Consider the following 136,837-nt stretch of genomic DNA (forward strand, 5'->3'; position numbering starts at 1 on the left):
ATGAACATTTAGCCGATGTAAAACAGAAATATTTGAAGAATTGAGAAATTGCAGGCTTATTCTGGAAACACGTACGAAAAGATTTGCTATTTTGATTTCCAGACACTCCTTTTTTTTCGCACCTAATGCCATTCAAAACCATTTTGTTATATCTCATTTTTAAGACTTTCAGACAACATGCTAATTATATGACATATCCTTTATTATTCCACAAAATCATGTTTTTAAATCCATTTGAAAGCATTGCCAAATGACACACACACACACACACACATTCACTTTTTATTTTATCACGGTAACATATCGTTACAACAGACATGTAATAATATAAACAGGCAATTGGGTAAACAACATGACGGAAAATAACAATTGAGGCAATTTTACCACCGGATACAGTGACAAATCGCTAACAGGCATGATTAAGAAAATCAATGTAATACAAAGTTGTACAGCTTAAAATTTGGCATGTATACTAACAGATCTGTTGTAAAAACAAGTCCCTTAAACTCGGGATATTTTATGAATGGAAATTCGCCTCGTTTCGTTGGCTAACGGTACAAAAAGCACGTGCAGAAAATTATGAATGGTGTAAGTGGTCTTGGACTACAAATTTAATATGAGATTATTTAGATTTAACTAGTTATGAATAATGGACTTAGTAGAGATAATGATCGCTGCGTGATTAGGAATATAAGCCTGGAGGTAAGAAGAAGTAGAGTAATCAATAATTGTTAAAATTTCACGTGATTCATCAGATATCTGGCGAACTTTGACAGATTAACGAGAGTTTTTTTATTACTTGTACTTAGGAGCTCGCTATATTTTATCATATTTGGATGCTGCCAATAATATCGTGAAATGAAGCTTTTTCTTTGATCCTGGAAAATTGTGCACGTTAATATGTAATGATAGCTGTCGCCAATGTCTGACTGACAGAGCGGACACTGCCTGTGCGCGTATTCTATTCCTTGCCATGCTAAAGTTTCAACTGGAAATTTAAAATTACATGATCTAAGTTTGTATAAATTTAAAGCATGATTTAGTGGAATGATAGTTAAATACTTCTCTTGTGTAATCGTTTGCTTAAAGCTATTATAAAATATTTCTTTATTGGACGATCTCATTTTTTCGTGCCAAAATTGTAAGTACTGGTCTTTTAATATTTTCGTTATACTATAACTTGTGAGCTTAACATTTACATTTATTTGATTTTCGAACAAATTTGAATTACCAGTGGAGTCAAAAATAAACTTTATATAATTAAGCCATTTAAAATTTAGGTTACTTTGTCGCATCGAGCGGTAAACAATTGATGCATATAAGTCCTCAAATAGTACTAGTTTGCTCCAATAAGCAATCATTCTATTTTGAATTGTAATTTTAAGAGGTTCTCTGCCAAGCTCGCCATATAACATATATGCAGGTGTACTTTTCCTTGAATTTGTTATTTTCCTTAAAAAATCTAGATGAATTTTTTCATAAATTTCGGTATTCTCAAATCCTAGGATTTCACAAGAGTAAGTTAATATAGGAACAATAGTATGATCAAATAGTTTAAGTTGAAGATCAATTGGTAATCAAGTTTATTAATTCTTCTGTATAGGAAATGAAGAGCCTTTTTCTTTGACAAAACATATGTATTATACAGGTGACAAATGACAAAACATATGTATTATACTGGATAATACATGGCAATTATTCCTTCCACTGGGACAATTATCAACCAAAAGCCATGGTCAACCATGTGTTATTCTATTCATAATTTATAACCCGATCAATAAAAATAACAACCGAAACAAAAACAAAAAACAAATAAATATTATTAATACTACTGGTACCAAGTCAACGTTTTCTACCTATATAACAGCAGCAATAACAACAACAACAACAACAACAACAACAGCAACAACAACAACTACAACAAAAACAACAACTATATTAATAATAATAATAATGATTATAATAATAATAACAACAACAAAGACAACAGCAGTATATTTATGTTGAGCATCGACCATGTAGCAAATAAGAGATGCTTTCCTTGAAAAACACACATTACATCGACGAATGAGTTTAGATTAAGATTATTTTCGTGATATTTGGAACAATGTCTTATATGACAGCAACCAATTATTTTAAGTAAAGCCGCCGTCGATTCCCTCCGATCATTAATTTTATACAGTCGCTAAACATCGGAGGCAAACTTACTAAATAAATCACAAGTAATGACACACTGTAAAGTTTCAGTTATGACTGTACCAGTTATCTTTCCGTAAAGAAAATATGCTAGATGGAGACAAATTGGTGACACAATATTGATGAAGTATAGAAGTTGTTTCATGAACAGCAAAAACTGCCGATTCTTTCGACAATTACTGTATCTCCTTTGGCCATATTTTCTTCATCGATAAAGTATTGTCTTATATCTTCAAAGAAGAAGTATTAAGATTGTGTATCAAATTCAAGGATTCATTAACGAAGAATAAAACATGTCATGGTTCCAAACTAAGCAAAGGTTAATGTTTTTATAAAGATATTATTAAAAGCGAAAAAAGTGAAAAGTGAAAATAAAATTCATATTTGTTTTTATGAGCTCAAATTACTTAATAGTAATGGATACTAGCTTCATACTGCTAAATTCAGCTAAAATTTAAAAGGTAAATTCAATGTGTTATAACGGGTGTGATGAATTTATTAAGATTAGCGCAAAACAAAAGATAGATCTGATCAAATAAAGGCAACGCTGGTGTGCGCCATCACACTATCAGGTCCATCCCTGCCTTATGGTTTAAAAGACAAATCAATCAGCTACATATCATGCCCCCCGCCCTCAAATCGTCCAAGTCTACTTTTTTAATTCAATACAAGAGAAAAAGTATTCAAATACGCCTAAAATGCACCATTTCGGACCAGATATTGATAAAAAATATCATGTGAGTACAATGCAAACACTTTAAACCAAATATATTTCGATTATGAGGGAGGGGCGCAAGTCAAAATGTTACGCCCCTAAGTTACGCCCCATCAAACGTCAAATCCTTGAACAGCCCCTACATATTAAAGTAGCATTGAATGGACACAATTAAGCCTGTTTTACCAATCTCAACAGGTTTAAATCTTGTGGAGCTGATCTAATGCAGGTAAAACTGGCACAACGATAAAATCTCTAGCAATACAGTTATTCAATTCAATAGACACTTTCCATCTCTATAATTAAAAGGTCCACTTTTGCTACTCAGTGTTTGGTAAAGTTATAATCATATATCACCAAACTAATAAATCCGGACAAAATCCGGTTACTAATATTATACTTCAAGAAAGAAGCGTCATTACAGACATATCTAAATCAACGTCAAAGCCAACTTTGATCTTAGTTATCTTTAACCCACCAAAGAAATCTTGAAAAAAATGTGCATTTTAATAAGCACAAACCATAACCTTTACAATCATATACAACATTGACACTTCTTTGGCAAAACAAAAAAAAACACAATCAAGCAAAAAGTTCATCCATTCAATTGGATTTTTAAAGGTAAGAAAATAAATATAATTCTAAATTCTACGATTCTGTCCCTGTCCCTGTCAAAACATACACAAACATCATTTTGCAAATGAATCGTACTTGCCAATAATAATTATTCGAGCGATTTCAGTAACTAAAAGCTACTCTCAGCTAAACGGAAAATACTTTGTGTAACGCGATTTAAACGAAGAATAGAATATCTGAAAAACATTGTATATATGCATATACAAAGGATGTTTCACATTTTGATAATCATTCTCTATAAGCCGGTCAAAACAGGCAACAGACAAAAGCAAATTTGTTTAAAGGGTCATAGCTTGTTGAAAGTGCGATACTACTGGTTACTAAACATGTGTATACTAGTATGCCAACACTAAGTTATATCTACCTTTGCTAAAGGTAAATTTTTCACATAGTAGAAGGCCCTTATTTATGGGATTGGAAAGGTTGCTAGTTATGTCTTCGAGATATTGAGGTACAGATTTGAAATGAACTCCTTATATTAGAAAGCAGTGGAAAGGAAATGAACTCCTTATATTAGAAAGCAGTGGAAATTAGTTTGATAAAAAAATGGCAATTGCAAGATAACAATCAGTGACTGTAGCAATCAAAATCGTGTTGGTCATATATCATAGACCTGAAAGATATAATGTCCGTTAACATTACTAACCTTCTGCGCATCCGATGTGTCCCTTATCGGTAGCAACTGTGTGTTTTCGAGTAAAGGTCAACCTTTGTTCAAAAAACAATAACAAATTTTTCATCTTGACCATTGTGCATACCAAGTTTGAAGATCTTCAACCACGATTTCTCGAAAACGAAAGTATGACGATGCGGCACCGTCGTTCAATTCCTCTATGTTTGCCAAGCTTCGCAAGAAACACAATGGCCTATGTTTGGTTAACTATATGTTTGTCTGCAAAATGATAACAATGTCGCGCCCACAAATATCATAATCATTGAACAGATCCTGAGAAACATTATTCTTTAACATTAAATGTAACTGATTGAAAGTTGTTGGCTGTGCATGACGGTGATGTCGAACACGCCAAAACAAATCTTAAAATACATTATCAGTGTGTGATATTTGACCTATAAACTTTGATTTTGTATGTGACACGCACTCATTGAATGGAGAACATTTATGCCAAGTTGTTTTTAAATCCCCCCAATGCATTGGACATTTACAGATTTGACAAGCTAAATATCAGGGCGTACGATCAGTGAAGTTTGCGCGAAACTTTGACCTCTGACCTGGGTCTTAAATGTGACAAGCCGTCTTCTAATGTTATACACGTGTACAATTTTAATTCAAAATGTCCAAATGAATAGTCAGGTTACAGCACAAGCCATAACAGGGCGCCGATACACCGAACCGCCATTTTGGCGAGTATGTCGAGCTCACCACAATCGGAATCGGCAAAAATATACAACAAAAATATCCAAGCAGTAAACAAAATAACTGCTGTGTAACAATAATATGATTATTGTAAAATACCACGAACAAATAATATTAACAATAAGATATCAATTAATGCACATATCATATCACAAACAACAAAGCAATGCACACACATGCACACACATACAGTAAACTAAAAGGATACATTTAACATTACAACTGAGGTTGCAAAACACACATTTTACGTCTTCGCATAAGTCTAAGTTTATATCATGTAAGTGTTCATATAGTTTTATAGTTTAAAGTCATGTACGATAGCACTTCAGAAGCACGTGTAGCTATGCGAACACGAATAAATACACGGTCTGTTTTGTAAACTCTCATTTGAAATTGAGTGATGGAGCAGAAAAAAAACAACATAAACAAGAGATGTTTGTCAAACATTATGCCCCCCTCCCTGAGCGCCATGTTGTCAGGATTATATTGACAATTGAATGAAATATACATGGACCCAAATGACAGCTGATTTGTCACTAACATTGGATGTCGTTGAGGCAGTTTTAAGATTATGATCATTCAAAGTGTGAGTGTGTTATGATCATGACTTTTGACCTCAAAATCCATATGAGTCATCAAAAACCTAAATGTCAAGTTTGAGGGCCATGGGTGCAGGCATTGACAAGTTATCACACAGACAAACTCTTTTCGGTCAAGGCCACTGTGACCTTGACCTGATGGCCCTTAAAATCGTAAGTGGTCATCTTCAGGTCAGACGCAACTCCAAGTCAAGTTTGAAGGCCTCGGGTGCAGGCATTGTCGAGTTATCACTCGAAACATTTTCGCATTCAAGGTCACTTTGAACTTGACCTTTGACCCGATGACTCCTAAAATCAAAAAGGGTCATCTACTGGTCAGGCCCAACTTCCATGTCAAGTTTGATGATCATAGGTTCAGGCATTGTTGGGATATCACTGGGGGAAGATTTGTTAACTTTTTTGCGTTAAAAGTTACTGTGACCTTGACCTTGGCCCGATGACCCCCAAAGTCAAGAGGGATCATCTACTGGTCAGGCCCAACCTTCCAGTCAAATCTGATGACCATAATATGACCACTTGGGGGCATAATAAATGAAGCCAATATTACTCGGTTATACCTAAGAGTTATACATAATTATTATGATGTATAATGTGTTATGTATGGTCTCCTTACAGTGAATTCAGACAAATGGACGTGCACAACATTTCAACATAACAGCATGTAGTAAAGCGGCTACTACAGCCATATATAATTTCAGAATTATTGGTTTGTTATACTAAATGAAAGAAAAAAATTATTATAAAGATACAGCAATGTTTAGCTCGTCCGTTTATCGAGTAAAATTATTATTACCATAGTCTTGGTTTCGTTGATGTCATTCTGCTAAACACTTTAACTGGAAAACCGTTTAAGATATTCAAAACAAACTTGGTACACAATGACAAAACACACATTTTTAGCCTTATATGGAATAAAAGGCAAGTTTGTTTAGCTCATTATTGATGATGTTGTAGACAAAAACAATGAATACGTGCCGAATATACCGATTCAGTATTAGGATAATAAAGCATGCCAAGCACAGCTTGATTATTGAGGTCATAGAGTTCAAAATGTTGCAACTGTCGCTAACATAGCAAAATCAGTTAACGTATTTTCTTGGAATATGACATTAAATGGACTCAGGAGGAAGTAACTATAGAACTATGAGAGGTGTCAAAGGATATGTTGAAGCCCTAATATAAAATGAAACTGACAAATCCCCATCAGTGGAGATAATGTACATACGATGAATAATGTGGCTAAAACTCATGAAAAAGGCATTCAAAGCAATTGCACAGACATGTAAAATGATATTATAAGTTACGGGGTCAGTAGGTACCCCGATATTCGCTCGAATCCGAATATGGTTTCCTGCTCCCCGTATATCCCATATCGAGTCACCTACTAACCCAGTAATGTTTATGTCACGTCGACAACCTGTTTACATGTTTAAATATTTCATTCATTCATCGGAATATACATCGGAATCGGAAAAATAGACGCCATTTAGGAACGATATAAATTTGGTGACTCAATAATATTCAAAAGTATCACGATGCTTGATTGGTCGATGGGTGGCGCGACTGTGAACTTGATTAGCGTTGAAGCGGGGCTAATATGACAGCGGCTTTTTATCAATACTCCGGATTATCACTACGAAAAGGGATAGGGCGGCATGTCTATCATGTGGTTGAAAGGGCATTCAGATAAAAAGGACACTACTGGGATCAAAGGCGGTATGGCGCGTTTAATAAGGGCACGGACGCTGCTCCATTGAAAAATACGGGCTAGCTTGAGCACTGGTCAATATGGGAAAATATGAGGTCATCGTGTGACCAGTCCTTTATGGTTTTCTTTGCCCCGTATATCCCATATCGGGTAACCTACTAACCCAGTAACTTATAATTTTGATATTAATTGTGATAGCATTTAATAAAGGGTTTTTCATCACACGTCATAAATCTACAGTATGTTTATCACTCACTACTACTATTACCACTGACTGTCCATTCTTTGAACAATGACAGTCCATTATTAAAATAGTGGACATTACATTTTGCAAATATTACACAGTAGAAACAAATTTTTGAATGCAGTACAATTAGCTGTATAGAGATAAAAAGAACAACGGATGACGTAACAAACATGTTTTAACAGTGACTTGATGATAATGATATTGATTAAAGACTTTAAATTTAAAGGTGTTTAAAGGTGTTCGTTTTTGTTCGTGAGTACACGTGGACTTTACTATAAATAATCAAAAACAAAAACGAAAAATATTAGCACTCCAGCAAAAACAGCAATGCGATTTCAAACAATGACGACTAGTTAAAAATCATCATCAACACAACAACTCCCGACATTTCTAAAGACAGTTTAATGATTTTACCTGCTTTTATATGTTTTAAAAAAATATATATATTATTGTGAAAGTTGGCATGTCGTATCATATCAAAGCTTGATGACTTATCGCACATATATGAAAACTACATAAACCCATTCAGAATGAAATTAAATGTCAATTCATAAGTAAGATGATGATTTTCTTGGGTCTGAATTTATTAGTGTCAAATAATCTGCATGTGTGTTGACTTGAATTGATCTAGTAGTTGTTGTTTTTTTAAAAATATGAGTTTAAAAATAATTCAGGTTGTAAAATTCAAGATTTTGGTTGATAATTGCCCCAGTGATAATTATTGCCCTCGGGCTAAAGCCCTTGGTCAATTATTTCTTCCACTCGGGCAATTATCAACCAAAAGCCATGGTCAACCATGTATTATTCTATAAGAAATACCCACGTAATATGTACAGCACTGTTATAAAAGTATGACGCTAACGTCAACAATTATTAAACTAACTATGTAGATTATCGCCCTTGGTTAATGGCGGGCACGTGCTTTTTGCTCTAAGCAATTTTTAATTACTTAGTGTACAACAGGATTATTCTAGTTTTTTTTGTGTGTGGATTTATAACACAATGGCCAGCACTTCTAACAGGTAGATGGAGACAGAATGCTGTACCACATGTCAATAGAAAGTGTACGTTTTGTAATCTAAACGATATCGGTGACGAACTGCACTATTTACTTACATGTCCTTTTTTTAATCCTACCAGAAAACAATACATAAGTAGTCGTTTTTACTCAAGACCTAGTGTCTTACACTTTAGTGAAGTTTTAAATTGTATGAACCCGGATACCTTAAGGAAAACAGCAATTTTTGTTAAAATCTTAGTTAATCACTTTAAACGAATCTGATCATGTACTTTATAGTTTTTCATTTGATATCTCATAACTATATCGATTATATTGTATCCTAATTCAAATAAATGAATTTGTTTTGTTATAAAAAAATAAATAATAATAATATTTAAACTAACCACATTCCCCTTACTTACTAATTATATTTGTTTTGTATAATGATAAACTCTAAACCTGTTGTGTAGCCGCCATTAACCCACATATTTATACCTGTTAACATATATATATTGCGTTTTCACATGCTTTTACTTAAATGTAAACTGTGATATAATAAAAGAATATTGAGTTGAGTTGAGTTGAGTTCAACTGTAATGTGAATGACCAATATATTTGGTTTGGCGATTCAACTACGAAAAACGCTGATCGCTATGCAATTAAGATTCGAATATTGAGTAAAATACTAAAATTCCATTGGTGCAAAAATCATTTCATTTACTATAACTTGTAATCCTTAGCAAATTTTAATTAGATTGTTAAGTGTATTACAAATAACATTTCTTATGTAAAGTACAAACATTTTCTAAATTAATGAGAAATGTGTGTATATTGAAAAGCGTTTTGGTATTTGAAAGAAATATATTTCATATATTATTTCTATGCTGTTCATGTAATTGATGAATTATCAAGTATACTTAATGGTAGTATTTGGTCTTAATAAATACTCTGTTAAGCATATTGTTTTCGTTTTTTTTCTGAGAGTACAATCCATTGAAATGTGTAAATAATTAGTATCAACATATCAAAGGATGAAAAATATAATTAAAAGAAGATATAGTTCACAATATGTTTTTATGCTATTCATGTAACAGATGTATTCATTAGTAGGTCATTGAAAGTATTTGGCCCTTACATTTTTAAGTATAGTTTATGTTTAGAAGGCAATCCATTGAAATGTTTATGTCATTAGGTGAAAAGTATTAAAAAAGCTGGCTGCAAAACAATACTATACAAAGTCCGTTGAGGGTCCACATAAAGAAACCAATATATCTCAATTGGTACATGGAGTAATTCGTTACGTTTCAGTTATTAAGCACATTCAATGTTCCTCATATAATTGCAAATAGTCTTTAATAAAATATATAAAGACACCCATCAAAATTGGATGATGTCAGCCATGTGGGTGTGTTTACATTTAATTTGAATAGAGATGTCACAATACAATTTAATGAGTGTAGCGTGAATAAGCGAAACAAATAGATCCTTTAGAAAGCCCTACTATATATAAAGAGAGAGAGAGAGAGAGAGAGAGAGAGAGAGAGAGAGAGAGTACAAATGCTCTGCACGTGTGTTGACTTGAAATATAGATAAATAAATAAATATATATATTTATATTTCAAGTATATTATACACGCTTTTACAAGGTATCATAAGTATATATATGGTCCTTCTTCATATTCATATAATACTATTCTATACTTGTATCGATATTCTACAAGTTTGTTCAGATAAAAAAGCGAAGAACAACATCATGTACTTTGCAAATGAACAACAAAAACATTTGACTGATCATGTGCGAATACAATTCAAAATGAAGTCATATTTCGTGAATGAATTATATTTTAATATCGCTAGTATTTGTATTCAGCCGCTCGATAGGGACAATTTGCGAAGTTCTATTACTGTCACATGTGTTTTACGATACATTGTTCTCCAAAGAAAGCTTTACGCCACCATTATTTTCTAACCAATGTGTCTAAACATATGTAAGGCCTCTCTATGTATTTTGTTGTAATGGAGTGGAATGCGTCATTCTCTTACTATCAGCATGATGCGTGCCAACGATTACCTATATGTAATGCATCGCATCTATAAGACGAAAATATTCTTTAAAGCATATAAAACTATCAAGTATGCCAAATAAGTCGCCTTTGATTTCTGTAGTTTAACTGAACATCTTGAAATAGCGTGTTAACTGCCCATATGATCAGTTCATTTTGGATGGAAACCGGAACATTCCGCACTCATACGATGTTAACTTACCGTTCCTATATTTATTTTCTTTCTAAACATAACCATAAACTCCAAACGTACACATGTTATTGAAATGCGTTGCCTTATACACTATATGAGATACACCCATAGCAACGTGTGGTCCTTGAATAATTTTGATGAGTATATTTATAAGCGAATAACTTCATCGAATTCCTTCATGGAGGCGTGGCAAATCATGACAGACATTCAGCTTGTCAATAATTTGACTGATTTCATTGGAGCTATTAAATTTGAGTATAAAAATCTGTATATATATATCAATCTGTTTTGTACATTTGGCTACTAGTATTTATTTGTACGCGTCCTTTGCTTATGAACATTACTTGATTTCTTTAAACGTGTGCCTTGAACATGTTAGGATTGTATTATATTTTATTAGAAGGGGAAGGGTAAGATGAAGATTTATAATTAATATTAAAGTGTTCTATTGACAATGACAGAGGGTAGTGGAATGGATGAGGTGGTAATCAGTGGCATTTCCTGCCGTCTGCCTGGTTGTGACAATATCTTAGAATTTAAGGAAAAGCTCTTCGCAGGGGTCGATCTCGTAGCCACTGAAAACCAGCGTTTTGATACAGGTACTGTAGATAATATTAAACAGATTTCATCTTTTTTATAAAATATTCGATTCGTCGTTTAATAGTTTAGTTATAAAAGTTAATATTTAAGTATTATAGTTCAGTAATGAAAACTGCGTTTTGAATTTTGAATTTTGGTGGTTAACTGTGATTATCAAAAAGATAATTCCTATTTAAAGTATAAAAGAGTAAATATTGCACAAATTATTGAAAAAAAAACAAAAATAAAGTTCTTAGCTTAATCCTGTTATAAGGGACTTAAGAAGTTTCGAGAAATTGGGGCCTGTTTCGTTGGCCGTTGAAAGGCGGTAGTTTGATGCGTTTGAAATATGACACATTTTGCCGAGTATATATCTGAAGCGAGTCGCTATATTTATTGCATATTAATGACCATTGGTTTTCATAATTGAACCATTTGTATCCATAAATTTGCGAAAAAACATTTTCTAAGGAGTTAAATAACAACACATATTTTTAGTTGATGTTTGCCAACTGACAATACCTTAATCCTGTCAAAATATTCATTCATGTCTGTTAAAGAACTCTACGGAATACCTCGCTTCGGCCAACTCAATGACGTTTCAAGGTTTGACGCATCGTTTTTCGACATCCGTCCCTCACAAGCGGACAAAATGGACCCTGCCTTGCGGATGCTATTGGAAGTAACCTACGAAGCAGTCATCGACTCAGGTACGTACACGAATTAAATCAAATGTACATTTTGTACAGGCCCCAATTTCTCGAAACTTCTTAAGCTTAACAGGCTGAAGTAGCTTATTTTAATTAACCAAAAAACATACTTAAATTGAATTTTGATAAATAAAAAATGGTTTAATGTAATTAACATATGGATAATTCCTATCAATAGTATAAAAACTCTTAAAGAAGTAAATATTATGCAAATTATTGAAAAACAAAAATAGTGAGTTTAGCTTATTCTTGGTATAAGGGACTTAAGAAGTTTCGAGAAATTGGGGCAAGGAACGAGACTTTAAAAAAAAACCACACACACTTAAGTTTAACGAATGATGAAGTCACCGTGTGCGCTTAAATCATATCTTAATGGTTATGCAAGCGGCACAAACCACACTACCAACCATTTGTTTCTTGCAACAGACGTGTTGCCACCGCGGGAAAAATTGCGTCATCGCGGAAAATCGTAAATGTGATACAAATACTTTTTTGTATTGAACCGTTCTCACAGAACTGATTTCACTCGTCTGCGAGGGTAACAACCTCATCCCCCAAACTTGATAATTAAGTCGCTTATAAGATAAGATAAGATAAGATAAGAAAATTGTTTATTATAGTGACATGTGTAATGGACAATATACTTAATATCATGCAATATAGACAAAATATTTTACACCCGGCCCAGTGGACCTATAAGTCACCTTACAACATAATGGTAATAATTATAGCAAGGTCAATTAATATACATTATTACAAAACAGTAATGGCAGATAATACAAATTAAATAAACATGGCAATACATATTGTTAGCGAGAAATATGAAAATATGTTGGTTTTAAGAATACAACAAACTTCTTCTTAATAAATACGCCTTAGTTACAAATTTGGCAATCTTTCTGGGATGTGAATGCATAAGTGAACATAATTTATCAGATAATGGTAGGCTAACGTCGTTTAAAACATCAGTGGTATTAAGTAAACTATTTCTTATGTTTGTATATGTATCACATTGTAAAAGGAAATGAATTTCACTTTCAACTTGGTTACTGTTGCAAAGTCCACATAGTCTATTTTCGGGGGGTTCACCAACAAAGCGTCCAGTTTCGATTCGTATTGGTAAAATTCCGAAACGGAATTGGCACAACAGAAAGCGTTCATATTTTGGTACATTCAGTAATAAATAGTCTGCCTTTTTAAACGTGGATTTAAACTGTCTGTAAGTGCGAAGTTTTCTCACATTTTGCACGTCATTTGTCCACTGTTCACTGTATAAGTCTCTAATAAGATCATTTACATTTGAGAGCTCAACACAAGATCTTACATAAAAATGTTGCTCAAGATTTAGACTGATTAATATAGATTTAACATCACTAGACCAGTTATTATTACATCTATTATAATCGTACATAAACACTTTCTTTGTTAGCCTTTCATTGTCCATTAGTAATAGTCTGTTCCAAAAACGTAATATTGACAGTTTACGTTTAAACACACTGGGAACCCAGCCAGAGTCTCCGTATAAAGCTAACAGTGGCGCAAATCGATGTACTCTGAAAAAGTATCTTAGAGCACGATGACAGACATTGTCAATACTTTGGAAAGACTTGTATCCCCAGGTTGCAGCACCATATTCAAGAATAGGAGATACACAACAATTAAAAAGTTTCTCATACGTATTAAAACCAATATCTTTGAGGTTATGGATTTTGTTAATTAAACCACCTAGTGCACGTCCAGCCCCTTTCGATAAAGCATCGCAGTTCAACACAAAATTGCATTTCTCGTCAAAAATTACCCCCAGGTATTTGTAATGGTCCACGGTTTCTATAACATTATCGCCTACTTTGAACACGTGTTCACTGCGTTTCGATCGCCCTTGACGAAAATGTACACACTTCGATTTGTTAGTGTTGGTGAGTACTCGCCATTTCTTGCACCATGTGTGAATGACGTTCAGCATAACCTGTAAATTGTCCTCAGTGTCTGACATTAAGACGATGTCGTCCGCATACAGAAGTATCGAGCTGTTGTCTATACCGATGCTCACACCAAGGCCTAAATCTTTTATCTCCTGTACAAGATCATTTGCGAATATTGCCCAGAGGGTTGGCGACAAAGTGCAGCCCTGTTTTAAACCGGAAGTACACTCAAACCAATCTGTAGTGCCGTTGTTTGCGAGCCCACTGTTGTTAATACGCACACACGCAGATGAGCTTGCATAAATGTTCTTTATGGACTGGTATACTTTCCCATCAATATTGTGGAGCAACAATTTATATAGGAGCAACTTCCGGTCCACATAATCGAAACACTTCTTAGGGTCAATGAAAGCAGTGTATACGTTCTTGCTGTTGCGAATAATACTGTTAAGTGTAAATATGTGGTCCTCGCACAATCTACCCTTCCGAAATCCGTTTTGTTCATCAGCCAAAAGGTCATTAGATTCTAAAAATGAAAACACTCTCTTATTTAAGAATGATGTGTACAGTTTGTTTATGCATGATAACAGGCTAATTCCTCTAATGAAGTGGTACTCTTTTGTCGGTGCTTGGGTCTTTCAGTATGGGGCAAATAACAGCTTTGCGCCAAATCGATGGTATAATACTACAATCGAATATTAGCTGAAACTATTTCTGTATAACGGCAATAACAACTGGGAATTTATATACTGATTGTTTGTTAAAGTAATTTCAGTAAGTAATTTGACTAAATAATGTATTTATTTACAATCAAATAAGTTTATCGGGGGCATTCGGAATTTAGATGTTTTGGAACTATGTGACGATAGCGTCTGAATAGTTTTAAAGTTGCAAAGCATAAATTTTAGGTAGCAATCTGAGTTTTGAGTACGAACCAAGATTTGTAGATTACGGGTCGAGTTTTTATGAGTTTAATAAAACTGCCTAGAATTATATTTATAGGACGGAACCATAGAAAAAGACATTAGAAAATTGACAGCTACCTTAACAAGAGTTAATTAACACTTCGCAACGCCACATATCGCGGTGACTCGACGCGGTGGAACGCGGGGGAAAATATAGATACTAACGCGCTTGACATTACGCTGCGTATAGAGAAAATTAGATTAAAAAAAATTAATGTCCGAGGTAAGGACAAATCGCGGCAATGTACTAATTATGCAAAAAACAACAACGAGTGGTTGGTAGTGTACTCTGAATTCCACTGGTAAGCCCTTGTCTAGCGCTCGGCTTGATAAGGTAGTTTATACTCCGTGCTGAAGTTTCTTTCACTCGACCGATATCTAGATTGGACTGGAAAATCTGGTTACTTTGTTTCATTTATAGCCTTAAAATACGTTTTTAGTTATGAAACACGACTTGGTCAAACAAGGCGCAGACAGTGCTTTATGAACTCAGAAACAAACGGCTGGCTAACTACTAATGAATTTATAAACAAATTATAATGCACTTATGAACTTGCACTGATCCACTAATGCTCTAGTATTAAAACACAATTAAGCTTTACCGGAGCACTTATTGACTAGTACTGATGTTCTAATGGCATGTACTGATGCTCGTATGTACTAGAATTGATATCCGTATGTACTAGTACTGATGTCAGTATCTAAAACTGATGCTCGTAAATACCAGAACTGATGTTCGTATGTACTAGTACTGATGTCCGTATGTGGTGGAAGTGATGTCCGTATGTACTAAAACTGATGCCCGTATGTACTTGTACTGATGTCCGTATGTACTTGTTCTAACGTCAGTATGTACTAGAACTGATGCCCGTATGTACAATCACTAATGCCAGTATGTACAAGTTCTGATGCCTGTATGTACAAGAACTAATATCCGTATGTACTTGTACTGGCCTAGTACTGATGTCCGTATATTTTAGTACTGATGCCCATATGTACCAGTACTGATGCAAGTATGTATCAGTACTGATGCACGTATGTACTAATACTAATGTCCGTATGTTCTTGTACTGATATAGTACTGATGCCCGTATTTAAAAGTTATTGTGTCCGTATGTACAAGTAATGATGAGTGTATGTACTAGAATTGATGTCCATATATACCAGTACTGATGCCGGTATGTACCAGTTCTGATGCCCTTATGTACCAGTACTGACGTCCGTATGTACCAGAACTGATGTCCGTATGTACCAGATCTGATGTCCGTATGTACTAGAACTGATGTCCGTATGTACCAGATCTGATGACCGTATGTACCAGAACTGATGTCCGTATGTACCAGATCTGATGTCCGTATGTACTAGAACTGATGTCCGTATGTAGCAGATCTGATGACCGTATGTACCAGAACTGATGTCCGTATGTACCAGTACTGATGTCCGTATGTACCAGTACTTATGTCCGTATGTACCAGAACTGATGTCCGTATGTACTAGAACTGATGTCCGTATGTAGCAGATCTGATGACCGTATGTACCAGAACTGATGTCCGTATGTACCAGAACCGATGTCCGTATGTACTAGAACTGATGTCCGTATGTAGCAGATCTGATGACCGTATGTACCAGAACTGATGTCCGTATGTACTAGAACTGATGTCCGTATGTACCAGAACTGATGTCCGTATGTACCAGTACTGATGTCCGTATGTACTAGTACTGATGACCGTATGTACCAGTACTTATGCCCGTATGTACTAGAACTGACGTCCGTATGTACCAGTACTGATGCCCGTATGTACCAGTACTGATGTCCGTATGTACCAGTACTGATGTCCGTATGTACTAGATCTGATGTCCGTATGTACCAGAACTGATGTCCGTATGTACCAGTACTGATGTCCGTATGTACCAGTACTGATGTCCGTATGTACCAGTACTTATGCCCGTATGTACTAGAACTGACGTCCGTATGTACCAGTACTGATGTCCGTATGAACTAGTACTGACGCCTGTATGTATCAATACTGACGCCTGTATGTATCAATACTGATGCCCGTATGTACTTGTTTTGATGTTGGTATGCACCAGAACTGATGGCTGTATGTACCAGTACTGACGTCCGTATGTACCAATACTGATGCCCGTATGTAACAATACTGATGGCCGTAACTATGTACCAATACTGATGGCCGTATGTACCAATACTGATGCCCGTATGTACCAGTAATGATGTCCGTATGTACCAGTACTGATATCCGTATGTACTAGAACTGATGCCAGTATGTACTAGTACTGATGCCCGTATGTAACAGTACTGATGCCCGTATGTACCAGTACTGATGTCCGTATGTACCAATACGGATGTCCGTATGTATCAGTACTGATGGCTGTATGTTCCAGTACGGATGCCCGTATGCACTAGTACTGATGCCCGTAAACACCAGTACGGATGCCCGTATGCACTAGTACTAATGCCCGTATGCACCAGTAAGGATGCCCGTATGCACTAGAACTGATGCCCGTATGTACCAGTAAGGATGCCCGTATGCACTAGAACTGATGCCCGTATGTACCAGTAAGGATGCCCGTATGTACCAGTAAGGATGCCCGTATGCACTAGAACTCAAACTCAAACTCATTTTATTCGTGATAAAAGGCAACCGGCCAAAACACAGTGTACATAAAGCCCATGAACAAGTATTTGAACGTAATTCCGACAAAATACACACATACATGTACAAAAGATAATAGAATGCACTGTTATCTATAAAAAGGATGAACAAAGTATAATATAATGCGATGTTATCCATAGAAAGGAAAACAAATGTTAATGTTAATTTTGAACTTATGATAAAGATTAAATATATTTATTTATCAACACATGTGACTTGAACACAGGTGATATAGCGTCAAGTTGTCTATGAAACAATTTATTGAGTTTCAATGTGTGTTGATTGTAAATATATTTTACGTTTAAGACAGTTTTAGGGAGATTTAAAAGTGTTCTGTCAGAGAGCAGTTTCAAAGCTATATAAAGTCGTATATATCTAATAAGCAGTATTGAAAAGTTCAGTACAATTTTTGCTAGACAATTTAGCATAAAATATGTCTATATTAAAATAACTAGAGTTCAGGTTTCTCAGGTACATATTCCTAGCCTCTTCAAACTTTTTACATTCAAAAAACGCACGTAACTCGTCCTCAACAATGACTATATAATTATTAAAACAATAAGTACATACTCTTTTATCAGTGAGTTTATATAAACTGGTCAATATCCCCAATTTTCTGTGAAATCCATACAAAATGAAAACCATATTGAAAACGTTTCTCTACCTTCTGACGCCCATGTACGCCTTCCAGAGCTGTCTATGTTTTTAGCATAATGTAACATGCTTTAGGATACCGCTGCCTTGGCAAATGTAATAGTTTGCACCAATATTTAATATAACGAGTAATACTATCTACAAAGTGGAAGTCGTCCAAACTCACCTAAGACCATTTCAGTTGTTGTTATTATTAGTTGTTTTATTTACACCGAGATAATGTTTGCAATACCATATCTCTGCTCCATATAACAATAAAGGTTTATCCATCGAGTCAAATATCTTGAAACTCTCTATGTAATTAAGATAGCCATTTTATTCTGGTAGCCACGTCTGCAGTTTATTGACTTCATAGAATGCATAGTTTATTTTGCGATCGAGGCCAGGATAGTTTAGGTGTAAATAGTAGCCCCATATATTTATAAAAAGATGCTACACTTAAAGGGGTTTCGCCAAACGTCCATTGTTCCGTATTTTTGAGTGGGCCAACCCTATGAAATACCATAACCTCTGTTTTACCAACATTAACCTTGATGCCTGTATTTTCACAAAATGTGTATTTAGCATTAATCTGGCGTTGTAATTGAAGTATAGTTTTAACCGGGTTGTCCTCTGCAAATATGAGAGCAACAATATCAGGTATATCTATAGTTACAAAGTTACCGTTTTCACTGTAGTTTCTAAGGTATGCACAGATATCATTTATAAATAATACAAACAATAGGAGGCTACTTATATCCCCCTGTCTGGTCCCCTTCAAACATGGGAAAATATCAGTAAGGCCGTTATTGGTTTTCACTTTCCACGCTAGCATTGATATTTGAATACATAGCTTTCAAAGCATTTAAAAACTTGCCACCTACTCCCTTATTCAACAGGCTTACAAACAGTTTATGGTGTATAAGATTATTAAATGCTTTAGCAAAATCTACATATAAAACATGCAGTCTTCCACGGCTTTTTGTTAATTACTTCTGTGTTAAAGCGCTTAAGGTAAAAACATTATCAGTTGTCGAGTACCCGACCCGGAAGCCAGCTTGTGCTTCGTCTATTTTACTGTACATTTCAGCCCAATTATATAAACGATATATTAGAACTGAACAATATACTTTCAATATAAATCAAAGTACTGTAACATGTTTTGTAGTAGTTATGAATTCTACAAGGATCATATCTGGATCAGGAGCTTTGCCTGATTTTAACTTAACTTTTATCGCAAACAACACTTCGTCGTCAGTAATGACGTAATGAGTTTAACTGCTCGTCAACTGGCGTATCATTATCATATATATATTCCGTTCATCGTCTACATATTCTATATTAAAATGATCATCTACACGGAACAAGTTTGCGAAGTAGTATACCGAGCATCGCAAGATATATCATTATTATTTACGGCAGCCCTTTTCCCCGAGCTACGCAAAACGTTCCAATTTTCTTAAGGATTGCTCCGGGTTTCTATTAGCTCATTTCTTTTTGTCGATTGGTATCGCAGTTTTCTACTTAACACATATGCCTTAAACTCTCGTTTTGCGCGTTGATACAACTGTAAGTAAACTAAACTGTTTGAAACACGAAACTTCCTAAGAGATCTCCATTTTGCCATATTTTTTTTCTCGTCGCACATATCTCCCAACCATGGTGATTTGACTGTATTTAACTAATCTGTTGTCTTTTTAAGAGGCCGCATTGCTTTAAACATTTCAACTAAATGCAGGCACACTGCATTATCAATATCATTGCGTATCGCCGCTATGATGTCATCATAAGCAAGGTTAAATTTAAGTGTAAATGAGCTGATGTCTCATTGTCAGTCACGGTACTATATTGATTATTTGCATATTAACGTTTGAACTTGCAACTAATCGAGAAAGTAAATTTACAGTTTACCGGAAAGTGGTGCGATTCATCCCTGTCCAAGACTTTAAAATGTGAAACATATTTAAACTATTCGGATGAAGAAATGTTATAATCGACGATCGAAACCCCGTTCCCAGATGTACACGTAATATTACCCTCTAAATAGTCAAATAATGTTCCATTTAGAATATGTACTCCGGATATACAACACAGTTCCATTAAATCAATGCCATAATTATTATGCTTAACATTTCTATTATTCCAAGGTATTTCAAAATCATCCTCAATGTAATTTACATTACCAAAATATAATTTAAATTGTCATCAGGAATACAGTCTAGATAATCTTTGGTTCTGGCATTAAAATCACCAGCTATATACAGTAAACATTTCGGATATTCTACCATTAAATTGTTTTAAAAGCTCAATTCCTTAAGGTCATTATTTTCATAGAATCCTCAGGTGATATATAAACAAACATCTTTAAAATGTCCTTCACATTGACAAAATACGAACTTTCAACTTTAAATTTTATACAGTTTGCAACTTCAGTTTGCTTTAAATTCTAATGAATACTTTATCTATAATCAGAGTATGCTTAATAAACACACATTAACCTCCATCATTTCGATACGAGCCTTTCTTTTTGCTAACATTGTCAAAACAACAAAAGTCAATAAGAAACGAAACAAATTTGCCTCTAAAGTTGCTCCATGTTTCACATAAGTTGATGATATCAGAATTCCAGAAGTGTTCTTTTATATCACAGTTGTCATAATATTTCTTTATACCTGAAAGATTCCAGCTAAGGATGTTGATGTTTGTAATATCGGATTTCTCATATACATTCGTGTTAACAGTGTTCTTAAAAATGGAACTGTGACAGTTAGCTGAGCCTCGGCCACTATCTTATGCACTAATTTCTCGCTCCTCGCTTGGCTGGCCCTGACCATTTACTTTGCTGTGATTGGATGATGGGTCGTCATTCGATTGGGCTGTGATTGTCAACAATGCTTGTTCACGTGGTCCGCGGCAGTTTTTCGAACACACTTAATGTCCATTTTTTATCGTGTCGATAAATCTTATCGTCGATAATCAATTTATCGAATCGGACGATAGCAATTTTGATCCCTGATTCTAGCCTCGACCATGCGTTTACCAAGTGGTTTCGAACACGTGATGTAAAGTCTTCTGTCAATGTATATCCCTAGTCATGTGTTAACGTTGACCTTGCACTGTGAAGAGTGGTTTGCTTATCCAAAATACTGGCAAATCTGACAATAATAGTGGGTGCACCTGCAGACCCACCTCTGGGCAGTCGCTGAGCACTCTCTATGCAAGTGTCATCGACGTTGGGCATTAAAAGAGTGTCACTCCGAAAATGCTTGACTTTATTTTCAGCCACACCTGGCGACTCGTATTTCTCGCCCTGACATCCATCAATCAATAAATTGTTTCTGCGTGACTAACCATCCATTCTGTCAACAATTAATTCAAGTCTCTCTAGTTTAGTTTGCAGCTGAATACTATTATCCTTCAACAGACCATTTTCTGCCTTTTTAGATCTTTGCAAACTGAAGATACTTAATCTAAATGATTTTTTTAGTTCACTGAATCGAGAGAAGTGTTTATATAGCTCATACCTTTGTTGAGGTCAGATTTCAGTGACATCACTAACCTAAAAATATCCTTATCGCCTCCATTGAAAGCATGGCCACTGGTCGATACACCGATAACACCACTTGTAACCGAGCATGTCGGCTGTTTCTCGTTGAGCTACAGGAGCCCCTCCCTTGGGACGATGACGAGCCGCTAGGAGAGCCTCTACGCCCATAAATTGTTTCTATAGTCCCACACGTGACCATCAGCATGGACAAAACAATTGAGAGCCTCAAAAACAAAGACACACAACGTTTCTGCACTATAAATCCATGCATACACAACTTTGTATGAAATGGCATCCTTAAAGCCCCAATACGCATCATATACACGGATAAATCCAATCCCATTTTGAAAAAAACAAACAAGTGAAATTGTCAGAGCAAATAAACATGTGTCGCCATTAATCAAGGGACATCATTGATGACTTTATATACTAGTACTGATGTCCATATGTACCAGTACTGATGACTGAATGTACTAGAATCGATGCCAGTATGTACAAGTACTGATGCCCGTTTGTACATTTTATACATTGTGTATGTACAGTTAGTTCCAATTACTTGTACAGGTCGTGTTTTCAACAAACTCTGATTAACTTTGATTACTTTTTGTTTGAAAGCCTTATGTATTACCCCGCTGGGGCCAGCTTAATAATTGTTCATATTTTATCTAATTCGCATAGGTTGCTCTATGGAAAGTCTTAAAGGATCACCGACTGGGGTATTTGTTGGTTCGCGCCCTTCAGACGCCCATACTGCGTGGACAAAACAAGCAGATAAAATATCTGGGTTTGAGATGACTGGTTGTCATTCTACCATGTTGTCCAATGAAATTTCGCACACGTTTGGGTTCCAAGGCAAGTATTTTTACAGTCTCATTCGGGATCGGAAGTTTAACAAACGCATACCACGTGATACGGTAAAGCAATGAGTATTGTTTACAATATCATTAGAAGGATTACACAAGTATCTGTCTTTGACGTTTACCCTGTGCCATCAAACGGGCTTCATGTTTAAGCTTTCGGCTACTGAGCTTGTTTCTGTAGTTTTTGAACTTAACCAAATAAATAGTGAAAAAGTTTAGATTTCAAATGTGTATTAACATTTTGCCCACTTTTCCAGGACCAAGTATGACCTTAAGCACAGCATGTTCCTCAAGTCTTGTTGCCATTGACAGCGCTGTAAGAAGTATTCGCAGTAATCAATGTGACAGCGCCATTGTTGCTGCTGCGAAAATCATTCTGAACCCGCTAGAATCTTTACAGTATCTTAAGTTAGGAATGCTATCACCAAACTGGCGTTGTTCATCGTTTGATAAAGAAGGTAATGCGCCAATGAGAGGATGAATTTGTGAAACGAATTAATTTTCAAGGAGGCAGTTGTTATATCAAATAATTAAAGATTAAATTACTTTTATCATTTTGATGTTTGAATTTTAATATAGAATTGTTTTAAACTTCGTTTTCATGTTTTCATTCAGCTGATGGTTACTGTATAAGCGAAGGAGTCGTGGCCATATTACTCCAGAGGAGAGCGCATGCAAAAAGAAATTATGCCACAGTTCTTGGGACAAAAGTTATGAACAACGGACAGCCAGATAAAGGTTACTAAAATAATGTCAGATAATTCGCTCTAGCTTTAATGCGTTTGTCCTCAACCCAGAAATAACTGTTCTTAATTTGCATCTTCATTATTTTTCAACAGATGGTAGTACTATAGTTTATAAGGCCTTTAACGTCTATTAGATTCGCCATACACACCATCTGATACATATACGCAGCTGAACGAAGTAATGAAGTAATTTATTTCTGTCAAGCCGTAACTGCCAAAAGCATTTTTGAGTACATGTTGGTATGTGCATTGTACATTGTTCATTATCAAGCTGCAAGTATACGTACAGTATTGTTTTAATGCTTTTTATCATAGTTAAAAGTGTGGTGAAATATTACACTATGGGTTATTAATTAGCCGGTTTATTCTGATTATTCCTTTGAATATATATTTCAGCTATTTTTTCTCCTTCAAAAGAATGCCTAGTACACCTTATACGAGCGGTTTACAAAGAGGTGAATGTGAATGTTTCTGAGGTAGCCTATGTAGAGGCTCATGGTACAGGGACTCAGGCTGGTGACAAGGCGGAGATCGATGCAATTTGTGATGTGTTATGTGAAGGGAGATCTGGTCAACTGATGGTTGGATCTGTTAAATCAAATATTGGACACACAGAAGAAGTTTCTGGTATGTATTTCTGAATTGAACATGTATTGATTCGTCTGCTTTAATTAACAAAAGGATCACAACAGATCGATGCCCGATTGTTAATTAAAATTTCGTACGTCTAGTCTCACACTAAGGAAACATAATTCTGAGTATGTTTTTGGTAATTAATCTTAGAAATACATCCGAATGATAACCGTAAAAATGTATTTGTCTGCAGGTTTGGTAGGTATCCTAAAAGTCGTGTTGGCAATGGACGAAAACGTTTTACCAGGTAACATACACTTCGCGAATCTAAATAAAAAGATTGAAGGTCTAGTGAACGGCAGAGTTCAAGTCGTTAAAGAAAATACGCCATGGAAAGGTGGTTTGGTTGGAATCAATTCCTTTGGATTCGGAGGAACAAATGCTCATGTTATTTTGCACAAGGAGAGAAGCGTTTCCAAAAAAGTGACTGGAGTATCGTCGAATATGCTGCATAGAAAACTCCTGTTGGTCACAAATGGCAGAACAGAGAACGGTGTCAGAGAATCACTTGCTCTTTTGAACAATTTCAATTATGAACAGTTCTGCTCAGCTACCCTTTTTGGAAGGAAATCAAATTACAGGGGAATGGCAATTGGACCGAATGTGGACAGCATAGAAGTGGTATGTCTGGATAAACTCAAATTTCAGCGCGGATTGTCTTTGCACTGTATCCTTTCTCAAAAGTATATAATTGGTATATCTTAGATTTAAGTTCCAACTCAAGCTTCAAGTGTATCTATGAATTGTCTTTTACGAATCATTTTAAATAACTTCAATTCATATATTTCAGAATCCAGTGAACTCAAAGAAGAAGGATGTTTGGCTGATATTCACAGGCATGGGATGTCAATGGAGTGGTATGGGCAAACAACTGGTGGGCATCGATGTGGTGTTCGAATCCTTGAAAACATCTGATGAAATTCTCAAGAAAGAGGGATTTAGTCTTATCGAAACTCTTACCGACGAAAACACAGCTATTGATACACCAACCAAGAGTTTCGTGTGCATTCTTGCAATACAGGTAAGCCAGTGCTTAGTAATTATGTAAGTTAACGTCGGTAAACGTCATAAGGAAACTGATTTCGTTGCATACTTTCGATATGATTATGGTAAAAACAACTATAGACACCCACTATAATTTTCGTGTTCATTCTATTCAGGTAATGTATTGGTTATTGATTATTGGTTTAATGTAACGTAATGATAACCAATTTAATTGCGTCCGTGATATAATTACGGTTTATACAACACGCTTACATTATTATCTAGATTGCGTTGTACTCCTTGATACGTTATTTGGGGATTGAGGTATCAGGATACATAGGGCATTCCGTTGGTGAGCTGGCTTGTGCTTATGCTGATGGATGTCTGACGCATGAGCAAGCCCTTCTAACAGCTTTCTTCAGAGGACAGTGCATAGAAAACACGTGCATGCCGAAAGGGGCTATGGCAGCAATAGGTTGGTATTGGAAAAAAAACAAATATAGATTGACGCTGCCATGTCATATTAATTAATTCGTTAACAAACAAGAGCTTCCGCAGGATAGCGTGCTTGACTTAACACTGTTAGGTCTAAGAAATGAATAAAATACTGCTGTTATAAGTCAGAACCGATAAATAGTCAGTTTAAACAGTTTAAAAGGAAACCAGAAATGCCGCAATGCGACGAAACCAGGTGTTGAGTGATTGTCAAAAGCACTTCAGCCTTCGTTGTGAGATTTAGTCGCAACTGTTTTATCTATTTTTGGTAACAGTGACCTTGACAATACACTAATGACCTGAAATATAATCCCGTGGAAGTCATACATAAACTCTTCCTACATACCAAGTTTGGTTACAATACGTCATTTCAAACTAAGGTAATTCAGTACGAAACGGTTATCTATTTTAATACCAGTCACCTTGACACTGACCCTATGGGCCCCAAACGCAATCCGATGAAAGGTCTCCATAAACTAAATCTATATACCAAGTTTGGTCACTATATATATATATATATATATATATATATATATATATATATATATATATATATATATATATATATATATATATATATATATATATATATACCAAACCTTACTCAGATTGTTCGATACAATAGGTGAGTATTACGCCGCCCGCCAGCACAACAACGAAAGTCATTATTATAACCAGGTTTCACTTTGTGAAAACACCTGTTTAAAAATAAAGGCAATAATTAATAGTTATGGTTAATATTGAATTGTGTAACCTAGTCGTGTGCGATGGCAACTTAGTAAATTATGACGGCCATATGAATGAACAGTTTTTTAGATCTGAGTTCAAAACCAAAGTATCCTAAAACGTTAAACAAACTTTATGAAGTCAGTCATGGACCATAATTTGTATTTAGGATACTATTGAGTTATGTAACCAAATTGTGTGATGGTCGTCAACAACTGTGTTAAGTATTTTGTCGATTGAATGAAGGGTATAGCAGAAGTTAGTGAAACCTAACTTGCCCTAAAACTTTAACCGGACACAATGTGCCCTTAAACTTTAACTTAAGTTACTATGTCAATCAGGGGGCAAAATGTGTTTATAGAATGAAATTATTGTAAGATGGCCGTTAAAGATTGTGTGATGTATTAAGTCAATCTAATAAACGGTATAGAAGTTATAAATATAAATCCCAACTTCCCGTTAACTTTAACCTGACACAATGTGTCATTAAACTGTTATACATAAGTTTGTAAGTCAATCAGAGGCAATCATTTCCATAAAGGATGATATGAAGATATGTAACCACTTTGCGTGATGGTCCTAAACAACTGCGTGAATTATTAAATGAAATGAAGGGAATTGAAATAATAGGTGAAAATGCCAATTAACCGGACATTGCCGCTGACACAGTCGCTGACACAGACACAGACACAGACGCAGACGCCGTGGCGAGTAGTATACCCTTCTTATTCTGAGAAAATTCTAGCTAAAATAATATAGTTAGGATAAATCTACAGCTAAGGTAATAAAGTTTCGCTGTTAGACCAATCCAATGTCGACACATATCGTTCTAGTTTATGAGATGTTTAATTTGAAAATGAGATATTGTTGCTATTCATTTGCAGGGCTATCAGTCGAGGAAGCACTATCGATTTGCCCAGATGGAGTAACTGTTGCGTGTCACAATGCCTCAGATTCTGTAACGGTGGCGGGAAAAGAAAGTATAATACAAACGTTTGTTTGTGACATGAAAAGCAAAAACATCTTTGCGAAAGAGGTAGATTGCAGCGGCATAGCTTTTCACTCTAATTTGATCTCCGGAGTAAAACATGCGTTTATGGAAATGCTGAAGAAGGTAAGTATTGTTTTTACCAGTGTGTTCGAACGTTAAGAAATGGTTCGCTTTTAAATATTTATGCAAAAAGCTACAGAAACAAGCCTAGTAGCAATAAGTTTAAACATAAACCTGGTTTAATGGCACTGGGTTAACGCCAAAAGACATATAACATAAAATCACAAACAAAAAACATGGAAGAACAGCACAAAACCCCAATAGCAGCACAGTGCATACATATAAAATTGAAATTGATTTTAAAATTTGTCTGTATTTTGATTTTTCATAGGATCTTTCTTCTATTATTATAGAACAGTACCATATCTTTGCAGTGCAAACGGTTCACTGCTTTAACCTTTTATACCTATATAACGGTTTTTGTATCCACATTGTTTTTTAGATTATACCTGAGCCAAAACATGTATCAGGTAAATGGATTACGACATCTGTTCCATGCAACGAACGACCTGAACTTCTACCCTGTTCACCGATGTTTCTGGTCAACAATCTTCTGAACCCGGTTCTGTTCCATGAAGCAGTAACAACGATTCCTGATGACGCTCTTGTTGTGGAAGTGGCACCGCATGCCCTTCTCCAAACATTGTTGAAAAGATCACTAAAAGACAAGAACCATGTCTTTGGATTTATGAAGAAAAACTGTCTACGAAATGATGAAAACATTCTCAAAACAATTGGAAGGTATAGTTTCAATTTTGTACGCCCTGATATATATATGATACACAGTCTCTTAATACAGCGTATATGTTTTGTGTTGTATTTATTTGTCATCATAGTTCAATAATCAAAAAGTATAGACGGTTAATTTCAATTGAAGTGGAATAAATTGTTTATTTGTATTATCTAGTTTGTGGATAAACGGAGTTGATTTCAAAACAAACACACAAGTAGCCAACAACCTTCAGAATTACGCGCAAAATGTTTTCTTGGCGCCTTTGGTCAAATGGGATCACAGAGAATGCTTTCAAGTTCCAACGGCCAAAGAATTTCTTGGAGGAAGCGCAGCAAATGTCTTTGAGCACAACCTTGACTTTTCGATACATGGGGATCATGCAGTTTTGAAAGACCACGTAATTGATGGCCATTGTATCTTCCCTGCAGCTGGCATTATCTATCTCGCCTGGAAGGCATATGCCACATTCATAGGAAGATCCATTTGGGATACTGCAGTAGTCCTCAAAAATGTTTCGTTCGAAAGAACGGTCTTTTTGTCCGATGAGCAAAGTAAGATCATAATTAAATGGATTTTTCATTTTGGTTTGTTGGACCATGGTTTATGTTGTGCCACTAAACAATTTTAATATCTGAAATTTTGACGCATTCTTTTTTCATACATTAATTGTAGGTCTTGAGAGAATATCGACCACCCTCATGACGGGTCAAAACAAGTTTGAAATGAACAATGACGGTGGCCTGATTGCATTTGGCGAAATTCACCTTGTGGACAAACCAACATCTATTTGGGACAGCAAAGAAAAAGCAAAGTTTGAACTGACAAAAGAAGACATTTACCAGGAACTTAAGCTGATGGGTTATGACTATGGACCGGACTTTAGAGGAATTGTCAAGTCTGACATAAATGGTATGAAATTACATTTCAATCGAGTCCATTCACATTTAATAATTAAAATTTAAAACGTTTGAGATTTACTGAAAATATTCTGTACGTCAAACAGATAACTATAGAAACTCTTTGCTACATGTTGATAAATGTTTGAAATATTAATTTCAGTGCAACAGGTGATGCTGGAGTGGAAAGGGGACTGGATTCCTTTTCTAGATCTGCTTTTTCAAATGAAGATTTTCCAGGAAAATTCCAGGGCACTTAAAATTCCTAGAATGATGTCATTTCTTGAGATCAGTCCACAAGATACAAGCTTGAAAATTAAACAGAGTGACATAGGTTCGTTCGAGATATTGTTTCAAGGGACTCATGAGAAGTTCTTTGGAGTAAAAAAATCCTCTTAATAACGTATAACTTTTAAATTTTGAATAACTGACCTTGTCCATTGTATAAAATTTATACTATTGCTTTCATTTAACCGTGATATTAGATAATCAATCAGAAACCAACATATAACTTTTACATAAACATATTTTCTGATTTTCAAAATTGTACTTTCATTTCAGTGCCAGCACAGGTGAATGTTGTCGCGAAAACAATCCAGGCGAGAGGAGTAGTGTTGGGAAATACACAATATGCGACGATCAATCGAAGAAAGGAAGCCCAATTTCCAACGCTTATGTCCTATTCCTTCAGGCCATATATTGATACACAAACAGAAAGAGATACAGATCATTTGAAGGATGTTTTACATGACATGCTGTCAATTGCATGTGAAAACACTCCAATCAAATTACGAGTATTTACCTGCTGCGCAAACAAGACCTCGGAATATCTACGAGATAGCATGGTATATCAGCTACGGCACTCTGCGTCGTTTGAACAAGAAATGCCAAACAGAGTTTCATCTATTAATTCTAGTGGAAAGGAAAGCACATTTGAAGGGGCCCAGGCTCAAACAGATTTATATGACATCATAGTCAAAGAAACGACAGAAGAAACGTTATTACCAAATATTGACGATCTACTACCAAATCTGAAAACAAATGGGTTCATTCTTTTCCTAATAGCCCCTATCATCAGTCAGACTGACAATCGATCTGTTGCTGACATCCTTAATAGCAAATGCGGTGTTTCAAGATCAGCAAAATGCAAGATTGTAGCGCTTAGAAAGTGCACAGTATATAGCTTCGTTTGTCTATTGAGAAAATCATGTCTGAAGCTAAAAACCGAAGAGAAAATTATTGAGATTCCTGCGACGGGCTTTCAATGGGTATACGAGTTGCAAAATGTCTTGAAAACACGAGATGAACTGGAAGCAGACAGAATATGGCTATATAGTGAAGATGTATCTTCTGGAATTGTTGGATTGGTTAATTCATTGCGCCAAGAACCGAGTGGCGATCAAATCAGGTATGGAATATTCACTTCATATGTCTCTGAAAAACTACTTATAATTTTACTAATATTTATAATGTAATAAAAGGAATTCGAATTGGTGTTATGGGTTTCAGGATATATTTTAATTTTATTTGATCGTTGCAATTTTTAAAAATAGGATCTTGTTAGAATAACGATGTCCATCTCTGTATTTTTTTCTAAGGTGTGTCTTCCTTGCTTCAAAGACCCAAAACCCCTCAGCGGAGAAGTTTATTAAAGACAGAAAAGATTTAGATCTCGTTTTCAATATACATTATGCTGGGAAATGGGGAACGTTTTCAGGATCCTTGTTGGAAGGTAAACCATAAGTTTAAGTTTTAGGAATTTATTTTATGTTTATTTTTACAATGTATGTGACTTTTCAACTTTGGCAAAACCTTCACATATCGTAAAATGTAAATGGTACTTTCAGACTTAATCGTAGACCTTGATCCGATATATATGAATATGATTAAATATTATAATATAAGAGGTGTTATATTGATTAATATGCCATTTAAGGATTTCAAAAGTGGGTTGAAAGGACAAAAACACATTTATTTATTTATTGACTTTTCACAAATGTGTAAATCTTTCGAAGTTCAATATTTCGCCAGCATGATACATACATTCTCTCAGACATGTCTAGGTGTTTCAAACAATGTTTGTAAATTTTGAAATAGCAGAATTTAATCAGATTGGGTTAAAAAGGATTTTGCATATTGACGAAAACGTGTAGTAAGATAAGGAATGTTTCAAGGTGATAACAATATATTGTGGTTTTGTCGTAAAGTATTCATGAAAATGTAACTAAGAAGTGATTTTAAATCATTATTTTTACTCTTTTGTTAAATATCTTTCTTACATGAAAAATATAACATCAAGAAGAACACGATATTGTTCAAAGGATCATCTGGAATATTTTGACATAAAACATATTCATATTCTCGAAAGAATTTTCTGTATAGAAACGAACGGAATTACAACATGACTTTCAACAATTATTTCATCTTAACAAATGTGCAACTCCTTATTACACCAGACCACGTTGCAAAGGATATATGTTTTACTATTGTATATCAAAACTAAGTAAAATTGAAATATTTAAACGTTTTGACCATCCCCACCACTTTGATATAATGAAAGGCCTTGAAACAAAGGAAGAATTTGTTTGGTAAACAATCAACCATTGGTAACTATTTTTAACCAATTATATTCATTCAGAGATCTGAATATATTAGTGAGGTTTTAAATATAAAAATCTGATTAGTATTGAGTTATATAAATCCAATTTAATAAAAAGGTGGTTTATGTATGTGATAATATACGCTAAAATACAGGCCTGCCAAAGATTGAAGCCATTCCTAAACATCTTGAGATAGATGATATTGGAGACTTAACTTCATTATCATGGAAACAACAGTGCTCATCAACTGGCGATGAAACACAATTTGCCGAAACAGCATTTGTTGCTTTAAACTTTCGGGATGTTATGTTGGCTACCGGAAAGCTTCCAGTGGATACAATTCCAAAGTCGGCTCAGACAAGAAACAATTTGCTCGGAATGGAATTCTCTGGTATTGACTGCAATGGACAAAATATCATGGGCGTAACTGGAAAACAGGTAAATGACCATTATATCACGCACAAAAACATTCAAGCAAGAAAAACAGAATTCCTCTGTTCCATGGTGTTGCCTCTATTCCTTTTTATTGACATTAAGTTATTGTTTTGATATGTATTCAATAACTTCAATTTTAATACTGCATATCGACTTCTGATGTTGTGTTTGACTATTTCGTTTATGTAATTCGTCATTACAACTATTGTCCACATATGTAACTAGGGTATCGCTACACGGGTAGAAATATCGGAAGACTGGTGGTGGGTTGTTCCGGATCAATGGAGTTTGGAAGAGGCTGCCACAGTCCCCGTTGCGTATGCTACTGCATATTATGCGTTTGTTTTACGAGGAGACATGACACATGGTGAGCACGTGTTAATTCATTCCGGAAGTGGCGCACTAGGCCAGGCTGCAATTGCGGTAGCGTTAAGTTATGACTGCACCATCTATACGACTGTTGGGAGCGAAGAAAAGGCAGGCTATCTTCTGGAGAAATTCCAAAAACTGAAGAGACAAAATATTTTTAGCTCAAGAAATAAAGACTTTGAGCAGAAGATTATGGCAGCGACTGGTGGTCATGGTAAGTAACGACTTTAAATGGAGAAAATACAACAGCATGTTGTATGTTCTGAAAAAACCCTCATAATTTCATAAAACAGTTATTCTTTTTTAATAATAAATTTCATACTGTTTTGTATCAAAAATGGGTTTCAAACCATGTGTACATTCGCTTATATTATAGGAGTTGACAAAGTACTGAACTCGCTGACGGATGATCTGAAAGAAGCAAGTTTACGAGTACTTGCACCTGACGGGTGTTTTCTTGAAGTGGGGAAGTCTGATTTGATCAGCAACAAACCGCTTGGTAACTAGATCTTTGTATGATTGTCAGCTTCTAAGCTACAAGTTACCTCATTATTTTGATAGGATACATTTTGATAGGTTGGAAGTTTTCATTTATTGTCATTGCAAAATTGAGAAAGCAAGTCATTGTCTAAGTATTTGTGAGTCGTATACGACTTTTAATTTAAGGAGCTTTTTAACAATCCAATATTTATAATTGAAAGTAAATTGGTGTTATATTTTTGGTAACGAATATTCTGGAACGTACGTCTTACTTTTAGGACAATCCATGTTCCTTAAGAACGCAAGTTTCTTAGGAATCCATCTATACGTTTTGCATGAAAAGGGAGGACTGGTATGTCAACAGTTACAGAAACTAGTACAGAAAGGCATTGAACAAGGTGTCGTTAGGCCGTTAGACAGACATGTCTTTCCAGCAACACAGGTAGAGGAAGCCTTCCGGTTGATGACGAGCGGGAAACACAGGGGAAAGATTCTTCTTAAGGTATTGTAAAGTTTTGAAGAACAAACTTTGTTTTATTTCATGACTAGACAGAGGGTATAGGAACGTGTGTATGTTGCCTTTCAAATAATAATGCAATAGAATATACATGAACATTCACAAGTATTTTCAATAGTTAGCACTCAAAGCCAAAAATGTAAGTATCAGTCAAAATCGGTGAAAACTGTTTTGATATAATCATTTACATGATAAAATCATTACACAACATGGGTACTATGCACATCATTATTTAAAAACACATTTGTATTCCTCGTCTCTTCTACGCGTATGACCAGATTACACATTGCACAGAAACAAATTCCTGTAAAAGAGGATGCCTTTTAAATAGTTTTAATGCAGCGTATTCAGGTTGATCTTACGGTAGGTAGGTCGTACCTATACCTTTAGCAAAATGAACCGCCTTTTATTTGTCTATACAATTGTTCGTACTTCCGTTTCTAATTTTTTTATATATTATTCAGCTCGACCAGGATTTAAACCAAAGGCTTGCTTGCTAACACTTTCCTGGTATATATATATTCGTAGGATATGTCAAGAGTAGTCATACAATACACAATTTTATTCAACAAGTTCAAGAAGAGTTGAATAAAATTGTGTATTATATGATGTCGAGTGTCATATTCTTTTTATCAAATACATTTTTCCTATAAGATGTAAAAAGACAAATCCTCCCTGTTTCACCTGTGCTGATGATGAACCGAATACCACAAACTGACAATGTAATGTAATTTCGCGATTCGTGCATTACAGAAATGTGGAACACATAAGTATTTGTTTTAATTCCGACTATAAATAAATGAATACTAAAACATTTTCACTATCCTTTTACTAAAATTTGTTTTCTTAAAAATCATTACGTCACACCTGGTTATATGACGTCATAATTTCGTTAAAGGAGCCATGTATTCAGTTGATGAATTAATTGGAAAATGTATTCAAATGAAATAAATGTATGACTTGATCGACTATTACCAGTACAGCAATTATTGTTTCCAATGTAATTGTTGAAATAACATACGAAGTGATATTGTATATGACACAAGTGTTATACTGAAACTTAACATGTGATAAACATGTGATGAGCTAAAATGAATTATACACTTCGTTGAAACGATATTATTTTTACTGAAAATAACTGTACGATCTAACTTTACTAGATGAAGGATGACATCGGAATATTAGACAAAATACCATTTCAAGCTAGGGTAAACTTTGACCCAATGAAATCGTATATTGTAACCGGTGGTCTTGGAGGAATGGGCCTTGAATTGGCAGACTGGCTATCCATTAGAGGGGCCGGCCATCTTGTTTTGACTTCCCGGTCAGGTGTTCGAACCGGGTACCAGAAGAGGAAGTTACAACAGATGGAGGTGAGAATTTAAAAAATAAATTGTACAAAAACCGTTATATAATTATGTTAATATGTAAACATTTAAGTGACTAAATCCAATGCCATTTGATGTAATTTTTCCAAACTATTTATTATAAATGAGTTAATAATGCTCGAATAATGATACTTGCACCAAAGTATTACGATATCTGTTTAATATTATGCTTGTTAAGGTACGAGGAACGAATGTCGTTATTGCTGCGCATGACGTCTCGAAACTAGCAGAAGCAGAAGACCTCATTGCCAAACTGACGGTACCGCTTGGCGGCGTTTTTCACTTGGCATTGGTAAGTTACTTAAGTTACTCATGAGTTTTAATCGAGCTGTTGATTTAAATACATGTTTAAATGACCAGTCGAGAAAACATGTTACCAATATGACGATTGCATTTTGATAACCAAGAAATAGTGTTAGGCTAAACAATGCTTGCATCGATGGCGGGTGTATTATGCGCATTAAAATTAATTTGTCTGTTCGTCCAGTTTGCTATGTCCGGTCTGTATTTTTTTCACAAAGGGAGGATTTTATAATTATTTGGCACATGTGTTCAACAGATTAAGACAAAGTGTCGCGTGCAAAATTTATGCGAAAAGCTACAGAAACAAGCTCAGTAGAAAAACGTTTAAACATAAACCGGTTTCAATAACACTGGGTTAACGCCAAAGACATACAACATAAAATCACAAACAAGAAACATGGAAGAACAGCACAAAACTCCACAAGCAGCACAGTGCAAACATACTATATATAATAAACTAGGTATGTTTATCAAGGATTGTTAGGGAACCGCCTTGGAACGGTCAGTAAAATGTTAATTTATTGGGGGTTTTAAACCAGTGCACAAAATCACTCATATCCTAACAATCCTAAATAAAGATAAAACGCAAAAGGTAAATATTATCAAAGTATGCATTAACTTGAGGAACTTGATAATTAAACAAATAACAATAAACTTAAAGGTAATCCCCAAGTACTTCTATGATAAGAAATATCAACTCTATCTGCAGACGGAGGAATACAATTCAGAGCACCTAATGCAAAACCTTTTCAAAGATACGATGTAGTCATTGTTTAAAACAATTAACATTACACACAGTCTGTCTTATAAAATAAAGGTTTTAAAACTATGTGATCATAAAGTTTCATAATAAAAAGAACTGGGAACAAATAAAGAAAACATTATTAAAAATAAAAGCGACATGTATTAGCAAATCTTTCCTTACAAATGTTTTGAAAATGTAAAATATTTGAAGAAAATGAAGTCACATGTGGTGTAGTCAGCCAAAAAAGTTTTAGCCAAAAAAGGTTTTAAAGATAACATGAATTAGCAAAATCTTCATAAAATCAAAGTACTGAAAGCTTAGTTATGTAATGAAGCTATATTCAACCCTATATTTTGTTTTAGGAATTCATCTTCAAAAACTAGAAGGCACGTGCTCTTCAAAATACTGCCTTTATATCCACGGTTAAAATTAAATCCAAGTAATTCATTGAGTCTATCTGCCCAACTAGATCGAATTCCCTACCTTAAATGTCAAGGTCACACTTGGAGATTTATCATTATGAAATGCTGCATATGTGAACCTACAGTATAGTTTGTAGTTTACGGGCTGTAACGTTGTCATGCACTGAGGGATTTTGAAATAATTGGCGCATGTGTTCCGTATTGAATGACAACGTGTAACGTGCAATACCGACGACCATAACTCAAAGGTCAAGGTCAAACTTGGAACTTAATCCTCATTAAATGCTGTTACATTGTTATAAAGTATAGTTTGTCGTGTCCGGTCTGTACGTTTTGTCACGCATGGAGAGATTAAAAAATAGCACTGCTGTTTGAAATATATATAAAAACAAACGTTTCGCGTGCAAGCCTCGCGACGTTTTCCTCTTACTGCATTACTCATCTACACTCGATCTCAACAATCATGAGGGGTCGTTATTTGTTGCCCTCCTAAATGTAGGCATATGAGTGATTGTATAATCCATTGAACTAAATCGCACGTTTGGGGCCTCCATCGCTTATTGTGACATGTCTTGTTATTATTATTACAGGTACTAAAAGACAGTTTGTTTCTTGACCAAACACCTGAGTTCTTCAAACAAGTATGTGATCCCAAAATTGAAGGAGCAAAGAATCTGGACAGGGTCACAAGACGAGGCTCAACATGTGTAGATCACTTTGTTGTATTTTCCACCCTCATAAGTAAGATTGGATATGAAGGACTCTCAAACTACGCTTTTGCAAACTCGGCTATGGAGAGAATTATTGAATACAGACGGCGTGACAATCATGCAGGTGATCTACCTATTTTTATTTCATTTGTTTCAGAACAATAAAAGGCTTGTCCATGTACGTATACCGTTATACTGACCTGGAAAATTTCCGAGAACAATTTGTATACAAGTAATTATTTACCTGTTCACGGAATGAAAAAAGTTAAAAACTTAGATGGAAACATTTGTGAGCCTGCAGTGTTTGTTCTTTATTGAAGGTTTGGCCATTCAGTATGGTTTAGTCGGAGACGTGGGAGTTTCACATAAGAGATTGAAAGGACAGACGAAGGAGATTGCTGGCACTACTTCACAAAGCATTGCCTCATGTCTGGAAGTGCTGGACCAACTCTTACTGCAACAAGAACCGGTAGTGACAAGCTTTGTGCTTGCGGTGAAGGAAGATGTAGGAACTCGTCCCACAAATATTTTGTCAGAACGGATTTTTGACATTCTAGGTACTGGTGATTAAATGGGTATTATGTGATTAAATAATGCGTCAGAGGGCACTTTTTTGTTTAATACAGTTATATTCCTTTACCTTTTAACATTTATAATAATTATATCATATCATCTTAAGACAAATAGTGATCTAATCCGTATTTATTTTACAAGTATCTATGACTAAACAATAATGTCATGATTGTTAAGTAGTGTCATTATAACAAGCTTCCTACGAGACTTAAACATTAATTTGCAATAAATTTCACAGGTCTGCAAAAAGACCAGCTGACTTCAACACAGACTCTTGAGAACCTCGGGCTTGATTCATTTAGTGCGTTGGAGGTAAAGCAACTCGTTGAAAGAAAACACAGGAAAATTATCTCAACCCAGCAAATGAGAGAGTTGACGGTGGCTGACATTTTGGCAATGGATGATTAGTGGACAGCCGGCGGGTGTTGCAAAGAGAAAGCTTGAATACATTATTATTATTATTATTATTATTATTAATAATAATAATAATAATAATAATAATAATAATAATAATGATAATGATAATAATAATAATTATTATTATTATTATTGTTGTTATTATTATTATTTGATATCGTCTGATGTAAAAACGGAGTAAAACATTAAGAATCTGACATAATAAGCGGATCTGATTCAGTATAAATGTAGATAAACTCCGTAATGAGGTCATATAAAAGCTTATTTGTATCACTTGTTTCCGTTTCCTTGGTCGAAACCAGTACTGGTGCCCGTTTTCAGAGCCCTTGAGAAAGAACCATTGGTGTGGGTCGAAAATCATGCCAGGCCTGGACATCCAAACCATTAGAACTCTATCTGCCACTGATCTGATATTTTGAGAACCTGCAGTGTGCAAAGCTTTTATCATTTAATCTATAATTAATCTTATATAGACGACTCATGGTTTGCTTTTTGGTTGCTAGTAAATGTTCGATTTTTCGTGTAGAGTATGTTTTTATTCAATGTATAACATATGATTCAATTAATATTTACTGTTCGCATTAATCTTAGATAATTAATCTTTAATCTAGTTTTGCATAAATAACCACATAGAAACGTTTGTATTCATTTCATGTGTATTAGTATTATGTGTTTGTCTAAAGTACATTAAAAAATAGAGCCATGTATGATAAAAGGAACAATACTATGGAACATTATATTCGAAACGTACGGTCATGCTGCATTTAGCGTTATGACTAAAGGCATCCCTTCCATTGCACGGACGTCTTCAAAATGGCATTGGCGTATGACCACTGTCAACAGATTTGCTTTAGGCTTGGTAGAAAAGTCTGTTTATACTACATAACAAAAATCAACAACATCGGTTGTATGAGGACAATAGAAATGTATTTTTGTGATGTACTACATTATAATTATCATATTTTACTTTTTTGTTTGTTTGTTTGTCTCATCACGAAGTATGTTTTGAAACCATGAAATATTTTAAATTAGTATTGATAATCATCTTTGTCGTCATTTATTTTTTCATGATGTATACTATTATTTATGTAATTGCAGAAGCAGATTGAAATCTAGTAGTTTGATTTCAACAAGATGTCCAGACATCTGAGACATTGCTTACTTACATCTACATGTACATCCTATAATTGTACTGTTTTTAAAAACATAATTATTTCACTTTGCATGCTATTTGTACAGCTTTTCTTCATTACTTCAATCACATGGAAATCGAAAATCTAGAATTTCGTGTTCGTTCTCGTTTTCTCAATTGCTCTGCATTATTTCGTTTTTGTTCCGAATGTCTGTTTTGAGAACGACAAATGTAATAGCTGACGTGGACCTGAATCATTTAATTATGTTGGTCGATGTATTTTTACAGCACTATATTCAGCGAATACTATGTAAATTAAATATAGATTGTGTTATAAATTTGCGCATCATGTATTTTCTGCTCTCCATGACAATTTAAATATATATATGACGTCATAAACATGTCTCTTGTTTGGTGTTTGTTTGGCCTTGGTCTTTAAATTAAAACAAGACCTTTGTTAATCGTCTGGCAATTTGTTAAGATTGAATCATTTAACATAGTTGGTTGGAAAAAGAAAGTTTGCATTGCAATATACAATACTACAACAAGTGTATAAATCTTGCAAAAGCGAACTTCATTTGATATTTTAATAGAATAATGACTTTACTACTTGTCTTATAAATGATATTACAGCGATGATTACATCCGTTACTACTCGTGTATCCATAATCTAAAACCCGATCAAGAAAAATAACAACCGAAACAAAAACAACAAAAATAAATATCATTATTACTGCTGATCCCAAGTCAACGTTTTCTACCTCTACAACAACAAGAACATCATCATCATCATCAACAACAACAACAACAATAACAACAAATACAGCAGCAGCAGTAATAACAACACCAAGAGCATGCATCATCAGCAACAGCAGCAACAACAACATCAGTATTACCACTAGCAATAGCAGCAACTACAGCAACATGAAACTTGGTACAAATTGTCACCATGGTGTTAAGTAGGGTCTTGGTTATTGTTTTTTAGTCAAGCCCTACTTAACTAAGAATGGTATATTTATGTTGAGCATCGACCTTGTGGTAAATAAGAGATGCTTTCCTTGAATTACTCTCATCACGTGAACGAATGAGGTTATTTTCGTGATATTTGGACCAATGCCTTATATGACAGCAACCCATTTTTTTTTAAATAAAGCCGCTGTCGATTCCATACGATCATTTAATCTTCACAGTCGCTAAATATCGGAGGCAAACTTGCCAAATGAATCGCTAGTAATGCCACACTGTTAAGTTTCAGTTATGAATGTACCAGTTATCTTTCCGTGAAGAAAATATAGACGGAGACAAATTGATGACACCATATTGGTGACGTATAAAAATTATTTTATGACCCGCAAAAACTGCCGATTTTTTCGAAAATTACAGTATTTCCTTTTGCCATATTTTCTTCATCGGTAAAGTATTGGCTTTTATCTAGAAAGGAGAATTAAGATTGTGTATCAAATTCTAGGATTCATTGACGAATGATAAAACATGTCATGATTCCAATTTAGGCATAAAATAGCAAAGAGTAATGTTCTTATAAAGTTATAATTAATAGCATTTGGAAAATAAAGTTCATGTTTGCTTTTATGAGCTCACGATTGCTTTATATATATGGATACTAGCTTCATAATCTTAAATACAGCTAAGGTTCAAAAGCTAAAATCAGTGTGTAATATTGGGTATGATGAATTTTCTAGCCTGAGGGAGGGGCGCAAGTGAAAAGGCTACGCCCCTAAGTTACGCCCCCTCTAACGTCAAATACTTGGTCCGCCCCTACATATTAAAGAGGCATTAAATGGACACAATTAAGTCTGTTTTATTAACCTTAACGGGGTTAAATCTTGTGAAAATGATCCGACGCATGTAAAATTGGCACAACGGTCAAATCTCTAGTACTAATGTTTATCTTTCCTAAAATGTTTATATTTATAAATCTATTTACCGGTATAAATCTGTATTTATTTATTTATTAATGCATTTATTTGCGTACTTATATTTATCACATGCTTACCCTTGTTTTCCGTGTAATATACCCATTACGAATATTTTTATCTTACACATGTGTAAGATAACCTATCAGACATTTCTATTGGCCAGACTAATCACACGCAACCTAGGTATCCCTCCGCATTGTTTGTAAACAAAATGGTTTAAATGGCAACAAATACATACCGTAATAATGAAGCTGTAAGACTTCCGGGAGAGAAATGGCTAACGAATCATAGACTAGTGCCAGAAAGCATATTGTACAAAAACTTTCTGATAACAATGTTCCGCCAACCAGATAATGCAGATTACTAGTCACAGAAATATCCAGTCAGTCAACAAAGACAGCCACAATAGTGACAAACACCACAGGAATATTTCAAACATTTCAATCTTGACCTACACAAGCAATATGCAATCAATGCCATTTGCTTGCCAATTTTATCAGCTGTCGGTTACCGAAAACACAAATACGAATTCCGCAGCACAGACATCTCATTACACATCCCATGGCGGCTAGAACATCATATTCTCTGGAAACATTCCTGGTGGAAATAAATTTTTTCAACATCAACATCCATGCAGTACAGAGTAAGGCTTCGCCGTTATCATCTGCATGTTGTGAAACAACATGTACACCAAGAAAACGCTGCAAAATCATCGTAGAAAGCGACAGTGAATAACTTTTAAATCCGTGCACACAGTAAAACTTGACAGACCTATCGGTCACATAAACCGCGTAAATGCATGTACTCTGAGTGTGACGTCATCAAATTGTGTACTTATTTTTTGTTTTTGTTAAAATCGTTCGTTATTCATGTTGTTGGATATTTTACTACACACTTATATTTGTGACTTGTTAAGCGCTTTATCAGATTTTAAAACTTGATAACTGCTAGTTACTTTTGTCATTTTAATTTGGAACTATTTATATGGCGCATCGTTGACATTCTACTCTGAGTACTTTGGCTGTCAAACAATCGGTTCAGAAAGTGCAACTTAATTGGTAATAAAACACCGTTTAAAGCATGTGATAAAAAAGATCTGACACTCGTTGTCATTAAATTCAAGAATTTTATTAAACTCGTCCATGAAAGTTGTTAGTAAGCTCGCCAGAGGCTCGCTTACTAACAAATTTCATGAACTCGTTTAATAAAATCTTGTATTAAATGACAACTCGTGTCAGATCCTATATAAACAATATACTTATCGTTGTATATTGTCTAGCTAATACATGTATACAAATATGCATAATTATGGGGGGAGGGTTCATAATTACCTATGGTGTAATGTCTTGTTCGTACAGATATATGATTTTGACTAAAATCCTTACTGAAGAAGCAATGCAGACTGGCCTGTTTAAATAATCAATTAAATCTTAATGGGTTTAAATGTATTTTATTTTTAAAGATATTTTAGAGTTTAAAAGAAAGAGAGTCTGTTTTAAAGACTAAATATATAGTCAGGATAAGAAATAATTAATTTTCAAAATCAAGTTCAAATAATTTTCCATTATTTGGCAAATGGAAAAAAAGCTTTATATATTAAGAATGTTTTACTCGATAGAAAGTAGGCCCAGTATATTTTGCATTGCAACACTAAGAAAGTAAATATTTATTTTTTGTCTTTTAACAAATTTTATCAAAGCCTGTGAGTGGCTTATGATGCTTGGCCTGCCAATTTAATGGTTTTCGAAATCATAAATTGAGACAACTTTTGTATAAAATCTTCAAAGCTTTCAATAACTTAACATATCATCCACCTTGTTGTCTCAATTTAAACTTTAAAAAATAGTTTTCACTCAACAACTTACTTATAAATCAGGATAATAGTTTGATAATGACCATCACTATCTGTAAGATAATGTACTGGTACATAAATTTAATCCCCAATATATCAGATGAGTAGGATAGTATATGTATATGCTCTTAATAGTTGTAGCCCGGAATTATAGATATTCTGGTTTTTCCGACCTAATCCTCCGGTACAAATAAAATTAAACCGTTGTAATATATACATGTTACTTAGGAAACAATAGAGTCATTGGACTTTTACACGAATTTTAATAGCTCGAAATTCACCTTTTATTTGTACCGGCATGGGAAAACCCTGTTATGTTAATACATATAGCCTGGAATTAACATAACTAGGTTTTCCCATGCCAAAATTTTCATAGTATAAGGAACATGATTTTTTTATGAATTTAAGTGCATATTATACCTGCAGATAATGATCATTATCTTAAATCAATTACAAGCCAATTCATAGTCATGCATATAGCCCCCTTTTCAAAATATGATTGTGATTGTCTCAAATGACCAGTCTTTCTCGGGGGGGGGGGGGGGCTGTCAGTCATAAGGAAACCTTTAAAAGACATATTCATTCAGCCAATCAGATGTCAAGTTCAGTGAAAGGGGCGATGTCAGGTCAAGTAAAGGGATGGAGCTAAAATAAATACTGACATTCAATATAGGTGGATCCCCCTTTGGCCTCACAAATATGTTTCAGTCACACTGGCTAGGGGGTGTGACAGGGTCAAGCCATAATGGAGCCATAGGCAAGCAGACTTTTTTTAACCCAACAGCAACAACAGGTGTAATTCTTACCAACTGAGGAAAAAACTTTAAAGGTTTAATTATTCCTCATTTTCTGATACGAATTAAATATCTAACAATGACAAATATAAAATATGATAATTCAAGCATAATATTGACACCAAACATGACACATCTTGCAAAGGGTCTTGAATAAAATTCCTACAATTCTAAATTTAATGATAATACATGGGACCAATATCAAAACCATTATCCTGTTATCTAGGACAGTGGAGTTGATATTGGCAATTCACAGACAATACAACGTAATTAAGGAAAAAAATATACAGTATGCACATCTGGCTTCAAACAAAATTGTTGTGGATAAAAATAGGGTCAGTTGGGCGGAAACAAAGATTTTTTAATCCTTATTTTGTCAATGATGTCATGTCATGTGACTCAGGTTTGCAGATATTTACGCAAAAATTCGCTTGTTCGAAGACAAAAATTAAAAAAAAGTTGTCAACACGTTCAATCTGTGAGATTGCAGCTGTAATATAAGTGTCACAGGGCTGGTCGCCCGTCGGTTTCCCTCGAGGGGGGGGGGGGCACTCTCACTAGTAGGGGAGAGCCGTACTGACGCGCAGTCTTTCGCTAAGACTTGGGCGCGAAGCCCGTTGGCGCGGTCACAGGGGGTACTCTGAATGATTGGGGAAATTAGCTCGGTAGTGCCCCTGTGCCTCCTCGCTTTCCGTCCCTGCTGACAGACTCCGTTGGTCATTCTTAAGAGTAATTCTGTTTGGCTGATGTAGTTTTCAACACAGTGACTTGTTCAAGTTTTCCATTTGTTTATTTAGCGCATAAAGTTCCTTTCAACTCAGAGATTACAAATAACAAGTAACATTAATCCAATTGTAAATTCAGTGTAAAAGTTTGCTTCATGTACCGTTATATGAAATCTTCATATGTGGCCGACCTATTTAGAAGTGTCTTGTTATGCCACTGTGGCTGCGGTTATGCCACTTACAAGAATTCAGATGTTTCCTAATTGAAAGTAAAAAATACACTCAAGTCCCCTCCTTTTTCTTATAAAATTCTAAAAGTACCTATTTACAAAAATGTCCTCTTCCAATGAGAAAATGGTAGGAGGATACAAATTAAATGTAACCAATTAAAATACTTTAAACAAAATTATGGAAATGGTCCTATGGCCAATTAAAACATATAATATAATTATGCAAATAAGACAAGAGAGTAAGATTTTTTATTACTCTAAAATCTTTGATGTCTAGGTGCCAGATGGCCTACTGCACCATACAAAGAAATGTGCTAAAAATACTGAATAAACAGTAAGCCAAAACAAAATTTAACAATTGTAAAAAACAACAAAAGTCCAGACTCAATTCATAGTATCTTCTGGCTTTTTCACACTCTAAAAGAAACTATTTTCTAAATAAAAACAAAAAAAATAAAAACTGAAATTCCAGAATACTTTTTGAAATAGTTTCAAGATGTCTTTTGATACATAAAAACAACAACAATTGAAATAACAAACAATTAGCAATTTTAGCAAAAAGAAGAATTATGCATTAAAAATGCACAAATAATTTCACCTTAAATTTGCCTTACTACATAAGACTAACGTAAATATTAATCAAAGCGCGAGGTGCTGAAAGACTGCGGGCAAATATGTGAAAGTTGCAAATTTTATTTGAACTATGGGAATGGGTGAAGAGCACATAAATAAAAGTGAAAAATGTGCCGACAGCGCTTGTGCCCACACTGGGCGAAGCAACAAACATATCTATTTCTCCCAGCTCAGATAAGTAGATCCAATAATTTATCCGTGCTAGAAATTCTTATCTTGCCCACGGGCGAAGATAAAATGCCCGTATGGAACTCCTTTTTATGGTCATCACATTGTAATTACCTCCCTTGTTGAAGACTGTCGTCTGTAGCATCATGGAAACCTTATCTTGTGGCAATATTTAGAACGCTAAATAATTATTTCTCGCTTCAAATGTCACCATAAAACAGTTTTCACGCACCTTTCAAGAAATAATGCTTCACTCTCCTTAGAACTATTTGAAGACCGGTTTGACTATTCACATAATCAAAATCACTGCGCGCATATCCATGACAACCACGAATTATCGCATATCCATACGCAATTGTTTTCACTAAGCATAAAAGAGTTCCAGCAAAAAATACATTTTACTTAGTTTTGTTTAACTGAGGTGGGAGAAAAAGCATCTACCATAGCCGCTCGTGTAAGATAGGTTCATCCCGACCCTCGCGCAGGGTGTTTTGCGGAAACTCGGTAAACCTCGTTTCCGCAAAACACCCTACGCTCGGGTCGGAATGAACCTATCTTACACTCTCGGCCATGGAAGACACTTATAATCTTTATGGCGTCTTGTGTCATTTTGTTTCTGTAAATGTCACTTCAATCGTCGTAATCCCCCATCCCCATGTATTTAGTGTTACAATGCATGTCCCATTTCAATCGTTTCTAAAGGTATTTCGTTGCTTTGATTAGATATTATACGATAGGAAAATACAATACATCATATATATATATATATTTTGTTTAGGGAAAATCATTTTTTTACAAACAACTTCAGCAATAATTCCATTCAAAATGCACAGCTTTATATCAATTCAGTCGACGTATCCCCATGTATTTGAAGTTACAGTAAATGCTCTTTTCAATCGCGTCTAAAGGTTTTTCGGTGCTTTGATTAGATAGCATACGTTAGACAAATTCTATGAACTTACACGTTTTAATTCTTTAAGGAAAATGATTTTATTTTTACGAGCAACTTTTGCAATAATACCTTTTAAAATACAGAGTTTATAAGATGGTCGCTTTCCCGCAGTGAGGACAAACATGTGGTCAGTTAATGTATGCAGAAACTATGTTTAGAATATCGGAACTAGTCTGTTTTTATGAATGAGAATAGGATTGTGCTTATTAATAAATTTAATGTTATTTATGTTTAATGTAAGTACCTGTGTAGAAACAGTTCTAGTGCTGTTATGAATGCTTCGTACCCTTTCGATGTTAAACAGGTTTAATCCAAACTACTTTGCTTCACCAAACGTATGCACGACTCACTGTCGTATCAGAGCATGTGTGCTTATATAAATTGAAAGCCTAATGTCTAAAACTATGCCAAGAATACACCGGAACGAAGCTTTTATTAAAAAATGAAAACATCTCATTAGAAATATAAACGCCTAAAATCATAGAATGAATAGTATCTTGTTATTGTGTAGCAGGTAAATTACAATGTATAGTATTTGAAGCATTAGCAATGCGAAACCTGAGATACAACTATTTTAACACTAAGACAATAATTATATTTGTTTCTTATCTTATAAAAGTCAAATAAAAAATCACCATTACAAATAAGCGTGTTTCAGGGTCACGTCAGGTTTAAATAACAAATCCTGCAGGCGATGGGACACTTGCGGTGGGTAATAATTTCTGATACATCATGGGGTAAACTAGAGTCAATATCAATACTGTATGTTATCTTCCTACCAGAGCCTCCATTTTCTTGACCCTAATTAATCTGATAAATATAACGATCTAAAAATAGTTATATTCTGCTAAAAATAAAACGCCGGGATACATAATTACAGCGCAGAAATAGCCGAACAAGCAAAAACTCATACTCGGACTGTTACACGACCAATCCATTTGTATGGTTTCGATGTCATTCTGTTAAACATAGAGCGCATTGAGACAAAACAATGGGTTAAAACGACATGAATAGAAGTAGTTCTTGGGAGTTTGTGGTCTTAAGACTACATGCGCGCATGCGCAGATAGTCTAAAAACACATGAGGCCCCTTTAATATTAGCATGTCAATATCAAAAAGAAGATGAAAACTGAAAACTATGAGATGGTGTTTTTATAATTTAAAATAAATTGTTTAAAGCAAATATCTGAAATTAATAATTGTCATGCAAAGCAGCCTGTAGTGAATATGAATAGTATAGTTTGGCCTTGAACTCCTTTTTAAGAAGAGTGATTTGAAGAAAGGATTATCATAATGCTGAACTTAATATTATACTGTAGCTTTGTAGCAAATCCTTATGATTAAAGTCACTGTGTATTCCTTATGCTGTGATAAAGATCTCCATAGTAACATTTCTAAACCTAATAAATTAAGTGAAAAAGGGTGTTTATTAGGGGTAATAAAACACATCTTGATAATGACCAATTAGTTTTAATCTTTCAAGTGTTGGTAGGATGGGAGGGGGGTTTAAACCTTTTGAACTGCCAATATTTTCCTGGTTATTTTGTCCAACATGTCAAAATGATCTGGGTTGTTTTGTCAACCCTGTCAAAATGGGTTGGACTTGTTTTGTCCCCTTAGTCAAAAATGACATGGGATGTTTTGTCCTACATTATTATAAAGGAGTTTAGAATAAATAACACATTAGTTTTTCATGCTTATATTAAATAAATGCAAATGACTTTCATTATAAGTTTCAAAAATACTCTTAACTATGAATGCTTTTCAGTCATTTGCCTATATGTCTATTTGATTCAGTAAAAACTTGAATTCTTCACATGAAACTAGGCTTATAAGGATATGCTTATTTTTCATTGGGTTCTATTTTTAGCACATAACAGCTTCACTTCAAGAATATATTAATTATTATTAAAGCTGCACTCTCACAAATTTACCGTTTTACAACTTTTTTATTTTTTGTCTTGGAAAGAGCAAATTTTTGGGTAAGTATCTGCAAACCAATGATAAAAAACTGAATAGATCATATTGCATATTTTCGTTAGAAGACCAATGTTTTATAGCTTAAACTATTACTAAGGGTTAAAGAAAAATGCATATAAAACATATATTTTTTAAACTTAAATATATTAAAAATGTGATCTAATTTTTTGTCAGCAGTTTTATATCACTGGTTTCCATGGATTCTTGAAAAAAAATCAATTTACTTCCTCTGTTGGTCAATTGAGTAAAGAATCAAGAGGTTTAGGTGTTTGCTGATTATAAGCTCTGCGATTTTTCCAAAGCATTTTTTTAAAGGACTCATTTTATGTACAGCATTCTGTATATTGTCAAGAGTCCTTCTTTAAAAATTATGTACAACATGTATAAATATTCATGTTTCAGGAAATAACCACCATCTCTCTCAGAGGTCGTCTTTCTCATTATTGTGGGGAAGCCTCAAAGGGCATCAGGAAAACCTTCATCAACCTCTTTGTGCCCAGTGGCTTGTGCAACAGTGTTTCAGAAGTATAAATACCTTTTTAATTTGTGTATATCATGTATATATAAATGGTTAATCTTATGACTTCCTGAAAGTATTTTAGTTGTGAAATATTAAATAATCTAATCATAAAGAATGCTTAGAAATGACGTTTGAAAAATATTTGTATATGAAGTTTCACCTGTCCTGTTTTTATTAATCGTATTAAATCAGACAGAAAATTCGATATACTTGTAGTATCTCACTGTTTATTTGTCTTCACATTTTGTCTTGTCACATCAAGCCTGTTGGAACATTCTAGAGAAGTAAAGTGTATAGAGGCGGATATCATATTATAAATATGCATATATATGTACTATCTGTATTATTTTCAGATTAAAATGAGAATAATGGATGACTGGCCACACATATGGGGCTGTGGACAAGCTTCTGAGCAGGCTACCAGCTACATTAGATGACAAGCCATACCTATGCTAGACATTCTTCACAATGAAAGGTGATGTCACAGGAGCTGTCTCAACAGCTCACACTGTCCATATTTGACTAAAGGAATAAATGAAGTCAATGCAGAAGTTGGATTGAGGAATTTCCATGTCACTGCCCATCATTTTGAAGGAATAGGAAAAAGTGCGGTTTGTGTATTGAAACTGGTCCGACATTCCAGTTCCGGACAGTCCTGATTTGTTAGATCACATTTCTGACCAACATGGTCTAAAAGAACACTTACCAATAACTGGTAAAATCATGGCCCAGTTGTTCCAAGAGGCAGGCCAGTGGGAAGTTACCAGGTTCCATCTTTTATGAGTTGATCTGACGTTCCAGTTTAGTTTAAGTACTGATGGATTACCCAGTGTTTGCCATAATACAGCAACATTTGATTTGTAACTATATATTTGTTTAAATTGTTGAAACAGTACTGTTTACTAAATAATGTATATATATATATATATATATATATATATATATATATATATATATATATATATATATATATATATATATATATATATATATATATGAAGAATAATATTATAAATAATTTGTAAGAACCTTTAGATATTACGTAAAATGTTGATTAGTCTAAATATGTATCTGTAAATCATTTTTAGTATTTAAGGATGCACTATGAAATTATATCATTGGATACTTAATATATGCAGCCTTATTATACCGTGCCTTCCTTTTTTGCAAATATTTCAGTGAGTGTTCAAAAATAATTAAATATATCGCAAGTTCAGAAAATTCACAAATACAAAGCCATGTACAAAAATGAATTAAGATTTTATCATTTCTGCTTTAACTGAAATCATTCTAATGAAAGGAGAATAGAAATTTAAAAAAAGTTGCATCCCTTGCTATGAAGTACTTCTTTTAAGCGAGACATAAGTACAAAATTTAGACATTTTTAATCCAAGACATATTTTTAAAATATAGAAATATTTGAGGTAAAAATGCCAGATCAATAAATTTCATAAAGTAGTGGTTATATTGCAAAATGCATATATGTAAATCTATCTGTGTTTGGTCCATTGACCAAGCGGACCGAACCTAGTCCGACTGATAACAAGTTTTGAAGGTTCGGGTCTATGGATCTGTGGTAGGGTGGCTAAAGATGACCTTGAACACAAAAAGGTTAGTCTGATTGATAACTAGAATAAGCTTTGGCTTATGATCACCAAACTTGGTTAAAATGGAGGTTGGTCATGACTTGCAAATTAGCCTTTTTGATTTTGACTTAGTGTCCTTACACAAAATCTTTGACGATCAAAATAAAGGGAAGCTTAGACTTACAAGCCTCAAAACTGTTATAGACATAATGTTTGATACTTTACTAGACCTTAAAGGGGCTATGCACAGAATGATGAAATAGCGAAAAAAAAAAAAAAAAAAATTGTCGAAAACTGACATAAACTCGGTATCGATGTGTACAATGCATTGAAACTAACTAACTGAAGTACCACATAGTTAACAATTAATTTACTTTTCACAGTTTTTTTCTTCATATTTTTCCATTAAAAAGATTTAACTAGGTATGTATACCTAAGTAGAATTCATTCTTATATAGCTTAAATTTTCCAAATGTTTAGGGTTAGTCTTCGTAGCACAGTGGATACAACACTGGACTGCATTTTGGCGACACCGGTTCGAACTCGGTCTCTGACCTGATCTTTTGTTTTACATTTTGGTATATTTTTAAAAATATGATATATAAGTTAATGTGTTTTATGTGTTCATAATGATATCGAAGATGAATATCATTTTGTTTTGATTTGTCCGAAATATAATGACATTAGGAAAAATACATAACTAAATTTTCCTCTGCAAAACCAAGCATGTTTAAATTCATTCAATTATTAAACTCGGAAAATGCTGCATGTCTACGAAAACTAGCTTTGTATTGCAAACATGCTTTTAAGCTACGATATACTGCTTTGAATAATAATGCTTAACTTTTAACATGTTGAAATCATTGTTAGTTCATATATGAATATATGTATAATGCACTCTCGCATTTATCAACTATTGCCATGCCATGTGTTATGTTATTGTAACAACGATGAATTGTATATGTTCAAGTTAACAATAAATTTTCTGTTCTGTTCTGTTCATATTATGCGTTTGTTTTACGGGGAAACATGACACTTGGTGAGCACGTGCTTATTCATTCCGGAAGTGGCGCACTAGGTCAGGCTGTAATTGCTGCATCATCTACACGACTGTTGGGAGCGAAGAAAAGACAGGCTATCTTCTGGAGAAATTCCAAAGTCTGAAAAGAAAAAAATATTTTTAGCTCCAGAAATAAGGACTTTGAGCAGAAGATTATGAAAGCAACTGGTGTTCATGGTATGTAACGACTTTGAAATTTACTACCATGGAGGAAATTCGAGGATTGTGTATGTTCCGAACAAAATGCTCATAATTTGATGATACACTAAGTTATTCTTTTTATTAACAGATTTTAATAAATAATTGAATTTTAAGAGACATTGTATATTCGCTTATATTATAGGAGTTAACAAAGTACTGAACTCGCTGACGGGTGATCTGAAAGAAGCAAGTTTACGAGTACTTGCACCTGACGAGTGTTTTCTTGAAGTAGGGAAGTCTGATTTGATCATCGACAAACCACTTGGTAACTAGATTGTACGAATTTACCAAGCTAAACGTTATTGCATTAAAATCATACGATAAAATCTGATTTAAGCTAAATGTGTCGATTTATTGTCATTACGAAATTGAGATAGTAAGTCATTGAGTAAGTCATTTTAAGTCATATAAGTCCTTAAATTTCAAGAGCCTTTTACCAAGACCAATACTTATAATTGAAAGTAAAGCGATGTTATAGTTTTGGTAACGAATGTTTCGGAACGTACGCCTGTTTTACAGGACTATCACTGTTTCTTAAGAACGCACGTTTCTTAGGCATTCATCTAGACTTTCTACATGAAAAGGGAGGGCTGGTATGTAAACAGTTGCAAAAACTTGTACAGAAAGGCATTGAACGTTAGGCCGTTAGACAGACATGTCTTTCCAGCAGCACAGGCAGAGGAAGCCTTCAGGTTGATGATGAGCGGTAACCATAGCGGAAAGATTAAGGTATCAAATAATAAAAGTTGTTTCACTTTATATCTAAACGTATTAAAATGTTCGTGTGGGAGTCCCCCCAAACCCACTGCCAACACTTAAAACAAAAAAAAAATCGGTTCGGAGTGAGGGGCACAAATCAAAAATGTCAAAATGTTAAGTGCCTAAAGCTATGCCCGCACTCGAAAACGTGGTCGTTCATGTAGTTATGCAATGGACACTACATAGATATTCACAAGAATTCAGGGCTTAAGATGGTAGTATCAGTCATAGACGATATAAAACTCACATTTGTGTGAATATTCTCTTTTCGGCGCATAACCTTAAAATACACTGCACAGAAACATAATCATTCCTTTAAAAATCGGAAAGCTTTCAGGTCTGAACAATTGCTTGTATTTCAGTTCCTCTCCTGGCGGTCGATCTTTGTGTTTAATTTATGACATGTTTGTAGGTTATTTTGGCTATCGGATTGACGAAATAATTTGCATAGCATTACTGATACTGATCTTTAAAACAGGTCTACTGTAAATATTTTTGACAACAACATACATAATCTGTACTACTGTTGACAGCAATATAATAGATCCTGTCACGAGTCAATTGTATTTAACGAGTACAGGAAATTATGTGTAAGTAAGCGAAACTTTGGCTCAACTCATGGACGAGTTGAACAATATTGTGTATTACCTGATGAAGATTGCCAGACTCTTTTTATGAAAAAATTTTTCCTGAAAAAAAATAAATAACGAGAATGTCCTACCTGCGCTGTAAATGAGCCAAATATGACAAACTGACGACGCCTTGCCATTGTTCGCGCTACATGCATTGCAGAAATGCACTACCCCCGAATGATTTAAAACAAAATAATACCCGATTGTTTAATTACGATTATAAGTACAATGAATGAGTAAGATTCACTTCATAAACAATATATTTTTAACAACAGTTGCTTTCTTTTAAATGGCGATTCTCACATAGTTTTAAGACGTCATAATTTTGTGATATGCTCTTGACGTCATTTCCAGATAAATACTGAAAGCTTTATGAATGTTTTTCATGAAATCAAAATGAAATACAAGGTTTTCCTTTGTTGTTTTTAACAAGAAATATACGTAAGACTTGATGGAATATTCCGAACAAAGCAATCGTTGTTTCCAATTAAATTGTTTACAAACATGTGGAGCGAGTTATATATTACACAAGTGTAATACAGAAGAATATGTGTGGGTTATGTTTAACCAAAAACAAGTTTCATGTGATATTTAAAGGCGTAGTTTAAGGAATGTTTGGCATGACAATCCCGTACTGTGCATCTTCTGTTAGTTGTACTTATGTCACAGTAGGGGCCAATTTCCTGTGTATTTGTATATTGGCTCAAGGCCATTAAGAGTCCATTTCTATAATAAAACCTCCCAAACTGCACAGCAGGTAACTCAGATCGGAGATCTGATAAGACAATTAGGCAATTGGACTAAGATCAATACACAGAGGTTGTGTATTATACACATATTTTTGTTTGTTTGTTTGTCGTTGTGTTTTGTTGTTGTTGTTGTGTTGTTGTTGTTGTTTTTTGTTGATGTTGTTGTTGTTGTTTTTTTGTTTTTTGTTGTTTTTTTTTTTTTTTGGGGGGGGGGGTCCTTTATAGAAGGATTAAACTAGGCCTTTGAAATGAATTATACAACAGTGATATAGCACTTGTCTACAAAACGTTTTGATATATACTTTTCGTTGAAACGATAATATTTTTACTGAAAATAATAGTACGTGTTAACTTTGATAGATAAAGGATGACATCGAAAGATAAGAAGAAATACCATGTCAACCGAGGGCATTCTTTCATCCATTGAAATCGTATATTGTTGCCGGTGGTCTTGGAGGAATGGGACTTGAATTGGCAGACTGGTTATCCATTAGAGGGGCCCGTCATCTTGTTTTGACTTCCCGGTCTGGTGTTCAAACCGGTTACCAGAGGAGGTAATTACAACAGATGGAGGTGAGTATTTGAGAAACAAATAATGCCAAAAATACGTCCAATTATTCAAAGATTTAAACATTAAAGTGGCTTCATTGTTTGCCATTTAATGTCGACTTCTTTCCAAAACATTTTATAAGAAATGTTTTTATAATGCTTTATAATAATATTTGTACGAAAGTTAAAAGATACATGTTCTGCGTAATTCATATGTCGCCCAAAATATCTATAAGAGAACACTGCTTGTTTAGGTTCGAGGAACTAAGGTCGTTACTGCTGCTAATGACGTCTCGAAACTAGCAGAAGCAGAAGACCTCATTGATAAACTGACGGTACCGCTTGGCGGGGTTTTCCACTTGGCATTGGTAAGTCTCTCATCCTCGTTAAATGGCTTCTTAATCTAATGGCTATACAACTCTAAAATCTTCTTAGGCTAATACAATTGCTTGCATCGATCACTGGTTAATTTTTATTATTACAGGTACTTAAAGACGGTTTGTTTCTTGACCAAACACCGGAGTTCTTTAAACAAGTATGTGACCCCAAAGTTGATGGAGCAAAGAATCTGGACAAAGTCACAAGACGATGCTTTCCATGTGTTGACCACTTTGTTGTATTTTCCACGCTCATGAGTAAGCTCGGATATGAAGGACTCTCCAACTACAGTTTTGCAAACTCGGCTATGGAGAGAATTATTGAATACAGACGACGTGATAATCTTGCAGGTGATCTACCTTTTTATGTCATTTGTTTCAGACCGATAAAAGGCTAGCAATTGTCAGTGAAGCGTACATGTACGTATGCCGGTTTAGTGACTGTATATTGTCCGAGACCTATTTTTATACAAGTTATTGTCTAACTGTTCGAGTAATAAAATAAGTTTAAACATTTTTCAAGCATGTACGTAGTCTGTGTTAGTGACCTGTATATTTTTCGAGAACTATATTTATATAAGTAAGTATTTAACAGTTCGAGGAATAAAAAAGTTAAACAAGTAAACAATAAGCATTGGCCATTCAATATGGTTTAGTCGGAGGCGTGGGAGTTTCACATAAGAGATTGAATGGACAGACCAAAGAGATTTCTGGCACTACCTCACAAACCTTTGCCTCATGTTTGGAAGTGCTGGGCCAACTGTTACTGCAACAAGAACCTGTGGTGTCCAGCTTTGTGCATGCGGAGAAGGCAGACGCAGGAACCTATCCCGCAAACAATTTCTCAGAACGGATTTTTGACATTCTAGGTATTGGTTTTTGAACGGGTGTTTTGTGATTTTATTATTGCATCAGACGACACTTTTGAAATTAACACTTCTTAGTCATTATTCCTTTACCTATCGAATAATAATATGATCTTAAAACAAATAAGGAACCTTTACGTATTTAACTAACAAGTATCTAAATAAATCATTTTATGCGTAAATATGACGTTATTTATTATCAAAACATTAATTTCATATTTGTTAAGTAGTGTCATTATAACATGTTTTCCAAGAGACATGCTGATTTAGTTTGCTACAAATTTCACAGGTCTGCAAAAAGACCAGCTGACTTCAACCCAGACTCTTGAGAACCTCGGACTTGATTCATTTAATGCGTTGGAGGTAAAGCAACTCATTGAAAGAAAACGAAGGAAAATAATCTCAACACAGCACGTGAGAGAGTTGACGGTGGCTGATATTTTGGCAATGGATGATTAGTGGACAGCCGTCGGGTATGGCGCAGAGAATCTTTGAAGACATTAAATTATTAAACTATATCGTCTGATGTCAAAGAAACACTAAAAGTCTAAATGAAATATAAATAAGCGGATCTGATTTATTTTAAATTTAGTTTAGCTCCATCGAAGGGACTATGCACCCTATGATGAAATAGCGGGGAAAAAGAAAATTGTCGAATACTGACATAAACTTGGTTTCGATGTGTACAATGCATTGAAACTAACTAACTGAAGTACCACATAGTTTACAATTAATTTAGTTTTCTGATTTTTTTCGTAGTTTTCCATTAAGAAAGACTACTAGGTATGTATACCTAGTAAAATTCATTGTTATGCGTGATTGACTAGTCGATGATATCACGTGTTATTACCAAGTAAGGTATCTAGCTTAAATATTCAAAATGGTTAGAGTAAGACTTCGTAGCACAGTGGAGATAACACTGCATTGCAATTTTGGCGACACTGGTTCGAACACGGTCCTCGATTTTTTCTAAGCATTTTGTGTGTTTTTTTTTAATTATGATACCAAAGAGTAAAACATTTTATGAAATAATTGTCCTGAGATTCATTACAGAAAAAAACTTTTTTTGGTGCCAGTCTGCTGTATAGTCCCTTTCAAAAATCATATGTAAGCTAATTTGAATCACCCGTTTCCGATCTTGGGTAAAATGACCGTGTCAATGCGGTTACCCCACCTTTTACTGACCGTGTCAAGGCGTTTACCCCATCATTTACTGACCGTGCCAAGGCGGTTACCCCACTATTAACTGCCCGTGCCAATGCGGTTACCCCACCATATACTGATCGTGCAATGGCGGTTACCCCACCATTTATTGACCTGCCAAGGCGGTTTTACCACTATTAACTGCCCGTGCCAATGCGGTTACCCCACCGTTTACTGACCGTGCCAATGCGGTTACCCCATCATTTACTGACCGTGTCAAGGCGATTACCCACCATAAACTGCCCGTTCCAATGCAGTAACCCCACCATTTACTGATCGTGCAATGGCGGTTACCCCACCATTTACTGACCGTACCAAGGTTGTCCTCTCATCATTTACTGCTCGTGTTACTGATATATTATAATTCAAATATCACAACGGGTGTATTAATTTGTGCACAAGCTCGCTTCTTGTTATAAACCTAAATGGGTTTCAGCTATAACTGTATTTTTTGAACATTTCAATTAAATTAAAAATGAAACGTTTCCACCAGTAAAAAAATGAAACGTTTCCACCAGCACACTCTGTTGGTGAAATAAAATATATTCCTTTCGTCCAGACGAAGTCGGCTAGAATATTTAAGGGTTCCTCGTTCAGTTAAAGAAAACTTCTTATTTTGTGACATACTATTTAATGTAAAACACTCAAGGACCGGATGTCGACTAAACAACAAACATAAGATGTGGTTTCCTCTTTTTAGAACATTTATACATATAATTGAACAATACAATCATAAACTATTCGGTCGACATTTCAACAAATCGCAAACATGTTTGCTTTAAATTGTTTGATTTACTGTGTCATCATCGGTTCGGTGAATTGTCATTTTAAACTCAGAAAAGATATCAAGAGTCTCCAAAGTATAACGGACCAGCTGACAGAAGTTGAAGGTATTTTGAAAATACAGTTTAATAGTACAAGGGACAATCTAACAAATATGATAAATAACGCTCTCAAAGAAGATTCGGACAGTAATGAAGACGATGAACTAAGCAGCGAAGGGCTAGAAAGAAGGCTTGCAAATCTTGAGAGAAGAATTGCATCGATTATTCAAAAGGTGATGGCTGGGAAAGAGAAAGAAGGTAAACTGAGACAAAGTACGGCAGCGGTGATTGATGAAATGGCTGACAAGGTGGTTTCAACCGATGCCTTCATTGTTAAGCTCAAAACAGACATTGAAGACCAACTAACCACGTTTGATAACCGTATCCAGAAAGCTAACAAGACAGCGCACGTTAAGATAAGCTCTATGGGTGGACTTAGGTACGGTGGAATCGGTACGCCCTGCTCCAGTGACAGTGGCGAGTGCGTCACGCCGGAAAGCGAGTGTCGCGCTGACAAGTGTCAGTGCCATCTCGGTCTAAGCTACAGCCATGGTGAAGGCACGTGTGTACCATCCTGTGACGAATACGGCAGCACATACCAGACGTCCCCGAATCGCATCATCCGCGGTTACAACGATCTTCACCTGAACGAAACATCGCTTGCACAGTGTTCAACGCGCTGTTCTACGGAGGAAGCATTCGTTTGTCGATCATTCGACTACTTTCCGGACTGGAGACAGTGTTACCTGTCCCGCCATGTGAATACGGACGTGGATGAGTCCGCTTGGGAATACAATGGAGCTGGTTACCACTTTCAGCGAGACTGTGTTTAGACAAACTTCGATTGACGGGCAGTGTGTGTTTTCTCAACTAGTCAATCAGCGAATGTATCAAGTGTAATGGACGAGATTTAATCTAAGTCTGAAGAGCATTCTACTTCAATACTTCCGATGTGTAAGCTTGAAGAAAACAGTGATTTGTACTAACAGACAAAAACATTTTAAATTATTTTATATAGTTCTTGTGTCAATTTTTTTAGACCATCGAATATCTTAAATTTCTTTTTATATTTCTTTGATAATAATTATCCCCAAATAATGCTTTGCGAAAAGGCAATTTGCGAGTAGGGTACAGTATATTGCAATTATACGTAGTAAATATGTTCAGAAAATGGTGTACATGTTTTAACAAATGATTGAAATTCAAAAATCATGCTTGACTATGATATTCTTACAGCAAAAAAGAATAATGAGAAAAGGCATTAGCTTAGCTAGTTTTATGCATCCTGACAAAAGAAAACAAACCATCTCATTGGTTGACGATATGAACACTGCCTGATTGTTCGAGACAATAAACCATGTTGGAAACAAGTAGTGTATATCAGTATATGCTTTCCGGTGGATTGTAAAGATTTCGTCAGTAACTTGAATAAAAACACACTATGTTTCACTGTCTTAAGCCAGCTCCACCGCGGAGCGCACAGAGCTGGGAAACAATTTCAAAGACGTCATTTCCGAAATGACGTTATGTCCGCATACAATTAGGCGTTTTTTTCCCGAAATCCACAATGATTTGTGTCCCTTATAAATCCTTTTCAGTCTAAAGATAGAAATAAAAAATGTTTGTTTCAATGTAAAATCGCAATACTTCAACCAGAAGTAACTGAAATGTAGCTTTTGGTGCTCACTCGGTGAAATATATTGCGATCGTACATTGAAAAAAACAATTACAACTCTTGGTGTTGCAGCCGATTCGAGTGCAACTTCCGGAGAGGGTACATCTCACTTCGTCCTTACGATCCAGCACGTCCGTGACCTTTAGATGATCTACGAATGTTGCCAATTGTAAAGAGTATTGAATACAAGACAAATATTTTGATTAAATCTGATGAATATAATTATATGGTGACAACTGTATTTGTACGTGCAGAAGGTTATAAGGTTGTTCGAGATGCTAAATCTTGATTCAGCATGACCCATATTGCCACGGTATTTCATTCATTAAGTTGGGTGGAGGTTTCTGAATTGTTAACAACGCCTTTCTTACTAACCTTGGGACCCCACACGGTCTACATCATGACTTTCTAAACGTCAAATGTTCTACGACTTCTTAAACGCATAAAATCTACGGATGCGTTTCGTGTAAGACACTAGGTTATGACTATACATTCATTCAACCTAGTTTTGGGTATAGGTCGCAGATAAGTCAAGGATGGTGAATGGTTTTGGATATAATTATATACTTTATAACAAAATCTTCAACACCATTTTCATTCTTTGCCAAATAAACCTGAAAAGTTCAAGTAACAAAACACTATTGCAAAAAAATGTGTCGAAAATAGTATTCATCTTTTAGATAAACTAGTTAGTGCTGAAACTGTCAACTACGATTTGTGGCTGGATAAGACTTAATTAATTTTAAGGATATGTTCTTGAAGGAAACCCCGAGGGAAGGCTGAAAATTGCAGTTTCCATGTGATTGAAACAGTGCACTGGCAGCAAAAAAGTTCAACACTTTCATTGTTAAAGTGAATCTTAACAATGACCTGCATATATGTTGACCAACGAACATGACCTGACCGCGATCTCATATTTACAAACTCAGTCCGTCAAATACGATCGTATTGATAAAAATACAACCCAACATGGACACTCTTCCAAAATTGCTTTAGCCTAGTTGATCCGTTAAAAACGTGGCCGCTAGAGGCGTGACTTCGTTACATTGATTTATATAGTCTGAAACTAGTTCTAATTCACAGGTAAGTTTATGGCATTATTTCCTACACAAGTGTGGCTATATTTATTCCAATACAAGTAGAACTGTGGTTGACAAAGCAAACCGAAAGGGACAGACTTTTAAATAGTTTCTACCCCAAAATCTAAGAACAAATGTTTACGAAATTCCACAGATATCTTCTTTTGGTGACCCAAATTCCTTTAAGCCATGATCGTTCGTTAATATGATCGGATGTGGCTATGACGGAGATTTTGAAAATGCTCTCTGAAACTCCCGGCCAAGTTTTGACATTAACTACACGATTTTGAAAAGTGAACCTTCTATGCAGTTTTGCATTTCTTCCCTCGCATAACCTTTCGAGCTAACCTTTTTAGAAGCATACATGCTCAAGCTTTTGGACATTTGGTACAGTTTTGCTAACGAATATAAATATTGTCCTTGTATGATCTTGAAAAATTCCTATGACCTGCTTCCTTAAGCTATGTCGACTGGTAAAAAGCATCATACCAGGGCTTATACGTTACATTATATTTAGTTTATTTCGGAAGGATTACGGATTTGTAATATGTCCCAACTATTTGAAATGTACATAACTTCTGTAATTAATATATGCCTTAACATTTCAAACATTTTTGCTTAGAACTAAGCATTCGGTATGATTGCTTATGGTTCTCTACTATTTTTTAATTGTTAAAATCATAGCTTCTCTTGTAATTAACGAGCTTTTATTTTAACAATACAGTACAAAAGAGTATTGTCAAAAGCTACAAGGCAATCTATATACTTTGTGTCAGAAGCAACTAGGCAAGTCATGTACTTTGTGTGTCAGAAGCAACTAGGCAAGTCGTATACTTTGAGTGTCAGAAGCAACTAGGCAAGTCATATACTTTGAGTGTCAGAAGCGACTGGGCAAGTCATAGACTGTGTGTCAGAAGCAACTGGTAAGTCATATACTTTGTGTGTCAGAAGCAACTAGGCAAGTCATGTACTTTGTGTGTACATTTAACCTTCTCAAAAATGTGATATGGTCCCATGTTACAATGGCAACAAGCCTATTGTCAAACATTGTTGCGCAATGAAGTTCATGGAAGCAATCGAGAGCCATGGAGAATTTGAAGGAAGTGCTTATGCTAGGCATTTTACGAAATTAGAATCTTTGCCCATATTTAAACTTGATCGGACACTCGACCACTACTTAACTCCAGCTAAACACATGGTCATTACAGTGTCACCAAGTGTATTTTTTCTTCCAACATACTGATAAATCTAACGCATAGCAGCATCGCTCTGGTGTACGAAAATGTTGTTGACATAAATAACACGAAAACACACTCATGAAGATTGTGTAGAAGGTCGTCAATCATTTTTATTTGTTTCGAGATTTGTTTAGTCTAACATGACCGACAATCACACCTGACCCATAGTTTATACACAATGGGCAATTTACCATTTTTCTCCTCAATTTTCACAATTGACTGGTTATTCACTTTCTTACATATAAAATGTTCACAGCATATAGAAAGCTCATAATAATTCAGAATTTTCTGTCTAAATATAAGTAAACAACAGATCAAGTATTCATCTTACAGTTTATTTTATCACAGACATATGTACATTATGTAAACGAAATCATAGCAAGACACTGTTCACATTAATAATGATGAATATATTATTGATATACATGTATTACGAATTTACGACATTGATTGTTGGAAGAAATCAAATATTAGCACTTGTTGAGACATTACAGTTATACCTACCGTAAATGTTTATTCAGCGAGACATATACAATTCTATGGAACATGAAATTTGCCTACTACGTTAATGTAATCTACAAGACGGAGAGTGGTAATATTACAGTAATTAACAATCACTGTGGCAGGGCCGTCTTTCTTAAGATTTTTGGCCGAAGTGTAGTTCAGAATCATCTCTTAATCCAATGGAAATGGATAATTTGTAACAAGTAGCAAACACCAGTTTCCTATAATGTGCAGGAAAATTTCTTCAAAAATTTATATATATAATTATAAATATCAGCACCCAAGATACATGTACAGTATGTTTTATAAGCAGGAAAACAAATTGCTATAAACACAAGTGACATGCATCTCGTAACCAGGAATACATTTTACACACAAGGGAATCTGTCAAGATGGCCTGGCAGATATTTTCCAGTTCATAAATTTGACAATGCAACCATTGGCTATAACTATTTTAGACAATATAGTCCTAGTTTTGTTAAACTGACCAATTAACAAGCTGATCTTGATGATTTTGTTCATATTTTAGTGATTAGGCTGACGGAAGAATTGCTGTTTACGAAGGTAAGTAACCACTGTGCAGAAGTTCAATGGATTCACAGTCTAGTTCCCTCCGAGAACTACCTATATCATATAAATATATATATATAGTCATCCCAAACCCGTCCAGGAAGCCAAATTCACACACAAGTCACATAAGCACAGTGGATTCACCGTATCCTTTCCCTCAATGGTCGATAATCTGAGGGTTGAGTTTCAGGATCCATTCCACCGTCTCTTGGAGCAGGACCATGTTGTAATGGCTGAAATGGGGGGAAAACAGTACTATGAAAACAAAAAATACACCAAGAAATGATCCAAGTTGCAAAACACATGGCCGTATCATCATAAATCAGACGTCATACCAACAGATTATTGTCAAAAACAGGCAATTCTTTACACAACCTCCCTTTATTGATCTTAATCTTATTGCCTAATTGTCTCAAATCTGAGTATCCTGCTGTGCAGTTTCAGGGAGTTCATTATAAAGACGGACCCTAAAACTGGCCTTGAGCCAAGAAACAAATACACAGGAAATTGGCCCTTACTGTGACACCAGTGCAATTAGCACGAGACGCACAGCAGGGGATTATCATGCCGAACATTCCTTAAACTAGGCCTTTAAATGATTTAACCTGATGAAATTTCAACACTCAAACAAACACTTATAATCAAAATCACAGAAAACGGATGCCAATGATTGCCTTCTATTCCCTCTTCAACCAATATGAGATAAAACTCATCAAAAACTTTAGCCAGAGTTATGGTCCTTGCCACAAATGTTCATATTGCCACTTGTGTAGTTTGGGTAGCTCTTACCATGTATGAAAAAAACTCTGCAAAATAGACAAGCTAAAAAGCCAATGCTGCCTGAAAAACCCTTACCTGGCTATGCCCCTGAATGTGCGCAGCTGTTTGCCCATGTCATCCAGGGTGGCGATGTTCTTGAACTCCCCCGCACACGTACAATAGGTCCGCATGTTTGTATCCTTCACCTGAAATACATGAGACATATATTAACTTCACCATAACATTGATCTACTGCGCATACAATATTTGTCCCAGAAGATAGAAGTTTTGAATTTTCATTGCTTTGAAAAAACACATACATAGATGAAAGCAGTACTTTGTAATGGACATATTCCTTTACAAATTCTCACAATCACAGAAGAAAAACATGTACAACACAGATAAAAGTAACTTAAGCATTCAAAATCATTATTGAAGTATTAGTTTATTGTAAAAATTGTTATTTCTCATACTCAATATTATCGTTTTTTTGCAGCTATTCAACAGGTAAAAAATGAAAGCCAATGTTTTAGCAATTGGCCAACCAATATGACGCGAATGGGAGTCTAGTTCCACCTTGTCACATGTCAGAGGTTGTTTGAACGAGGTAGTCAAAGTAATCCATTCAATTATACAACCATGTGCTATTATATATAGACGAGATATATTACGTTTATTGGTCAAATGAATGGCTGAATGACAACCAGTGTGGTGTGGATTACGTGCAGTGATTTTTATTTAAATTTTCAAAACCACCTGTGGCTTTACAATTGGGAAAATAAGCACGTTAATTCCCAAAATTGGGAAAATACAATGAACATTAAAATGGTCATTGAAAATAACCAGTAACAAAGAAACCTATTAAAACTGTTTCAACTCTCTTTAATGACAGTTACTATCATCAAAACATGTAAAACATGATTTTTGTGCCAATCCCTATCAATGTTGGGAAATTCTTCATAAATAATAACAAAGGATTTAATTTATATAATACTATAATGAATAACATTGGTATTTTCATCGTAATATGCACTGACTCTGTTAACACCTTACATTGTTAAATCCCTTGTTTTAACTGACTTTGAAATGATCAATTTTTTAATTAACAATTTCTTAAAAATTTCAGAGAATTTAATGGGCTTTTCCTCCTCTTAAATTGGATACAAAACCTGCTGTCTATTAAAAATGATGACTGTTTCACACTCATAGAGAGAATGGAATGAATATATCAATATTTTTTCCAATTTCCAAATAGTCAGACTTGTTTGCAATTGATCAAAAAACAAATGAATGAATTTGTAAAATTTCATCAACATGTTTCCTTAGGCATTCATCAAAAAGTAAATACACCATCATTATAATAGATAAATACTTTGTCATTTCACCCAGTTGTCTACTTTCAGTTTCACTTCTCAGTTCTGTCATTTTCCGATATTGGCAATGAAGGTCAATGTCATGTATGTAAACATGTAGGTGAGGCATGACAAAGAACAGCATTGTCTATTAGTTATTCTAATCCCCTCCTGCACCAAATAATTTACTGTCAGTTTTGAATTATTAATCCTTTTGTTAACAATGACACATGTTTTTAACTCTTAATTTGTTAACATGCTCTCTGATTGGATAAAAAATATAGTTAAACCAATGAAAATCCACCTTTCACCATGACCCAGATATTACATCATTGTATGCCTCTGTGAATAGACCCTTGCATTTAGAGGTAATAAATGTTTTGTTTATATTTTCATCGTCTTGTATTCTTATTTTCTTTTGAAGTTTTAGAACTCCAGATTGGGAATTTTTATTCAAAAGTGGGAAAAAAGGATACTTTATGCCATTGGGAACATGACCGAATACCGGCTATAAATATTGCTGAAAAAAACCCCTGACAATTCATAATTTTATTTTTTATTCATTTCTGAGGGGAATTGAATACCTTTTTTGGGAAAATATGACTATTTTTGGGGAAAATTGGACGATTTTCAGCGAGGGGAAACAGCCGTTATTCGGCAGTAAATTTCACGAAAAAAAAATCACTGATGTGAGACCAATACCTGATTACACTTGGCACACTCGAGATCTTGTAGGACGTAGGCCATGGACTTCCTGTGAACGGAGTCAATCAGTGACTGCTCTATCTCTTCAAGGTCGTACTCTTCTTTACACTGTATACATGACCACTGGGCACTGTGCAAATATGCATAACAAAACATTACACAAGGATTACATACCCATGTTTCACAACTGTTGATATATTTGATGTAAGCATTTTCCTTAACAATGTTGATTTTTTTTCTGTAGGAGTCAAACTTTAGACACATTAAAAATCCAAACAATACTTAACATGTAACCACCTATCTTAAAAATTAGCATTTCTTGAATATGCAATCACCTGAACCTGAATACATATAAAATTGTATCAAATAACAAACTGTTAATTTGAACTGCTCGACTCCCTTGAAACTCAACACCCAAGATATACATAATTGACAAGCAGCAACCATGAATGCCAAATTGAGGCTGTGACTTTAGACATGTTAGAAGGTTTGAAAAGGCCTGAATGTTCTTATTTGGATGCAAAATTGCAATGTGAATATTTTTTGTATAACTGGTTGAAAAGCCTGTTTCCCCAAATCACTCGTTACTCTGATAATAGAACATACCCTGGTCCAGACTGGCTAAGGTAGGGGTCCCTGCACAAGTCAAGGTCACGGATGTGGTTACACGCTTTACAGATCACCTCCGGGAGCACATACGACAGACAGGGATCGAGGAAGACTGCCTCTGGGGCAAACTCGCCAATACCAATCAGCTTGAGAAGGTCACGCTGAAGTTTGCTAACTTGTAGGTTGATGTTTGCATCCAGTGATAGCACCTATAACGATGAAGGAAATAAGAAATTGCACAATTTTACTGTGATCATCTGTAGGTTTGACACTTCTTTGTCTTTAAGACTAAAATGACCAAGTGTCTCCTACTACACTTTCTGAAATCTCAAGTCGTAATCTTCTACAAGCGTGATTCCACTGTTGGGAGACATTGCTGTCAGTTGTACAAATATTTATCAGGGGAAATACCTTAAATTCAACTTAAATAACCATATTCCTTTTTTGTCCATAGTATGTTTAAAGAAGAGTCTTATGACAAAAAATATTAACCAGACCATGTCAACTAGAATACCTCACATACAGCCTTGACACACTAAAGTGCTGGCTAATATTGGGTGAGATGTGAGTATTTTCCCATAAGATAATAAAGATTTATAAATGCCTACATACACTAGAAACTTTTAAAATTAGTAAGATTACACAATGACATTGACCTTGCAAATGGCCTTGACAAACTCCAGGGCAGGGTTGTGAAGGGCGAGATGTGAGCCAGGAGGTCGGGGAAACTCCTCTGCTAGTTCTCCCTTCGTACGATTACCACTCAGCTTAGTATGTATCTTCTGGGTCAGACTGGAAATTAATTATATTACTATCATGTACATGTAACTCGAAATTATGTTGATAATTTTAATTCTATCAAAATCATTCAAAATAGCTCTGACCCACTGTGGCAAATCTAGACCTACATTATAACATGATGACTACAAGTTTAGAACTCAGGTCCTCTTTAAACCTTGGTTACTTCTAAATTTTGCAAAGTCTTATATATATCATACATGTATTATGTAGTATACAATTTAAGAAATTAAATAATAAACACTCACGCAAACATCTGCTGAGCAAGATCCCCAGAGATCAGATTCTGTGTGAAAGACACACTTGATGGCGTAGTTGTTGTGTCAGGGAGGTAACTCTGGGACTGGCTTGTGTTTCTACGTCTTACCGGTGTGTTACCGGGTGTCAGTCGCCGCTGCTCTTCCTGGAAGTTGCTGTACACAGACAGTATGTAGCCTGCTATGATCATCTGGTAATAGGAATATACATGAAACTAGTGACTTTGGTGATTTATAAGTATTGAAAAATGATCTGTGGAAAACAACTTACACACCCTATTGCCTTAACATTCATTATGTGTAGTAGAAAAATAATAATCTTCATATTGTTTGTTATCAAAGCACAAATCTGCTCTTGACATGCGTTACTGCGGGCTGTCTCATCAAGGATCCTTGGAAGGATTTTGTACCTAGGACAGATCTTCTTCAGTGAGGTACAACTGGTGAAGATCTCCTAGATGGGATATAGCCCCTTGGTTTCTTGATAAAACACTCCTAATTGACACTTACATTAAAGTTGGTCTGACAGGCTGCAGCAGTGGGCAGGAAGTGCATGATGTTCCAGTTCATCTCAATTTCCGGCGCCTCCTCCTCGTCGCTTTTATTCAACTCCTCCCCTTCATCCTCCCCGACCCTCTCTTCCTCATCACTGTCCTCTCCCCTTTCCGCGGTCTCTGGGGCAACCACCTCCACCTCTGCCTCTGAGGGTAGCTTCCCCTTGATGCCTCCATAGTTTGCCTGTGGGAACAGAAGGTCAAAATATCATTGATCTTAAACTTGATGGAAGTTGTCAAATTAACATGAGTCCCAACCAAAGCCCAGCACTGGTAAAATTGTCTGTTCAAATAAATAGTTCACATTGCAAGTCTCAAAGGCAAATAGTTACATAAGGATTCAGGTTTGTTGCTCAAATTTCATCTGATGACTTGTAAGGATGATAGGCTTCATTTTAATTTACATGTGAAAGTGCTGAAGCAAATATTTAGTTTATAAACTTCTTTCAACCATATGGATGATTATGATATGTTCTAAATTGAAACAACTTTCACCGTACACAATTTTTCTTCATCTTTTTCTAAATCTAAACCCCAAGTACTTTGTATCTAACCACTGTATGGTGAAATATAATTCTGATCTGATGAAGGTAAGAGATATAATAAAAGGTTGTCAACTTAACGATTCAAAGTTTACTTTTGATCAAGACTACTTTCACATAAAACTTACTTGAACTTACTTAAAGAGAAAATGGTTAACTTACAGGGTCTAGCCATAGAAGATATTCCCAGCACTGTTCATATGACATCTCTATTAGATGAAACAGTTCCTTCCCCTTGATAGTGTTAGTAATGTACTCCACGTAGGCCAGGGCATCCATCAATCGCCGCTTCTTCGTACACAGGACCACGCGGTTGAAGTTGGCATACACAATGTTGGAACCCAATCTCTTAAACTCTCCCATCAGCTGTTAACAGATATGAAACATTTGTCATGGTGTGGGTAAACCCAATCTCTTAAACTCTCCCATCAGCTGTTAACAGATATGAAACATTTGTCATGGTGTGGGTAAAAGAAGGAAATGATTTCATTTTTGCTTCACAAACGGTCTCTGACATAACAGTGTCAGGTTACTTTGTATTAATTTTCAGGAAGCTATCTTGTATATAACAACAGTTCAGAGCAATAAGAACTGGAGTATCAATGATTCTGTAAAGTTTGATTTCAAATCTATTTTTCAAGGAAGATTTTCTAGAAATTAAAAGTTACACATATACATACATGTAAAAGGCTGGTTATCCATACCTTCGGTAATTAATAGATTAATGAATATACACACACCTGCATGAACACTTTCTTCATCATGTTATGGAGGGTCCTTCTGAGAGCAGGATCGTACAGTAGAGCATTTGGGCTGCGTAACCATCTGGGGAGGAAAAGCATTCAACATACATGTACTATAGACAATAATATAACTTTGCAGCTGTCAGAATAAGATGATAGACCTACACTAGTCTGTTTTTACTGAGTGTATGAAGAGATTTGAGCAAATTAAAGGTGAAATCCTGATGAGCAAAAACTATCTTGCTAAAATGGGCCATCATGGTTTACAACAAAATCAAATATTCTAAAATACTTTCAATTCTGTTTTCACAAACATGATTTATATAAACCCAGTACCATCATGTGGGTTGGTATTACCTGTAGAAGTGTATGATCTGGTTGTCTGCAAACACGTTGGAATGCACCGTTACATCTCGTACCCAGCTCTGTACCATACTCTTCAGAATCCTGAAATTGAAATATGATAGGATAAACATTTTTTTTTTCAGATATACTTATATTAATTCATAATCAAAATATATTAGCGCAGCAAAAGTGAAGAAGGACAAGCTGTACACTCTTCTTTCATCAGCTCTTCAATATAGAACATCACGTCAAAAATCACATCATTTTAAAAAAACAATGCATCATGTCATTTTATGCTCACCTAAAAGCTGTGGAACACAATGCTGTCTCATCGTAGCTAGTCATCATGGTAGCTGCCCCCTGTCCTTGTACTAGCTCTTCAATATTGGCCTGGGGCATTGTGTCAAAACTCATAGCACTCGCTCCCTCTTGATCATTCACATGTGACGACTGGGAAAAAAGAAAAATATGATAACATATATGATAACATGTACTTTCTATTGCAGTATTCAGATTAGTTTACAACCACTTTAGCTTAGGAAGCCTGTCACTGTCCTGTTACCAGCAACAAGTTTTCTTAAACATTTTTTTTTTGGCCAAGGCTAACCAGGATAAGGCCTAAAAAAAAAATATGTCTGTTTCCTGTAACCCGACCGACCGTAATTTTTTTACCGCCGACTGCAATTTTTTTATGCCCCAAAATTCGAAAAGTCAGATTTTTAGCGATCTCTGGCCTATGATGACAAGGATAATTTAAATATTTTGGTAGTGTCCGAATCGTTGCATAGTTACAAACGTTTCCGGTTTGGCAAATTGAAACAATGGCAAAAACCTTAATGGCTGTGACATTAAACTGCAGGGCTTTCAATTGACCCGAGCTCCCGGGTTTTGACGCACAGGAATCATAAATGACCCGAAATCAACGCATCATCCATATGTAATATGCATCAGTTTTGACACGGGATATTTCGGTGTGAGAGTCGGTATCATCTGAAAGGAGCCTCAATGCATAATCTGAATGTTTGTTTAACCCGCAAGAGCAATTTACACCCGAAGTGACAAGTGATTATCGATCTGGAATCTGATCGGTAACCTTGTCAATTAGCAGCACTCAAACTCAATGACGTAATATTTTAACTCCGCCCATTATGCAAATTAACGGATACCTTCCGCTTTTTCGCTAAGTGCAATGGTTTTGAAAAACAACAATGCTAGGATATATTTTGTTCATTTATTTTAAGTTTTTTTTATTATATCTCCAGTTAATTAAAAAATATTCTTATAAGTTTTTAATGAGTTAACAGAAAAATAAACATTGTTCATACCACATGGTCTAAAAATCACGGAAAACAGGTGCACGCTAACTTCCTGTCAATTTTAATGAAAGTGAAAGGAGAACTACGTAGATCGTTGTCAGTGTTATAGTTTAGTTCTATCACGGACCTGGTTTATAGGTCCGTGGTTCTATAACAAAACTGTTATAGTTTTGCCATTTATGAAAAATACGATGTTGCAATACTGGCAATAGGAACGTTAAATGTTTTTGTTTACTTCCGGAAAAAAGATAAACCTGAAAGTGAAAGTTAAAGTAAGAAAGATGTCGTTGCAACTAAACAATCGCTGGTGCATATTGGAATTTGACAAGGATGCACTGGATTACATAACGAAGATGCATTAACTAAATAATATGTTCATCAGAGTCAGAACATAATTTACCAAGTTTTGACTCTGGGAATGTTTTAACCCCCGTAGTCCAGTCAAGTCCAGAAAAGGAAAGAAACAACAAGGTATTCTATTGAAAGTTACATTGATTATTGTGCTTGAAATTTTTACAGAATGAACAGTGGATCTAATACAGCAGATCTTTTTAAAACACTGAAAATTGTTAAAAAAATAAGTTGTGGAAACTATTTAAGGTACTGTACGTGTACTAGTTTTGCTGTTTTACTGTTTAAAAAAGAAAATGGTATTACTTTTTATTAGTCAGTCTAAGCTTTTTTGATACTGATTCTAGTCTATTTAAACATATTCCAGTCCAATCTGTTATTTTACACTGTTCGCTGTCGAGTCAGCAGGTAAGGTTTAAGTGTCAAAGCAGTGAACAGCGTAGACCATGGGTCTACACTGGTCCCAAAGATCTGTACAATTCTGACAGCCTCTAAGAGTTAAATGGTTTAGTCATTGATTCTAGTCATTTATCAATCGAAGTATTGATTGATATAAAATTATGTTTTGTGGAGATTCTTGCCTGTTCTTGTTGTAACAGCATTTTATTTTATAATAGTTGTCATGTACATTTAATTGTAATACAACTTGATATTATTACACAGTCTATCTTAAAATACTCTGTGCAATAATACCATGTCGTATTATTAGAAAATGTATGCATTTTGAAAGCTTTGTTTAAAACATTTGCCAAAAATAAATTGTCTAAATGTTCTTTGATTCACTCTTTCACTGGGTTATATTTGCAAAGTCTAAAGATGAACTGCTTCCCTGGTGAACATACTGACAATGCTCAAAATTGCACATAATGTTGCCACCGCTGGGAGTCGAACCCATGGCTTGCCCTTCAACAGGATGCATTCTACGACTGAAATACATGTACCATGGCTAAAAATAACTGATAAACAATGCTGTTTCTTTGTCAAGCTTCACCTTTATATAGATGTGAAAAAATCACTTAGTCTTGATTTATTACAATGATGATGTATTTTATGTTTTGATGGCTGTCAAGCTAGCAGTTTTAGCTAATAAGTGGCAGAAAGATTGAATCTATATATCACACTGAATTCTTATTAAAATAATTCACCTGAAATAAACTTGAATTTGGATCATTCTGACATTAAAAAAAAAAAAAAAAAAAAAAAAAATCCCTACCTACCGACCCATCTTTTTTTCAGCATGTTACAGGAAACAGACATATTTTTTTTTTAGGCCTAAGTGGTTGTACATCGGACAAATTTAGAGAGCCGACACTGCAAATAGTTTTTGCCAATGGAAATTTCTATCATTAAAGGGGGAACACTCAACAGTGACTTCAGCAATAAGGCTGGTAATCAAACTTATGCGAGATACAATGCCCATTCACATTCATGCTTAATATGGGCAAAGGACTCTAAAGTAATTAATCAGACAAGCCTGATTTTAGATAATTTATACAGTTAAAGGAGATAACTTTCAAGTAACTTGAGCAATATGACTAGATACCAAACTTGTCCAAGGGAATATACCCATACACTTTCTTACCATATTTGGTGATGATTGGTCTAAAGCTCCTGAAGTCATTAATTGGAAAACATACTGGATGCCACCCATCCACTGCAGGTGAAGAAACTATCAAGTGTCCAGTTCTATGAATAGGCCTATAAAAATATCATCCTTAACCAAGTTACCTCTATAATGGTATCCACAGCAAGACTGTTCATATCCAGCTCAACACAAACAGTGGAGTATGCCCCGGCATTGTTAATCTCCGTTGTCAAATTCTCCACCTGAATTCCGAGTCGATTATCGTCAGCTTCCTTTCCACCAAGGTCAGGTCTTTCCGTCGGGGAGCACCAGAGAACATGGTTATGTCGGTTCAGATGTCTAGCGAAGAAAATGTCACAGCCGGCCATTGTGATGTCCTTAGGGAAGTTACCAACAGGCATATGAAGGTATCGGCACTGCTCCATCATGGCCTTTGAAAGGTTCATTCAGATATCATGGGTAAGTTAATCATTGAGCGCTTTACACATATCTCTAGGCAACAGTAGGCTAGAAAAAAGCACAACAGGTCTGTCATCTAGTTTGATTCAGGTAATTGCTAAGGTAAAGAGCACCCTCACAAACCGCTATGTGGTACTCTCTGCCTATGCAACTCACCTTAGAATTCTATTTTACCAGCTGTCTTGTAATTGTTCAAACGTGTAAATATAGACTGGTCAAGTGATAATAAAGCCGCCTGATACCACTCACTAACTGCCGCCAATTTAGGCTTTTCAACTTCGGACTGGTTTAACTTCAATGAATTTTCTCTATGTTATAAGTTGAAGGACAATGAAATTCATATTCATACAGAAAAAAAAATATTCAAATAACATTTATTTCATGAGCAATAATTAAGCAAAATTCAGAAAGAAGTTTTAGAATGCGGGCAATAATTCTACATGAATTAAAAGACTGACGGAATCCCAAACTGCAAGATCTAGGAGTCGGAGCAAATTATGAACACGTTGCTTATTCTTTGGTCTCTTACCTGCAGTATGATGTCCACATTCATGTAGTGTTGTAGCATCCGACGACATCCCACCCTCTGCCAGTCCAACACATTGTACAGATTCTCACTGTAAAACATACAACATGTACACTATTAACAAGATTTGTACCTATGGGCAGGTAGTCATATTACATAAAGAAATTTAGAGAACAAATTATTTTCACCTGTCCTATTACATTTGTATTTTATAACTTCTACTCCTATCAAATCTATTCCTTCATTATTTAGAACTGTTTTCTTGCTTATTTTCATAAATCAACAAAAAGGCATTTTTTTCCCTATTTAAAGCTTAACCCCTTTCTTTTAATACTGTCAACATTTAACGAGGATTGAGGATTAAAGTGCTAGTAGATTAACATATGAAATACGTCAGTGTCAGGATTAACGCACAATGGCTGGATTAGCGCCGTTCCCGAAATTTGATGTGTACGGGGAGGAAACATCCCTTGGCACACGATGGACTAAATACGTGACAAAATTTGTTCACAGGACTTAGCATTGACTCCAAAAAACGGAGGAAAGCGTTATTACTTCATTATGCCGGAGATGAAGTATTCGAAATATATGAAACATTGAATCTTGGAGACAGCGATTCAAACTACGATGACGTCAAGCATGGGTTAACAGGCTATTTCCAACCAAAGAAAAACAGAGAGTTCGAGCGATTCGAATTTAGGAACCTAAAACAACATCACACCGAAACAACAGACCAATTTGCAACTCGCCTTCGCCAAAAGGCAGACAATTGTGCATTTTCGGACGAAGACAGAGAAATAAAGAGCCAAATCATCCAAGGCTGTGGGTCAAAGAAACTACGACTAAAATGTCTGGAAGAAGACAAGCCACTTAAAGATATTTTAACAATGGGAAGAACAAGAGAAATTGCGGACAGACAAGCCAAAGCAATGGAACCGCAACACAGCGATGTAAACAAAATAAAAGCCACACTACGACACATAAAATCACAACATGCAAATTATAGCTATCCACCAGCAGCACAAAGAAAACGTCAACAACAGTCACAATCAAGACAAACCTGCAGAAACTGTGGCGGAATATATCCACACCAAACCAAGTGCCCAGCCTATGGAGCCACATGTAATTATTGTCGCAAACCAAACCACTTCATTGGCGTATGCAGAAAACGTAAGCGTAAGGCTCAGGTTCATGGAACTGACCAGGTGGAAAATGAGGCAAAAAAAGAGCATTCAATGTCGGATACAGACACATTATTTAGAGTCAAGGTTTTGACATATAACAAAGTGCCAAAGATAATATTAAGCATAAATGGTGTTCAAACGAAAACTCTAATTGATACTGGAAGTTCAATAAACATAATCAGCCAAGATGTTGTTAACAAAAGAAGTGTTCGCATTTGCACAAAATAAACCGTTAACTATAAAAGGCAAATATACATTTACAGTGGAAACTAAATCAAAAGTGACAGCAGCAGAATTTTACGTTGTTCAGGGATCATCAGTGACATAAGTCAGTTACCAGACATCTGTTGAACTCGGTAATGTGCCAGTAATAAACTCAGTGAACAGTAACAAATACGAGGAATTATGTGACAAATATCAGTCCGTGTTCACTGGACTCGGCAAATTAAAAGACAAACTAATCAAGTTCCATGTTGATGAAAACGTTGTGCCTATAGCACAACCAGCTAGAAGCATTCCATTCCACATGTGAGAAAAAGTGGAACAGGAAATAAAACGACTTGAACAGCAAGATGTCATTGAAAAGGTGGACTGGCCGACACCTTGGGTTTCGAACATTGTTGTAGCACCAAAGCTGAACGCTCCAGACCTAATAAGGCTTTGTGTAGATATGAGAAAAGCAAATCAAGCATTGAAACGTGAGCGTCATGTAGTGCCTACAACTGATGACATAATCCTGGAATTAAACGGATCAAAGGTGTTCTCCAAAGTGGATTTTAATAAAAGATTTCACCAGCTTGAGCTGTCAGAGGAGTCACGCAACATGACAGTGTTCGCATCACATGTCGGATTATACAGGTACAAACGACTGAATTTCGGTTTAAGCGTAGCGCCAGAAATATTCCAGAATGAAATACGACAAGTGCTAACAGGTCTCGAGGGAACATTGAACATATCGGATGACATTATAATACACGTACCAAACTGTGACGAACATGATCGGAGACTCGGAAGCCGTACTACAACGAATGCAAGACAAAAATCTCACAATAAGCAAGCAGAAGTGCGAATTTGGTAAAACCTCAAATTCTATGGCTTTGTTTTTTCGGACAAAGGCATAAGTCCCGATCCCACCAAAATAACATCAGTTAATTAAGGTCATTCTTAGGTATGACCAATTACCTCTCTAAGTTCATTGACAAGTACTCTACAATTACGGCACCCCTGCGCGATTGATTGAAAGATAACAGCGATTTTAAATGGACAAATCAGCAGCAGACTACTTTCGACCAGCTGAAACACGCGCTATGCAGCGATACAGTGATGAGCTACTTTGACCCGAAAAAACACACAGAACTCTGTGTAGATGCAAGCCCCAATGGAATATCAGGGATATTAATACAAAGTGATCGCATATGGAAGCCGGTCATTGACGCCAGTGGAAAAGCGTTACAGCCAAACAAAACGAGAAATGCTTGCATGTGTTTGGGGCTGCAAACATTTTCACATTTACTTGTATGGAAAGGCATTCCAGCTAGTAACCGACTGCAGACCCCTGCTCTCAATATGCAAAAACTCTAAACAAATACAGTCAGCTAGACTTCAATGATGGCAATTGAGACTTACCACCTACAATTTTACAGTCAAGCACATGCATGGAAATAAAATGATAGCAGATTACTGCTCCCGATATCCAATAATTACTCACACGAAAACATAGTTGAGGAATATGTGGATTTTATTGCCAATGCCGCAGTGCCCAAGTCATTAAATCTTCAAGACGTGGCAAGTGCCACAGCCCAAGATTGTGTGTTGACATGCATAATGTCCGCGCTTCAAAACAACACGTGGATTAAGCAAACATGCGCCGGTGATGGCAGCTATAACTGTTATCAGCAGCTTGCAGACAAATTGACCGTCCTGTCAACAGAGCATGGAAACGTTCTACTATGAGGAATCAGGCTGTGCATCCCAAACAGCCTGCAATCAAAAGTAATTAACCTAGTACACGAAGGTCACCAAGGGAGAAACAGAACAAAAGCGCTCTTACGAGAAACCTGCTGGTTCCCCTATCTGGACAAATTAGTCGACGAACAATGCAAGAATTGCATACCATGCATGTCTGCATCACCACAAACGACGGTAGAACCAATCAAGCCAAGCCCATTACCAAAGAAACCGTGGGATGAAGTGTCAGTTGATTTTTGTGGGCCGTTTCCCACAGGAGAATATTTTATGGTAGTTATCTGTGACTACAGTAGATACCCATTAGTTGATAAGTTAACAAGCCTGACTGCACAAAATGTCATATTGCACCTTGAAAGAATTTTTGTAATGTTCTCAATTCCAAGTGTGGTAAAATCCGACAACGGAGCGCCGTTCAATAGCCACAAATTTACGCAATTTGCAAACAGTATCGGGTTCTAACACCGGAAGGTAACCCCACTAGCCCCACAAGCCAACGGATTGGTAGAAGCATTTATGAAGCCACTAGTAAAAACAATGAAAACTGCGACAATGAATTACAGATCAACCCCACATCCAAACACAGGACTTTCGCCATTTGAAATAATGTTCAATCACAAAATGAAGACAAAGCTTCCAACATTTACCGTGCCTAGAAATGATATATATGTATGCAAAAGGGACACTAAATCAAAGCAAAAGAACAAAAAGCACGCCGATGAGAAACGGAAGGCAAAACCATGTACATTACAGCCAGGCGATCCAGTCCTTGTTAAACAACCCAAACAAAATAAATTAACAACGCTATTCAGTCATAAATGGGGATACGTCATCAGACGCAAGGGATCCATGGTCACAGTACGCTATGATGGCCGTGAAATGACACGCGACGCCGCACACTTTAAGTTGGTACCTGTACCGCCCACACACACCCAACAACATAAACAGCGTTCAGGACCGCCCGAGCAGCAAAACAATGAAAATGAACAACAGCGACCAAACAGACGTCGTCAGAAGCCGAAACGTTATCGCGATTGAATGAGTGTTAATTGTATGTTGCGTTTTCATCCAGGCCATAATAATGCCTGCATAGTATAAATGAGTTTCTAGATAATAATAGAGTGTTAATAACAATAATAAAAAAAACTATTCCCATGAGAAATACTAATAAACTTAATTCGTGAAGTGTGTTAACCAATTCCGTGGAGTAATAACAATTAACCTCAAAATTCTGGGAGGGTCCGTAGAATAGACCAGAACATTGCAGAGATCCGAAACTGATTTACAACCACATCATGATAATTAAACAAACATTTGCTGGGAAATCTCTTCCCGGTTAAACCATTTACATAATATCATCTTAAATGTTATAGGAACAAGCCGGATTATCTAACATTCGAACTTAATGCTTGTTCTTAATGATCTATAATGTGTGTGCTATTAGACAGTTTTATTACTTGACATTTTCTAAATTTGTGAGGAAAAAGGGTCAGAGGTTAATTTATAGACAGACAATAATCTTGTTTATTTTAATACATGGTTGCAAGTGATTTGATTATTGCAATGATATTTAAGAAAATTATAGTTTCTGTTAAAAAGAAATAATACGTTTTATGAATAATTCATGAAAATATGTCTACTGTGAAATCATTTATATTTGTTGGCATGAAATTTCGTTGTTTGCCGAAAAAATACATTTTCGTGGGTACTTGAATTCGTGGTTTTTCATTTAAAAAAAAAACACAACTAATATGCGAACGTGTGCATAATCTCCACCCGCTCGTCCGTGGTTTTCGTCTTCTACGTCACACGGTTTATGACACTCGCTAATGTGGTACGAGATGCCAATTAGTGCATATACCCATGTCAATTATCGATTAGATTGGGGATTAAGGTCATAAAAGATGATGTACCCGGATCATAAATACAGATAGGGGAAGCCATTGAATACCAATTAAGAATTTTGCAAACTGTGAAAACACCGAAAAGGTGCGTATATTTGAGTAAACAAGATCATTTCAATATTTATTCACACGTTTTTGTTTAATACATATATTGAACGCGTTGTTTTGTACTTTGTACTCAGTAACCTCCAATGTAATCGATTATTTTTTTTATTAAATAAAAAAATCGAGTACCGACACTCATTACGCACATCTTGTAAACCTGGAGATTTTCATTAACAGCACACGTTTAAATATGTGCTACTGTCATTTGGTTCATAAAAAGTTAAAAACGCATTGAATCGATTTGGTTTATTATACAGTGAAAGAGGTATAAACGCTGTATACTGCGACTTCTTCAACGAATCAACTAGTATGTACATAACATGGCAGTTGAAAAAGTGAATAGAGGGTCTATATTTCGTGGGATCTTTAATTCGTGGATCACCCTACCCACGAAAACCACGAACATTAATGCCCCACGAACATTAATGATTTCACAGTATACAATTTATTAATCTTTTTTCTTATAAGTAAAATCAAATCCATGTAAAGGAGGGATGTAGTGGCCAATGAATGTAATAAAGCTATATTAAACCATCCCGTTTTGGGTCTGTTATATACATTACACTGACAACATTACACCACCCACCTGTCAGATATGTGTATTGGTACTAGCGGGAAATCTCCCAGTCCTGGCATGTCAGCTATCAGGTGCTGGAAATCTGCAAAACCAGCCGTGAAATTTACACCAAAAATCATAACTGTATAATTAACTTACATTAACATATACCTGAAATATGTTCTTGAAGGTTTCTTCAAGTTTAGGTCATATAATAAATACAAATCATCAAACTATGAACATAATAAATTAAGGGTGTTTAACATAATACGATAAAATTTCGCTTTTTTCATCCTAATGTACACAGACAACATTCTCTAAACAGTTTTAAACACCTAGTTAACATCCTTAAATAAGACCAAAACTCACGTACCTAGTGAAGACTGTACGGCTATGTACGTTGGCCCACGCTTCTCGTCCTTGTATGCTGACAGCATTCTCTGCACAGTCCGGAACACCTGGTTCACATCTTTCTCTAGCTTATAGTCAAACTTGTGGCCAGCCTCCGGCAACATGGCCTCATCCTTACCCTGCGATACCCTGGAAGAGGAAAACAAATACCTCAAAGCAGGTACTCTATCATCATCTATTATAAACAAAATTTAATTATAATCCATAGTCCTAAAATACTCTTATTAGTTACAAGCAAAGATTGAACCCTTACTTGACATTTCTTTCAGCATTGAACATTGCATTTACGTTCGGCATCTGATCACTTCGGACAGTGTCCACCACAAATATAGTTCCCTTTTTGGACATGGGGAAAAACAATCCATACAGCATCTTACTGCCACTGAAAGTAAACCAAGATTTATATAGATATAGAAGTATTTTATGACATCAACTCATCTCTCATCATTATATTCAGATGGAATCAAAATTAAAGCTAACCAAAGGAAAATAAGAAAAATAAGGTTCTAACACAAATTTGTAAAAAACATCATTCGATGTATTTCACAAGTAACAGGTGGTCCCTACCAGACATGATGATAGAGGTACAGGTTCTTGATGGATCCTGGCTCAAGGTACGAGAATTGTGCAAGAGTCCGGAACTCCAAATTTTCCAGCTCAAACGTGTCGGTCTCCTTAAAATATACATATATACAAAATGCCAAATGAATTTCCCAGAAAATTGTGTGAAATTACATGAAGGAGAGGAAAATCATATTGCCTAAGACAAACATCTGTTTCAATAGTCAAAAAACACTTTATCAGATAGAAAATGTCCATATTATTGGTTTCATATACAATATAAACACTATCCAAGCCATATAAATACCGAATACCAAGGTAGATCAAGATCCCACTATTTAACAACCTTTCAAATGACTTTGATACAACTTTTGCAATGAATCTAAATGAATTCCACTCTTACAATAATTCTCAAATTTTACATGTTTCAAACATATCACTTTAAGTTCAAACAAAGATAAACTATAATTTCAAACTTACCCGTCCAGCCATCTGCTTGGAGAAGTCCCTATTCACCATGGTAACACACCCTACACGCACAAGAGCCCTAAACAGCAGCGGGACGTGTGTCTCATACACGCCCTCAATTTCCGGGGACGAGAGGTCCGCACTGATCTCGTTAATGTGCTCCTGGTACACATCCTCGGGTACGGAATACTCATAGAGATTCATGATTGGGTGGGCACGAGGTAGTGTCTTTATCACCTTTCGCCATACTGTGCATTTGAAAATTAAGTTTGAACAATTTTCTGTTTAAAGTAGCATGAAGAATCCATACTTTTTAAAACTGCACATAAAGTTGTCCTGGCTTTCTCAACTGTGCAATTCAAATACTACAGCAATGCAGGTGAAAAACAAAGTCAAACTAACAGATAGCAGATGCCATTTGAGTGTTACTTCTATTTGATATAGCAAGAACATTAGTTCCCTTTTTGTATTCAAACATCTTGTTTCCAAAGAAATAACATGGCTTGAGTTACATGTAAATAGAATCACACAAATCTTTTTTTTAATAAGTGTGTAATAATACATAGATACATACATATACATATATTAACAAACTTACACTGTCCTTCTCCAACCTTGGGAGTTTTCTGGTTCACATAGAAGATCCTTGGGACGTTCAGCTTCATGGCATGTAGGTCACTGCCAATCAGGGCCCACAGCTTGAACTGACCGGGGTGACCTGACTCTATCAACTGAAATATATGTTTGATGAATTAAAGCAAGAGAAAATACACAGGCAACTTCAGTGAATTTAGTCATGCTAGAAAATTATGCTTTTAATGGGGACAGCAGTCCTAAGTCAATCCAAAAGAAGATTGAGGCTCGCAATTTATTACAATGCAATAGAAAATATGATTATTATAAGAATTTCAGTCACAAAATGGAATAAATTCCCTCACAGGTATTTCTAGAGGGATTATTTTAGAAAATATTACAATCATTCACTGTCTTCAACTTACATTCTACACAATGCCAGGCCAGCAGACACTGACAAATTTTCAGTACAACTCTTTACATACAATTATTCTATGTACATCACTACCGAACTCAATACCCATTACCTGTACAATCTGCCAGGGCATGTCCATGATGGAGCGGGCAGTTCTCCTCAGGAACCCTCCAATACCACGACTACTTGAGGTCAACGGCATATGTGATGGCCCGTCGTCAAACGCGACACGTCGTCGTTTCCTGCTCTCCTTCCTCTCACGAATCTGCATGGCCCACTTCTTCTTGTGGTATGCCAGCCATGCTAACTGTTCATCCTGAATATTAAATGTGTGATTGTTTTTAAAAAAATGTGTATGTCACAAGATTGACTATTATGTCATTATTGGTCTTTTGAGGCTTTTCACTCGAGCATATTGCCACAATGGACCCAATCAATTGAAACTTAATAACATCGTAAGACCTGGGACGTAATTGTGTCAACATACGATATTGTTCTCCAGGGTTTATACAGCCAGATTGGCATAAAATTCAAGGAGTTTTCAAAGATATTTCAAGAACATCTATTCGATATTCAAGGACTGTCTTAAATAACAAACTATAAAATAACACATATTTGTGACATAGTGACCTGTCAAAGCATTAGTTGTCTTTTAAGATTTAGATTAATTGTCTTAATTCTTCTGAGAGATTATTTAGCACAGCTCTTTTCTCTTTCACCCTCCTTCTATTACAGTTGATAGTTGAAATGCAAGACATTCACATTTTCAGTGACCTTCACAGCATAAAACTAAACGGAACAGGATATAGACTGATGCTCATGTAAATTGTACCACTGAAGTCTAAAACCTGTACCGTCACACATACAGATTCCCGCCTAAACATTTACAAGCCAAGTGTCCACTAAGATCTTTTTTTTTGTAATGATGGACCTTTTTTACTACAGAGTGAGACACTTTTCTTTTAAGCAGAACAAGGAAAATTAAGAAAATTAAAGCACTATTTCTGAAAATACATGCACTTTTCAAGACAAAAAAAAATAAATCAAGTAGTTTTAAGTTTTGTGCAAATTCAAGAACTTCTCATTCAGCAGCCTAAAATTCAAGTACTTTTCAAGCAAGAAATCTTTTTCAGGGGATAGGTTTGCCAACCATATTATAACTTAAACACAACAATGGACAAGAGATTATTTTAAACCCTGCAATATTCTACAAACCATAGTGTTTCCTGCTGATGGTGGTGGGCCCAACGCATCTCTCCATGACTGGGAACCGTCCAGCTGGGAGTCATCCTGACTTTGTGAGAACTCGTCACTTGTGCGTTTACGCTTGTTAGAGGTGGCCACTCCCCTGGGACCCACCGCAGGCCTGGAACCAATATCTTCCATGTCTTGTATTGCTGCTGGCTTCTTGAAGACCAAGTCATCCTGTATGATACATGTTTAAGCATACAGTGTCAGTCTGTAAGATAACACGTTTAAACGTACTGAGTCATCCTGAATGATACACATTAAAATATACAGTGTCAGTCAGTATGATTTACGTTTAATTATCCATGTGTAATTAACTTAAGGAATAAGTGACATATCCATTTGATTGCGATTCAGTTAATTCTGTCCAAAGACAGTGGTCAAAATTAGAACAAGCTCTGCACTGGTAAAATGCTTTTCTGGCTTGCTCAAAGTACCTGTGTAGGTTTAGCAGCCGCTGCAAATATCTCGCTGATTTTCTTTTGTTTGAACACATCATTGCGTTCCAGTAACTTCTTCTGTAACCAGTCGGGGTGGGCTATACGTGGAACTGGGTTGGCTACCTGCAGTAGAAAAAAAAGCGATGCTATGATTAACTTCTATTTAAAAGTAAAATTGAGCCATAGCTACTGGGCTTTTAATTGTCAGGATCCAAAGCTGGGTTTTGACACTTCAGTACAACTATTGAAATATTATATTTTGACCCTTTACCTTCATGACAAAAAGTCCACTCCACATGTGGACAAGCAACCACTGTCAGCATATCAAAGAAACTTTAAATGAGGAAATTTTACATTTATAATGACTAGAGGTTAGAACAAAAGCAAGAAGAAAACAAGAGCTGTCACAGTATGTGACGAATGCCCCCGATTGTGACATTGACCTATGAACAAGGTCAGTACATGAAAAGTTGATCTTGCCTTTACATGTCAAATACATATGGCAAGTTATTTTAAATTGCCTCTAAACATAAAAAATACCACCCATAGTTGACAACCAACACTGTTATGTCCTTATATATGCAGCATTCCATTGTGAATAAACACCCAAGTGTGACCTTGACCTTTGAGATAGGGACGTGGGTCTGTCATGCGACACGTCGTCTTGGTATGTGGAACACATGTGGCAAGTTATTTTAAAATCTGTCCATACAAGGGAAAGTTACAGCCCGGACACGACAACTTACACTCTATGTCCTTATATGCAGCACTCTGTTGTGAATAAACACCTAAGTGTGACCTTGACCTTAGAGGTAGGGACACGGGTCTTGCACGCGACACGTCATCTTGGTATGTGGAACACATGTGGCAAGTTATTTTAAAATCTGTCCATACAAGGGAAAGTTACAGCCCGGACACGACAACCTATACTCAATGTCCTTATATGCAGCACTCCATTGTGAATAAACACTAAGTGTGACCTTGACCTTAGAGGTAGGGACACGGGTCGTTCACGCGACACGTTGTCTTGGTATGTGGAGCACATGTGGCAAGTAATTTTAAAATCTGTCCATACATGGGAAAGTTACAGCCCGGACACGACAACCTATACTCTATGTCCTATATGCAGCACTCCATTGTGAATAAACACTAAGTGTGACCTTGACCTTAGAGGTAGGGGCACGGGTCTTGCACGCGACACGTCGTCTTGGTATGTGGAACACATGTGGCAAGTTATTTTAAAATCTGTCCATACATGGGAAAGTAACAGCCCGGACACGACAACCTACACTCTATGTCCAAATGCAGCACTCCATTGTGAATAAACACTAAGTGTGACCTTGACCTTAGAGGTAGGGGCACGGGTCTTGCACGCGACACGTCGTCTTGGTATGTGGAACACATGTGGCAAGTTATTTTAAAATCTGTCCATACAAGGGAAAGTTACAGCCCGGACACGAGTTATTGAGCCGGACACACGGACGGACGGTGCGATTTTAATATGCCCACCTTAGGGGGCATAATAAGCAAATGGTGTTTTTTTTTAATAGTTGTAATTTTTCCTTGTCACCAAAGATCATAAAACCTTGTATATGGATTCTAAATCTATTATGCAATTTCAAGAAACTCACATTCTGCAGAGCTGCAGGAATGGTAATGATCTTCATGACAGTGCCTCCCAATCTCTCTATGTAGTACTGCCAATCTAAAATCTGAAAATACAGGTGTTTCAATATCATTTAAATGTAATAGTTTCTGATTCTAATGTTCATGAAAGAAACAATCTTTTTCTTATTTTAGTATCAGCAACCTTGACCAAACTTATCTCAAAAGAGACTACAAGGTTTGTCTTCACAAAAGCTTCCTACACATGTTTCATCACTACTGTACACATCAATTCCAATGAAGTATTAAGCAACAAGCATTTTTCTATAGGCAACCATGACCTTTATGCCTATGACCTCAAATGCTATTCCAATGTAAGTCTTCACCTTTATAACTTCCTGAATACAAAGTTTCAATGTATTAGGTAATTCCTTGAAAATAAACCTTATTCCATTTTTTACCAACCCCAAAAACCCAACAAAACCGATAAACCCTAATCAGTTAACCATGATAACTTCTTTTAAGAAACCTGGTTAAAACATTCTTGTCTAAAAAAAGTCTCAACTGATACTTCAGGGTGTGCCTCTTAGATTGAAAACCATACTGATTCTGCTATGTTTTCCAAGGGACTAAATATATATATATATATATATTTCTGTCTGTTTCTACAAAGACTGTAAAGTAGTAGTGAATTGAGGGATTACCCTGATGCAGAAATCTCCAATTTTATGCTAGTTCAAAGTTAGGGACTCCCATTTTGAACTAGCAGAACAGTGCATCCTCGGGAACGCCAAAAGAAACTGTCAATGAGCGTTTACCATTTCATTGACACCCCATATCAGAACTAGAGACACCATATTGCATGAGGGTCACAGGACCTCTGACTGAAGAATCCCTCTGGAATACCGCACTTTTACATATATTGCTGCTCACAGAATAAGAAGCGTATGTCTCACCTCTCTGATGTCAAAACTGTTCATTCCAGGGGCTTTTAGCCACTTTCTAAGGTAGTGCTTCTTCACACCAGGCTCAGCCTCAAATATGGTCATGGGAATAGCCCTGAAATGATACCCTTCAGATAAAGCACACATACAAATACTTTTGTTGCCATTTAATACATATTATGAATTCTTATCAGAAAAGTTAAAAAAACTTCCCAAAAGCCCCAATTATTAGGTACTATTTCAAACTTGTTCCATAAATTTTCATACATACCATCTATGCTTCATATTATAAAGCTTCAAAGGAATATAGAATCACCATTAAAAAAAAAAATTGAGAGGAACAGAACTGACCTTTCCGTGACGGGTGCTCCCTCGGGCTTCTTGGAGATGACAAACTTGCAGCTAAGACCCGCATCCTTAACCATCTGGTCTCCCAGAAACTGTACACAAAACAGCAAGACAGACTTGTGTTTTATTGAGTCTTTTTTTCCCCCAGCCAAACAAGGCATTAGTCAACAATTAACAATGTCAAAACTATGGGCCTTGCTTCAGATGTGCTTATATTTCTTGCAATAATTATACCTTGTTCAATTGATTCTTTTATTGCTTTTAGAGTTATAATCGATGCTACATGTTTTGCATTATGCCAAAAATTCCATGGCTTTGCTTGAATATTATTTGACTTATCTTCTTAAAAAAGAAGAGCCAAAACTTAATTTAGTGACATAAAATTATCTGACATATAGATGTAGAGAGAAACACAAAAGAAATGTTTCTTGCTGAAAGTTCCATGCTTGACACAAACTATAAGCTCAGTTTCAATCTCCAGCATAAGAATACTGACACCACTGAAGTCCGTACCCCAGAAGCAGACTAAAAAAACATGTCATTCAAAACAGATTAGTTCTTTTTTACATTCTAGCTAGAATCAACAAGTACATGTTTTTAAAGTTGTCTGAATGAGAAACAATGAAGAAAAATAGCGTACTTCTGCCAGTCTTCTAGCCGTAGAGATGGAGGTAGACTTCTGGGATCCATAGTCCTCGAGTTTCCGAGACATACTTCGCTTCTCCGAGATCAACTCAAATAGCTCAGAGTCCGGCATATTCGCTGCCTGCAAACATGGTGGACAAAGTATATCATCAAGTATTTGAACATGTCTTGTTAAGAAAAAAATAAGTTTATTACGTAAGGTATATGTAAAAGAACATCAAAGGTACTTCAAAAGTGTAAGGCTTTTGTTAACCCTGAAAGAATAAAGAAGCCCATTATTACTAAAACTACCCACCTTGCTGAACAGCACATCCAGCCAGTAATCTGCCACCTTGGCCACTGCACTGTAACACTCCTCCAGGGTCTTCCCCTTAAGGAAAGCCTCAAACACCGATGACTGGAAGATCTTGATCAGCTCAAGCTCACCATTACGTTTTACTTCAAACCCCTGTAGAAGGCAACATTATGGTACTGATTGGGTGGATACCTAGTTCATATGAAACAATTCACCATACCTGGGGTGTTGATCAAATACTGAGAAAAGATCATTTCTGAATCTATTTTGCTTAACTTTAAGTTCAGGGGGTCATTTTAATATGGATTTTAGTCGTAAATTAAAATTATCTGAGTCAAAAGTCTCATAATTTCTCAAATAGCCTTAAGGTTCAAAAGGTGGCAGTTTCAAGTTACTATTTTTTAACACAATCGGAGAGACATTTTTATTTTTTAAATTCATTGACACATTGACCATTTAAATGGCCGTTTCATTTACCAGTTGACAACATGAATAGGTATTTAACTTGTTTATTGTTGTGTCAACAACATAAACTTACAATGCACTTTGAATGGACAACAACACCACACTGACCTTCAGTTCAGCAAGGGAGCCATCAAAGTTGAACACTGCATATCGTTTCTTCAGCTTCTTGCCCTCCTCCTTTGATGCAGGGAGAATCATGGAGAGATACGGCCCATCAACCTCAAAGAAGATGGAGTTCTCATTGCGGACCTTGTACTCCATTGTATCAGTGTTGACAAGCTCCTGGTATTGGTCGTTTGTGAAGAAGTCCTATAAATATGAACATTGCACTTGAGAGCTAGGTAAAAGTGAGATTTTGAAGACCTGTAAGCAGAGAGGATTGTTGATAAACTGCCGATCATATTGAAAGATTGGTAGAAATGTACCAGTAGCCAAAAAGAGGGTGTTACCATAAATAAACTAGAAATGTGTCCATAGGACACGGATGCCCCCACTTCGGGTTTTTGTCACAGAAAATAAGCCATAATGATTTTTGAAGTATTTTTGGCAAAAAAGGGCCGTAACTCCTAAATGACTAAAGCGATTTCCATGACTATCGAACTTGATCAAGATATTATGGTCACAAACATGTGTTTAAAGTTTGGTGAGGATTGGACAAACGGTTTTCAAGAATTAGATCGGAAACAATCTTCGGGACGTACGTACGTACGTACGTACGGACAAGGGCAACCCTATATGCCGCCACTTTGTGGGGGCATAATTACCGATTTTAACAATCTTTAACCGCTTTGTTTCATTAAGTCTGCAGTTAGCAACCACACCTATACTAGAAGTAATCTTAATGCAATATTTCAAACAATTTCCTGTAATATAATTTAAAATCGTATGTTATGCAATGCATGTATTTTACCTTGACCATGACATTCAGCATAGCCCCAGGGTAGGAGATGGTGACCTTGGGTTTCTTGGGGTTGTTGGTTTTAATGACGTAGTTCTCAGGGAACGTCGCAGGCAGCACACACCAGATACCGTCTGTGTCCAGCTCGAGGGGACGCCTAGGAATGGCATGTAAGAGGCCCATGTAATTTTGTCTTGCTATTTTGTACAAGGTAATTGTGTGAATTTTGGATGTCTTGTGACCCATAGTAATATAGTATCATTTGAAAGTGTTTTATTTCTAGATAAAGAATATTATAAATATTCCAGAAATAATATTACAAGCAACTTTCTTGGACCTTGAACGATTGCAATATTGTCTTATTCCCATCCAATTTCGGTTGATATTAAGAACAAAAGTTCAAACTCTAATAACTTTACCTATAATGTGTTCCATCATTTACTTCACACATATGCATCAGCAAGCAATACCCCATCAATGATACAGGGTTACCAGCAACAGGGTTACCAGCGATCAAAATTACCATTTACACCTATGACTTAATAAACTAACAAGCTCATTTGTACAATAAATACCTTAGAAACACTCTCCCAGAAATACATAATGTACATCATCGTACTACATGTAAATGGTCTTACTAAGTAGACATATTTCAGCCTGGTTTTGGGGCCATTCCTCCTTTAAAAGGAACGTATTACCCCAAAAGGCAGGCAAAAGTTCCCCTGCTAAAAAATCTTCAATGAAAATATTCGTCTGCCTTTTTGTCAAGTTTTGCTGCAGTCATGGTTCAGTCTACACGAGTTGTAACAGAAGAAGTAAATTTATGCCATGCGTACACTGGGAAATCTTATGTAAAAGGCTTACCCAATCTGTTCCACAATTTCCCTGGCCTTGGTGATGATATGGGCACCCGTTAAGCACACGATTCCTGCCATCTCCATACTGTACCAGCGAGCCCTGAGATGGAATTGAAAAACATGCCCATTTTTCTCAAACTTAGAACAGGTTCATCAACTATCTCATCACACTATTCTTGATGTGCTATACATTGTTATAAAATTATCCTCTTTTTCAAGAGATTAGAGGCTTTAAAAGGAAATTATTTTAAAGACAATCAATTATGTTTTTGGAACAAAATTTTATATCATGGTAATTCATCTCGAAAACACAAGCAAAATTCAATAAATGTATAAAAAAACACCTGGTTTTAGTGGGGAGCAAACTCACACCTTCTTAGAATGTCTGTGATATAATGTGAACTTTGCTAGATCATGTTGAATATATTTGGATGCCTATATTTTGTCTAGACCAAAATCCACTGACAATTAATGTCCTCTGTGCTGTGCACTTCCAGTGGAAAGTATTAAAAGCAACCTGCAATGTCTGTCTAACGTGTTCTGGCTAACACAGAATTGATGATAAATATGAAAATTTCATAATATCCAAAACAGTTATTTTCACGCAAATTTGATGATGAAACTTTACACAAAACAAAGTTCCTACCCCTTCCTCATGACGTAGCCATAGAAAGAGTTGAGGATACACTTGTGTGCCAGCTGCAGGGAATCGTACAGCACCACCATGCCGTTAGCCTTCTTGATTTCTGACGCATCTTTCGAATCCTCGGCCTCTGATAGCTTCTTCTTCCAGACCTTTTTAAAACATTTGTTTTTACTTTTTGAAGATGCAAAGACTGTAGATGATGAGTAAAACAGAAAACAATGTGCTATTGCAGCCCTTGTTGGTGTTAGTGTATTAGCATTTCAAATAGATTTTACGATTCATATATATTGTTATGGTTTGGACTTTGGAAGTGTCAAAGCTTCAAATAGAACTAACTCGAGGACCGATGACTTGGCCAAAAAAATAACAATTTCTTATCTCTGCGTGACTCAAGTTGTTTTATTTTTATTTTTAATGACCAAATTTTCCGTTTACTGGCAAGACAGCTTGTACATTTTTACATGCACATCCTCATGTACAATGTAGCTTGACATATTTGTGAAATTTTAAGGTTAAAAAATGTTTAAAAATGTATGTGGTTTGGTGAGTGACCTCCTAACCTATCATACATGTACATACTCGGGGTATTTTTACAAAATGCAAAGTTAACCTGTGTGGAAAAGTTATGCTTAGTTTGGAGCTCAAACCCACATCAGCTGGGTCACTTGCAAATTATTATTTTCTGATCCCCAAGAAACTGTGAAAATAGTTGGCATAACAAACAGATTACACATGTGTACCTTGGTAAGACCCTTGAACTCATATCTCCTGTCCCTGAAAGCCCTCACTGTATCCACATAGAACGAGTTCTCACGTTGACAGATGGTGGCTGTTCGTTCCTCCATTCTTGTATGCTTGGTCTTCTTGTATGCCTTTCGGCAATATTCTAGATCGGGGATAAAAACATTTTGACCTGAGAAACTATTTAAGTTCACATACACACCATCCAAATTGTGGTGATAGGATGATTGGACAAGGTCTTCGAAAGTCATAGATTGTACACGACTGATTTTAAGTAATCTTCTTTATTTAAAGGGCTATTTCTCTCCAGTGACTAGAGCTATATGACTGGTTATCCAAATAGTCTCAGATACAATTCCCATACACAATCTCCCCAAATTGTGTGATGATTGACAAAGGTTTCTAACGTTATTGTCACAAGACCGATTTTCTTAAATTAAATCACGATAAGTCACAAGTTACTTGAATGAATGGCTATACCGTGTCTGTGGCCTAATGGTTAAGCATCTGCCTACAGAACGGGAGGTCAGGGTTCGATCCTTGGCCGCATCATACCAAAAGACGTTTAAAAGTTGGTACAAGTAGCTCTCTTGCCTGGCTCTCTGCATTTAAAGGGTAGTGCTTGGGAAAGTGGTGTACTCAGTACTGGTTCAACCCAGGAAAGTTGTACCCCGTGTATCGGGTCTTTACACAGAGCACGTTATGTCGTAAAAGAACCAACGGGTCTCTTTGAAAAAGAGCTAGGGTATCGCACCCAGATCCCACCACTGTCTCTTCAGCATACTGTCCCTTCAGCAAAAACAAAGGACCCCATTGGAATTAAGTGCTTGCACTTTCTCGGGTTATCCTTGACCGCAAGGTCTAAAGAAATACATACATACAACGAGCACTTTTTCCTATGGTTACTGGGTTTTAGGCCAAGTAACTGGGTTTTGCATTTATGTGTTAGAAAAACACTAGGTACAAAACTTAATCACAACTAGTGACAACAACATTCCACCAAGGTTTCTTTGACTATCGTTGAAATAGTTTGAGTTGACCGATGGTCAAGGGCATATCAGTATGCTTCACCATTTTTGTTGGGCATAAAAAGAAAATTATAAAAGACTATGATAAAAAGAAAAGAAAAACATCTTTATTTTCTTATTCTTTTTTGGTTCCTTGACATCTATCTGTTTGGGTCGGATAGATTGAATAACAGACACTGTTTTTAACTTTCGGGAAGTCTTATGCACATACACATACCGACTAAATTTGGTGAAGATTGGATTAGGCCACTACTTTATATAAATTGGTTTACAAAACCGGCGGGTCTAATTTTCCAAATAGTACAAAAAATAATAATTTGAATTTCACTTCTTTTTTTCAAAATTATTTTCCCGACCGTATTGATTTTGGTGTGAAATGAAAAAAAAACATGAACAGATAAGAGTACGAATGCAGTAGATCTCGACTGGTTTGTTGTTACGGAATACTCTTTAAAATCAAAAGAAACAAACATGTCTAGATGTATAGATGCCCTGTGAATGCATACACAAAATGGCGAAGTTGGGAGAAAATGAAAATATCAGATACATAATTATGGATTTCTCTGTCAGTTTACTATCATTGGTACATATACTTAAGTCAAATGCTAGATTTATTATTTTGCTATATAATTTTTATATACTGATGTGGTAATTTGCTGCAAGAATTGAATTTGAAATGGAATTGGTGAACATCCCATGGTAAATATCCCGGTCCGAAAATATCCGGACTTAGCATGGATCGAGTTGCACAGAACAAGGTCCGAATATATAAGGGTTAATTAAAACTCAAATCTAGGTCTAGTTTGGTTTTTAGTTTTTCAGGAATTGTCTTCACAGTATATTAAAGCTCAAATGTCTTCATAATATGTTACTTCCTTGTTTACAAATTAGGTAATTATTTCACTTTATTGACATTTTCCAATATTGAAAAAACAGACAATGTTTAGAAAATGTAATGTATTAAAACAATACAGTGCAATTTTTGTGCATTTTAATGCATAAAATGTGCCTTCTCTGTTGTTTTTTTTTAAATTCAATATTGGTCAGTTTTTAAGTGTTCTGGCCCCAATTTCTCGAAACTTCTTAAATCCCTTATAACAGGATTAAGCTAAACTCACTATTTTTGTTTTTCAATATTTTGCGTTTCATGCACTCCTTTAAGAGTTTTAATACTTTAGATAGGAATTACTGTTACAATTATCACAATAAACCATTTTTCATTTATCAAAATTCACACTAAGTATGTATTTTTGGCTAATTAAAATAAGCAACTTAAGCCTGTTAAGCTTAAGAAGTTTCGAGAAATTGGGGCCTGCATTCATTTTGCTTTTATCTTACCCTTAAAGCTTAACAAATGTGACTTTGATAAAAAGTGTAGTTTATACATGTATACATGTTTTATAGTCAAATTCATTGATGTTTTATATGCACAGTATGTAAGATTTAAACTGTGTGTTGTATTAGAACTTTGAGTGTATTAAAACATGCATTAAATGGACCCTTTAAGAGTATGGTTTTTTTCCCCCCTTTTTTTTTGACCTGGCACCCGGTGGACATTTTTTCCAAAAATTCTAGTAAACCAAAAAATAAACAAGAAATGCCGCAATGCGACAAAACCAGGTTTTTAATGATGTCAGAAGAACTTCAGCCTGTGTCTGTTTTTCTATTTTTAGTTACAGTGACATTGACCCTAGGGACCCCAAATGCAAGCCATTGAAACGTATCCATAAACTCTTTCTTTATACAAAGTTGGGTCAGGATATGTCAACGCTAACATAAGTTATTCAGTTTCAACCATTTTTCTATTTTTAGTAACAGTGACCTTGACCTTGAATCTAGGGACCCCAAATGCAATCCCATGAAAGGTAGCTATAAATTCTTCCTTTATACTTGGTTTGGTCAAGATATGTGGACCCTGACTAAAGCTATTCAGTTTCAACTACTTTTCTATTTTTAATAACAGTGACCTTGACCCTAGAGACCCCAAACGCAATCCCATGAAAGTATCCATAAACTCTTCCCATAGACCAAGTTTGGTCAAGATATGTCAACCCTAACTTAAGATATTCAGTTTCAACCGTTTTTTCTATTTTTAGTAACAGTGACCTTGACCCTAGGGAGCCCAAATGCAATCCCATGAAAGGTATTCATAAACTCTTCCTATAGAACAAGTTTGGTCAAGATATGTCAACCCTAACTAAAGTTATTCAGTTTCAACTGTTTTTCTATTTTTAGTAACAGTGACCTTGACCTTGGCCCTTGGGTCCCCAAACACAACCCCATGAAAGGTCTCCATAAACTCTTCCTTTAGACCAAGTTTAGTCAAGATATGTCATCCCTAACTGAAGTTATTCAGTTTCAACCGTTTTTCTATCTATAGTAACAGTGACCTTAACCTTGACCCTAGGGACCCCAAACGCAATCCCATGAAAGGTACTTATAAACTCTTTCTATAGATCAAGTTTGGTCAAGATATGTCAACCCTTACTAAAGTTATTCAGTTTCAAGTGTTTTTCTTTTTTAGTAACAGTGACCTTAACCTTGACCCTAGGGACCCCAAACACAATCCCATGAAAGGTACCCATAAACTCTTTCTATAGATCAAGTTTGGTCAAGATATGTCAACCCTTACTAAAGTTATTCAGTTTCAAGTGTTTTTCTTTTTTAGTAACAGTGACCTTAACCTTGACCCTAGGGACCCCAAACACAATCCCATGAAAGGTACCCATAAACTCTTCCTATAGACCAAGTTAAGTCAAGATATGTCATCCCTAACTAAAGCATTCAGTTTCAACCGTTTTTCTTTTTTTAGTAACAGTGACCTTAACCTTGACCCTAGGGATCCCAAACGCAATCCCATGAAAGGTACTCATAAACTCTTTCTATAGATCAAGTTTGGTCAAGATATGGCAACCCTTACTTAAGTTATTCAGTTTCATAGGTGAGTTTGACGCCGCCCGCCAGCCCGAACAACGACGTTTGTCATTCTAATAACCAGGTTTCACTATGTGAAAACCTGGTTAAAAAGGAGTGGTCTTAGCCAAGGCTTCTACAACAGCTCATCAGATGATTTGGAAGACCTTTTAGGAGCTCTCCTTGAAGCAAACTGGAAGTGTCAATTGTTACAATTGTTCCAAACTTGCTATGACAAACTCATCGGGACCTAGGGCAAAAGTTCGAAATACAAAAATATAGCACGAGTCCGAATTATGTCTCACGTTTAAATCCGCAAATGAATTGGTCATTTATATTTTTTCATAGTGAAAACAGCAAGCTTGAATTTTTTTTTTATTATTATTTGTGTTCATTTATTTAATTCATGATTATCGATTAGGGCTATTCCAGTTAAACATATGTCCCACCCCAGGACGGCAAAATAAAGAAATTCTGTAGGGGGTAGGTCTTTTTCTTAATTTGCTACTGTAGGGGGTGGTGATAAGTCCAATTTCGCTTCTATAGGGGGGCGTCATTTTCTTTTTTGCTTCTGACCGTATCTGCTCATTTATATTCACTGCCCGATGGTGAAATACCGGTTTTTTTTATCCATATAACATATTTTACCGAACGTCGTGTATAGAATTGGTTTGGATACAAATTTTCGCGATATTACGAGTCGGTTCCGCGGTACCGGAAATCAGAAGAAGTTGCGTCCCTTGACAACAAGATGGCGGAGGCGCCAGAATTTGTAAAGTCGTGGTCGAAGACCAACCTACAAAATTGGCTAGAAACCAATAGTTGCGCCGCATGTGTGGATACGTTTCGTGGTAAGTATACCAAATTGCAGTGTTCGACACTAACGGGGTCCCGGGATCCCGAGGACACCAGTTTTTCAGGAGGGACACCTGAACTTCGAAGTCCAGTATTCCGTCGGGACACTTTAAATTTCTAACTGATAAACGCTAAATATCAATAAATAAGTAGCATTTAATTAATTTATTACCTAAATTCGGGCTCCCTAAATTTCTTGACACATGTCAAAACAATATTATTAATTATCATTATCGGACTCATCAAAGCGAAAGTATAGCTGACTATTTGACTATAGTTACGTCATGAATCTATAAATAAACAGGTCATTTCACAGGCGCATGCAGGTTAACGCTTCCGTTTTGTTGTTTACATTTTAAACAAGGTCAAAGCTGACAGAGATTTATTATCGGTAAAATACTTATGTGGAATTGTTTTGCTTATGTGTCAGAACCGCCCAAAAAGATGCCAACTCTGATGATACCTTTTATATAATATGATGCGACCTTTGAGTATTTACAGTAACATTTACGACACAAAAGAACTGCATCCTACATTCAGCATTCTTTGTTAATTGGCATTCAACTTATCAAAGAAATTTTAAAGACATATATTTTATGCCTTGATAAAAAATAATAGAAATAAAATTTGCAGGGTTTTATTCATTAATTCAATAAATTTATAAAATTTTATGACTTTTTGGCGCGAAAATTAACATGTATACACAATTTTTGGTCGTCTGCTCTTTCAGTATGCACTACGACTGTTGGGCAGTCTGATTGATTTATCAACAGCTCTACTAAATATTGATTGGAGTTTTCACAAGCCAGATGTAATATTCCTACAGTTTCTTAATGAAAAGCACCGACATTTGACAAGACCCTGAACCATGATGTATTTTATGCGTATTTTCCAAAAATCTAAAAATAGTAACATCAAGTTTTTGTTTACATTGTATCCATCTCTGTTTTTGACTGAAAACAAAAGGGACTTAGACATTCTCCCGCTTTTGAACCCAATCTACCAACTTAGAGACCAAAATATACCTCACTGCCATTCAGTGCTACTAACCTGTCATTACATGCTGCTGAAAACATGTATAATAATTATGGTGGTTTATACTTGCATTACAAATTGAAAAGTAAAAGGATGTTGAATTTAATATTAAAACAGGCTCAACAATGAAAAAATGTAAAAAGTGGAAGGGACTCCTAATTTCAGGAAGGGACACCTGATTTCAAATGTTGGTGTCCCTTCGGGATCCCTTGGAAAAATGGTTAGTGTCGACCCCTGAAATTGACAACAGTTGTCTAGAATTTTATTAGAAATCATAATTTGTACGTATTGCGTAAATGTTATAAATCCGAATGTTTCGTCCCCTTAACATTTCGACCACAAGTTATTTTAAGGTTGTATATAATTACATGGGTGAAAGTTTCAGCCTCATGTGGCTTAATATGCACTTATAGCAACATATGAAGAAACAAGAGAACCGTGGTGTGTAGGTTATAGTCCATATAATGGAAAATAACAAAATTTATTAATGGAAAATAACAAAATTTATTACAAGCGAAGCCCAGTAATAAGTTTTGTTATTTTCCATTACATGAGCTGTAACCGACTTATAGTTCACCCTAGTTTCTAAGCCAATCATCGAACAAGGCCGTATACAGCGTGCCCATTGGCTGCTCGAAGTTCATTTGGCGCGCGCCATGTCTGTTGACCTAGTTATAATAATTAACTTATTGGATGCAGATGTGATCTTATATGAAACCTATTCGAGCAAAGATTTGAAAATCTCTGGGTGATGATTGGCTTAGAAACTAGGGTGAGCTATAAGGTCCTATATAGCTCACCTGATCAAAGAGTTACAAAAGAGTAATTGCAAATAATCTTTGCATATAGACGTATAAAAAAATAAACTTCTCAAGGGGGTCCGAATTTGCTCAAAAAATATTCTAAAGGGGGTTCTTTTCTCATCAAATAAACTTCTGAAGGGGGATGGTCCATTTTGAAAGTGCCTTCCTGGGGTGGGACATATGTTTTACTGGAATAGCCCTTACACAAACACTGATATAAAACACTTATTTTACACTGGGACCTCCTCTGAATTGGTTGAACAGAACAGTGCAACTAACATCTGACATTTTAAAGTTATTCTTTCTGAGATCTCATTTGAGATTGTCATTGAATCAATAAAAATCTGCACGTTTTATACATAAAAAAAATCACGGGCTTAGGTAATTATTGTCTCTAATGTCAAAAACATTAACCAAATAACTAATTATATGCATTATATTACACACTTGGTTATTTAGCGACATGCTGCACACACATATGCAGCTTGATTTGCAGATCGACATAATGAACACAGAAAATGTGTAATTCACCACAGGGACTGAAATGTGTCGACATAGCGAAAATATCTTTGGAACCAGGAAAAAAGTAGGACACAACCAGAAAATCAAGATATCAGATGTCGACAGGAGGTTGGACTGTATCAACCAAAGGTAACCCATAAACTTCTTTAACATCAGTTTACAAAGAAAATCTGCTCACAAATCACATCGGTTGGTTGAAATGGCAGTGTACAATCACATTACTGGGTTATTTTAATTTCAGAACTAAAGCTCTTTTCTATTTGAGACTTTTTGGAAGCACATTTACTGTTGCTGAGGGATGGCATCACTTAAAACAAATCATACCTGCCAGTCGTTTCTTTTCAATCTCAGCCTGCTCCAGCCTGGGGAGTTCATGGAAGGCACGGGGCCGTCGACCGGGCTCCGAGGGAGGGAACTTTTCATTCTCTAACTGCTGCTGTATACGATGGTATTCGCTCCTTGTTGCCGGCACTAGCAACAGTAGAGTAACATGTTTATCAAGATCAATGAAATTATTACACAAGTGAATACTGTTCAATTTAATCAACTGTAACACACTTCTCTTGAGAGGAAAAATGCTGGAAATACATTCTATAGACTTGAATTATTTTTGGTAATATAGGTGCCAGTTTCCTGTAATATTAAAATGTTACATTTTTTCAATTTTTGTTTTTACATGGGGGCACGACAAAAAAGCATTGAAACTGCTTTAAAAAAAAACAACAGGAAATAATGATGCTGTACTAGAAGTATACAGGTTGTTGGTGTAACTTTTTTAAGCTGTTAGGATTTCCATTCTGTCTATACACTGTTGACAAGGCAAACTATGTTGGATAAGATGGGTATTTTTAATTTGCTTCTCCTGGTATTGCACAGCCAGTCGAGTTGGCTTCAGTAGCCCATCAAAGCAGGCTGTGATCCTTACATTATTACAGGCTCACAACCACTTTGACAGTCTCTCAAAAGCCTTTTTCAATCATTTACCATTTCTTTCATCTTCAATGCTTTATTAAAGCCTCCATCGTCTTCATTCATATCTGAAACCATCAGTTTGCTAGCTGTCAATAAAAGACAAAACCTCAGTGCCTATACCCCATTTCTTTCAATTATACCATTATTCTGTAGTACATTCTTTTGAGAAATCAAATATTTCATTCATGTGAAAACTTGACCTCATGAATTGAGTTTTGAAATTAAAGTGTTTGTGCATTTCCATCTCTGCAGGAGGAATACAAGTACATTTCCATTCCAGGAATCCTTGCCAGGGTTTTCATTGTTGGTAAGTGAGAACTGCTCATCAAAGCAGGCTGTGATCTGGTAATGTATTCATCAGTTCACAACCACTTTGACAGACATTTCAGTCATTCTAGTGAGGTACTTCACTTTATGCCAATATATTTGGAAGTTTAAGACACTAGCAACAAGTCACATTTAATTAATGTACATGTATGTTTGTTCTTATCACAATCATCCAGGATATATATTGTAGATTTTTGTTAGCAGAAAATTCCAAATTTCTTGTGACATATCCACAGCTCCAGTTTCTTTTCTGTTCACTCAATTGTCTTTATCAACATCCAGATGCAAACATGTACGTGAGCTCATCAAAGCTTGCTGTGATCTGAATACAATAAACCAGTTCACATCAACATTTGATGACCCAAATACACCTTTTTTTAAACAATACAATCCTTTTATGATGAACCAATCATCTAAATATCTCGAGTCTATCAATTTCCTTATTGCTGTAAATCCTTCCTTCAAAATGTTATTTTAATCCCTCTACCATCTCTTGGGAATCCTACATGGCAATTCTTTCCTTTCTCTCTCACATCAGATCTTTTCACTTTCATTTCAAAATATGTGAATTGTCCTTCACCTTTCTGTCAGTTGAGGCTACATTACAGCAGCTCATCAAAGCAGGCTGTGATCAGGCTAGGCACACCCATTCACAGCTTGTTTTGACGGCCACTACAAGTAATAATGCATGTTGTGAAAGTCTTCCTCTCAAGTCATCTGGTTCCTTTAGCACCAAATATACTGATATTTCAGATCCACTCCTGTTTGAAAGATGAAAGCAAGTCTTCCGGTGTCATCCTGCTTCACCGACTTCAACAGGATTACATTTTTCATCCATTCTGGCTTTTTTCTGAAGTTAAGAACTGAATCAGGCTCACCAAAGCTGACTGTGATTTGCTCTGAGCAGCATTTCATAGCCACTTTGATGGACCCAAAACAGATACTGATCCGCTTGGATGAAATACAAAGGGGAATTGATGGACTAGTTTACTTTTAATATCATCAGTCTACTCTCCAAGAAACCAGCTCACCAAAGCAGGCTGTGATCTGACTAATATCTCCATATCACAACCACTTTGGCTGACCAGTGACTTGGTCTTTCAACACCAAAATCCTCCTCATCTCTTCCTTTGGTCAACTATCAGATTGGTAACTCTGTTGTTAATTCTATTCCAACATATACATGTTTTCGAACCTTTCTTGGCTTTTTCCTTGTTATCTTAGTGGCTTTTCCATAGTAGTATTTGACGTAGTTATGTATGTAATTAAACATTTAAATCATAGAAAGAAAACAAAGTGTGTTGTACATACTGATTTCTCCCCTCCACATCCAAGGCATTCTCCGTTGGCACGTTGCTCCAGGCTTGTTGAAGTCACATGCAGCACAAGTTGCCTCATCTACTATGGCAGGGGGCTGCAATTAAAGAGCAAGAGTGATTACCACAAATAGGTTCTCTGCTCAGGCCTAAAAAAATAAATACATTTGGTTCGGGTTACCCCCCCCCCCCCTTTTTTTTTATTGATTTTCTCTTAGTAGTTGAAAACCTTAAATGCTTATACAAAAGATTATTTCAACACCATTATCCAATGATAAAAATCCAAAGATCCAAGCAGTTTGACTCAGAAAAATAAGCATTCAAGCACTGAATAATATGTTACAGTTTTCCAAAGTCTCGTGGTTGACAAATTTGGGTGTACCCTGGGAATTTGTGTCCATGTTTCCCTGTTTAAAAAAAATTACAAACTCACCTGAAGTCTGTTGGTGAGAATGATGTTGGGGTACATGGCTCCGACATCCAGATGGTAGATGATTGGGTTCTCCAGTCTATTAGGACAGTCACGCAACATTGATAACCGCTCTATGATATCAGTGCATACCTGAGAAATTAATCAATGAGTATACAGGGCTTTTTCTGCCCATTTTGGGAAAAAGACCCTAGACATTTTGGGAAATTTTGCGTCGGGAAAATGTGGAAATTGGGAAATATTACAGTGAAAGAAAAAGCTGTCTAGTCTCCTGTGAATTAGGAAATGATTTAATATTAGTTAATTTTCCCTTTAAAAGACCCACAATGGCTGAAATACCAATCCTTGGGGTGTAAATATCTATTGCAATAAATCATCACAGATAATATTTTATATCTCTGAATGTGATGAAAATCAATGATTTCTGAGTTCAATTACCAAAAAAACTTCACATCACATGATTTATTACGATGTTGAAAATGAACCAGTACAGGTAAAAAGAATTTCAAAAAAAAATTGGGACTTTTCTGAAGATTGGGAAAAATATCCCGTGGGTACTATAGAAAAAGCCCTGGTATATGTTATCATCAACAAGGCGAGATCATTAAATTAAGATTAGAATTATGTCTTTATGAAATAACTGCAGACATAATTTAAGATTTGTTATATATTACTATCACTTTTTGAAATAATAACACAAGAAGGAAGAGGTGATGGAGTATTAAATTTATACTCATCTTAATTATCTGAATATAATAAATAGTCAATATACATGCAATTGCCAATTACTCGTATTATACTTACTATATATTATAGTATATTTTAAAATTATTTTGTTTACCTCGTTAAAGTTTGTGACCTGATCCATGGGTATTTTCTCCTCTACTTCAATAGAGAACCTCATTGTTCCCTCCACTTTGTCAATCAGATTCTGGAAGGCTTCAGGCACCTGCAACATGTCAAGTTCAAGATCAATCCATTAACAACTATGCTAAATGACAACTGCTTTACAAGATGTTGGCTCTATATTCCTTCTGCTACAATTATTTTAAAGAAGTGTCTTAATTTGGAGTATTAAAAAGGAGAGCAGCTGGATTAGAGATTCAAGGAAGACCCAACACTATTTTATAGTTACAAGTCTCTTGTTGCAACTGCCAGAGCGTAAAATTAATAAATTCCAGCTCATTCTTGACCTTTATAAGTCCAAAGTACCACAATTAGTAGAATGGTTTATACCCACAAAACAGTATCATTCTATAGAATTCTGAGAAGCCAACACAAACAAGTCTGTATTTTTCAGTAGAATAAGGTTTTTACTCCAAAACTAAAGATCCTTGAACATTTTTTAGTTATGGACGAGGTCAAGGTTTAGACTGCCTGTTCTAAGGCTAACACATTATCCAGATTTTTTCCATAAAAAAAAGGAACAGCTTAAATTTAAATATTACCATTCTGAACCTGCAGGGGATATCTGCCCTGAAGACCCCCGACTCTAATGCCTCTACATGTCCACCAACATAGGTCTCACTGTCCATGAGGTGTCCGTCCTCTGTCAGCTTGTTCAGCACAGACTCTTGCTTGTTGGGGAACACGATGTTTGCATGGTAAGCCTGAACCATCAACAAGGCTTCACACAGGGTACCAGATCCCTTTCTAAGTACCTGATATAGAAATCAATAGAGATCTTGGGAGAAATTAAAATCCATACAATAAAAGCACTAAAAATCTTACACATAAAATTCAGCAACAGTAATGTAACTGCTCATCTCCACACCATTTATTTATTACCTCTGCCTTGTAACTGCTTAATTACACTAAATTTAATATTTACCTTTACCTCAAAGTTGATTCATACTCAAAACACAATGTTTTCTGGATTCATTTTAAAACTACTTCCCACATGATTTGACAAATTGTATTATAAAGCATTTCCCCACCCCTGCCCTTACCTCATCCGGCTCCATAGGGATGATGGTGCACAGGGCGAAGGTGAACGGATGCACATATTCCTGGTACAGGTAGAATGTGGCCACTGCATCAGACACAGAGTAGTTGGACAACACTTGGGGTTCCTCTGTCGCCATTCGGCACATCTCCTCAGGATCAAGTTCAGTTGGGTCATATCTCAGCTTGGCCTGAAAAATGATGGGGTTTCAAGTTTGCTATGAAGAAATAAATCAAAGGTTTAGTGTGAGACGGTCCTTATTCTATACAAAAACAGAAGTTTAATTTGTTCAAACTGCGCCCTCAAATGCACAAGTTCACCCTTATTTACTTTGACATAAAACATGCAATGTAATGATAAATAAGTAGTTCAACAAATTTGTTGAACTAAACACAGTTCAAGAAATCATTTTAAGATTATACTTTTATAGTTTTTATATACCAGTTCTGCACATTAACATTTTTCTTCAACCAAATCATCAGTCAGTCAGTTTTAGCTCACCTTTGCAACAGCCTTCAAACCCCGACTACCAACTGGCAAATAGCTGTCTCTTTTAACCCATCTGAAATATCAGATTTCACAACTTTACAGGACTCATCATGCTTAACCCAGCATGTCACTGTTAGAAATATTGTCATGATGAAATCACATTTTATAATAATAATAATAATTAATAAGCCACTGAACACTGGAAGTCTATTTCTATTAAAATCAAGAAGCAAGTTATCTCAATCTATCTAGATCACAGTGCAATCTTCACCTGAAGCAGTCCATGTGTATGGCGGGTCTGGCTTTGTACTCATCCTGGCTGTCTTTCTCGAAACCAATTTCGCGAGACATGTCCAGACCATGGAAGGCTGCCCGTGCCTCCACAAACGGCCTAAAAAAAACATTTTTAAAATAAAGAACAAGTCCCCTGCTTGAGCTTACTACAAACCAAGCATCAGTAAAATGGCGTTTAAAAAAAGTTGAAGCCAAATATTTTAGCATTCAGTCTTGTTCAATCAAGTTCCATAATCTGTGACAGAATACCAGGTTTTACTAACTAATCATTCAGTGAAAAGTTTTTAGTCAATTTCTCGTAACTCATACAGTATTAGTGACTGAACATTTTGAAGTAATTTCCATACCAGTCGAAAAGGTCACCGTTGTATGTAGCAAATATGTGAGGCTTGACCTCCAGTATGTGGTCAAAGAACCTCTGTAGAAGTGTAAACTGAAAAGAAATGTCAGTAAAATCCCATGTTTCCTATAAAAAATAAATAAACACTTCGGGTGTTCCCAAAAAGATTTAGTATCAACAGCTCACTTACTTACTGGTGTTTCACTCTCAATTTATTTTTAAAAATATGAACACAAAATAATCTTAATTTTTAAAATGACTTCAATTCAAAAAAATCTGAACACCTTGACCAAACAAATGATGACTCATTTCACTTGTTACACAATCTTATTGAAATGCTTCCCCAACCCCACAATGTTCACACAAGGAAAGCTACTTCAGTGTAAAGACAAATACTCTTACCTCATCAGATTCATTAAATATAATGAACGGCCCGGGAAACTCGGGTCTTGGAGTATATTCAAAGTCTTCTATGTCCTGGGATATTATCTCCCTATTAGTAATCAGGTATCCCTGTCCATCGATCATGTATGAGATCATAATGATCTGGTCAATAGTGGAGTCGGGAAACTTCAGGGGAAGTTTTGTAGTCTCAATATCAAATGCTAGCACCACTGGGTCCTGAAATGTAACAATAACAGGGATGCCAACACACTGAAAATCATAGGAGACTTTTACCCAATAAGGGGTCCTGACACTAAGACACAATAAAGTTATATAAATTAAATAAATTATTTTCAACTCAATTTATATCCATTCAAGGTACATATTACTATTTTTAATGCAAATCTCAAATAATTATAACTTGACGAGTATAAAACAATTGAAAATTAAAACTCTTGAAGAGAAATTACCACTCACAGGTCTATGAACCAGATCCTCCCTTCGTTTGATCTCTGGTGCCTGGCTGCCCCTTCCCCTCACAGAATACCAGTGGCCAACATTCAGGCTAAGGTCTATAGACACTCGCACATGGTATGGGACATCATGCTCTCTGCAGAAGAAATAGATCTGCTTCATCAAGCTTGCAGAAGTTAACGTCTGTTAACTTTAAAATGCGGTTCGCTCCAGAATTTTCTCACTCGTTTTGGGCTCAAGTTCAGAACTGGTCAGATACTATGTAAATTTCCTCCAAAAGTGAAACAGAATTCAAATCTATTGTATTAAAAATGTTGACCCAGAAAATATTTGTTGTATGTGCGTATTTTTAAAAGAAAAACACAGTACCCTATGTTAAAGTTTGACCTCAGTCAATTAATATTCAATATGCCCAAAGTCTTAATTCTGCTGTTATGACTCGACAATTTGACTGATAGTAAGGATTCCAACAATACATGTTTAGTATGGTATACTTAATACGTTTGGTGACATTTTTATAACTCAAACATGGGGAGTTTCTGAAACCACAAACCTGATGTCAACTATGTTCTCCATTTGGTCAACTGTCTTCTTCGAGACGAGATCATCATCATCCATGTAACTGAAACAATAAATCACAATATGTTTTCAAGTGCCAGCAATGCAACCATTACACTTGCATTACTTATAATGGCTGCGAGATAAATGTTGTTTAAATTGTGCTTCATCAAGACAACCCAAATTTTCATTAAGTTTCACAATCAAACAAGTTTTTTCACCATATGTAGGCAAATAGTTAAGATACCTTGTGTAGACTTCATGTGACTTGTCATTGGCCTTGTTTTTGCGTACAGCAGGCTGGATGTCACGCTTAACTTTCATCAAGTCTTCAACGGAGAGGAATGACAATTTGACATACTGCCTTTTTAAACCAACCAAATGGTTATGCTGAAATGATCAAATTTACATTTTGAGCATATCCTACAAAACATAGTCTTACTTTGATTAAAAAATAAAAACCAATTTTCAACATCATGTTATAAATATTATTTTTGTCAGTAAAACCAGAATATAAAATTTCCTGCCCACTGCCCTTACTGCAATGTAAACAACCTAGACAAGAGCTGTCACAGAGACAGCGCGCTCGACTTTTCCGCCGCTTTTCGGTGTATGGATGTAAAAGTTTTTGCGAAACATGCATGGATCACTGTTAGATAAGATTTCAATGCAATACATGATGTGCTGAGATATTTACATAAATTGAATGGAAAATATTTGAGTACAGGTTGGGGGCATGATGGTGAACAAGTGTGCAAAGTTTCAAAGCCAGATGTCAATGGACTTTAAAAATATTTGAGGTGGTACGCAAACTTTAACGTAAATTCTAAGTTGAAAAAGGGGCATAATTTTGTCAAAATGCTTGATCGTGTTACCTCCTCCTGTGTACAGGTTGGGGTTATGATGGTGAACAAGCGTGCAAAGTTTCAAAGCCAGATGTCAATGGACTTTGAAAATATTTGAGGTGGTACAAAAACTCTTTCAAAAACTTGCATAAGTGGTTACGCCAACGCTCAGGTGAATAGGATAGCTCTCCTTATTCTTCGAATAGTCAAGCTAAAAATGGTACATTGTTGTAATACAGATCTTAGGTAAAGATTATTATTGCTAGTGTATTTTTTTAATTTTCTTTCAACGAGTCCCAGGACTTCTAGGACTACAAATGAGTTCAAAAATTTAAGGCACTAGTCCCAATTTTCAGGACCTAACTTAAAAGAATATATTGATTCAATATACTTCACATGAGCTTCTGATTAATTCGATGGAAAGTCTAAATTAAACAGTATAACACTTCTGAACCATATGTGGTTTCCATTAAAACAGTGCAGAGTTGAAGTTTAATTATTTCAATTTCTGCCAGTCCTTATAAACTTTGCATACTTAAGCTTTTCTTGGATTGGGGCGATTGCTCACATGAGTTATCGGTGTGCCTGGCAAAGATGCGCAATCTTAAAAATGTTTTCAATCAGTATTACAACATTGTAAATTTGGCAAGAGCACACACAAATGCCTAGATCTAAATAAATGAACATTCAGTTAACTTATACAAAGGTAGGTACGAAAAATAGTTCATACAGGTTTCCCAAACATATTCATAAAAACTAAGAGAATCACTTTTTAGACCTTAAAAAATAATTGTTAAGCGAAAAATCATCACAATTACAAGGTAAGGATTTTTTACCGAATTTTCTTAGTCAAGATAATTTTCTTGCAAGTGCCATTCCTATTAAGCTGTCGCTATGGAGCTTTATTCTGTCAAAATTAATGGCACTACATGTTTTAAAAATGTGTCTATTTTTTTAATTTTAAAAAATTTGGGTCGGAGGCCTTTATTTGGTAGGGTCAGTTAACCCAAAACAAATAACCAGTTTAGAACACAACCAGTGGGTCAAGCTAGATCTGGTTTGATATTGCTCGACCTGCCCATCATTTTACTTATAAAATGTCCCCAGTCTATTACCAGCTCAAGATCCTCTTTGTTAACAGTTTCGACAGATGCAATCTTCCCAGAGAACTTCTTGGTCAGGTAGGCAGCAACTTCCCGCTCAGTTCCCTTCTTACACAGCACATAGAAGTAAGGCCTATACGGCAAGGTTGCCTATAATGAATTTAATGATCTTTAGTGATTTCAATGCATAGTGTTCCTTTGCAACATTGGGACAAATTTGAAATCCACTAAGAATTTTATTTTCAAATTCCTTCAACAGAGTTACCTCCTCCATTCAGATTATACAGGTTACAAGATGCTTTACAAATGTCTTAACAAGAGTGTACCACCAACATTTTCTTCAACTGAACAAGAACCACAACTGAACAGTTGTACAACCCTGACAGCCTTGCAGGCATGGTTCAAGTTTAGGCAAGATGATGCAACTGCAATCACTAGTCATCAAAATTTTTCTTTTGGATGGACAAGCCAGAATTCTTATACATATGCGCATTTTTATTGTAACAACTTCAAGATACCTTAAATCTCCCACCATCATCTTCAACAAAGTAGTAATCAACCGCACTGACCAAGCGTTTGTCTTCATCCATGATATCAGCCTGAAAATACAACTTAACTTGTGCACCATAAACTTAAAAAATACCAAAATGTGAACTATTTGCTCCTAAAAAAAGAATAAGAACAATAAACCAACAAAATAATGCAGGGAGAGTCAAGTGCAAAATTGAGATATTCGTAATTCAAGCAAGAGTCCTGTACTGGTTAAGATGGTTTCTGGGCTTTCTAAATTTCTGCATTTTAAGAGGTATCCAATGAGATGTAAAAATCATACATGCAACAACTTTGTTACCTGGTTAAAAAGGTTATAAAACTGACCGGGTGCATGTTGATCATCCAACCACATCGCTCCTGTGGGTCCTTGTACCTCTCAAACCCAAACTTTACGTCAATTTCGTCATTCTGTCTGGCCTTCGTTACGCGCTTTTCTGCAGACTCTTCTTTACTGTAACTTGATTTTATAATTGCACATTAACTTCAGGAGTTAATTAATATCATAAACTGATGTGCAGCCTCAGGAGCATATAATGAAATCGCAAACCAAAAAACACCTTCGACCGTTTTGAAATATTTGAAACAGCCTTCATTTTAGATTTATTTAGGAAGACATAGTCAAAAAAATGAGAAAATAATTACCCAGCATTGTTTTCTCCTTTACCAGCGTCGGTTTTGAATCTTCCGCTGTTTTGAAGCACCATTTTTTTGTGAGAAAGACTGAGACTATTTCAGCATGATGTCCACCACTCTCCCGGCAAATTTGTCTTTGGCGCGAAATCTAAGTCGCGACCTTTGACCTACCACGGTAAATTATTGAACGAAATTTGATTTGTTTTATATATTTCTTTGTAAACGAGGTAAATAATATATCATAGAAAAACGATATATAGTAATAAAAATAATATATATATATATTTCACGATAGAAACTCTCAGTTTGTTACCATAAATCCAACATTAAAATATATTTTTTCGTTCACTGGTTAATCACAAAATTGTCCTCATCATGAATTTATGTAAACTTATCAGGTAAAAACCCTCAAAGAGTTTTATAACATTATACAAAACTTATTTATGTTAAAGGTATTTGTTTTCATGTTCAGCAGTCATAAAGGCCACGGCGCATGTTCAGTATAATTTGATATGTAATTGACATGTAATTTCGTGACCTATCATCTCTGATTTCAAGGTTACATCTTACCATATTTTGATACAATTTGGGAAAAGAAGGTGTTATCAAGATGTTTTGGTAACCATATTGATAGGAATCCAAATCCCAATTATAAGATTGGGAGGTTAAGTTCTAAGACGCTAAAATGACTGATTGTGAGTATCTCAGATTAGACAGGATCCGTTTTAGTCTAAAATTCATCCTTCCCTTAACGTCTCAACAGGCTTGAGACAATACTATTCATTTTAAGAGAACAGTTTACATTTTCATTTACATTTCTGTTTTAGTGAAATTTAAAAAACATCACGTTAATATATAGAGAAGCTTTGAAGTATCTTTTTGTACTGTTATGGTATTAAAATGTCTAAACTTAGCTGTTAAATCATAAATTGATACAAAAGAAGTTATATTCTGAATGTTTTCCTGCTTATTCTAAAGATTAATAAACTTGACACCCCTACTCTTAATGTAAGTTATATATAATAGGTTCATCCAAAAGAGTGGTTAAAATGGATCATTCCGGTTTGGTCATGTGATGTTACTGTATATAAGCAGCGAAAGGCATAGAAATGTTTAAAAAAATAAACCATAGTAACCCTCTCTGTATATGTACATGAACGTTTAAAGAACATGTTGGGAAAACAAGTAATGTCAACGCACTCTCTGGTCTTGAAGAAGTTTCAATAATTAAATAGTGAGACAATAGTCGGGCATCGACAACAAAGTGGTCAGTTCATATATATATTAGAAATATAAATACATATAGTGGGCGAAAAGTCCTGTTCTCACAACACTTTCTTGTCAATGAACTGATAGCGAGTCTTGCCCATCCTCGAAAAAATACCATTCTTACACGTAAATGATTTTAAGATACAGCGCAATATCTAAATTACAACTGTAGTTAAGACTAGAGAAATGAAACCATATCCAATATTCAGAGCTGTGGGGCCACTCTACATGTCATTCATCGCAGGTTTCGCGGCATTTTGGGTACAAAATTACTCCTTTGGCGAATATCCCATCAACCGATGGGGGTAAAACTCCCCCTTAGGATTCAAAATTCTGTTTAAGTCACACTTGGGGATGTGACGGGGTCAAGCCATAATGCAGCCATTATAGGGCGCGGGCAGACCTTTATAAACTCAACAACAACAACAGGAATAGTTAGTTCCTGTCTCATGTTGATGGAAGAACATCACGTTAATATATAGAGAAGCTTTGAAGTATCGTTTTGTACTGTTTGGGGCGGGTTCTGAACTATTGGTGACTAGGAGAAATAAACTGAAGCAATACGTTACAGCATTCGCCAGAACATTTTTCAACTGCAAAGCATCTGGTAAATTAATTATTCAAGAGATTTTCCTGGCCAAATTGCCCACGGTACACAATGAAGTGTATCAGGGTGATCCAACAATGATCATTTGTGTATTTTTTGCTTGTAACATGGATATAAATTGATACAATGCATCACTCATGGTCTGAGTCACCAAAGTCACTGAAATTTAACCTCAATTTTGCTCTGCCAGAGAGGTTAATTTGTTTCTCCAGAGAGGTAGAATTAGGCACTTCCGCAATAAAGAAATCATAGTAACCAGGGCTTCTAAAAACCGGCAATTTCCCGGTCTGGACCGATTTTGGCCGAGCAAGACCAATTTCAGTTTAAAAAAGTGTAAAAAAAAATCGGTCCAAAATTTTCTCTTTTTTTTAGAATTTCGGTCCAAAACGACTAAGTCAAAGTTGTAGAAATTGTAATACACAAACATTTACGGGTCATTCACACATTCAAAACTACCCCCAATAGGTCATAAAAGTGTCTTAGTTACCATGAGACTGATGCGACCAGCTGCTTTTTCCGCTACGCTGAACACTCTAAAGCCTATCTGTTAATTAGCAGACCCTTGCGATCGGTCCAATCACGTGTTTTGGTATTGGCAGAAGACACAATTAAACAAACTATGTGTTAATTAAGTGCTTGTGCAGCTATCCTGATGAAGTGTTAAAATCGGTCCATATTTTCACATGGCAATATGAATATGCTATGTCGTCGTCGATCATTACATGATATATCCGTTTGTTGATTACCAAACTGTTAAATTTAAATTGTTCTTTTAAATTGCATATGTCATTGTTAATCCGAACCTAGTCATATATAGGATATCAACAGCGACACGCTTGATTAACTACATAGGCTGGAAGCTGAGTGCGCCGCTTACGACATTTTAGTTCGCAGTTATGAAAAAATCGTTGTCGATATCACACTTATAGCTTTAAGTCCCAATTATAAATCTAGATAGATATTATTATACAAGAGTATCAGTTGAATGTTGACCCACTGTAGATGCATTAAGCAAATAAAACATAATACTGTATCACTTTTTGTTGTCTGACCGCTTCCCGACAGCCTAAGTTATTTACGATCGATGAGAATCTCATTTGAATTAAGCTTGTATCAATGACCATCTGAATCGGCTATGCGGCTCTAGAACCCTCTTAGGAATTGCGATATCGCGAAAAAATATTGACAGAAAAGACATGTGTGACATTTCTAAATATTCGGACTTTTGAACAGGCCTTTCTTTTTTTGGGGGGAGGGGGGTCGCCGGATCCAGACAGATTGTGGCTGGATCCGGACCGATTGAGGTTCCAAAATTTTAGAAGCCCTGATAGTAACATATTACACTTAAAAATACTTACTTAAACACAAAATTATTAATAAACACGCCTAAAGCCAATAGTTACTTCTTTGAAAGAATGAGTACGAAACTATATTTCTATCACATTTTCGCAGTGGTGCAGAATCTTTATTATAAACCTTTCTTTAACAAAGTCTAAAATTTTCAAGTGATTCTTGCATTTTTTGGTTGAGAAAAATGTCCACCACATCAATGTATTTACTTAAACCATCAGCCATTTGATTTGCTTCATACTTATAAATGTATAAACACCTTTAAATGGCGTAAATGGAACCCCTTTCAATCCCTCCATTTTCTTACCATTTTTTGGGACATTGAAAACAGTGCAAATTTGGTTGTCCCCCTTGTGGTTCATGCTAGTTATATTTTACCATGTAACTGCAATTTCTTTTGTTTAAAACAAGCATAAAATGCATAAAAAAAACAGCTTTTCCTTTCGTTTGTAACGTTTCGTCCTATGAGACAGACAACAAATATGCTTATTAAACTTTTGTTAAAAAGAGTTTCGATATTAATTTGAATTTATATTTCAGTTTAGATCATATCTGACTGGTATTTAAAAAAATGATGTTGTCTTATCATGAGGCACACATACCAACAAATAATGCACCAAACGAATTATATGCTTTAACCCTGGAACCCAAATTGGAATTAATAAAATTGAGATTACGAAAGAAGTAGCATTTCATATTTTAATTTTAAAAATCAAATTGTTAATTTTTTATTTTTAAATTTGGCAAAAAAGTATACATTTTAGCATTAGGAATCACGAATGTGGCCAAAGTTTGGCCCCAAAAAGGTAAGAAAAAATACAGTGCAATATTAATTTTTCCAAGAAACTTAGACAGAAACACAATTCACTTAAACTGAATCACTTCTCACAGATAACAATGTCAACATTTCCAAAACAATAAATTAGGATCGGGACTTAAAAAGGGCTAATGGAACCACAACATCATTTAAAGTTAAACTTTTATCACTTCTAGTTTAAAATAGGAAAGTTTGGAAGCTTCATGCTCATTTATTCAGAATAGTTAGGAAGATTGACATACAATTTGAAACAAACATAACCATTATTACATCAGCACAAACAATTATTATTATGATATTATTTTATTTTTTATTTATTACATTAATTTTTGGAAATGATTGTCTAAAATTGGGGAAAGAATTATACATGTTTATTATTTGAGAAGTAGCTGAATTTTGGCCACTGCTAAAGCTTGATGAAAAAGCCATGGCCAAAAACTAAATAGAAGGATTGCTTTACAGGTAATTAATGTGCATTCATATTCATATTAATTTCAGATGTATGTCTGTTTCAAACAGCGGGGGTCATGGATTTCACAGCTCCACAGTAATAGGGTTTGGAGTTTCTCAAGTTCACCAGTGAGTATATTAAAGATTTCTTCATTATATCCATTTAATCATTTTCATGTTCAATGTGGAAATTTTCATGTCATAGTCTTTTTGTTTTGTTTCTTAAACATTTCTATCTTGAAGCCATTGTCTCATATTGTATTATTAGTCTCTTCAATTGTACTGGTTGTCATCAATTTCCTGTTTGTTTATTGAGGTAATAAAACAGTGTTTTCTTTGGTAACTAGGGGCATTCCGACCGTATCAAAGTCCAAGAAACTTCTACTGATGTCACAAGAACAGCTAACACGCCGGAAGAAAAAACTGGAAAAAGAGCTCAGGTAGTTACATGAATCTTGATAAGAATCTTCAAATGCGGAAAACCTTGTGTTATTTTGTTTACTCTATTCATATTGTGAGGAATATTTGTATGTCAGTGGCTTGTTTTTTGACCTCTTTTCACAACTGGACAGGAAGATTGGGTTGTTTTGTTAAAGTGTAAAAGCTAACCATAATTGGTTTAGTATATTTCGATTGAAAGGGCTATATAGAAACCCCATTTGCAGTATTTTGAGTCAGATGTGAATTCCTTACCACCAATGTAGCTTAATTTGTCATAAAAGCCTATCTACCTTGAAGTTAAAATTAATCATTGTTTAATGATTTTCAAACAGGCGTTTGTCACGACAAACCATTCGTGACCTACGACCAATTGAGGAGCTGGAGACACCGCCACAACTGAAGAAGGACATCATGTCAGGGTAAATGCATTCTGATTTAAACCATATCATTATCATAATATATAATTATGCTCTGCATGGGTTGCCACATAAAAGGTCACCTTCTGACATCGTTACTTATTTAAGCAAATCTGGGGCCTAGTTTTGAATCATTGAAAATTAGCATAAGGTAAGTTGATCTGGTATCTAGCTGGGATTCAATAATTGTTTTGAAGATTTAGCTAAAAACACAAATTAAGCAAACTTTTCCTGAATCTAATACGTACAGCTCATTTGGTAGCATGACTGATTGCAGATCAAATGGATCATTCTGCTGTCTGAATGTGACTGATTGCAGATCAAATGGATCATTCTGCTGTCTGAATTACCATAACCACAATTATTGTTTTTCACACAAATCATGAAACCGAAACTTTGTCAGTCAATGATCCCAAATGGTTCTTGTGTACTGTTTAAAAAGTCATTTGGGTCCTGATAATGTTCCTTTTCAAAAGTTGAAACGTACGTTATTATTATTATTATATACCAGATTGTAAAGTGCTTTATATAGAAATACACGTTCAAAAGTGCTTTACAAATTATATGTCACAGAATATACAGGTAGACAAACAATACAACATGAAATGAAAACAAAATTACCTTTCACAATAATAAAACGTCTAAAATGAATTTTCCAATGCCTAATTGTAATTTAAAACATCATATTTATAAAAAAAGAGATTTTATAAAACATTACAATATCATTAAAACAGTCTTTAAAGTTAATGTAATTTTAATGTTTAGAAACAATGAATATGCTTTACACACACAGGTACTGACACTATATGTATGAGTAACTAAAGGGATCAGTTTGAATAGGAACCCAACACATTGTTCAAATATATTGCATACACAGCACACTTACATTGTAACTTAAGCAACTTAAATCTAAGTAATGAAGTCCTTACCTTTGCACGGTTGAATGTCCCTTATTCCCTACGCTGGAGGTGTGTGATTAATCCCCAGAATATATATATATACATATTTGAAATTATTTATCGAAATTATTTATCGTTATTATATCAATTTGATATTATAGATAATCACTTCCCGTACAATTAAAGTGACACTTTTCTTCACATTTTTTTTTAAATTGATACTCGGTAACCTTCAAAAGAACCATTGTTTTCTACATTTGTTCATCCATTTTGGTATATTAAAACATTTGTATTAAATGTGTTAAATCTTTTTGGGGAGTAATAGTGCATCTTTAAATGAAATAGTGAGTTTTGAATGCCTTTTTGAAACTTGCCAATGGTTTACATTCCTTTATACAAGAGGGGAGCGTGTTCCTCAACCTTAAATAACACTTTTTTTATACCCCCGACAAACGAAGTTTGAAGGGGGTATATTGGAGTCACCCTGTGGTCGGTCGGTCGGTCCGTTGCAATTTCCTTGTCCGGAGCATAACTTAAAAACTACTGGATGGAATTGGATTAAACTTCATACAATGACAGAGCATAATGAGAGGAAGTGCAGTGTACAATAACCATAACTCTATTCTTGCTTATTACTGAGTTATTGCTCTTTGCTACTTTTTTTTGTCCGGAGTATAATTTGAAAAGTACTGGATGGAATTCATTGAAACTTCATACAATAGTAAAGCACAATGAGAGGAAGTGCAGTGTTCAAGAACCATAACTCTACTTCAGCTTATTACTGAGTTATTGCCCTTTATTTGTTTTTTTGCTGTCAATTTTTTTCCCAGACATTAACTTGCAAACTACTTGATGGAATTTATTAAAACTTCATACAATGGTAAAGCACAATGAGAGGAAGTGCAGTGCACAAGAACCATAACTCTATTTCAGCTTATTACAGAGTTACTGCTCTTTGTTCCTTTTTTCTTGTCCGGAGCATAACTTGAAAACTATTGGATGGAATTTAATAAAACTTCATACAGTGATAGATCATAATGAGAGGGAGTGCAGTGTACAATAACCATAACTCTATTCTTGCTTATTACTGAGTTATTGCTCTTTGCTACTTTTTCTTGTCCGGAGTATAATTTGAAAAGTACTGGATGGAATTCATTGAAACTTCATACAATAGTAAAGCACAATGAGAGGAAGTGCAGTGTTCAAGAACCATAACTCTACTTCAGCTTATTACTGAGTTATTGCCCTTTATTTGTTTTTTTGCTGTCAATTTTTTCCCAAGTTTCTTGTCCGGAGCATAACTTGAAAACTATTGGATGGAATTTAATAAAACTTCATACAGTGATAAATCATAATGAGAGGGAGTGCAGTGTACAGACACAGCAATTCTATTTCAGCTAATTACAGAGTTACTGCCCTTTGTTACTTTTTCTTGTCCAGACCATAACTTGAAAACTATTGGATGGAATTTAATGAAACTTCATACAGTGATAGATCCTTATGAGAGTGAGTGCAGTGTACAGGAACCGCAATTCTATTTCAGCTAATTACAGAGTTACTGCCCTTTGTTACTTTTTCTTGTCCGGAGCATAACTTGAAAACTATTGAATGGAATTTAATAAAACTTCGTACAGTGATAGATCATAATGAGTGGGAGTGCAGTGTACAGGAACAGCAATTCTTTTTCAGCTAATTGCAGAGTTACTGCCCTTTGTTACTTTTTTCTTGTCCGGAGCATAACTTGAAAACTATTGGATGGAATTTAATGAAACTTAATACACTGATAGATCATAATGAGAGGGAGTGCAGTGTACAGGAACCGCAATTATATTTCAGCTAATTACAGAGTTACTGCCCTTTGCTACTTTTTTCTTGTCCGGAGCATAACTTGAAAACTATTGGATGGAATTTAATAAATTTTCATACAGTGATAGATCCTAATAAGAGGGAGTCTAGTGTACAGGAACCGCGATTCTATTGCAGCCAATTACAGAGTTATTGTCTTTTGTGACTTTTTTCTTGTCCGGAGTATAACTTGAAAACTACCGGATGGAATGTAATAAAACTTTATACAATGGTACAGCACAATGAGAAGGAGTTCAGTGTACATGAATCACTACACTTTTTTAGCAAATTACAGAGTTATTGCCTTTTTCTGTGTTTTTTCTTTGTCAAACTTTTGTCTGGACAGTAACTTGAAAACTATTAGATGGAATAGCATAAAACTTCATACAATGATAAATCATAATGAGAGGCGGCGATCGGGGGGTATTTATCACCTTCAGTGATAGCTCTAGTTTAATTCTTAAATCTTTCACAAACAAGCTTTTTTTGCCTTTGTTTTTCAACATATATATTGTTGTTTTTTCATCATTCAAAGCATGGTATATTTTGAAAACCTTGTTGGTAACTTATTATCAAGTTAACCATAATAAAAGGGTGTAATTGTCATCAAAATATTTTATACTACAAATGTCTTACTGAAACATTCATTACTTTTCGGTAAGGTTAAGTTCTGCTTCATATGTTTTCCATTTTGATATTAATTTTATTATTTTGATACCCATACCTACTTTGAACAGGCGGCGGGATCGTGCAATAGACCCTCTGACCCCGGAACAACTGGAACAGGAAATCCTCTTGGAAAAGGAATGGTGTCGTCACAAGATGGCTGAACACCTGGAGAACTGTCGCGCCTTCAACCGGCTCTGGAGGACCCAGGACAGAGCCTTACAAATGCTGAGGGAGGAGTCAGAGGAGCTTTATATACAAGCTAAACAGGTGAGAGTTGTCTAGTAGTTGAGGTGTCTCAATTGGTCCCCATTAAGATGTGAGAGTGATCTGTTGGTAGAGGTGTCTCAATTGGTCCCCACTAAGAGATGAGAGAGGTCTGTTGGTAGAAGTGTCTTAATTGGTCCCCACTAAGAGGTGAGAGTGGTCTGTTGGTATAGGTGTCTCAATTGGTCCCCACTAAAAGGTGAGAGTGGTCTGTTGGTATAGGTGTCTCAATTGGTCCCCACTAAGAGATGAGAGAGGTCTGTTGGTAGAGGTGTCTCAATTGGTTCCCACTAAGAGATGAGAGAGGTCTGTTGGTAGAGGTGTCTCAATTGGTCCCCACTAAGAGGTGAGAGTGGTCTGTTGGAATAGGTGTCTCAATTGGTCCCCACTAAGAGGTGAGAGTGGTCTGTTGGTATAGGTGTCTCAATTGGTCCCCACTAAGAGGTGAGAGTGGTCTGTTGGTATAGGTGTCTCAATTGGTCCCCACTAAGAGATGAGAGAGGTCTGTTGGTAGAGGTGTCTCAATTGGTCCCCACTAAGAGATGAGAGAGGTCTGTTGGTAGAGGTGTCTCAATTGGTCCCCACTAAGAGGTGAGAGTGGTCTGTTGGTATAGGTGTCTCAATTGGTCCCCACTAAGAGGTGAGAGTGGCCTGTTGGTATAGGTGTCTCGATTGGTCCCCACTAAGAGGTGAGAGTGGTCTGTTGGTAGAGGTGTCTCAATTGGTCCCCACTAACAGGTGGGAGTGGTCTGTTTGTAGAGGTGTCTCAATTGGTCCCCACTAAGAGGTGGGAGTGGTCTGGTGGTAAAGGTTATGGCTTTATGTACAAGCTTACACGTTGAAGTCCTGCTCCATACCGTGAGTCATTTAAGATGTAGCTTATGAAATGTGTAAAATCTGAGAAGTATTACAGTTTTGATTTCATAAGGGCTTTATTTTCAAGATTTTTCATGGATCTTTTTAAGTTGATGATATAGAACATGGCGGGATGTTTATTCAAAAATGTTTTCTGATTACTTTAAAAGGCTCATCACCAACTTAAACATTGAGAAATGCGCAAAAAGCAAACTGAGCACAAGAATTGACAAATCAGAATATCTGAGTAAAGGGATTAAAGTAAAGGTCTTTTAGTCAAATATGCGTGTACTAACGGGTTGTCAGATTAATTCAGGAAAAAGGGTGTGTTCATGTATTGCATGATTCTTGCATCATTCTAAAACTTTTCTATGCTATTTTCAGCTTGACCCAAAACTTCTGGAGTACAGTTTGAATGGACCGGTGAACACAATGCCGATCGAAGGCTACTTGGCTCAAGATGGAAAATATATCGATCACACCGATTACTTTGACGATTTGGAAAAATATGAGGAATTTGCTCAAAGCTTGTTAGACAAGAAGAAAAGATAAAAGCTAAGATCAAATACATGTACTTTTTTCGAAGAAAAGTCAAGATAATGTGAAATTGTTTGTGTAATCATTGGTGGTGACTTTGTGATATCTTTTTTAACTTTGGTTAGAACTTAAAAACTCAGAGATTCAAATGACATTTGATACATATGTTACCAGTTACCGTATTCATATGAGTTGTGTACCATTTAATAACTGTTTAGTTACGCCCATGTAAAGACAACAACAGTTGAGCCTTTACACCCGCTTACAGTGCTCTTATTGAGGTTTTTAGCTCGACTATTCGAAGAATAGGTGGGCTATACTACTCGCCCCGGCGTCGGCGTCCGGTTAAAGTTTTAGGGCAAGTTGGGATTTTCACTTATAAGTCCAATACCTTTCATTCAATTGACTTAATACTTCACACAGTTGTTCAGGGCCATCACATGATGAGGTTAGATAACTCCATATTATTCTTTACACAGATTATGGCCCCTGATTGACTATGAAACTCAGGTTAAAGTTTTAGGGCAGGTTGGGATATTTATAAATAACTTCTATACCCTTTGTTCAATTGACTTAATACTTCACACAGTTGTTCAGGACCATCACACAATGAGGTTACATAACTCCATATTATCCTTAATACAAGTTATGGCCCCTGATTGACTTAGGTTAAAGTTTTAGGGCAGGTTAAAGTTTTAGGGCAAGTTGGGATGTTCACTTAATACTCCAATACCTTTCATTCAATTGAGTTAATACTTCACACAGTTGTTCAGGGCCATCACATGATGAGGTTAGATAACTCCATATTATTCTTTACACAGATTATGGCCCCTGATTGACTATGAAACTCAGGTTAAAGTTTGAGGGCAGGTTGGGATATTTATAAATAACTTTTATACCCTTTGTTCAATTGACTTAATACTTCACACAGTTGTTCAGGACCATAACACAATGAGGTTACATAACTCCATATTATCCTTAATACAAGTTATGGCCCCTGATTGACTTAGGTTAAAGTTTTAGGGCAAGTTGGGATTTTCACTTAAAACTCCAATACCATTCATTCAATTGACTTAATACTTCACACAGTTGTTCAGGGCCATCACATGATGAGGTTAGATAACTCCATATTATCTTTTATACAAATTATGGCACTTGATTGACTATTGGACTTAGGTTAAAGTTTTAGGGCAGGTTGGGATATTTATTAAATACTTCACAAAATTGTTCAGGACCATCACCCAATGAGGTTACATAACTCCATATCCTTAATACAAGTTATGGCCCCTGATTGACTTAGGTTAAAGTTTTAGGCAAGTAAAAGTTAAGGGCAAGTTGGGATTTTAATAAAAAAAACTTCTATACCTTTCATTCAATGCACTTAATAAAATTCAAAATTATTTACAACCATCTTACAACAAGAAACATAACTCCATTTTAACCCTAAATACAAATTGTGTCCCTTGAATATATATATATATATTTTTTTTTCTTTTGACAGGCACATTTTTACATTCTTAACCAGTTTTTTACCAAGGGAAAACAAGGAGGGCTATACTATATGGTCATTGATTTTTTATTATAATTTTTTTTTTTTTTAATTTCTTTTGAAAGGCATATTTGTATATTTTTTACCACATTTTCATAATGGGAAATCAATTTATTTGAATGACTTGCGTCATTTTTCGGGTGGTGGGAGGGCAGCATCAAAGTCACCGTATGTATTGAATAATTTTAGTTAGGTTTGACATAAATAGACCAAACTTGGTAATATTACATTGTTATTGTATTCACTTCTAAGTCAAAGCGGCGATGTCGAGCGCGCTGTCTTACGACGGCTCTTGTTAGAATAGTTATGAAGTTTCTCATAATTAATGACCTTTATGTGTAATGTGTAATCTTTAATAAAAAAATGAAAGTATTTTTCATCCCTAGGACTGCCAAAACATTCTGTGTTATTATAATTGTGTTTCATCTTTGGTGGTGCATAAAAGTTGCTACCTTGTAATGTGTATTTCCACTATGGCATACATGCACTAGTGGGTATTATTAAGGTATATTCTGTTTGCAAATACCTTATGAATGCAATAAATTTCAACTGTATTTTATAGTTTTTATAAACTTTTCCAATGTTTTGAAGTAAAGAACATGTCAAGACTTTCCTTCACCGGATAGTTTTACTTGCTAATGATTTGCCCATCGTAACGTAGTAAGACTTCACATTGATGTTGTTATCACAGGTATAACACACATCTCATTTTACATTTCATTATATTCTATAAATGTTTCAAGTATTCTCTATATAAGTTAAATTTGGAGGAAGATGACTATAAAATCTGGTAATTGGCTAGTATGACCCTGACAAGGCGAAAGCACGAATACCATTTGCATCACATTGCCATGTTGATATATAGTTTAATAAAATTTGGTCAATATTTGATACTGTTAGAAAGTTACAGCTGACACACAAACTATAACAATGAATTCCAATGAGCTGTGTGACCGTTAAATGCTTCCTGGACATTTGAGTTGAGAGCCCAACTGCCATTTGTGACCCACCTCCCACTGGCACCGGATTTTCAAACTCAATCATTTTTTAAGTACAAAGTGCATATTTAAAAAAAAAAAAAAAATCAATATTTTTTTTACATATTCGGTATTATAATTTTTAGTAAGGAATTATAAGATTTTTTTTTGATTTTTTAAAAAAATGATTGAGTTTGAAAATCTGGTGCCAGTGCCACCTCCCCATTCTGAGACACATATACAACTAGGATATGATCTGCACCTTCTTGTGCTGGACCGGTATTCATAAAACATCTTAATTCTTAAGCCATTTCCCAACTGAAGTCATTTTTTTTCAGTTTTGTATCTCACTGGTCATAATATCATGTATTAACTAAATGATCTCTAAAATAATTTATTTTCATTAATTTTGTTTGTGTTTTGTATTTTTAGCTCGACTATTCGAAGAATAAGGAGAGCAATACTACTCACCCAAGCTTCGGCGTCTGCGTCGGCATCACCCCTTGTTTAAGGTTTTGCGTGCAAGCACACATAGGTTAATATCTCAGGAACTACTTGAGGTATTGCATTGAGACTTTAAACAATGGTACTCAACCATCCAACCTACTTAATTAACCAAGTTTGATAACTCTACTTTGCATTTAATGCCAATAATAGGCCTTTATTATTTGACTTAGAAATTCTGGTTAAGGTTTTGCGTGCAAGCACACATAGGTTAATATCTCAGCAACTACTTGAGGTATTACATTGAGGCTTTATACAATGATACTCAACCATCCAACCTACTTAATTAACCAAGTTTGATAACTCTACTTTGCATTTAATGCCAATAATAGGCCTTTATTATTTGACTTAGAAATTCTGGTTAAGGTTTTGCGTGCAAGTACACATAGGTTAATATCTCAGCAACTGCTTAAGGTATTGCATTGAGACTTGATACAATGGTACTCAACCATCCAACCTACTTAATTTACCAAGTTAGATAACTCTAGTTTGCATTTAATGCAAAATTATTGCCCTTTATTATTCGACTCAGAAATTCTGGTTAAGGTTTCGCATGTAAGCACACATAGGTTAATATCTCAGCAACTACTGGATGAATTGCATTGAGACTTTATAAAAATGGTACTCAACCATCCAATCTACTTAAATAACCAAGTAAGATAACTCTACTTTGCATTATATTCAAATAATGGCCCCTTTTTATTCAACATAGAAATTCTGGTTAAGGTTTTGCATGTAACCACTTTTAAGTCAATGCTTCAGCAAATACATCATGTATTGCATTGAAACTTTACACACAGGCGCCCAACCATTTAACCTTCTTATTTGATCAAGTAAGATAACTCTATCTTTCATATTATGTATTTTTTGCCCCTTTATTATGTGACTTAGAAATTCTGGTTAAGGTCTTGCATGTTAGCACACATAGGATAATATCTCAGCAACTACTTGATGTATTGCATTGAGACTTTATACAATGGTATTCAACCACCCAACCTAATTGAATAATCACGTTAGATTACTGTGTTTTGCAAATAATGGACCTTTATTATTACACTTAGAAATTCTGGTTAAAATTTTGCATGTAACCACATTTATGTTAATATCTCCGCACATCATGTATTGCATTGAAATCTAATCTAACAGTGATCCATGCATGTTTTGCCATAACTTTTCAATCCTTACACTGAAAAGCGGCGGAATAGTCGAGCGCGCTGTCTCTGTGACAGCTCTTGTTATGTTAAAAACTTGACCATTTCTTCAATTTGGACTTTGAACACTGAGAAATCGAGTAAAAAATGACAAGATGTTTTATGAATACCGGCCCTGCTCTACAATTTTGTAAATTTTGATCACATCCACCAGATTCAAATTGAAATTGAATAAGTTACAGTTCTGACAAGAAATAGAATTTCTATCAGTAGACAAACCCTTGCCCGAGGGATTACTAGAGAACGCTTGGGACTAAGATCCCCAAACTTGGTAGGAGGTTGGTCGTGACCTGCAGGTTTGAATGTCTAGGTCAAATTTCATGCTCACAGAGACATTATACACAAAAAACTTTGTTTGATTGATAACTAGTTTATGCATGGACATACGGTCCTCAAACTTGGTTGAATGATTTCCAATAAATACTCCTGATGATTCTGATCCATAAACAATTCGCAAACATCTCTTGTAACTATGAAAACGCTGAAGTCCACATTTTACCTTAACCTTTGATGGGCGAGCAATGAAAGTTATGAGCCACACACTTACCCATACTGCTTTACAGTTCTAGTTATGTAAAGATTGATCGAACATCGAATACAATTAAAAGTTTTAGCTGCAACGGAAGGACGATGCGACTGCTTGCCATATAATCATGCAGTTCCCTTTTCGATGTATTTTCTCTCAAAACAGTTAATACTAGTAGATGAAATGGTCAACAATAAGGAAGAAACTGGGTGATATGAAAACATTGTTGCAGAAAAGAGCCTTGTTTATAATTCAACAGACAATTGTAACCACGGCCACTCCAGGTCCGGAGAATAGCGGGGACTTTGACTTTCGGTCCTTGCGGGGGACCAACTGCTGGTAAAATCCCCGCCAAATGCCCCGAACTCCAGGGACCCTATATAAGGCTCATTCCCCTTTATTGTTGACGCAAAGCCGAAACCCACGCATGCACCCGGCACTGCGGGGCCGCCTGGAAGGTAAAAACACGGCCCATTTCCCTTGCTATCCCTGGTATACCCCCGGACCATGGGAGGGGGCGTGGTTACAATTGACTGGTGCATAACACTCCCTTCCACGTTTTATTCAGCATGAATAATCACTCGCGTATTGCGATTCCATGATTCCAGCGAACGCAGCATCTTTAGAATATCTCTGAGAGTACAGAAATGACACTTCCGTCAGCTATTGGTCAAATACTAAAACATGCAATGTATGTGTTGATAAAATCTAAATTTCACTTAAACAAAGTCTAAAAATAACACTTGTTCATGCTTTCTCATATAAAACTCCATTCAGGTAATATTGAAGAAGAGGTGTTGACACTTTGATGTTCATATAAATAATCAAAATAAAATATTGGAGGAATACTACAACAAAAACAACGTCAGGTTTAATAATTTAAACATGTTTAAAGGTTTACGTGTTTTGTGGTGATAGCACAAAAAGGGAATTATCCGTTTTGTGATTTCGTATGCTTACAAACATCAGTTATTTACATCTGGTAAACAAATGTGTTCTAGTTGTGTTCGTTTTTTTCATTGATGATGTTTTCGAAGAAAGAAAAACTGAAACTGAAACTAAATGTTTGATTTTCAAAAAGTATCTTAATGCCTTAAAATGCGTACTTGAAAAAAAGTGGTCAAGTTATTCTACAAACCCTTGAGAAACCTGCTTGTATAAAGATATATATTCACTCTCATTTTCCACTGTCTCTGCCCAGGACTAATTGGTTAAGCAAACCTTTCTTTATTTTTCGAAACTATATTGATAATTGGGTTAATACGGTCCAATTGAGTGTCCCTTTTTATCAAAGTTTAGCTACGCCCATCCAGATCAACCATATTGAATCATGTGGAATACAATTCATGAGGACTAACAGTTTCTTTAAGACATTATTTACTGGTCGCTTTCTATGATATAGCAGCCAAGATGGTTCATAAGCGCTTAACCGGTAGGATATTCAAATTCAAATATTGCATTCTACTGAAAATGGAAGAGCGCAGTATGACCCTCTGCATTCGGAACACCTCGGTCATTTTCCATCGAACCTTAGATGTATACGAACGGTTTACGATTTCACAATTCTTTACATTTAAATACGCTGCAAGTAGATCGCGTAGTGATTTTAATATAGCAGTTAAACGTTAGAACTTTACTCTTGGGAATTTTTATTATTTAAGCAAAAATGCACTTCATTGGCAATTATTCAAACTTAGTAAAACAAAATACACGTTAGAACACTCCAATTAATTAATATTTTGTTTTTAACGAACAACTTCTACGGACGGTAAATGGCCGACCTCGCACAGGTGCACCAAGGGTAACTACTCCCCGTCAAGACGTATATTTACGTCCACGTCATTTGCGCGAACCGGCTTTTTGACGACACAAGCAACCGCAGTCAGGATCGTCCGAACTCGTGGTAGACCGATACATCGTTGGACTGTGTCTAGACGTCTCAGAGGCTATCAAATTCGCTGCCATCGCTCTTTTCGAGGACCCATTCTTTCGGAATGTCATCGAAGACCTATTTTCGCTTTGGATTGAAAATAAGTTAAAACCCCACACTTTGACACTCTACTCGTTGGATTACTTTGTACTTTGTTCGTGCAGCACATATAAGGGCATGAAGGAACTTAAACCTCTGATAAACATCACATATAGTACAGTAGATACTTCACTTTAATTTTACATACGGAAGTTGACTATTGTCAGTCACATTAATCTTTTGAATGAGTTCTGAATTCTTATTACTATGATTCGCTTATCCTGTTTACTCATCTTTTCTAAGTTGAGTTCATTTCATTTTTAATGTTTCTAATGCATTCAGAGAACGACACCCTTGACTGTCACTTAAGTTATAGGTAGATGATGTGAATTAAAATCTTAATGATTAAGAATGGGCGGAATGAGCGTAGCGAACGAGCCTTTCTTAATTGTTAAGATTTTAATTCAGGTCATCTAACTGTCTTAGAATACAACCTCATTGGCTGACACATGTTCAACGCAAAATCTGACGCAGGGATTATGTATCGGATGAGCGGCAGTCGGCGGATCTTTAAACTCTCGCGAAAAGTGAAACTCTTTAAGATGCACTCTTATTCCCACATGAAATTGAACACAATTACCACTTTTGTTTATATATTCTGAAAAGGTGAATAAATGTACAAAACAATGGTTCTTATGAAGGATACCGAGTTTAATTTGAAGGAAATGTGCATAAAACACGGTATTTCTACGTTATGAGACTATAGTAGATCACAGTAAATCTTTTAGCATTCACCAATCATTTAATATTTTTGCGTTTTCAGCATTAAATACACGGTTACAATCTTGTTATTAGTAATTAATATTTTCCATAAATGCATAATTTAGTATGTTGTTTAAGGTTTACCACTCAAAATTATGTTTATTATACATGTGTATGAATTGATTATGAACAAGAGTGTCACTGATTGCCTATCTGCAATATCATTGGCTGTCAATGTTGGTTATATTCTAAAGTAATCTAGTGCAACATAGAAGAACGCTAACCGGTTTGTGAAGGCGTGTAAAGCATATTTCTCCCACATCAGATAAGTAGATCCAATAATTTAGCTATTCTAGAAATTCTTATCTTGCCCACGGTCGAAGATAAAATGCCCGTATGGAACTTCTTTTTAATGGTCTCCACATTGTAATTACCTCCCTTGTTAAAGACTGTCATTATGGAAACATTTTCTTGCGGTAATATTTAGAACGCTAAATAAATATTTCTCGCTTCAAATGTCACCAAAAAACAGTTATCACGCACCTTTCAAGAAATAATGCTTCACTCTCCCTAGAACTATTTAAAGACCGATTTGACTAATAACATTATCTGAAACGCTGCGCGCATATCCATGATGAACCTTTCTCCCACCTCAGATAAGTTGATCCAATAATTTAACCATGCTAGATTATAAGTATCTTCCATGGCCGAGAGTGTTAGATAGGTTCATTCCGACCCGAGCGTAGGGTGTTTTGCGGAAAAGAAGTTTACCGAGTTTCCAATAAACACCCTGCGCGAGGGTCGGGGTGAAACTATCTTACACGAGCGGCTATGGTAGATGCTTTTTCTCCCACCTCAGTTAAACAAAATTAAGCAAAAATGTATATTTTGCTGGAACTCTTTTGTGCTTAGTGAAAATAATTGCGTATGGATATGCGATAGCACGTGGTTGTCATGGATATGCGCGCAGTGATTCTGGTTATGTTAACAGTCATTCGATCTTTAAATAGTTCGGAGGAGAGTGACGCATTATTTCTTGAAATGTGCGTGAAAACTGTTTTATAGTGACATTTGAAGCGAGAAAAAAATAATTACCGTTCTAAATATTGCCACAAGACAAGGTTTCCATGATGCTACAGACGACAGTCTTCAACAAGGGGGGTAATTATAATGTGACGACCGTTAAAAAGGAGTTCCATACGGGCATTTTATCTCCGCCCGTGGGCAAGATATGATGCTTCATTTTCCTTAGAATTATTTAAAAATACCGATTTGACTATTAACATTAACTGGATCACTGCGCGCGTATCCATGACAATCACGTGCTTTCGCTTACCATACGCAATTATTTTCACTAAGCACAAAAGAGTTTCAGTAAAAAATACATTTTTAATTAATTTTGTTTAACTGAGTTGGGTGAAAAACATCTAATTTAGCCGCTCATGTAAGATAGTTTCATCCCGATCCTCGCGCAGGGTGTTTTGCGGAAACTCGGTAAACCTTGTTTCCGCAACACACCCTACGCTCGGGTCGGAATGAACCTATCTTACACTCTCGGTCATGGAAGATACTTATAATCTTACACTCTCGGCCATGGAAGATACTTATAATCCTGTATTTTTTTGTTTGGTGATCACATTACTAATCAGAAGAAACAAACAACATATCTATAACCATGCGCTTAATTGCCGATTTCCTGAATAGTCACGTATTCAACGCCGATTTGGGTTTTGTCAGTACTTAAAATCACAATAGGTTTAATATTCGCTGTCTGTCTCCTAAAACAACACAACTGTGATAACCACATAACATTGACTGGTGTTGATAGGTTGATGTTGTTGTCGTTGTTTTTTAAAAGTGTCCTAATGGTAAGATGTGTGAGTTTGTATGTGATTCAGCGTGTAGATGGATTGTGGTCAGTTTCTTGGTTATTTGTTTGGCGTGTCAATCGAATCAAGTCACTCAAAGTAAGTCATTCATTTTTTAACTAATCAATATCAACAATGTTGTATTTATAAGGTATTTATAAAAAAACTTATTTGCTGTTCAAAAGTCGCTTTTAACAACATTTGCTTACACTAACTATTCTTAACCTCGATCCAATTTTAAAGACCTATGATTTATTCATGTTCATATTATTGCCGAGGATGACATTCTGTTTCGAGGGTTAACAATATCAATGTCACACATGCTGCCATATGATATTTATTTTATTATACCGAACAAAATTAAGTACATAAACAAGTTTTAAAATGTGTTTAATGCATTTAATTTTAAAAACAAGTTTAACCAGGTAAACAAAATATAATGTAAATAATAAAATAATTATATCTAGAACATAATTCCACCGTTAATTGTCGTCTGATGTTTTTGTGTACACATTGAACAGTGACGTCACTACTGTATGTGTATAAGGGAGGCAATCACGTCATGAATTATCTTAAATATTGAAGCAGTTATTTGCCCTTATATGACATCCAAAATGTCATTGTGGTCACATGACCTGACAGTGAAATTTCGCTTGGTCACGTGTCAAAAATGTTGCAAATGTTTCTGACAGTCAAAATATCTCTTTTTCGGGTAATGGGATCTTACCAGTGTAGACAAAAGTGAGGTATAATACTACTCAATATCTTTTATTCAAAGTCGGAATCACCCATAGTGAAAGTTATAGCATTCGACCATGGAATGAAAACGAAACAATTCCGTATTTATTAGGCACCTTTCATTAACATCCCTCGATATACATAGTCATTTTATGTTCTGTTACATAGTTATGTTATGTTCTGTTACATAGGCATGCTATGTTCTGTCACATAGTTATGTTCTGTTACATAGTCATGTTTTCTCTCAGCCTGTGGCCGACTTTACGGTGTAAGCCATGGAACATCGCGGACGTGTGTGCTCGAGCCGAGCAGTATTGTTGAGAGTTCTGCCAAAGTCGTTATCCGATGGTATAAGGACCAGGTATTCCATCCGCCATTCACCTAGTTTGACAGCACGGTCACTCATTGTTACGATACTGTTTATCATTACGTGATGGGAAGCCGTTTATTGTATAAAACATATATGCACATACATTGTATACCTTGAGTCAAGCATGAATACATGCACGGCCTAATACCATCGTAATAACATCTCAGTTACCATATCAAACAAAGAAAATGAGAATAGCTACCATAGATATTAAATTTGGATTTTTTTTAAATAACGCACATTCAACTAGATTTACTAAAACATTTGTATCGGTATATCAAGTGTACTATGACTTACTTTTTCCGTACGAGCCGAGTGGGGTGATTGAAGTAATTTCTATAGCACTGCCTTCTTCCACGTAATTCAGTAGTATCTGCGACATAGAATGGTGTTTACAATAATACTCTTTGTATTTCATTAGATATCCAATTATATGAGATAAGAAGAGCAGACGGTAGCGTTTGTTATTGATTGTTTATTTACATGTATTGCCCCAATAACTTCTGTTTTGTATGATAATACTAGGTTGATTTGATTCTTCAGAAACAAAGAGTTATAATAATATGTCCAGATAGCGAGTTTAATAATTATACATTCATGTTAAAGACTTAGAGGACCGAGTTGATCAAGGAGAAAGTTTGCATTTTTCTTTCAATGAACATTTGTTTTCGATCGCTCAAAAGATATTTTTTTATTCGAGTCAAGATAAACCATTATAGTTGTAAGCTTAATTGTACCTCTGAAGATTTTGTTAAAGATACAATTAAGTTGTTGGCATTATTTATTTTTTGCTATTATGGAAAATCTTACAGTTTTAAACTTGTGGCAGGTGGGCATTGCTAAAGCCAAGAATACGTTTAATTTGACGATTCATCGAGACAGCACGTTTGATTATGGGGTATACAGTGTCGACTGTTTTGAATTCGTAAATAATCAGTATGGTGATGTGATGTCGGCGTCAACAACGTGTACTGTCAATGCTACATTGTTCAAGAATGAGGAAAACACGGAGATAGGTATTTAAATACCAATGGTTTTGTTAATAGACATTTCAAGCCTCAAAATTGAAACCATTTAATAAAAAAGTTGTGCCTTCAATTTCCTATTTTGTTAAATTTCTGCCTGTTTGACATATTTTTGTGGTTTCTATTATATCATTGATTACATAAGCTGGAACTAGTACATTTTATCGACTCATTGGATTACCTGTATATAGAGTACTAAATATAGGAACTATTCCTGTAACTAGTACTACCATGTATTTCACTATCACACTCTCTGTTACAGCAACCACACCGTCGGGGCCTCAACTTGGAAGCAGTCTGGTAATCCCTGTCACCGCAACCACCCCGCTTAATGGTACTGTCATTAGCGTCGTAGCTATCTGCCTTGTCATCATCACCGTCATCATCGCTGGCACTGTACTGCTTGTGAAAAAGAAGAGGGTCTCGATGGCCAATGGTACCACAATGTTTTTATCTCAATGTCTGTTTTTTTTGTTCGTCTCTTCTTGTTGCATACACTAGTATCTGATGTTCGACATTATTGTCATTAACATCTGACTCGCTGCTTCTGTAATGTTTTTCGTCCCTTAATTTTATTGCATTACCATTAACTTCGTCTTTGTAATACTCGCTACCGCCCACTTCCATAGATTAGTGTGTTGTCGTCTGTTGTAGTTTCTGATCTCTTTGCCTCAGCTGTGTTGGTGTTGATATATGTGTTACTCTGTGCCATGATACCATCCTGATATAGATATCCATAACTGTAAAACCGTGGAGAGATGCTCTAGTCAAGTAGTGCAAGCATTTGTAGATTCTTTAGATATATCTCTTCAGCTTACAAGATGTATTAGAGAAGATCATGCACATAAATGTAAAGTTAAAATACATACTTATAATGAACTAACTTGCTATTCAGAAAAGGTCCAAAATAGTTCAAAGGAGAAAAAAAGTGAACTATTTCTAATAAAATGGACAGAGAGGAAAAGGTCTATCATTAAGTAAGATTTTCTGATATATCTTAAATTACGATGTGCCTAATAAAAAAAATGTTTATTTTCCAGCAGGCGGTCGTCTAGTAGAAGACGAGGGAGCGAGATCAGGGTAAGTCACTGTTTTACAATATTTAAAGAAATGAAATGAATTAAAACTGTGCTCGCTTATTTCGAGATAACTACGTGTATGTCTTACATGTAATTGTTCATGATTTTATTTTGAGACTGCCCATTCTTTTTATAAATATATAGGTTTTTCATTTCAGGCCATGTGTGGCGGAAGATAGTAGTAAGTGGACTTTATTTTAACTTAGTTGGGAAATGCTAGCATAATTTAGACCCGTCTTATAAAACCCGTTTGTAATTTTCAAGCATCCAGGAATGTTTGAGTAAATTCGATGATCGGATCTATTTAGAACATAGAAGCACGCCATACCAGCAACTCGTCTTTAAATGTGGCAATCTGTCCTTAAAAAGAAGCAAACCAATACGTAGATATTTATTTCCATCTTCATCAAAAACGTTTTCAACTCGAAACGTGGAAAGATCTTGAAACTAATTCCACAATAGCAACAACAATAAAAAAAGCATTAAGGCCTCCAATTTTTTCTTAATTGTTAGCTTCAAGAAGAATGAGTTCAATTATAGCTTACAGGTCCCTGGCGTTATCTAACGTAAACACACTGTTTTGTTTTGTGCCCCATTGCATCGCAAGCGGTGACTTAAAAATCGTTAGCCACAAAAACCTTAACGATTGGAAAAAGTTTCTTTAACATTGATAACATTTTGGAAGCAGCAATTTTATATAAATGTATCTTTTAAGGCTCTATATACAACGAAATTGACATAAATGCTGACGACTACGCCAGAATCGACGGCAGTGCAGTTATTAAAGACTCAAGGAAAAAAACGGTCGGACGATCCCCAAGTCTTCCAAAACGACCAGAAAATAATGTTAAGTTAAGTGAATCCGACAATACAGTTGCCGACACCGGGGGAGCTTGTGCTAAAGACGCTAAGAACAACTACAACAAAGATATTGATAAAGCTGGAGACATAGTTGTGTATGCAAAAGTCAATAAGAGAAAAACATTGAGCTCAAAAGACGAACAGAGAAAGTCACGAAAGTTAAATGAAGGTGGGGGTCGTTGCCGCGGAAGCATGTTGTTGCCTCACCATGACGATATGTCCGGACCGACCTATAATAACATCGCAAATCAAGTTTCTAAGCAACACTCATCTAAGGTACAAGTTTTATTCTTAAAGAAACGTAGTCTAACATATTTCAATGTAGGGTATATTTATGCATTGTCCAGATGATATAATTTAATTGTGAAGCAGTTGTCATTCTTTAAATCGTTTAAGGACTCACTCCCTCACTAAAAGCCAACTTCACTCATTAACTCACTCACAGTCTTTCACTCCCAACAGGCTACAGAATCAGCCGCAGGTAACGAGCTCCAATACGCCGAGTTGGCTCATGTCGAAGCAGACGACCCGGAGCGCGGGACTTCCTGTGGCGCAGATGATGGGGCTGGAGGAATTGGAGCATTGAAGTGCCAGTACGCCAGCATTGACTTTGAGCAGAAGGCGTTTGTTGCCCCTATAAGGAAGGCCCCGTCGTCTTGGTATAAATGGAAGAATCGCAAAAAAGAAAAGAGTAAATGTGACAAGTAAAGATTAGTGAAAGGGGTGCGTGCTTTATATTCTTGAAATAGATTTTTTAACCACGTGGAGGTTGACAATTATGCAAGTAAATAGAATGTTTTATCAAATGTGATATACATGTATTTTATTCAATGGAAACTGATTATTTTTAGACGTGGTACTGTTGAAAAAATAATATTTGAACTCATAAATATTGTTTATTTTTGTGGAAAGATTTATCCAAACTTTTTGCATTATAATCATTTTATTTTGTTATTTTGAGTAATAGATGTATAGGATGCATAAATGGACAGGGCCACACAAACGGGCAAGTTAGGGGTCTGTTTATATAATTCACACAAACGGGCATATCTATTTTAGAAACCCACTAATGGGCAGGTTTTCTAATGTCATTAGGTATTGCCGATCTGATTGACAGTCAACGTACAAACAACATTTTGTGGCGCCACAGTTTCCACTGAACGAAAGAAAATTTATAACAAAAACACACGAGAAATCGACTGTCTCTTTTGTTGTTTCAGCAATTACTGTCAAAAGGTTTTGTTCCACATGTTTGCATTATCAATACTATGTTTTAGCAAATATAAAACTTAAAATTGTAAGCTTGGGTTGTTCTCCAGGCAGAATAAACGATTCCCAGGGAGGCCGATTTTATTCCCCATATCCCGAAAAGCCAGTCTTAAAAGCAAGGATAGTCACAAGCACCTGTGAGGCCTAGCCTACAACGTGACGTTTGTTTGTTTCCTCGAGCACGAGCCGAAGTGTTATAAAATGAGTCAAATATGCCTGGGATAACCCGGCCATTCCATGCCGATATCCCGCGTTGCAAGCATAAAAAGCAAAGCGCGCCATCTGTGCCATCACTTAGGACCAGGCCAATGCTACACATTGGCATAGGTAGGTATGTTTTTCTTGCTCGATGTCACGAGCACGGTCCTCAGTGCTATAAATTGGGTCGAACATGCATGATGTGGCTCATCTCATGCCCCTTTCCCGCCTAAACAGCTTACAAGTTGAATAATGATTTTTATTTTCAATATATGAACATAAACAATTAAGAATAAACTAATTGTATGAGATGTATTAAATGATTATAACTGGAGTTATCACTGAATGTGATGAAAATATCCTCGCTCACCCATGTGTAGGAATTCCAAATAGTTTTCAAAATCTGACCTTGTGTGACAAGATATGGATCGGACACATCTCTCTCATACAGTGTACTATGGTGGTAACTTTTGCCAATTTATTTAAAAGCCGACATTGTCGGACAAAAAAGTAGTATTAGATTGTATTCTGGTTAATGTCCTTTCAATGTATTGTACAATTAGACCTGCCATCTGGATTTCTACATTTATATTTATTAGTATTATAAAAAAAATCAATACACAAGTGTTAAGCCTACACAATACAACATTTAGCCACATCGTGTACGAGGACGTATGGAACACCATACAGACGTACGTTATGGTACACAGAAATAAAAAGAATGTGACGCAAACGATGTGGGTTATACATTCTAATAGCAATCACATTAGAATGTTATTCCTCCCGCAATTACGAAATAAATGCGTGCGAATCCGAATCCTGTGTACCAAAGAGTGTATAACTCCGAACTACCAATGATGAAGGCTGCATACTTAAATCTTTTGAATTTTAAATTTGGCGTACCGCGTATCACCATATTGTATATACTGTATAACACTTTAAAACGTTGCATACTGCGTAACAAAAATACAATGTATCGAAACTTTATGGTCAGGTGGTCCAGTGGTGAGACACGTGCCCTTCAACCCAAGGACACCACCAGCATTACTAAGCATCTTCCAGTGTCAGTACTATAAACTGGAAACACCCTGTACTGGATATCTCTATCATCTGTGCACGATATCCCATGACCTGCAGTGTAGTCATACTACTTGGTTTGTGACGTCACAAAAGGTTATTGCAATAACAAAAATACATTTCGCATCAGATAGAAAAACCGCTAAAAGTTTGTTACCTTTCAATATCATTTTTACAAAACATAGTGCAGGCTAAGGGAATAAGTGTACACTATACTCGGTTCCTGGGCGATATCTTGAGCAATTTATAATTCTATAGAAAAACGTAGGTAATGGTAAAACAATAGTGTTTGTCATGGTAAAAATCAAATCAAATGACTTTTGTGGTCCAAAAATATGCTAATATTTATTTTTTATCACGTTTGCTTATCAAACGGAAGTTTCGGTATGCATATTCTTTAGTAGTTTTGGGAGTTACAATGGCTAACCTCTCTCCTTCATGAACCCAACTAAAACATGTTTTCCGATGAATGTTTACAAAGACAGTAGATACGAGCAACGGTTATGTTTTACAGCAATTAAACGCATATAAATATATGACAAATAAATACCACAATCATATGGAGGCTATTCGTTGCCAAAAGTCCAGACGTGTATGTGTGTATTTTAGGTTTGTAACATTGATGATTTACCAATTTACATTTTACAACCGCCAACTCATCGGTTGTATGTTTACATTTTACACTGCACATTTTCATTTTTCATTGTACCAATTGGAGTTTTATTCTCGTTGCATCTATTCAACAGACGATTCAGTCGTGTTTATAAAGTTGTGTATGTTAAACACATGTCATTCTGTGAAAGTCACATGCCGAGTTTTACATTGCGGTGTGTAGAAGACATATTTCAGTTCGTAGTTCTACAAAGTACATTGTATGGTGGTGACTTTTCATTCGCAGTTCAACATGTTTACGAGATGAATTTAATTTTATTTATAGATAGCTCCGCCTTAACCATGTCTTAACTCCGCCTTAACCATGTCTTAACTCCTCCTTACGTCTTTCGGAAATTTCCGCTATCACTCGGCTCTATTTAAACCAATTATGGATACTTTGGACCATGGACATTGCGAACGTTATTATGGACATTACGAATAATCTATATTATGACATTATGGACTATGATTTGGAAACAGGATGGATTATAAATTATTTCATGTCGAATAAAATAATATATGATATTACAACATGTTTTTGTCTATATAATAGTTATTAATACGCACATATGACATGAAATGAGATGTATGCAAACTGATACTTGACTCAAACACAACAAAATGTAAGTCATTAGCATTGAATTATACTTAATATATATATGAAAAGTCCCATTGTCTTATTTTTCTTTTAAAGCTGCACTCTCACAGATTGACCGTGTTGACAACTATTTTTATCTTTTGTTTTGGAATTAGCCAATTTTTGCGTAAATGTCTGGATACCAGTGGTATAAGACTGCTGACAAAAGATCAGTTACAGTTTTTCAGTTTTACGTTCGCAAATTGATGTTTTATGGCTAAAAGTGTTACTACAGTAACGCTTAAAGAAAAAGGAAAAATGTCGGCAGTTTTTCAAACAATTTAGATCTGTTTTAGTGTGAGTAATCTTATTATTTGTATAGAAAGCATTGCTGCCAAAATCAGCCGAGTCTGGGACAAAAAGAGGTTGTCAAAACTGTCAATCTGTGAGAGTGCAGCTTTAAATTACTATAAACACTATTTCAAATTCTACCATTGGAGGACACTTTCTTGCATTTTTGCAATGTTTAAGATTGCAAGTAATATTAGATAATTTAAAATTTACGAAGAA

At 35.6% G+C, this 136,837-nt stretch overlaps 4 protein-coding genes across 4 annotated transcripts; 3 read left to right on the forward strand and 1 right to left on the reverse strand.

Annotated features, from left to right (window-relative positions):
• Window positions 1–57,474: 57,474 nt before the first annotated feature.
• LOC128233711 (uncharacterized) lies at window positions 57,475–59,022 on the forward strand. The gene has a single exon (XM_052947524.1). It carries the CDS (start codon window positions 57,521–57,523, stop codon window positions 58,406–58,408), a length of 888 nt encoding a protein of 295 aa, XP_052803484.1. The 5' UTR covers window positions 57,475–57,520; the 3' UTR covers window positions 58,409–59,022.
• Window positions 59,023–61,909: 2,887 nt separating this feature from the next.
• Window positions 61,910–108,781, reverse strand: LOC128234787 (DNA polymerase epsilon catalytic subunit A-like). The gene is made up of 49 exons (XM_052949304.1): window positions 108,644–108,781; window positions 108,326–108,458; window positions 107,968–108,048; window positions 107,462–107,599; window positions 105,749–105,891; window positions 105,497–105,565; window positions 104,947–105,079; window positions 104,488–104,706; window positions 104,093–104,178; window positions 103,723–103,842; window positions 103,464–103,524; window positions 102,967–103,152; window positions 102,466–102,678; window positions 101,859–101,966; window positions 101,021–101,149; window positions 100,583–100,685; window positions 98,297–98,443; window positions 90,816–90,961; window positions 90,076–90,224; window positions 89,437–89,529; window positions 88,585–88,729; window positions 87,783–87,983; window positions 87,210–87,362; window positions 86,910–87,035; window positions 86,273–86,361; window positions 85,934–86,036; window positions 85,004–85,084; window positions 83,370–83,495; window positions 82,900–83,109; window positions 81,797–82,000; window positions 81,295–81,427; window positions 80,709–80,944; window positions 80,235–80,341; window positions 79,921–80,049; window positions 79,630–79,796; window positions 79,287–79,359; window positions 73,546–73,633; window positions 72,701–72,988; window positions 69,607–69,755; window positions 69,318–69,407; window positions 68,958–69,042; window positions 68,380–68,583; window positions 67,632–67,859; window positions 67,113–67,312; window positions 66,723–66,858; window positions 66,064–66,275; window positions 65,455–65,587; window positions 63,497–63,606; window positions 61,910–62,874 (listed from the first exon to the last, which is right to left on the reverse strand). The coding sequence occupies exons 1-49, from the start codon at window positions 108,703–108,705 to the stop codon at window positions 62,799–62,801; spliced, it is 6,801 nt and encodes a 2,266-aa protein (XP_052805264.1). The 5' UTR covers window positions 108,706–108,781; the 3' UTR covers window positions 61,910–62,798.
• Window positions 108,782–108,976: 195 nt separating this feature from the next.
• Window positions 108,977–121,156, forward strand: LOC128233689 (39S ribosomal protein L40, mitochondrial-like). The gene is made up of 6 exons (XM_052947492.1): window positions 108,977–109,032; window positions 113,176–113,256; window positions 113,475–113,567; window positions 113,901–113,987; window positions 117,466–117,664; window positions 118,901–121,156. The coding sequence occupies exons 1-6, from the start codon at window positions 109,010–109,012 to the stop codon at window positions 119,066–119,068; spliced, it is 651 nt and encodes a 216-aa protein (XP_052803452.1). The 5' UTR covers window positions 108,977–109,009; the 3' UTR covers window positions 119,069–121,156.
• Window positions 121,157–128,296: 7,140 nt separating this feature from the next.
• Window positions 128,297–133,849, forward strand: LOC128234921 (uncharacterized). The gene is made up of 8 exons (XM_052949541.1): window positions 128,297–128,518; window positions 129,406–129,518; window positions 130,357–130,543; window positions 130,815–130,988; window positions 131,593–131,632; window positions 131,790–131,812; window positions 132,347–132,768; window positions 132,955–133,849. The coding sequence occupies exons 1-8, from the start codon at window positions 128,425–128,427 to the stop codon at window positions 133,198–133,200; spliced, it is 1,299 nt and encodes a 432-aa protein (XP_052805501.1). The 5' UTR covers window positions 128,297–128,424; the 3' UTR covers window positions 133,201–133,849.
• Window positions 133,850–136,837: the final 2,988 nt, after the last annotated feature.

The sequence above is a fragment of the Mya arenaria genome, chromosome 5 (assembly GCF_026914265.1).
Source record: "Mya arenaria isolate MELC-2E11 chromosome 5, ASM2691426v1".
NCBI lineage: Eukaryota > Metazoa > Mollusca > Bivalvia > Myida > Myidae > Mya > Mya arenaria.

Bases quoted from the DNA above. Each gene is read 5' to 3' on its own strand.
- LOC128233711 (XM_052947524.1), top strand. From the start codon at position 57,521: ATGTTTGCTTTAAATTGTTTGATTTACTGTGTCATCATCGGTTCGGTG.
- LOC128234787 (XM_052949304.1), bottom strand. From the start codon at position 108,705: ATGGTGCTTCAAAACAGCGGAAGATTCAAAACCGACGCTGGTAAAGGA. The intron at 105,080-105,496 runs GTTTGTGGTTTC...TTTCTTCTGCAG, and splicing joins GAGAACATAGTTGACATCAG to AGAGCATGATGTCCCATACC. The intron at 87,363-87,782 runs GTCAGTGTGGTG...TGCCTTCTACAG, and splicing joins GCTCCCTTGCTGAACTGAAG to GGGTTTGAAGTAAAACGTAA.
- LOC128233689 (XM_052947492.1), top strand. From the start codon at position 109,010: ATGAATTTATGTAAACTTATCAG. The intron at 113,568-113,900 runs GTAGTTACATGA...ATTTTCAAACAG, and splicing joins AAACTGGAAAAAGAGCTCAG to GCGTTTGTCACGACAAACCA. The intron at 113,988-117,465 runs GTAAATGCATTC...TACTTTGAACAG, and splicing joins AAGAAGGACATCATGTCAGG to GCGGCGGGATCGTGCAATAG.
- LOC128234921 (XM_052949541.1), top strand. From the start codon at position 128,425: ATGTGTGAGTTTGTATGTGATTCAGCGTGTAGATGGATTGTGGTCAGT. The intron at 130,989-131,592 runs GTACCACAATGT...TTTATTTTCCAG, and splicing joins GAGGGTCTCGATGGCCAATG to CAGGCGGTCGTCTAGTAGAA. The intron at 131,813-132,346 runs GTAAGTGGACTT...GTATCTTTTAAG, and splicing joins ATGTGTGGCGGAAGATAGTA to GCTCTATATACAACGAAATT.